Source organism: Carassius gibelio, chromosome A21 (genome assembly GCF_023724105.1).
Source record: "Carassius gibelio isolate Cgi1373 ecotype wild population from Czech Republic chromosome A21, carGib1.2-hapl.c, whole genome shotgun sequence".
In the NCBI taxonomy this organism is placed as follows: domain Eukaryota; kingdom Metazoa; phylum Chordata; class Actinopteri; order Cypriniformes; family Cyprinidae; genus Carassius; species Carassius gibelio.
In genome coordinates, this window is record NC_068391.1 from 8,499,104 (window position 1) to 8,604,035 (window position 104,932).

At 37.7% G+C, this 104,932-nt stretch overlaps 3 protein-coding genes and 1 long non-coding RNA gene across 6 annotated transcripts; 2 read left to right on the plus strand and 2 right to left on the minus strand.

Moving 5' to 3' along the window:
- Positions 1 to 503: 503 nt before the first annotated feature.
- On the plus strand, positions 504 to 60,624 carry LOC127942344 (breakpoint cluster region protein-like). Its single transcript, XM_052538031.1, has 23 exons — positions 504 to 2,784; positions 34,077 to 34,261; positions 37,195 to 37,299; positions 37,648 to 37,833; positions 41,138 to 41,245; positions 42,497 to 42,557; positions 42,833 to 42,885; positions 43,196 to 43,336; positions 48,910 to 49,031; positions 49,335 to 49,500; positions 50,491 to 50,610; positions 50,719 to 50,794; positions 50,876 to 50,980; positions 51,312 to 51,386; positions 51,499 to 51,596; positions 52,053 to 52,184; positions 54,959 to 55,018; positions 55,101 to 55,210; positions 56,681 to 56,820; positions 56,915 to 57,049; positions 57,152 to 57,257; positions 57,731 to 57,893; positions 58,082 to 60,624. The coding sequence occupies exons 1-23, from the start codon at positions 1,296 to 1,298 to the stop codon at positions 58,169 to 58,171; spliced, it is 4,026 nt and encodes a 1,341-aa protein (XP_052393991.1). The 5' UTR covers positions 504 to 1,295; the 3' UTR covers positions 58,172 to 60,624.
- A 5,019-nt stretch (positions 60,625 to 65,643) lies between these two features.
- On the minus strand, positions 65,644 to 71,182 carry LOC127942042 (zinc finger protein Gfi-1b). The gene is made up of 7 exons (XM_052537568.1): positions 71,039 to 71,182; positions 70,461 to 70,573; positions 69,027 to 69,212; positions 68,678 to 68,907; positions 68,045 to 68,182; positions 67,752 to 67,917; positions 65,644 to 67,268 (listed from the first exon to the last, which is right to left on the minus strand). Exons 2-7 carry the CDS (start codon positions 70,564 to 70,566, stop codon positions 67,090 to 67,092), a joined length of 1,005 nt encoding a protein of 334 aa, XP_052393528.1. The 5' UTR covers positions 70,567 to 70,573; positions 71,039 to 71,182; the 3' UTR covers positions 65,644 to 67,089.
- Positions 71,183 to 73,449: 2,267 nt separating this feature from the next.
- Positions 73,450 to 91,946, plus strand: LOC127941850 (hamartin). 2 transcript variants are annotated; one of them, XM_052537296.1, is made up of 23 exons: positions 73,729 to 73,747; positions 76,047 to 76,148; positions 76,236 to 76,491; positions 76,645 to 76,748; positions 77,933 to 78,085; positions 78,178 to 78,322; positions 78,482 to 78,636; positions 78,857 to 78,930; positions 79,005 to 79,183; positions 79,524 to 79,642; positions 80,783 to 80,948; positions 81,076 to 81,194; positions 81,464 to 81,575; positions 82,096 to 82,191; positions 82,327 to 82,930; positions 83,813 to 83,856; positions 85,547 to 85,713; positions 85,905 to 86,087; positions 86,246 to 86,356; positions 86,543 to 86,665; positions 86,753 to 86,940; positions 87,124 to 87,297; positions 89,636 to 91,946. In XM_052537296.1, exons 3-23 carry the CDS (start codon positions 76,383 to 76,385, stop codon positions 90,183 to 90,185), a joined length of 3,675 nt encoding a protein of 1,224 aa, XP_052393256.1. In that variant the 5' UTR covers positions 73,729 to 73,747; positions 76,047 to 76,148; positions 76,236 to 76,382; the 3' UTR covers positions 90,186 to 91,946. The 2 variants fall into 2 exon arrangements, with proteins under 2 accessions (XP_052393257.1, XP_052393256.1); XM_052537297.1 differs by lacking the exon at positions 76,047 to 76,148 and having other exon boundaries at positions 73,450 to 73,747.
- LOC127941851 (uncharacterized) lies at positions 79,532 to 80,787 on the minus strand. 2 transcript variants are annotated; one of them, XR_008149149.1, is made up of 3 exons: positions 80,124 to 80,787; positions 79,759 to 80,033; positions 79,532 to 79,667 (listed from the first exon to the last, which is right to left on the minus strand). It is a non-coding gene; the product is annotated as an uncharacterized LOC127941851 (long non-coding RNA). The 2 variants fall into 2 exon arrangements; XR_008149148.1 differs by having other exon boundaries at positions 79,546 to 79,676.
- Positions 91,947 to 104,932: the final 12,986 nt, after the last annotated feature.

Here is a 104,932-nt window from a genome sequence, read left to right on the forward strand (position 1 = left end):
ACACTTGAAGGCGACAGAGTCCAATTTTGGCGCTAAAACACGGTCCAATTACAATGACATCATCTTAATTCACAAATAAACACAGCTGCATCTTTTATGTAACCAGTGACCAAAATCTGTTAAATTGACAATAGCATAAATGAATGTACATTTCAGTTCATTGTCTTTACTTATCAACACACAAAAGTGAAGAAACGAAAGGTTTTATTTTTGCAAATGGTTATTGCACATATTGTTAGATTATGTAAAAAAAAAAAATTAATGCATTATTTGTTCTACAATATTGTGTGTTCTTTCTCTCACAGTAAAAAAAGTCTGCATTAGCGTTTAAACGCGACTCAATGTCAACAAAAACAGACTGCATTTCCCCTAACACAAGTAACCACATTTTTTTATATATTTAAAACACGCCACGCTTACTACAAGTTCCCTGACCTATGCGGCGAAGCACCCTGTCGCTTTAAATCGAACCCATGCTGGGTGAGCTGTCAATCATGTATCTTAATCCCGCCCCTTCCTGCAGCAGCACCAGCGTTTTAGTGCTTTTCATACAGAGGCATTACGTACAGCAGACTTGGCAAAATCTGCACAGTCTAATTATCAGCGACAAAATGGGATAATCGATAGCGTCTTTAGAGAATTTCGTCCACAGGAACTAAACGACCAATCGAGGAGAGTGATTTTTTTTAGTTATTTTTTTTTTCCAGACACAGACGTAAGCACAATGGGCTTTGGGGATAATGGTGATAAAAAAGATATCACATTATGAACGGAGGACAACTGGAATACCTCGCCACAAACACGACCGGACCGTATAATTTGTTTATGGTGAAAAGTTTAATTCAGAAAGCATTCTAAGGAGTATTTTTTTCATCCCGTGCGCTCTGGAGAACAGATGCTGTCATTGTGCTGGGGACCGAGATTTGTGCGCGTGATATTCTGCCAGTGGTCTCGTCGGAATGGTGCGCGAGATGAGAATGCGCGTGCCGTTATTGTTTCCGCGCGACATACTCAATAACGGTTGTTCAGTCGTTGTACAACTCAAGCCCAACGACGACAATTTTGGCAGAGAAAGACTGAGACTTCTAGTGACAATACCAGGGAAATCATGAACGAAGTGTTTTGTAAACGTTTGTATTAAGTATTATTGAAGAAATATCCTTTATTATGAACGGGCACTGCCGACTTTTCATATTTTCTAAATTTTCTTTTTCCTTGAGCTAAATTCCAATTAGTTGTATATACTTGGCTGTGTGTTTTTGACCAATCTGATATTTTCAGCCTGAGCAAACACAATGGTGGAGCCTGTGGGTTTCATCGAAGCCTGGAAAGCACAGTTTCCAGAGTCCGAGCCTCCAAGGATGGAGCTTCGGTCTGTTGGGGGAATTGAACAAGAACTGGAGAGGTGTAAAACGTCCATAAGACGCTTGGAAATGGAGGTGAACAAAGAGCGCTTCCGGATGATCTACCTTCAGACGCTTCTGGCCAAGGAGCGAAAGAGCTACGACCGGCAGAGATGGGGTTTCAGGAAGCCACCTCATATGACCGAAGGGGACCTGCAAGCTGCTGGGGCCGATTCTCAGCATCTCCATGTACAGGAGCATGGACAGCCAGAGCGCTGCAGGTATCAGCCTGTGGGGGAGACCAGAGTGAAACCACGACCACCCCCGGCCAGGAAGTCGGCTTCCCACGGTGATGGATTGGAACTACAGTCATCATTGGAGGCGCACCAAGCAGGGCCGGTCAGTGAGACCGAGAGGCTCTCGCCATCAGCACAGAGGGGTGGAGTTTCTCCTCGTAGGCCCCATCCACCCCCTGACAAGGAGTTGCCCTCGGATCCGTCACCCAAAGACAAGCCGGGCATGGGGCTCGGGGTGGCTGCCTTACGTTCAAACTTTGAGAGAATCAAACGGGCCAACTCACACTCAGCCACTGATGGAAAATCAGGCCAAGAGAAACCATTCTACACCAATGTTGAGTTCCAACATGACAGGGGCCTGGTAAAAGCCAACGACCGTGAGGTCTCGGACAAAATTAGCTCTCTTGGGAACCAAGCCATGCAGATGGAGCGCAAAAGGTCACTTCATTCACTTCCAGGCAACCTTGCCACGGTTGCAGGTGATCTACGCCCCAGGCCTGTCTATAGGGGGCGTTCTACCGAAAGCACCTGCGGATATGATGCAGAGTATGAAGATGGCGAACCCAGTCCACGATACAGCACTGCGAGACCGAATGGTGCCAAACCACCACCGCCACCTTGGCAGCCATCAGATTTCCAGCCATACACTAGTGTTTACGTCGGAGGGATGATGTCAGGAGAAAGTGGTGACGGTAGGGTCACTATGAGAGACCATGGAGGAAGTGACGACCATCTTCTCACCTGGCCCAGGAGGTCATACTCGCCTGGGAGTTTGGAGGATGTGGGAGGCGGAGGAGGTGGATACACGCCAGACTGCAGCTCCAATGAGAACCTGACATCTAGCGAGGAAGACTTCTCCTCGGGACAGTCCAGTCACGTGTCGCCTAGCCCTACGACAGCCTACCGCCGCCCACTCCGAGAGAAGAGTCGCTCACCTTCTCAGAACTCCCAGAATTCTCAGCATTCGTTTGACAGCAGCAGTCCCCCTACACCGCAGACACAGAAACGACACCGGCAGCAACATGTCGTGGTGTCTGAGGCCACCATTGTGGGCGTAAGGAAAACAGGACAAATCTGGCCCCATGATGGAGACTCTATTGCCTCCAGTCGGACTTCCCATGACAACAGTTACCATGGAGATCTAGGTAAGACATGATTATGACTTCTACATGTTGTTTTATTTTGCACATCACAGGTGAAGTGGTTCCTAAAAAATATAGCAGAAAAAATGAGTGGTCTTTGGTAAGAAAAATTGGTTGCTACTGTAAGACTGTAAATGGGACATGACATCACTGATGACATCATTGTCAAGCTGATACACCGGGGAGCAATGTGTAGCATGGCTGAATAAAATGCAAATCAAAGCTTTTGGCCAGACACATTTTTCTTACAGTGAAAATGAGTGGGCTTTTTATGTTTTTCTTCTACTCTGCATGCTTGATAACTTTTCTGTTTTATCTCCTCTTATATTTCGTTGTTCTTCCATTAAATCCATCCTCTGTAAGCTTCTGTGCTTTCCATCCCAAGCTATTGTCCACTTTTATTTCACGCTCTGTCTGTATTGGTCAGACACCGTGGCGGCTGCTTGCTGCGGTTGGTTATTCCGTTCTGATGAGTCTCATATGAGGAGTAATTAACTGGACATGCAAATTTATGACCATGAGGTCAAGATTTTATTATTATTATTTTTTATTACAAAACCTGGAATCTGTACCAACCCCATAGTAGTGCAGTTTGACATAAAAACGTAAAAAAAAATTGCTGGGAAACAGTGGCATGTGATACAAACCATTTAGTGTTTCATTTGTCATTTTTCCATCATCTATGGTTTGCATCATCTATGTTAGCAAGCTAGATAATGGATAACGTGGAGGACAAAGATTCAGCAGAAGTTTCAACAATGTAAAATACATTTCAGGAAACCAAATATTTGAAGGCGTAAGAATGAATGTACATGATCGATAAACTAGCCTAAAACTTTCACTGGCTTCAGGCTAGTGGGCAGTTCTTATTGTTGTGTCCTGCAGAAGTAGGAACTCATACTATTGTCTAAAAGTACAGTATAATTCTGTAACCTAACAAGCAGGTGTCTGGAAGATTCAGCCAGAGAGACCGATATCCAAGAGCGTGACTCACCAGGCTGCTATTTCCACAGTCAGACTGTCTTTATAAGCATTCTAAACTTGGAGCTGCAGTATTTTACTTGTTTTATCCAGTATCTTTTAACTTGTTTCTCGCCAAGAAGCAGAATGACATCAGCTATCAGACTGACTACAGGGGAGGCTGGTGTCATGTGGCACTTTTGGCTCCCAAGGCTTTGAGCTGATGAGCTGAATTGCACTTTGGTGAGAAGCAGACAGACCCGGAGGGTGTTGGCACAGCCCGTCCATTCAAATGCCAGGAAGATTCTCTTTGTGCAAGAGTGAGATAACAGAGGGCAGACGAAGATAGATAGACACAAGCTGAGCACAGTCCAGTAAGCTCCACGTTCTTTTGTCCTCATACTGACTTGTAAATCAATGTGAATACGTTTGAAACCCACCTCGCTTATTTTTAACAGTTAATACAGCTTGATGTAACCAGGTGGCATTGTAGTAAAAGTCTGTAGATCTTTAACCTGATGAAATGACAGATGATTTCCTACTTTAACAGTTCAAATAAATTTACATTTTAGCTTTAGATGATTTGCAGTAAATCAAATCAGATGAATGAAATCAACAGATCGGCCATTCATCTAATGAAGAAAGCCCTCACAGGCCATGCAGGTTACATTAGCGTAACAGTATGCAACTCATCTTGCCAAGAAAGAGATGCTATCTCATAAGATCCTGCCTGCCTTTTTAGTGTGTTTGACTTGCTGCTTAGAAACATTTTATTTTTGAAAGACACTAGGGCCTTTCTCACCGCTGGAACCTTTTCATAGCACCAGAACTAATTGTGGATTGTGGAACTACCCACTTTTGGGCATTTTCATTTTAGTACCGGACCGCCTTTTTTGAGAACCAAATTAGCTCCTAATCCGGGGCAGGGTCTAACCAGCACAACTGGTACTATCCGTGACATAAGTAGACATTCAAAAACGCCCCCAACCACCATGATTTAAAACACTGTGTAAACATACTGTAAACATTGTGTCAACTTATTTCACAAGTATGGTGAACAGCGATAACTAAACGGACGCTGAAGTGCAGGCACTTTAGCAAATGTAGCACTGCCAGTTGTCGTTGGAGATTCTTAGTCCTCCTTTACGTTCTTTCAGTCGCTTTACGTATACATCAACATTCCATGTCCATTAATGTGAAACCCACAAGACACAACAAAAACACAACTGCGATCACAGCGTCGTCCATCCTCCAGTTGTTAAAGGGGGGGTGAAATGCTATTTCATGCATACTGAGTTTTTTACACTGTTAAAGAGTTGGATTCCCATGCTAAACATGGACAAAGTTTCAAAAATTATGTTGTACGTTTGAAGGAGTATTTCTGTTCCAAAAATACTACTTCCGGTTTGTCAAAAGTTTTTTCGAGTTTGGCTCTGTGTGACGTTAGATGGAGCGGAATTTCCTTATATGGGTCCTGAGGGCACTTCTCTCGGAAGAGCGCGTGCTCCCGTATAGCACAGCACTGAGAGCACAACAGACTTCACTGATCAGAGCGAGAGCGTCACGAAATGTCACAAAAGAAGTGTGTTTTTGGTTGCCAGGGCAAGACAACCCTGCACAGATTACCGAAAAAGAAACAGCATTAAGGGACCAGTGGATGGAGTTTATTTTTACAGAGCATCAACGGAGTTGTGCAAGTGTTTGTGTTTGTTCCCTGCATTTCGAAGATGCTTGTTTTACAAACAAGGTCCAGTTTGACGCCGGATTTGCACATCGTTTATTTCTTAAGGATAATACAGTCCCAACGAAAAAGGGTCACGATCGTGTGTTGGAACCGCAGGCGGTGAGTAAAACTGCTTCAAATATCTCTGTGTTGTTAACTTAACTATCGGCACGTAAGCACATCAAGTAAACAACATGCGATGTTGTCATCAAACTGCACTTTCCACATGTACAGCTGAATCTGACTGTTAGCCATGGTTTGTTTTGGTTGGTTTTGTCCTTACCGTGTCACAGCTTCCAAACGCTCTCAACGCAAAAGCCTAATGGCGCGCGTGATTCTTTAGCTCCGCCCACATGTCACGCCTCCAGCCGGTCGTGTTTTTCCGGGATAATCGGTACAGACTATCTATCTCTTATGAATATAATAAAACTAAAGACTTTTTGGAGTTATGAAGGATGCAGTACTACTCTATAGGTACTCAAGGTTAACAGGATATTGAGTGAAAACGAGCATTTCACCCCCCCTTTAACGTTGTTGAACACCGCGCACAAATTACGTCGCGAATGCAACCCTTTAAATGGTACTGGGAAATAGTTTGTGCAAAATCGTTCGAGTACTTTAGTACTGTACATTTAGTTCTGGAACTAAATTGTGCGAAAGGCCCTACTGTCAAGGAAAGGAATGAAATTCCAGCTCCAAACATTGATTAAAAGGGCGGGAAAAATAATTGGACGAGTCAAATTCAAAATCAAAAATCCACCCAATGGCCCAAAACCTTAGTGCTGTAAGAAAAGAGGGAGGCAGGAGGATGTAGTGTGCTGAACTGCATGCTGTCTCTCGCCTCTGTGGACATGTGGAGATGTGGGGGCTGCTGAGACACTGATAGGAAAGGCTATAATTGCATAATGGTGTGAACAGTTCCAATCATGCATGTATTTATTAAATCTTCAATCTTTTACAATGAAAGAACCTCACTGAAGTAGATGGTTCTCTCAGACACTAGCATGCCCTTCACCTCTTTACCACCTTTCCTAAATGCCAGACAAACCCTGTCATTCTTTAAAATTGGCAATTTGGAATTATTTTAATAAAAGCATTATTTCAGCACACAGAATCAGGCCCGTCTGCTGAGGTTTCTGCATCTCTTGTTTCCTCGTTCTCCTCAGGGGACTGTTCTTACAGGCAATGTCCCCCTTGTAAACAAGAATTGTAATTGTTTCCCGATGGTCCTCTGGTGATTTGAAGTGGCCATTCAAGAAGAAATGTCTTTCTGTGGTTTACAGATCAGAAGCAGTGTCCTTTGGGGTGAAGAGTGAGTGAGTCACAGAGAAAACAAGAGGCAGGGGATGACAGAAAACAGAAAGTTCTCTGACAAATACCCAGGAAAACATCAGTCATTAATTAAAAAGACCAGGCATTTGCTGTGCTTTGTGGTCAATATGTTTGCATAAGTCAAAAATGACGTTTACAATGACGCTGGCGTTTGAGGTAGTTGGAAAAGGATTGATGGTTGTGTGGAAATTCTTGTAGTGCACAGGGGAAAAATTTTTTGAAAATTGTTTTTTTCCACTGCATGAATATGAGTACTCAGCCTTTCAAATGGTGTTATGTGGGAGGATATGCTAATAAAAAGAAAATTAAAATGTTTTGTGAGTAGATAAACTGATAAACTAGGCCTAGTCAGGTTAGACTAGGCATCATATAAATAATGTGATGCTAAGGATTGAATTTGCTGCATTCATGGGCTGTATGGTTTTGATTTACTAAAAGGAGCCTGTTCTGCCCTTCTGCTTCCCCTTAGAAAATATTTTCCCATATTATGTCAGATTTGTCATGAGGTTCCATGAAAAGTGTTACCCTTGTCACATATTCGTGTCTTTACAAGGGTGAGATCAAGAAAGAAGGTGTGGACTGGAATGAAGAGGTGTGCATTCAGCTGAATGCTTGCATTGTACAGCAGCACCACGGTGAGGTCAGACCGTCCAGTTGCTTATTTTTTTAGACAGACTCTCCAGATCTACAGAAGTGTGCTTTCTGGTGTCAAGTGAAGACCAAGAACAGAATGCACACTGGGTATGTGGAAACGATGACTCTGGTTGTCCCTCTGAAAAAAGTTTGTTGTTTTGTGTTTAGGGACACCCAGAATATTTGGCTAATCCATGTGTCTCCGCTGGTTTATTTTGTAATCTTTGCCAGATTTTGTGAATACACAGTATTACAGAAAACATTTCCACTCTAAAGATAGCTATTTGTTGTGTTTTATAAATAGAAACTGAAATGCAAGACTAGCAGAAAAAAATAGCTAAGTATTAGTGGGGGATATATGTGGGAAAATAACACCAATATGTGTTGTGAGAATATCATATGGACATGTGCAGGAAAACTCTGATTAACACCAATGCAACAAGGCTCTGCCACCCAGTGTGTTTGGAAAGAGAGAGTGAGAGCTTGTTGTCTGAGGACTTTCTGCCAAATAACAGTAAGGCACATTTTTCACAGCTCTTTTCTGGCTTCCTTCAGTCCTGGAGAGGAATAAAAGGAGAAGAAGAAGAGACACACTTTAATCAGCCCATGATTGGAGTTGTTAACAACAGTCTAAATGACCGCTAAACTGTTTAAACTGTTAAACTGTCATTTCTGTTAGTTAGTTCCTTTTTATGGTACTTAAGCTACAGTGTAATCTATGCAAGTACAAATTAATTATTTTTTAGTGAAAACATACATTGTGTTCAGTTTATCTTAAATCAAATGACTTTTGTTTGTAGCATTTTATTATAATGAATATTTTAAAAGACAACAAGGTACCAGTTTCAACAATACCATGTGTAATTTCCAGTATTTGCATAGAGAATTATTTTGTATCTAAGTAAAATGGACATTTAATTTTACATCCAGGAGTTTGAATTAAGTTAAAGCTAGAAATGAATACATTACATGACTTTTGTAAAGATTTCTGCCCCAATTTGCTTTTTGAATCTGGACAGGCGACACTACTTGTCGAAAGTAAGAGCCAGTCTGCAGATTTTGGGCTGTCGCACATACTTTTTAAACTTTGTAACCATCTACAGTGTATGGCAAGTCTATGATGCCTGGTCTGTTTTAGGTTCATATAGTGTATTCCAGACTTTAGTTGAAGTTAGATAAGCTGCTTAAATGTTAACTTATGACTGATAAGTGTCTGATCTAAGACTTTACACTTTAGGTGGCAGTTGGATTTGCTGACTGTAAAGCTCTCAGAATTTTTGCATAGTTTGGAGTTGTGATGCTTCACTTGTAGTTTCATTAAGCATATTATGAGCACAAATTTAATATGGCATTATGCCCACTCAAGCTGTTGATGTATGGCTGGAGTTGTAGCTGTAGATCAGGGCATAACAGAAGATGAATGCGAGGTGTACGGCAGTTGGCCAAGTTGATGCACTAGGCCAGGCAGAGATGGCCAAACCCCTACAGAGTGTTTCCTGGTGCATGGCATTGCTCTGGCTGTCATGAGCTTTGTACAGGCCGGAGAATGCAGAGTTGACCGTGACCCCACCCACTGTGGAAGAGCTACACAACATCACCCTATAACCCTGCCGCACTCCACCCAGACCACGGCTTCGTCACCCTTTCCAGAGCATGCACAAGCTTGTGTGTGGGGATTGAGCGCGTGTCGGTGGGGCCACATGTGCCAAGCGCTCGAACACAGGAGTTTTTATCGCCGCACAGATGCAGCCATTCCGGTGGACAGCACAAAAAAAATCTGGCAAAAACTGGCATTACAGAGGCCCACCCTGCACAGATTTGCTGCTTATGTAAACTATGGCTGTTCTGTTTGCTGGCTTTTTCTGACAGCAGGACTATTGTAGTGATTACAGTTTACGTTAAAGATGTATGAGTCAGACAAGAGAGGACTATTCAGATTTGCATAGGAGGTGACTTCTGTCACACTTCAGATTAAAACACAAATTCATGTTGTCATACAAACATGGCACATAATCTCAAATCCTGTTGAAGTCACAAGAGAGTTTTTTTTTTCATAATGTTGAGTAATCCCTCATCGCTTTCAAAGGACTCCAAATGGACCTCACAAAAACAAGCAATGGTTCTTTCAAATTTGTGAAATTGGGCTTGTTTGCACAGTTTGTCAGTACTTTTTGTTTTTGGCCTTCCTGAAGTTGCATTGTGTGCCATGACATAAATCAACCTTGATCACCCCTGAGCTGATAAAACTAAGACATTCCAGATTGTTCTTTCTTGTGGTTTAATGAAGCATTTGTTTATTTCAGCCAGAACTGCTCCCTCATGCAGTCTGGACAGCTGCTTTGAATCTAGACTTCTTGCAGCCAATTATTACACTTGAACCTTTGTGATGTGCCTCTGGGTTTTCGACCAAACAAGGGGAAAACCCAGAAAAGATCAAAGTGTTGGACCCAAAGGACACTGGGGGTCCCCTCATAACTGAATTATTTTAAAGAGCAGAGGGGGAACCCACAAAAAAAAATGCTCTTACAAAGCAATCCATGCAAAAATAAGACAGGTTTTCTGTATTGTACACATTTCATTTGTACGAAGGTTTTTTTTTTTTGTACTATTATAGGTTTATTTTGAAATAGTTTTGTTTTTAGAGTAATATATATATAAATATATATTTTCACATTTTTAATTACATTTTTAGTAAGCTTTTATGTTCTTGTCATTTTCAGTTAGTAATTTTAGTACTTATTTCAGTATGCTTCATTTAGTTCAGTTAGTCATTTCAAAATGCATGTTTAGTTTGTTTTTCTTGTAATATTTATAGTTTTTATTTCAGTTTTATTCCAATGAACAAATTGTAATTGAAGTTATAGTAAACAATAAAAACACTGATTCATGCATGTGCTCTGCCACGCTTAATTTGAACTCTTTGTTTAAGAGGCACTACTGGACAATGTTCTATTAGCCTGTCTGACTGTAATAGGATCTGTCACCCTCGCCAGCCACATGCACCCTCCTTCCATGCTCAGGATTGAGATTTCCTATTTTCTTTAGGGTTCATAATACTATCTTCTATTCCCCAGCTGTCAAACTCAACTGTCAGACTATTTGAGAGACAAAAAAAGAAACTAATGACAGTGTGGTCTACTCTAGGCAAGAAATGGATTGTGTATCATGTCAAAACACTGGCCCATTGAGGCTTATGTCAAAAACAAGTCTGGTTCCCATCACCGCACAACTGTAAAGAATTAGGGTCAGGGATGTGACAAGGCGTGTTATGACTGTAGTACCATAATCGGGCTAAAAGTGGCTTTTGGAGGAAAGAGTTAATACTCATGTAATGTCAGAGTAAAGTGTGAGAGTTAGACTAAGCATTTTTTTTGCCAATGATTTATGCAAATGATCTTTGATATTTAGCTGGGTCTACATGACATTATGACTTTGAAGTCTCTGAATACTGCAGCCAGTGACAACTCCAATTCAGCTGTACCATTACTAAAATCTAATAAATATAGACAGTGATAGTGAAATCTTTTTCAGTTAATGTTGGAAGTAATTAGCTGCAGTTATCAGTATATTTGAATGGTGAATTGGCGTAAGTGGTAAACTGGAACGGGCCGTGTGTTCAGAGGAGAGAAAGGCTGAACTGGGTTTGGCAGGACACTAGGGAATGTATTTGTATCTGCTCTCATTCTCTCTGACTGCAATGATGAGAGAACACTGTACAGTGGTTGCAATAACAGGATTATTCTCTCTTACACAGCATGTCGTTTATAGTAATATACATATGTGCATTTAATTTTATAAAGACCAAAGGTAAATGCATGTGAGACAAAAAAATGAACAAATATGCATAGGTACTGGCCATTATCTGTTATTAATATCTAATATTAAAGCAGTCTGTATTGGATATATTGGATGTTTAATTGTGCAGGCTCATTTACGTCTATTTTTATTTTAACTTTGCCAGTATATGACACTCACTTAAAGTTAATATTCAAAAACACTAACTATTTTAAAAATAGTGTTCAATTTAATCTTTAAGATCTCAAAATGAATAGCTGCTTTCAACACTTTGGATTATAATGTTCTGGTGCTTTAATACCCTTTTTAAATGAGCATTAAAAACTGGATTTTATTTAGGCGTTTTATTATATATATATATATATATATATATATATATATATATATATATATATATATATATATATATATTTATTCATTCATTCATTCATTCATTCATTCATTCACATAAATAAAAATATATAGTTTAAATATTAGCCATTTACTGCAGTATGGGCAGAATGTTATTACAGTTATTGACCAGAAACTTAATATAGGTTTTATCAACAAAAATAATCTAATGGACCCTATTTACTTTCTAAATTAACACAATTAAATGTAATAATTATACTTTGTGTGTCCCTGGTAGGATTGATCATGTTCTATAGAAAAATGTTTTCATCACAATGCAATAACTTTCTCTACATGTGAAATTATATTTTGTTTCTGTAATGTTGATTAGGTTGTGACATCACTAAGTTTGCAGAGTTAGGTAAAAAGCTTTAATTAATTAAATATTGGTAATTAAATATTAATGAATTAATTACCTACTTTCCACTATCCAATCAAATACCAATATATAAAACCAAGGGACATAGTATATTATTTGTTCCTGTGGCTCAGTGGCAGAGCATTGTATTAGCAGAGCAAAAGGTTGTGGGTTCAATTCCCAGGAAACACACATACTGGAAAAAAAAAATGTATCGCCTGAATGCACTGTAAATCACTTTGGATAAAAGTGTCTGCCAAATGCATAAATGTGAATTATTTGTGCAGATACTTTTTCACTTTATATTATGAAAATTAAATGTTACAAATGCTGTTTCATGTTGTTTCAACTGTACTTTAGTTGTTTCTACCCCAGAGGCATTCTTGTCCCATTTTTTTATTTCCTGCTTCTCTCTTTTCTCTTCATTTTCTTATCTCTTTTTCTTGTCTAATCCCCTCTGGCTCTTTGTAGTAGGATTTATATTAGTGAGGCTCATTAGGGAGAGTTTTCCGAATAAACTGCTGCAGGGTCGGAGGGGAATTTCGGTTATAATAATAACACATTATCAGATTAATGAGCGAGACCGATGTCTAGTGGCCAGCTGCACTGGTATCTAGCAGTGGCTGGCTGCTCATTCCTCTCTGCCTCCACCCTCCTTCTGAAGGCAGGCGGGCCGGTTCTGATTTAAGGCTCAGAGGACAGGCGGAGCGTCATGGTGCAGCTGGCTACAACTCTGAGCTGCGACGTCTCCCTCTCCTCATCAGCCAGAATACAAATCAGCCAAGAACACAGCTGAGGAACACAAGCATTTGACAGAAGTGAACCGAATATTCAGGGAAAAAAAGAGGCATTTGTGTACAGGATGTCTTAAACTCCGACTTGTATTGAGTTGGCGGAAGCTGTGGTTTATCCTCCATCTGTGTGTGTCTGTGCCTCTGCTCTTGTTCTCAAGGCGGTAGTGGATCAAGGTTTGGCCAGCTTCTGGTCTCTCCCCCTGCAGTCTCTAAGAGAAATGTGTTTTGGATCCAGTGCGGTTTAGATATCCAATAAAACTCAAGCTGAGTTTTGACCCTACTTCACTCTTTTTCTTTTCAATTGTTTTTTTTTCTTCAGTTTTTCATCTTCTATTTTTTTATTTGTTTTTATGTATACATTATGTACATTGGATATAGAATTTTTCATGGTTATCGACCATAAAGTGTCAGTGAGTGTTCCCTTTAATTTTTTTTTTCTTGCTGAGCAGAACTTTTCTCTATTCGGCTGACATAATGTGCTATTTATGATTTGACCCTGAATATAATTCAATGATGCACATTTTAGGTTGCCTGAGAAAACATTTTTTACAGTACTGTTACCAAGAAATTCTATATATATAAAAAATATATATGTATATATATATATATATATATATATATATATATATGTATAAACACAGACCAGTTCAATTCTCTATAATAACAGAAGGTTTTGTTGCCATTTTGTTTTGTTACTGTTCTGTGCCGCTATTTCCATCACTTAATTAAGCCACTCTTCTTTAAAATGTAATTCCGTTGCCTCATCCGCAACCATTGCAGTATTCAACTTCATTATCAATCATTTTCTGTAAACCACATTCACTGGATTTAGCTCTATAGCGACATCCATGTTTTTTAACTGCATTAAGGCCATAACCAGACACTGCAGCTGTTACTCCGTTAAGTTCCATAGAAAATTGGTCACGAAATAAGCCTCACGACAGCACTGCCCACTCCACAGTGTCCTTCTGAACAAACACGCTCTGGCCCAAATGGCAAAGTTTATCTTAACTTCTGTTTTCCTTCATTCACACTCTGCTATCCTGCTTCATAGCGTCTTCTCCCGAGGGGCCAGGCATGTGCTGGTCACTGTTATTGACGCTGTGACTCTCTTCCTGCACCACCAATTACTGCTGTGAGGGAGTTTTCATGTTTTTAAACTTTTTGATAGCAAGGACCCCCAAATATGATGCTCTTCTTCCAAAAATATAAAGGCAGCTTTATAATTTTATGTATAAAGGCTGATTGGTAAAGTGTGTGAAAAAGATTTAGCTTGATTTTATATTCCAAATTGTTGTTGAAGCCAAAGCAAATGAAGGTTAATAATTATTATATATTTTTATCAAATATATTAATATAAAGAACATATTTTAAATATATTTAAAAAAATATATTTCTTTATTATTTTTTAAAACAAAAAGTGTAGATATTGTATCACTCTTTGTCTGTACACACATATTCAGGGCTCAACTTTAATGCTTTTTAGGTGAAGGTAGCATAAATGTTTTTACACTGGAATCACAATAGCGGGAAACAGTGTATTACACACCCAGTGTGCACAACCATACCGCTTTTGCAATGTACCTTATTTCATCCCCTTTTTTTGAATGCAGACAGCTGTTCATTTAATGGATCATAAATGCTCTGTGATGTCTGGTTAAGTTTTTGTGTCCTCAGTTCAGCTTTAGTCAGTGTCATCAGTTTTGACTCTGCTTTCTTCTTCAATACAAAGTACCCGATACCCACACACCTCTGCTAAAATACTGTGCATTCTCCACTGGCTGCAGTTGTGTGGTCTAATAGGAAAGATCTCCCTTAGCGAGGCGTGAAATATTCTTGCTGATATGGGAAAAGAGAAGGAGTGAGTGAGCGAGGGAGGGAGGGTGAAATGGAGGAGGGGAACGGCGCTCAAGGTGACCTTGCGTGTAGACACAGAACAAGAGATGATGTTTGATGTCATCGTATCCTGGAAGCTCAACCCACTGAAAACGTCTCCCACAGCCATCTAGGAACCAACCAGCTTGCTAAACGCATCATTCTAATATGATGAACTGTAAGGACAACACAAAAACCTTCACCGAGTAAAGTAACGTGATTACACGGAGTGAATTGAATTATGCTCCGAGGTAAAATGGCTTCAGCTGAGAGTACAATAAACATAATCAAATACAATTTGATGTGGCTTAAATTCAGAAAACCTTGAAAAGCAGCCAGTACCGTCAAAATATAATCAGCTGATATTGGGTCGGGGGAAAGGGCTTGTTCCCTGGTGTTGTTGCGTATGGTTATTGTCTCTGACTTCAAACCATAAATAATCTCTCCAGATGTTGTCTTTTTGGGATCTTAGTCGAAAAGTATTAGTCTTGCTTGCTTCTTTTATTTCACCTGGCATTTTCCATTAAATGGCTAACAACTTGTTACTAAAAAGAAAACCAGTTGGATTTGTTCAAAGAAAGTGTATTGGGGTTGGAAAGACTTCTTTTTTTTTTTCTAGACGCCCCCCAGTTGAGACCTTTCTCTTCAGGGCTGATCCATCCTGCTGGTAGACTGTCAGTCAGACCACTCAGCTTTTTACTGTGACCTTCTGTGTGTGTGTGTGTGTGTGTGTGTGTATGGGTGGGTGTATGGTTTCTGTATAGCAATGGTACCGGTATTCTCTTTGTAAATTCAAAGAATGGGAAAGGCTTTATCTTACCCACACTAAATAGAAATATTCCACTGAAATTGTGCATTGTTAATTGAGTCCTTTATGGCAGCATTTTTATTCAGCTTCTTTATTTCAGTAATGGAGCTATGATTAGTTAGCATATTGTACTCATGTAGCCATCACATGTTGAATCTAGCATAATTTCCCGATCCCATTCCACTCTTTTCTCCCATTCCCAATCACTTAAAGGCAAAAAGACCAAAAATAAACTAGAAAAAGAAATCTAGATGACTCATTTTATAGGTATATGGTTAAATTATGGGTTATGGCAGACAGTATAATGTTTTATGTGATATTTGTATTGTTCCCAAGCACAATGCCGAATGAGAGACTTATTTTACATTTGTTTCTCCATTCTACCCAAAAAACCAGCATCACAAATCTTCGGTTTTATATGTAAGCTTTGGCTCCAGATTGGAGCAATTACCAGGACGTGGCCCCCTATATCATACACACTACTACACACACTCCACCACTTACCGTGTGCCAATGTGGCCACCCAGAGCTATTTAAACTTCCTAATTATAAGGCAGATTACTGACCCAAGAGAGCTCTAATTATTGGTGCTAATTTTGGGTCATCAGACACCATTTTGACGTGATTGTGGTAACTGTGTTAAATGTTAGAATGTTGCATTGTGGCTCTACAGTAAAACCTAATCTGCTGCTTTGCTGTCTACAATACTACATCTGCCTTTTAAGGCAGCATACTAACTGAAATGGTATCTCATAAGTGATTGTGAAATGCTCAACGTGGGAAATAACTTATGGGAAAGACACAAGTACCTAGCAACATTATTACAATCTTTTTTTTTTTTTTTTGGATTGAATTACTTTAATTTATACTTTTTGGTATTGAATGAAATATATCTATTCATAAACGTGGATGAATTGTTGGCCAGAGCATTCTGTGATTATGTTTTAAGAGTACATGCAATGCTGTTTTTTTTTTTTTGTTGTTGTCCAAAGTTCGAAAATGGAGTAATGGATACTGAAATATAGAAAACATTGTAATAATATTTCACAATATTGCAGTATTTGCTGCACTTTGGATCAAATAAATGCAGAGTTGGGGAGCATAAGAGATTGCTTTCAAAAAATCGTATCTCCAAACTTTTGAACGGTAGTATATTAGTTTTCATATTTACTTTGGCCTTTTTTAGAGTAAGTTCTTGATTAAAAAAATGTCCACTGCCCTGACATGAGGCTTCATGCCACTGTCAAACATTGTGTTCCTCTCCACCAGGACTTTAATGGGCAAAAACCGCTAACCAAATCATTATGTTTGTGATAAATTGCCTTGATTAGTACATTACTGAATGTTTGTAGATATTGATCAGTACTGGATTTGTGTGTTTCTAACTGATCTTTTTTTTTTTTCTGGGAGCCAAGTCATAATTTAGTCTGCGTTGCAGTTTGGTGAGGAATCATATCAGCCGTGCACTTCAGAAGTCTCACACAGACACATGTAACTTGAATCAGACGATGGATTAATATCACAAAGAAAACACATTCTCAGTTGGGACTAGATACCTTCAGACATGTTATGCTTTCCATGAGCTCAGCAAGTTTTAAATAGCCCTTCCAGTCTTTTTAAAGGGATAAGAGTTTAAGATGGCTTATGAAAATAACTCTCAAGGAACTTTTTAAGATATTTGAAGTCAAGGCTTATGCCCTTTTCTGTGTGTTTAACGCTGCAGTTATATTACAAGCTCAGATATCCAAGTACTGTAATTTGTGCTTGAACATTTAACCACCATTATCATTTCAGGAATTATATTTATTTTCAAGGTTGGATTTAAAAGTTTCATTATTAAGTTAGTGCTAATGTCAAAATGCAGTCCTTGCTTTTTGTGTAGCTCATTGAATTGATATTGACATGCAGGTTTTTATATCCATAGCCAGACGCCTTAACTGTCGATAGCCCACTAACTGATTTTTTGATGCATGCAGACTTCTGTTCAAGCCTTTTGCTGCTGTATGAGCCGTAAATGACAAAATTTTGTACTTGGGATTTCAGAAGTAAAAGAGGGTGTGAAAAATGTGACAACTGCACTTATCTATCAGACAGGATTTTCCCAGGTCATGCTTTTACAGTGCTGTGTTGATGCTAGATGGGAAGTTAATTGTTTAGGCCTGTTCACATTTTGGTCCATACCTGTGGCCATATAGTGTATGCTGTATGTGCACTAATTCTCAAACGTTTGGGGTCAGTAAGATTTTTCTTTTTTTAAAGATATTAATGTAACAGCAAGGACTCATTCAGTTGTTCAAATTTGACAGTAAAGATATTCATAATGTTACAAAATATTTTTATTTAAAATAAATGCTCTGAAAATTGGTAATGAAAATAAACTTTTATTAAGATAGTTTATCAGCATATTAGAATGATTTCTGAAGGTTTACTTGACACTGAAGGAGTAATAGCTTTGCCACCACAGGAATAAATTACATTAATATATTAAACTAGAAAACACAAATTTAAAATTGTAATAATATTTCACAATATTACTGTTTTACTGTTTCTTTTGATCAAATAAATGCATGTTTGGTGAGAATAAGTAACTCCTTTCATTAAAAAAAAAAAAAACATAAAAAAAAATCTTACCGACCCCAAAGTTTTGAATGGTTGTTCGTGTGTGTGTGTGTGTGTGTGTGTGTGTGTGTATGGGTCAATAATGTCTAAAACATCATTGCTGTGAGCTATTAAGAGGGAGAGACAAAGATAGACGGGGATGCCGAGGACTGGAGATACAGAGACACACGCTCCGCAGGGGTCGACTGCTGGAGCCTTTCCTGTCTCTCTCTCTCTCTCTCTCTCTCTCTCTCTCTGTCTCTCCCAGGGATGGGAGAAGTAATAAGCTTCAGGAGTGGCACGGTGCCCTAAGGAAAGCAGGAGCTACATACAGCCTGTCAGAACACTCAGGATTTATGATGGTTATTAAATAATTCAATTATAAACCTGTTGGTGGTGTGAGTGCGTGAGTGTTTGTGTTGCACCTATAGTGTAGTGTGTGTTTATAGGTGTGCTTTATTGCACATGAGAAGGTGTGTAGTACGTGAAAATGAGAGTTTGTGTGTTAGTGTGTTGATGCCATTTGACAGCTCACTTCTCACCTTGATAAACTGTTCTAGGAGTTGACCAATCACAGCAGCTGTACAACATACTCTCTCACATGGCCTTCTCACGACTTCATTCTGTCCCAAATTACCCCAAAAAAAAAAAATCTAAATTATTTTTTTATTCAGAAATGCTTTACATTTTGAATGCATTTTTAAATACTTTAATAAATAGGTAAAAAAAAAAAATTGCCATGTTGTTAATCCATTTACATTTTTTGATGGAAATTAACCTAATAATTTACTTGTGTTCTTTGCATATATAACTGGGATAGGATGATTTTTACAAAATCTGATTCTTTCATCTCCGATTTAATGCTCTTAAGACACACATACACATTTCTCCTTGTCCTGTCGTCTCTAGATCGTCTCTCATTAGAAGGTGTTGAGACATAGAGGAGGAGACGCTGATGAGGAGACCAGGTTTAGCTGGGAACATGTTGATGGATTGTGTTGTTTTAAGAGGCGTGAAAGAGTTAGTGCTTTGGGTGGAGGGGAACAGAAGAGAGAGAATGAAAATAGGTCAACAGTGAGATATTGAAGCTTGAACTAAGAGTTTCTGTCATTTGAATCAATGCAACAAATGGTGACTTGCTGTCCCAAACTGCTTGTTTAGATAAACTCTGTGATCCCTGACACTCAGACCACCGTCCTCTTCATACCTGGTAGTTAAGGGGCAGGGCAAAATAAGGTTGTGAGTTATCTTGTTTTAATGGGCAGCCTTGTGTCTGGAGTCTGGAAGCCTCTGCAGACAGCCGGAGCCCAGGGGGACGAAGATGGGAGGGCATTGGTGGGAATGTAAAGATGTAGACATGGAAGACTGAACTTGTTTTGGGAGAGGAGGAGAAATGGAGTGTGAACACGTGTTGGGTTCCCACACTCTCTTCCTTCTCTTTTCTAATGCTCATTTTTTGTTGGGTCAGTGATTAAAGATTGTGATATTCCTTCCACACACACACACTTACAATTAATTCTGGCATGACTGGGTACCCTGTGTTTCAGAAACCCACTATGGCCACACCACTCCGTCACATTTGATTGGTCAACTGAAGAGAGCATGAGGTCACATGAACACCCTAAATCCCTCTAGAACTTTTGTTAAGCTACATTAGCAACTCATTGCTTTTTAATGAGTTCCTTTTGACTTTTTTTTGTTTTGTCAACTTTTTGAGAGCAGATATTTAGAAAAGCCTCTGTGAGAGCGATATTTTAGACTTGCATACTCTGGCACATCCAGTTTATGACTGTATTGTACAAGAAAAGAAGACAACTGAAATGATTTGATTTAGCTATGCACTGAATAATTCCAAACTCTCAGGAGCCAGTGCAAAAAACAGTTGAGCGAAACTGTTCTTATTCTCCAACCAAGCACAATTCAGTTTAACCGTTGGCTCAGTTCATATTTTTTTGTTATATTTTAACAACTTCTGCCACATAATCACTATTATGTTATATATCATTATTATGTTATTTAGTGTTAATGTTTATGGATGTTATAGCGTTAATAGCACTGACATTGTACAATGGAACATATTACCTTTGTCTTCATCAAAAGCTCTGTAAACTTTACTCAGATGCTGTTTGCAATAGATATTTTGTTAGAGCATGGCTAAAGGTATATCGATTTGTTTTGGAATATTATGATGCTGATTGATAGCTCAGTAGCACAAGCCAAAGCCCTGCTGTCTCATTAGGGCTTGCCGAGCGGCCCATTAGTTGTCTCTGTTGTGTCTTAAATAGATGGATGTATACGGTATGGCTTTAGGCTCATGTATCAGGGTGGGTTTTTGGTGTCTGATGGATAGGCTGTTCATTAATCATTGATGGGTGTTGGTTAGGGTTGTACGTCCATCTTACACACAGACACACACACACTGAGCTTACAAGTTGTACATAAGCAAGCGGCCACCGCTCAAGGCCGTCCTTATTCAGACATTCCCAGAAACTCATGCAAATGTAATGGGGCAGCTGAAACTGTGAAAAGCATGATCAATACTTTGCAGTTTACAGTAGGCCCTCATACATTAGCTCTTCAGATTTCACTTTATTTATTTATTTAAATAGCTCCATCATGTAAACTGGTGTCAGTATGACTTTTGTCTGTTCTGTGGAAAGCAAATAATTTTTTGAGCAATGTCCTGGCTTCACTTTATAATAAATTAAATTAATGCATTTAGCAGATGCTTTTATCCAAAGTGACTTGCATTGCATTCAGGCTAACAATTTTCTCCTAACATGTGTTCACTGGGATTCGAACCCACAACCTTTCTTTGTAAGTCTTATGATAACTTTGTATAAAGTTTTATGACATGATTATTTTATGAGGCCATTTGTGCATTTTGAGGGAGAGAGAGGATCCTGTACAGTACTGCTGAATCACTCATACTGTTTGTGAAATTGCATCTCACAAAAAGTTTTAAAATGATTGAACTGCTCTGATAATCTGTTGGAATTCAACCTACATGCTGTGGTATAAAAATGTTTGCAAGAATTTCTTGCATTATAAACGCGAAACTTGCAAGAATGTGCAGAGTAATGTACAATACCCGCGCTGAAATTCAGGGCCATCTTAACCAAGTAAGCAAAAACTAAATTGCAGTAGCCTATTTACAGATTAAACTGACCTGCACTTGAAAACCTGAACAGATCAGTAGTTTTGCCGCTCTGCTTGAATTCAGTGCATCAGTCGTTCAAGTTGTTTTCAGTCCTTTTATGGACATTTCTCCTGAAGTCCTTTCTTCAGTCAGAGAAGGAAAACTACATGCCAACCTGGAGTGATATTGGTTGAGTGAAGTACTGACAGCATGATGGCTTAGTAACACGTCCATCATCAGTGCCTACACTCTACTGTATGTGCGTGAAAACCATCTGTCTATGGTATTTAGTAGAGATACCATTGTGTGTATTGTGCTTGTCCTTCCACCTTTTTGCTCTCAGTACCCTTAATGAGGTCTTTGTGGAGGGTGACCAGTGCTGTTGGGGATAATTCTCTGGAAATGATGCTATTTTATAGCATTTGTTGTTAGCAATGATATCTGAAAGTGGCTGTATTTCAATTGTGTTTCAGCCGAAAGTGGTCTGTGTTAATTCTCGTGTGTGTTGATCTGTTGGAGAGCCTATCGTGGCTTGAGGGTTGTGTTGAAGTCTCAGGGGAATCAGCCACATTCAATTTGTACTATTGAATGGCAGCTTCTGTGAATCCTTCTCCAAATTTATTGATTTTTCTTAGTGTCTCATATCACAATGATGACCTAACATGGCCTTCTTTTGTTCTTTTAGGATGACACATGCTGCATTTTGCCCCTCTTTCTCTCTCTTTCCATCCCTTTCTCTTTTTATTCCTTCTTTTCTCTTTCTTGGTCTTCAGCACAGTTTTTTTTTTTCTTTTGGTGATCTACCCCTATGCTTGGTGTTCATGATTTACAAACTTAATTTTCTTTGATCGTGCAGGGTCATATCCATCTCATTGCCATCATTAGGCATGTGTTTTTGTACATTTGTGAAAACCTTATATCCATCACTTTGACCTTGATGTGTATTATAAATTCTGTTTGTGCTCTTGAGGTACTGTATTGTGTGTGGCAGCCATGTGCATGTTAGGTAGTTGTATTAGTTGGTGGTGCAGTACTCCAGAGGTTTTGTAGCACCACCTCCCCATTATCCCTTTCTCTTGTATTCCCCTCCCCCAACCCACCTTCAGCTCTCTCATCTCAGGCCTAGACCCCCTAGCATGCACACGGAGGTCTTTTACTCGTCGTTTTAGGACACTTGCTCTACTGGAAAATCTCCTTTGTTTGAGGCCCCGTCCACACGGAGAAGGAGCTTACCCCAATCCGATCTTTTTTTTCCCTCTTCTCAAGAAATATCCGCATCCACACGAAACCGCAAAATGATGTAGTGTACATGCCAGACCAGTATATGGCGCTGTAATTCTGACACAGAGATACACTAAAAACAGAGAAGAAGACTTGGACTATGCTCATAAACCTTGCGAGTGGTACACAATCGAACATGGAATAATACATTTATTAATCTGTGTTAATGTTAGTTAATAAAAAGACAATCGTTCAGTGTTTGTTCATGTTTTTGTTGCTGTTACGTGACGTAGAGGTGTTTGGCTAGGGGGGAGACGTGGGCTGATGATGTCATCGTTTCTGAAAATATACGGATTAGCCGTCCAGACGAAAACGCAAAGACGCCGTTTTCAAATTTATCCACTTTGGGACCCGGTTTCAAAAAATAGCGGTTTCACCTCATGAAAACGGCGGATGCGTGTGGACGAAACGCTTATCTGATAAAAAATTTCTGCGTATTCAAAGGAAAGAGGTCTCTGTGTGAACGGGGCCTGACAGAGGCCTGGCTCTGCAAGCAGAGAACATAAAAGAACAGCATTTATTTGAAATAATTTAACATTATTTATGTTTACTGCCACTTTTGACCCATTGAATGTGTCCTTGCTGCATAAAAGTATTAATTAAAAAAAATTACAAATCCTACAGACCCCAACTTTTTGAAAGGGCAGTGTATTGTAAATTATTTATATGAAGAAACATTTGTCACAGTGGAATTTGGAATGTTGGAAGAATGAGAATGTTCACAGGAATGAGAACTTGGTGTTCTCCTTGACAATTTTCTAGATATTTGTTAGAGTTTATGTAGATTAGATCTGCTGTCTCCACCATAGGTGGAGCATATGTAAGGCTGGGCAAGGCTTAGACTTCCCCTGGCCAGGGTCAGAAATTAATATTAAAATTTAAATTAGCTTATAAATGCAATGACAAATCAGAAGTGTTCAGATTACTCATCACTGTAATGTAATGAATTTAGTTCATTGTGCACGCGCTGACTGAATTCTGATCTCCCATGAATTCTTTCATCATAACAAGGTAGAGATTTGCGTGCAATGTAAGTCAGAGATTCATTTCACACTGTAGACAGCTTCATTGATAATGGGAGTTTTTTGAGAGTGCTTAAACTCTTGACTTAAGTCAATGATAATATTCTTTGATAATATAAATGTTATTGCTCACTTTAAATGTTATTGCTTTCTGTATATTATTTATTCAATGTTTGAATAACCATGGAAATGAAAAAATTTTAATTGTTAACTTTCAATGTTTTTATTCAATTATGATCACATTATATACAAATTCAGATGGATTAAAACATTTTGTGACATGACACATAACTGGTACTAATGGAAGCCTGTTTCTGCCACTGGATAATAGTAATAAAAAAAATTATATATTATAATTAAAACATTTTAGTGGCAGAAATGGGATTCCACAAGGTACATGCCTAAAAAGATGGGTTTATGACATGCCTGTTAATAGATTTCAGTAACATTATGCAAATTTTAGCCTTACCCTAGAGTTAATTCACCCTCCACCTATGGTCTCCACTGTTTGAATCCACTCTGAGGTGTTGTAAAAGCATCTGTTTCAAGGATGTTCCCTCTGTTCTGGATGGGGTTGCTTATTTATACACACTCAAACAGTCACACACAGATACACACACAGCAAAAGAATGAAGCAGTGCTAGTGATGTTAACAAGACGTTTTAGGAATTATTTAACTGACCTAAAAAATAATAATAATAATTTATTCACCCTCATGTTGTTCTAAACCAATTCAATTTTATTTCTTCCATGAAACAAAAAGGAGATGTTTCCAGAATGTTTCTTCACACTAACTTATTATATGGCTTCAGAATGCTTTATGACATTTCTGAAGCTTGACCGTTCCTGATCACCATTCACTTACATGGTATGGAAAAGAGTAGCGATGAAAGAAAGTCATACAGGATTGGAATAAAATGAGGGCCAGTAAATAAAGACAGAATGTAGCGTGTGTGTGTAAGAGAGTAAAAAACAGAAAGAGACAGATGGAGAAGGTTTTATTGAGGCTATATCTTTGTTGTATGGCTGGGTTTAAATGAATTATACAATTTTAAGGTGGTAGTCTTTAGTCTAGGAGTCTCTCAGAATCTCTTAGTTATAGCTGGGAGTGAAACTGGGAGAGTTGCGTTAATCCTTTGATTCCCCATGCTCGACTCAAAAGTCAGCCGAGAGTTTTCACTTTAAATGTGCTCTTCTAACCCAAATTGAATATATTAACTCCTCCCAAAGGAGCAAGAAGGAAAGATCTTGTCTCCAGAGCAGCTGGAGAATGTAATATGTGTTACAGTGGTACATATCTTTAGATCTCACCATGCTCAGTTGTTTTGACTGGAGCCCGACCAATATCGGTTTTTTGAGGGCAGATATTGATATTAGGGAGTAAAAAAAGGCAGATATACCGGCCGACATTCTTTGTGTATATTGGTACAGTACCAGTGAAAAATTTGGACACTTTACCATACGTGTGTCCAAACTTTTGACTGGTATTAGGTTTTTTAAATACGAGGTCCTGACAGCGACCGGTAATACCCACACCTTGCGCAGCTGTACCTGAGTGTCCCTGGGACATCAGTGTGATTGGAACACGTCTTCTCAACAGCTGGACATACAGTGAAAAAAAAAATGCTCTGCTCTGGACCCCAAAATGTTAATCAACTTGTTTTCCTGTCCAATAAATTTGTAATGGTCCTAGCCTTTTCGTGCATTTCCTTAATTCTGCCTAGTGCCGCCTAGCCTAAGTGTCGGTTACGTTCAATAAAAAAACACAAGTCCATTTAAAGTTTTGTTTTTTAACAGTTGTTTGAAATGTATTGAATCATTATTTAAAATAATCTTGGACATTTTTGAATTGCCTAAATCATAAATGCAGCTGGGTTGAAGCCTGCGGTGATGTTTTTCTTTTGTTATGGCAGCCGTCCCCTCTGCATATACATTTTTTCGAGAATGTTTCACTCCTGTTGCTGTTCTGCACGAAACTTCATGCCAATAAATAAGAAATATTGCTGACTTGTGCGTTTCCAGCGCTATTCGTCCATTATTTGATGTTGAAAAAGGAAACGTTTTTTTTAGACATGGAAAATCGATTTTACAATGTTTTCAATGAACACTTATGTCTTAAAAATCAAAAATGATTTTTTTACAAAAGTGACAGCCCTAATGCATAAACACATTTTTTGTAATGATCACTCAAATGCGGTGATGAAACACTTATAATGACGTGACAAAGATATGTATTTAACTATGCACTCTTTATCCAAAATGAGTCTGAGAGCAGTGCACTGAACAGTATAATTTAAGTTTATTCAACTTTATTTTAATTGTATTCCATTTAAGTTTATTGCACTTAGGAACATTCATTCAGGGATTTGCACTATGCCACTGTCTTCACACACATGAAACCTACTAGAGAAGTGTGATTTATATTATATCTCTGTAAATAAATACTGTTTAAATTCATGTCTCATGCACCTTAATGCTCTTTGAATGTAACATGAAAGGGTTGGCTCGTGTCAGTATCTCACAGCTGTGGATCTCAACCAAATTTGGGGGATTCCTTCCGCTAGAGGAGCCCTATCAAATGGAGCTCTCCGCATGTCAGTAGCCCACCAGGAATGCCAGATCAGTCACTGGATTATCAGCATGGACTTGCGCAGCTTGTTAGTTGACAACGGCTCTGTGTAGTAACTGCTGCTCTATGTGAAATCACGCACGTGTTGGAATTTACTGCTGATTAGAGAACCGGCTTTACCGACAAGATGCACATTAATTATTGGCTGATATTTATCGTGCATCCCTAGTAGGGCTGGGTGATATATCGAATATTTTTGACGACGATTTAAAATTTGAAAATATATTGAATATTGAATATTTCAAATTCATGCATAGTTTCCCAAAAGAACTTGCCAAACGTACAAAAAGGAACATGTAACTGTGGACTGCTCTAAACCCCTCTACTACAAGAGCTTTCAAGAGAGCAGTTGCCAGACAACAAGAGCTTAAAATCCCTGAATCAGAGCGTCGCTGTTACAAGGATATATTTTCTGTCCGGTGTTTATTTATTTTAAGCAATCTGGCAACCATGCACACATGCTCACTCCTCTTTGCGGAAGCACCGCCGCCGATGATCTGAAAACACTAACAAGCTGGAGTTTAGTGATCTAATGAAAGATCAGATAGCGACTGTATTGTTGCGATCTCCACCGCTGACTGCTTAAATTGGCTGTTTAATCTAAATAGTTTCTGTTGTTTTCTTTAATGGGCAAAAGAAAATCATGTTTTTTTAAATTATTTAAATACAAATGCAAACATAATGAGATATATATCGAATATTGTACACATTTTGACAATATCAAGAGATAATAATTTTTTTTATATATATATCGCGCAGCCCTAATCCCTAGTAGATACACCACTCATGAGCCACAGGATAGATTTTTAATCCTTCTACTCATCTACTACAGAAAGAATACAGAGATAGGAAGTGGTCTGAGAGACAAAGAGCACTGAGGTGGAAAAGAGCATGTGGTTTTCCAGTGCTAATGTTCAGGGCTGACTCAGCTTTTTCAGACTTCTCCTTTGTGACCTGCACCGAGAGCCATATGCCGTTTGAAACTCGAGATACATGAGCACACAACAGGCCACCTTTAACCTTACTCCCTACCATTGACCCCACACACCCCTGTACAATTCTTTAGCTATTTTTGACCGAGACACACTTGTTTGATGACACAAGTGGTGGATGAAAGAAACCGTGAAGGCTTGGAATAGATTTAACACCATAATGGGCACTGATCTGAGATTTATTTTTTTCTAATAAATCATCTATAACATGATCTTCTGCATTCTATATCTTTCCTCAGATGAGAACGGAACATTTTATGAAAGTTAAATAATGACTGTAAAACACAAGGTAATGCATAGACAATGTAATGACCTTCCGTTCCAGATCTAGGATATCACGTAGTACTGATGCATTAGGGGGAAGCAGTCATGTGTTTAAGAGCATCTTGAAGATTTAGAGCTCCAGGATAACCTTAGCTTTCCTCTACAACCTCCTGGGGATGCTTGGTACAATGTGTTTTCAAATGCAACATTTCTATTGGTTAAGAAAACAGGACAACAGTAGATAAAGAAAACTCTGTTACTAAATTGGTAGTGTTTGTTAATGACAGGCTGCAGGTACATCGTGACCAGGGATGGCTGATTCATAAACAAATGACTCTTGTGAACTCATTCTTTTTAGTATATCAAAAACCTCCAGAAACATTTCACAAGCTGGTGACTCCTGTGAGCTGGTTCTTTTTAGTGAGTAATAAAAATAAAGCACAACCAGTATAATTTGATTCATAGACAAATGACACTTAAGAACCATTTTTTTGTGAATCTTGTTAACTGTGAAATCAGTTACCTAGAGCATGACCAGTGTAATCCAGTTCACAAACAGTTGAGTCTTTTTCAGTAAATCAGAAACATGTATCGCAACCAGTGTAGCCCAATTTACAGAAAATGACTCTTATGAACATTTTATTCTTGGTAAATCAAAATATAGCAGTGCAACCTGTGTAATCCGATTAACAATGAAATGACTATTATAAACTGGTTGTTTTTAAGCAGAAATGTATAGCGTAATCCGTGTCTCAATGAAACTTATCACTTTAAACTTTTTTTTTTAATCAAAAACACACAGCACAACCAGTGAAACAAGACTCACAAGCAACTGACTCTTGTGAACTGGTTTTGTGAATCAAAGTCATACAGCCTACCAGTTAGTGTTAATTTCGTCAGACAGGAAGAGACAAAATATTTTGTCAACAAACTTTTTTTGTCATGACTAAGACAAGACGATGACAAGACTGCACCACTGTTCAAAAACGCTGACTAAGACTAAATTAACATGCATTATTGTTGACGAAAAAAGACTAGATGAAAATATTTTGTATAAAATAAGTAAGATAAAATCTCTCTTCATTTTCGTCTTCAATCGTCTCTGCTTTTTCATCAGCTGTTACGCCTTTAAAATATTCAAAATTAGTTCGCGGCTTCGTGCTGTTGCTCAAATTACAGGTCTCATACTCCTGTTGCTGCCAGCCTGTGGCCGCAACACGAAACTGCTGAACACACAACACACGAAGCAAACACGAGTGACGAGTGCCGACGACATGCTAGGACGAAGGAAGAGGCTCGATATCTGTGTGTTATAGTTTGCAGCAGTCTGTTATCAAGAAATAAAATAGTGTGTGCGTTGAAAGAATTCATCCACACGCCGCTCAAAAAATTTAAATTAAATTAAATAAAAATCCTGAGGGTAAGACCACCGTCTAGACAGGCTTTTTGTGTTAAATTATATTTCCTGTCGCTGCACAGTCTCTTATTGTACATGACAGCTTATGTCCCGATGACCAGTCTTTGCATTATGATTAAAAGCAGTATCAATAAAGTAAAAAAAAATGTGATCAGGTTAATCTTTTGTGAATGTGTCTCTTAAATCAGAAATTAAAAAATCAGACACATTTAACATTTGCATTCAACAAAAATCATTCAACAAGTGTATTTTGTCAGGTAATTATGACATTTAACCAATGTTTGAGATCTATGAAACACTTTTTGTTAAATGTTTTGTTTAAATGTTTATCAGTAATAAATAATAATGTGTTATTTTTAAAAAAGACTACAATTTTTGATTAAAACTAGACTAAAATTAAAAGACTTTTAGTCGACTAAAACTTGACTAAGATACCTTGAGTTTACTTTTGACTAAAACTAGACTATAATGACGATACTTTTAGTCGATTAAAACTTGACTAACAAAAAAAGATATGTGAATGACTAAATATGACTAAAACTAACAAGGACATTTGGAACAAGACTAAGACTAAATTAAAAATAGGTGACGAAATTAACATTACTACCAGTGTAGTCTCATTTACAAATGACTTTTTTTAAACTGGTTCTTTTTTTAGTGAATCAAGCACCACTTAAATATTAATCAGAAATCTAAATGATAACAAATACTGTCATTAGATCCTTTATGTAATGTATACCAGCCATCTCTGGTCGTGCTCTTCAATAAGGCCTGACGGCATAATTGCCCACTTGTTTCAAAGATTTCAATTGTTGTCGAATTCGTAACAAGTTGCAGAGTATCAAAGTCATTCTGATGACAGGACTTGTTAATTAATGGAGTCATTAGAAGAGTCTACTGAGATAAGCATGTTTTTGCATCTACAGTGATCAAACAGTTGGCAGGAAGTCGCCTTACTGGGCCACCCGCTGTCTGCTGTGTGGTTCTAGGGGGGATATAAACCATGTGGAGCTGGTAAATTTGACATGAGTGCAAATTGTGTAAAGCTGAAATCAATTGTGACATAATTGTAGTTGTTATCATCCAGATTCTCTGCCAAGCCAGACAAATCTTTGAAACGGATGCTATTTTTTTCATATTTAGCACTCTCTCTTTATCTCTGTTTTTGTTTTCTCTTCAACTGGAATGAAGAGTCAAAAAGGTAGATTGGAAAAACAGAAAAACCATTGGGATGAGAGCTAGATAAGACGGTCCCTGTTGTGCTTGCTTTTTAGCCGCATCTGGGAGTTTCCTCTGACTTAACTGAATTAGTCATGATTCAATCAAAGGGAACAATTTCTGACGACTTCAATCTCTCTCAGTCTGTTCTGCAACAGCACCTCTCTCCTCAAGAAAGCACAGCAAACATATTTCTAGGGTTACATAACAGGACTTTGGCAGTTATATAGACGTCAATTCAGCCAGACAGCATTCAATTGTTTTGTCATTTAATACTATATTTTTCAAATCACTTTTAAAGACTTGAATGTTTGGAAATGGAAGTGTAACCGATCTCAGATTGTTGGAAAAATGGGACAAAAGTGCTTGCTAACATACACTTAAACATACAGTGGGAGAGGAAGGATTTGGGGTGAATTTGTGGCAGCATTGTATATACATTTTAATCTCATTGTGCTGTCATGCTTATAAGTATGGTCAGAACTAACAGAAAGATAGGGTTTGGTGGAGGATTGGAAGCTTGGTTGTAGTGTTGATTGCAGGGTGGCTCACTGTGTTGGTGTGTTGTGATTCACTCTTCCTCTTGCTGGGACAAAGGCTGATTTACTCACACTAGGGTGCTTCCCTCTGCGATCCCAAAACACTAGATTTGGCTGCTTTCCTGGATTCAACCCAAGCATTTCTTATGTTAATTTCTTTGCAGATAAACATGCCACTTGGATAAGTGATAACCACATGAAGATCTAACTTGCCTGTTTCACTCAAGGCACTTATTTGGAATAATCTGTAGTTGGCTTTATTAGACATCTAGACCCTCAAATTCAAGGGTTAGTGTAAGTCTGACAGTAAGTTTCTTTAAATTTATTGTCCAAGGTGGTGACTTTAGATGGGACAAATGTATAAACTTATTGGAGAGAGCTGATTGTATATTGTCAGCATGCTAAAACCGCAAAAAAAAAAAAAAAAAAAAAAAATCAATCAATCATCAATTCATCCCATTTACAGTCTATTTCAACCAACACTGAACAGAACTATACCTTTACTCAAAACTACACAAATGCAAACCTGATTTTGTTTGTAACATTTTCTTTTTGGTTTTATATTTTTACATTTATTTTTTCCCATCTATGCGGATAGGAAAAGACTGCAAAAGTAATATCATCCAACACAGACTGTATTCTTTTATTCCATGCCCTTAAAATGACACCTCTCATAAAATTAGCTTCTCTGTGCAATTCCTGTTTGATTCATTCGTGGCCTGAGGTGGTGCTTTACTCATTTCTGTTTAATTTTCACCTCCCCTTTTGCGTTCTTCATATTCATTTCTTTTCAGTGCGTACAATAGTTAGGGGTGGGGGGGATTAAATTGCCTGAAAATTGGATATTTAGGGAAACCGACTGTGGGGAAGAAAATGGACCGACTTCTTCATCCCTGATGTGTCATTTTCCATTTCTTTCCTAGTTTTTTTTTCTCCTCCCCTAGAGGCTGGCCACTCAAGGGTACTACACATACACGTTTTTCTGCACTCTAATTTCCAGCCTTTAATGGAATATGTGACACATGGGAGGAGGAAGGCGTGTCTTTAATTTATCTGGCAGATACAGACCTCTTCAACATCTCAGCCCCCATCACTACCCACACTTCTCTATCCAAAGAGCCCTGAAGGAGATGTCGAGACTCACAAAAACATTAGCACCCCAATTCCTCCCACAAATTCTTTCCTTTTCTTTCGAACCCAAATGATAGGATTATCTGAAGCCCTTTGGCACACATGCTAGAGAGATTTTGGCAGTTTTGCAGGAGTTCATCTCCCAGGCTTCCCCACTTCCCATAAACCCATTGGCCGCTGAGGGATGACATGCTGTAAGTTTCAATCTGCTCTTCATCCTGCAGGGAATAACCTTGTGTTAACACACCGGAAAAGGCCAAGCACAGAGAGATTCTGGGACCCCGCCCCCACCCCATGAGCAGGCCCACAGATTTCTGTAGAATTTAAATATCCATGTTTTTTTTTATTATTAAATATTTGGTTTAATTTTATTATAGTTTCAGCTACTGTAGCATTCTTGCTACACATTTTATCATCTCATTAAATGTATCATGTATTATTCTCCCCAAATCATTGCTGAAAATGCAGTCATCTGGGACTTTCCACAATTTATATGGAATTCTTGTTTGTTGTTACTGTACAAGTGTGTGTATAGGTTTCACAAAGAGGTTGGAAGTACGTCTGATTTTGTTAATGATGGTGGTGCTGATGACAATATTTCCAGATGTCTATGGCATGCTTCTCCTTCGGCCAAATAGCAGCAGACATCTGCGGGAAGCCAGAGGAAGTGATGAGAAAGAGTGGAGGAAAGGGAGAGAGAGAGAAAACAGAGGCAAGAGTGGAAGTATGAACACTAAGGCAATGAAAAGGCAGTGTAACTCCGAGTCATCTAGAGTTGTTTCATGCTCATCTGGCTTTACGCATAAACACAGTGGGTCTCATTTCATTAGAGTTTATACAGACATATTTTTGCATACATTTTTTGACAGTGTTTTCAAACTTGTTATAATTTTTTTTTTTAATAATTAATTTTAAATGTTCTAACTCCTATTCCTATGTTCTAACTTATTGTTTGGGGTTTAGTTAGGTTTCATCATCATTATTAATATTATTAGTATTATTGGAAAGAAACTAATACTTTTATTCAGCATGTGTGTATTTTAAATTGATCAAAAGTAAATTGATCAAATAAATACTTATTTTAAACTATTCATCTATTCATAAAAGAAATGTGTTACATTTTAAGCAGCTGTTTTCAACCTTGATAATAATTATAAATGTTTCTTGAGCAGCAAATCACTATATTAGAATGGTTTCTGTAGGATCATGTGACACTGAGAACTGGAGTAATAATTGTAAAAAAAAAAAAAATCTGCTTTGCTATTTTAGGAATAAATTACATTTTAAAATTCAAATAGTAAATGGTTAAATTTAATATTTTACATTATTACTGTTTAGTTCTAACAAATAAGTTCTTAAGAGCATAAAAAAATTAGTTTTGGTTAAAAATAAAATTTAAATAAAAGTAAATTACTACACTTGGTGTTGTTTCCAAACAAAAGTCCAATATTGTGCATCCCTAGTTGTGCAATTAGCAAACTGCATTAAAGTCTATGAAAACCTGTTTTCCGCATCAAGTAAATGCTCACATTGCCTATCCTCTCTCTGTGTGGTTGGGAAGAAATGTTTCCATGGCCATTTCTCTGGTCCCACCTGCTAGCAGGAAACTTGGAAAACAAGGGAGGGATTCATCAGCAGTGACTTTGAATTGACAATTTCACTTTGTGTCCATCAGTCCTTTAAAGCCAGCAGTGCATTTTTGCTGTCACCTTTTTGAAGAACTTAAAAGGGGTAGTTTTTCCCCAAGATTAAAATTGTGTCTTCATTTACTCAACCACAAGTTGAACACTTGAGAAAGGCAAAAGTTCATTCTTGGAGCAACTAACTCTTTAATGTTCAGCATATTCCTTCCAGAGGGTAGCAGATGTGGATGTCTTATATGAGGGAGGGCAAACAGTTCATTTTAACTGAGAGCTTGTGTTGAATAAATATGAGATCCTCTGGTGTGGCAGCCAGGAGCTTAATGGCCAAACTGGTCCAGGTAGAGGGAACTGGTGCTGCTGTCCTACACGAGTGAGAGTGTTTGTCTTCATTTATGTCTCTTCCTCTGGTGGGGTAAACTCTTTAAGCCATAAAGTTATGTGTGATCTTAATGTATACTAAAAGTTTTAGCATGTCTGGATTAAAATCGAAACTTAAAACCCACTCCAGACATAATCTCATTGCTCTTTAAGAACTCTTGGCTAATGTTAGACTGCCACTTAAACTGAATCAATTGACCACTGAGACTTGGGGCATGAGCTCTAATATTACGTACTGTTGTTTATCAATCAGTAGGTTTATTTCTGTGCAGTTCATTCCATTATGCATGGTTCAGAAGATATTTTATGTTCCTTATGATGCTGTTTTTCCACTTGGTTTTGTCAAATGTATTCCTCTTTTTCCTTCTGTTCACAGATGGTCCATTTACAGGCACTCCGCCCACCTATGGTTACGACGCGGACCGAGCAGAGGAGCAGCGCCGACACCATGACATTCTGCCCTACATTGACGACTCCCCCTCCTCCTCCCCTCACCTCAGCTCCAAGAGCCGCAGCAGTCGAGACACCCTCTCCTCTGGCTCGATTGAGTCCTCCAAGTCTGTAAGTTACCTCCTTGCCAGTCAGTGAAAATTCTCTGGATAATTTCATTAAATTAACAAATACAAAATAATTGATCATACAAAATATACAAATATGACTGTGGAATGCCACACATGATGAGTCGGACTCCTCAGATACCCATGTCATAGTAGTAGCTAATTGTTTGTTTGTGAATAGAGAGATGAAGGCTTTGGCTTGGTGCAGATGAAGGCTTGGTGGAATACGAAAGTAAAGATTATGCATTCGAGTTTTCTTTATGCATGTATAGATCCATGATAGAAATTCACCAAGTATACAGTATCCCATCTGTGCAGCAGTCCATTATGTATAATTGTACCAGTAAACCAAAATATATTTATAGCCTCAATGGTAATGGTACACAACAAAACCGATGAGCTGTGAAATTTGGCAGATTTCAAAGCTTGCGGATTCTGAAGTGCTGAGTCTGCATAGTACAATTCTAATTGAACATTTAGTGCTTATCACAGCTTAGTAACTAATATACAGCTCGGCACTGTGCAGAAGAATCTCACGTCATTCAGTGCATGCAGTCATGTGTGATCTAAATAAATTCTTTCTAGTTTCTAGAAAATTGTTATCAACTGTGGTTTAAAATGATCACGGCTTTCATTTCAGAGCCACAGGAAACTGTCTTCATCATGCATAGTGGCCATACCATCAAATTAAATTATTGGTTGTAAAACAAAGCTTTCTTGCTTTATTGACACAGCCATTGGCTGTCAAATTGATTGATGTCCCACCCTGCCAATACCAGGCCCAGAGGCAAGCAGTTTATTTGGGCTCTTATGACCTCCGTGTTTAGCTCCCACATGGATTACATTCAATACAGAGTAGATACTTATGTGTTTAACCAACGTACACAGATCCATGTATTTTAAATATGGATGGATTCAAAAATGGATTTGCTATGTAAATATTTTGAATTGAGCTGAAAATAAACCAGCATTTGACACTAGAGAGAGATGGTCACCCATTTTTCGGACGCATTTCCTTAACTTGTTTCCCCTCAAACATAGAACCAGATTAGATTTTAGACTTTTCTATGAGCAAATTATTGTGTTCTTTAACTTTGTTAGAAATTATACCTTTTCTGTATGTTGGCCTCATAATGTAACATTTTATCAATTTTTATTAGGTCACATTTCAAAGTACAATATGATATAAGACAAATGAAGCTCCAAATGTGAAGCAAATTCCTTTAGCTTTATGTATGGGAAACAATAATGTGAAATTCTTTTAAACGTTTAAATAAGTTCTCTACAAGGTTATAATTACTCTATTATAAATAACTCTATTATTATATACCTTAAATGTCATCTGATTATAGGTGGTTAATATTTTGTTTAATAAGCCGGGTTTCCATCACCCTGCTTTTATGCCCATTTTGAAGTATCGCATCAGAATCGAGTGATGGAAACGCTGAATTTAGAATAAAAATGCCTTAATTCAATTAAGCAAATTTTTTTAATGCAATATTCCAATTTTTGCACATAAGTTAAATTCGCAACTTTGGATGGAAACCCAGCTATAGTATGTAGATAAATTCTTTTTTAGGGTGCTTTCACACTAGCACTTTTGGTGCCGCGAACCGTACCTGTGTCCGCTTAAAAAGGATGGACTGTGGTATGGTTCATGTGAACTTCAGTATGGTTCTCTGTTGATGTGAATGCAGTCGTACCAAATCGCGGAAGTTAACTGCTATTAATGACGTATTATTTGATGAAAATGTGTTTTGTGTTTTTGTTTTACTCACTTTCCTGATGAGCATGACTGAAGCGCTGCAAGCAGAGAGCTGTATATTTAATTTCTGTTCGCCTTCAGCATTCTTTAGAGCATTTGCAGTACATTCATAAAACAGACACAAGTGCCGTTATGTACCGAGGTTTTGTAAACAAAACGAACGGTTCAAAAACGTAAATACATAAAAGTGCAGAGAGTAATGTGAACCAAGTGTGAAAGCACCCTTAATAGTTTTTTATATACATGTTCCTAGTTGTCATTAGCGTACTGCTCTGTGAATGTTCTTAAAACATGTTTGCTTCTTTCGTTTGTAATTTTTTGCCTGTTGTGTGTATGATGAGAAATACTTTCTCATCCTTGCGTTTTCAATAAGCGAGGGTTATTGTTTGAGCATCTGAGATGTGCTCAACTCATTCTCATGCACTGGAACGCTGACATGCTTTGATTAATAATAATGAATAAAAGATGGTGGTCTAGAGATACAGGAGTGCCCCCTGGGGTAAGACGTCTAGCACCCAAGTTCATGAATAAAACCTTGATTTCCACCTTCCCCCTGCTGAAGCTTTTGGCGGGATTTAATCTGTCACAATGTGGGGTTTCACATTTAATACCAGGTGGTGAGATTAGAAGAAATGTATGCAGTGAAAGCATTCTAGCGTCACCACAGCTGAAAAACTCAATTCAACCCAGTGTAGTCTACAACGATAACGCATTCATGATGCATATGGATGTTTTATCTTAAAATCTGGACTAGAAAGTCTCATGAGACCATCACAAACATCTGTGGTTTCCACTACCTGTGCTGTGGCCATAGAAACCAACATTTCAGTCCCATTTAGCCATCATCAGCGTTCGGTTACCATACACACGACACAAAATAAATATGCCTCGCTTTTGGAAGGATTCCAGATCTGTAGTATTTCTGATACTTTACTCGGGACTTGGTGAATAGTACACTGCATAAAGGCCGCATTTAGTTCAAAGGGGTTATGAATTTCCCATGATTCTCCTGTAGCTGAGACAGTTATTATAATACCATAGAACAGCTCAATTGAACCAGTGCCAAATCACTTTTTATAGCTCTTTCCAGCATTGCCAGTATGTAATTTAATGTCATATGATTTAAGAGTGTGCTGTTCAAAAGCATGTGAGCTCTTTCTGTGTTCACGCAGGCGGAGCTAGACTTGGAGAAGGGATTGGAGATGAGGAAAAGGGTGTTGTCTGGAATCCTGGCCAGTGAAGAGACCTACCTCAGCCATCTGGAAGCGCTGTTACTGGTAAAAGTGCCTGAAGTTTGATACTGTGCATGATAACATTTGCACAAGGAGTCTTATAAGTGAGATATGCGGGTCAACTTAGTGATTATACCACTGATCTTAAATCTTACCCATCATCTGCAACAGGATTTAAATACACATAAATATATGTGTGATTATGTACATTAGCAGGGGAAACTTAAGCCAAAAGCACACTCTAACTGAAGCGTAATATACATTAATATACATATATATATATATATATATATATATATATATATATATACATATACAGGAATACATCATATTTTAAAATATATTAAAATAGAAAACTTCTCATTAAAACGTCTGTTTCTGCTCCTTTGTCAGCCCATGAAGCCCCTGAAAGCAGCAGCCACCACCTCCCAGCCTGTCCTGACCGCTCAACAGATCGAAACCATCTTCTTTAAAGTGCCTGAGCTCTATGAGATCCACAAAGAATTCTATGATAGCCTTTTACCCAGAGTGCAGCAGTGGAGTCACCACCAATGTGTGGGAGACCTTTTCCAAAAACAAGTGAGTAAATTTCTGTGCATTTGATCCTTTTCAGGTTAAAAACAACATAATGTTGAAATAGATCCTATTTACTTATTATCAGGGTCTGACATAAACAAACTTTTTTTTTAACTCCTCCCACCAAATCCCCCACTCCACCAACTTTCATAATTTTGATTGATAATTGTCCTGTTTACTCAGCATTTAATATTGACTTAAAAATAAAATAAAAATAATATATATATATATATATATATATATATATATATATATATATATATATATATATATATATATATATATATATATATATATATATATATATATATATATATATATATGTGTTTGTGTATACATGTATATATGTATAATCAGAGTCTGGTTTTGAATATAACTGTGAATTGAGAATTTAGAGTAAATAATTATTCTGATTAAAAAAGTAAAGAATTCTGATCATAGTGAAATCACTTCAGCTGTCCATTCTCTTTCCACATTTGTGCCCCTAGAGACTGAATAAGAGTGAACATTTATCTCTAAATCAATGAATCTTTAAAAAAATCATTTATGCCCCTAGAGCAATGCCGTACAGTCACACAATGTCTGGACTGCACGAGCCTCTGTAACGTTGAAAATCACATCTCAATGCTGCCTTTTTTCACCAAGCCACTTGAGCAGATACTACAGTGTGTGCTTTGTGTCTCGAGCAGAGGCTATTAATAGTGCCATTCGAAGATTGTGTTCTCTATCTCTTGCACTCCCCCACACCTTTTCCATTAAGTTATTTCCTCACGTGACTCTGCCGACTGTTAGTGGGGCAGATAAATCCTTAATCAGTCTGTCTCGCCAGCGCAACCACGTGTCATATTCCACATTTATTTATCTTTCCATTTTCCCCTTCATTGTTCCCCACTTTCACCTTCCCACGCGTAATAAACGGAAGCTACAGTCGCCAAGTTGCGTTTTCTCCCAGAAGGTGCTTGGCTTTCCTCAGACAGTCAGTTAGTCAGTCAGGCAGTCATTTTGGCCTGAGGCTATTTGCCACTGATCCCCTCTCCGACGTCCATTAACAAGAATCCGAGGCAGCAGACAAGGCACTGCTCAAGGATGCAGCCTCCCTGAAAAGACAGTTGCTCGCAGCAGGAGAGACAAGTAGACGAATGAATGAGCAAGATCTAGTCAAAGTCGGTGATAGAAATGTTTCCTGCTGTTTGTTTTGTGTCTTCCTTCCTGAGAGCTCATGTTGAGTAAGAAAACGCAATGCAAATCATAAGCAATGTATGTCAAAGGTGTTGCTCGTTGTCCTGCTCAGCTGTGAAAGAGATGCTAATATTCCTAATCACTTGCAATAAATGTTTTACGCCTGTCGCTGACACACATGTAAATTCTCTGGAGAATTTTTCTCTTTCTATCAGCGAGAAATTCTGACATTCCCATCTTTTCTGTGACCTTAATGAAGAATATCATTGTGTCAACACAGACTGGGGTGTCTATCTATCTATCCATCCATCCATCCATCAAAGCTAAAAAAAACCTCAAACCTACTATAAACGCGTATATCCTCAAAAATTGGCAAGCCGAATGGGATCAGTATAGCACAAATAAACTTTACCAAATCAATCCTGTGGTTGGTTGAAAACATTAGCCTATGTCCATTTTTAAACTTGGTATGACCACGTTATCTGCACCATCTGCTGAATAGGCCACATCAGATGTAGGTTTTGTTAATGGGTGAAGATGCTCTTTAATGCCTCTTATGCCAGAGTCCATTATCTCTGAAACATATTTTGATGGACTGTGATGTTTTGAACTCCTCTGGGACTCATTACTTTTCTGTTGATCCTTATTAAATTATTTTTAATGAAATGAAACCATATTTAGTTTCTTTTTTATATATATATATAAAAAAGATAAACTTAAAAAAACGTAAAATAAATTTGTTTCTGTCTACATTTCTTCCATTTTGTTTTTTTTGACTGATTCACATATATTACATAACATAATGAGCAATTTGTATCCTTCAAATGAAATTTAGTGTCTACTCTGAGGTCTCTGTTTAGTTGGTTTTGTATGTTTTAAAAACATTTGATTCAAGTTGCTTCAGTCTATTGACATTGCTAAATTTTCCGTTTCTTGCTTCAGCTTAATGCATCTCCTCACAGTGCTCAGCCATGGTTTGACTCGACCCGGCATGTGTTGTCGTTGCTTTATTACGGTCATCATCCTTCTCCACGCTGTAATGAGGTTGTCGCAGAGTAAATTCCTGTCCTCCATGCAGCAGATAGATTCTGGCCCAGAGCAGCTGTTTCTGCTCAGCATGGAGAGGATTGTACACACTGCGAAAATGACTTCACTTATGGTCTTTTTGGCCTGTGCAGAATAAAAGATTTATCCCCGGACATACCTCCAAACCTGGATGTGTACTTGTGGGATGAGATTGACTGATGACAAAAACAGTGGTGGCATTCATTCATGTCCAGCATTTGTGGTTATTTTGTTTTTTTGTTACCAAAAACATTTTGTTTTAGCAAATAATTTGTTGTTCTCTCCTTTTGTAATGACTATGGCTAAAGTTATACAGGTATGGAATGAAATGAAAATGAATAAATGTTAATAGAATTGCAATTTTTGGTTGAATAATCATTTTAATGGTACAGTAACAAAAGTATAGAGTCATAAGGGCGAAAACTAAAGCTATTCAATTTAAAGTGTAAAACTAAATTGCTACCAAATGTTTGAAGAAATCAATAAGATCTTCTACATTAATGTTGTCAACTCCACACGGTCAGTCCAGCTAGACAAATGCCTTAGCTGGCTGAGCTCCAGCTTATTTATTATCATGACTATACAACCACACAAATCCTTTATCATCTTATGTATATTTGTGTTTTGAGAGATTGATTGAGCCATTTCCAGAGAGAGGTTTCCAGCTCTACCGGGATGGCTATGGAGATTTGATGGGCTAAATCAAATTTTCAATTGTGCTTTTTACAAGAGCCAGCAGCATGCATTAATTGTTCACTGTAGAGTTGGCCTCTGCTGCCATAGCAACTTCTGTTGTGGGCTCTATAGCCACACACAGCAACAGCCCAGCTGCTCCTGTGGCGATGACACTGTCCTGTCTGTCCATCCCATGTCACCATGGCGAGTCCTTGCTTGCATCTCACTCATTACTGATAGTGTCGCCAGAAGCAGGAACTGACATTTTAGATATACTCTTGAATCCCAACAGTTTGGATCCAACTGTTTTAAAGTCCACCATAAATGGGCAACAAAGACAGAGAGATGCATGAGTGGATATGACTCACTTTGTTTTTTCTTCCTGCAGGCTAGCCAGCTTGGAGTGTACAGGGCCTTTGTGGATAATTACGAACTCGCAGTGGAGACAGCAGAGAAGTGCTGTCAAGCGAACACACAGTTCGCAGAGATCTCTGAGGTAATGCCTTATGGAGTGCTCAAGGTCTTGTTATTCTAATACGAGAACAGATACCTCTACCCCAAATCCCCAGCTTAGTTATTACCACAGCAACCTAAGCTTCTGATTGGTTAGAAGGCATAGAATCCAGTAACATAGTTGATACCAATACCAGTGAAATGTAATTATTCTTGAGACCAATTTTAATAACAGAGCACAAATATATATATATATATATATATATATATATATATATATATATATTTGATATGGAAATCCCTAATTCGGGCTTATTGTATTGGTTAAAGTTAGAAAATAAGAACGTGGAATTGTAGCCTCAACAACTTCCAATCAGATCTGATTCTGTGTCCTTGATGCATCCTGCCATCAAAGAGCCAGTAATTTTCAGCTTTTATGCGGGGCTTTACCTGCCGCACTCCTCCATGGGGTCACTCAGTGTGACTGATTAACCAGAGAGACCAGGATAGCAGATCTAAAAGTGGCGCTCAGCACTCTTCAGAGTTCAGCAGGAGATTTTATGCCTTGCTAAATGTTATAAAGAGAGGCTGTCTGGAATAAAATCTACATGATGATGCTCACTTCGTCCCACTTTATTCCCTCTACCAGCCGTTGTCATGCCAACTACTACTTCCCTTTACACTTTGGATATTCCTCCCTTCTAGCACCACCAAAGGCGAACATTAGGATAATTGTTTGTTCACACTGGCGGGGGTGGACAATTTCTAGTGGGTTCTAGAGCGTATTGCCACCAGTGTAAACCTTGCAATAGGAAACATTTACTTAGTGCATATGTAGATGAAATGTGACTGATTTATTCATTTAGTCTCTCCCAAAAGGGATTATTTCAATATACAGCCAGTAAAAGAGAGAAAACATGTATATACGTCATAACACTTGTACACAGTCAAGTACAGTATTTAACAGTAAGCTTTGTTTGTTTTTACATTTAATATTTGAACTATAATGTGCTATTTACAAGTCTGATAAGCTGTAAGGTTGGCAAAACCGCCGGCTAGTGATGCCAAATTAGCCGTTATTTTAATCATGACTGTGTAACAAGTTTTATGTGAACATAACCATCTACATAACCAGCTATCATTTGTTAGGAGAATATCTCCTATAATATGGTGAAAATAGTTTTTCTGCAATAGTAATCTGTTGTCCTTTATGGGATAACAGTTACCAGCCCTGCATAATGGTGTGCACGTCACAGGTTTATTGATCCTGGGTTTGTCTCTGATATCTCTGCAGAGTCTCAAGGTCAGGAGCACCAAGGAGTGCAAGGACCTCACAGCCAAATACTCACTGGAAAGTAAGAAACAATAGAACTGCATTCATTGTTTTTACGTGGTATTGGATTATGTGTTCATTATATTATCTGTAGTATTTTCATTGAGCTTAAGTGTTGCACATTTTGCTCTCAGCATGTAATGTCATTTCTTCTTTTAAATTCAGTTGCATAAAACCCATTGAGTGGGTGTATTAGATAAGGTTTCAAACATCGCCATTTGAGCCTGCAGTATGAAAGTGGCTCTTGTGAATAATCGCCCACTGTGTGTGTGTTCTCTTCTTTTTTGTCTTTGCCAGCTCTGCTTTATAAACCAGTGGACAGAGTGACCCGGAGCACGCTTGTTTTACATGTGAGTCAACATTAGTTTATCATAATATTTTCTTTATTTCTTTTTATTCCATATCCAATTAAATTTGAAATCGTAGTGTACTTAGTCCAAAGGGCACTGCAAACAACACAGGGAACAAATGCACATTGATATATCACTTCATAGGACATGACTGTGCTGCCTTATTGAACGTTGCAGTTTCTCTCATTCATAGCAGTGCTTGTTCACTGACCCCGGTGTATATTGTAAATGGTCTTTGGTTTTGAATTGTTTTTTTTACTAGTTTTTGAATAAATCCATTTTTCGTTGAATGTTTGTTTATTTTATACAGGATCTTCTGAAACACACACCTACTAGTCACCCAGATTACCCCCTTCTGCAGGACGCCCTCCGCATCTCACAGAACTTCCTGTCCAGCATTAACGAAGAGAGCACACCTCGCCGACAGTCCATGACAGTGAAGAAGGGAGAGGTGAGTGTAGAAACCCCTCCTTCCCTCCATTGTACCCCTCTCACTCCCTCAGAAGTCCTCCATCTTTTTAACGAAGTAGTGTTTGTCAAAAACATATTTTTAAAGGGCACAGAAATGTCAAAATTCCAGGTTGCACATAGTCCAGGTGCCCTGAAGCCATCCAGCCAGTGAGCTCCCATCAGGATATACAGCCAGTCATTTCCATCCATCTCAGAGCCAGCACACTCAGCCCTCTGCTCTCCATGAAAACTATCCTTGGGCGACTCTGCCTTCTCTCTATTTCACACTAGCATATACTCTCTATCTCCACAGAGAGTTTATTCTATAAATAAAACATCCTCTATTTGTTACTGAACTCTTTGCTGCATTTGAGTTTGTGCTCAGATCTAGTGGGATTTATTTTTAATCATCTCTTCAGTATCTGCTTACTAATGCCCGAGTCATGATGATGTCATTTTTTAAAGGCGGTAAAAAAGCACATACCCTCGCTGACCCCAGCCAAGAAGATCACCCTTAAAGAGATCTTGGGAAGATACATTTGGTTTTTGACATGGAGAATCTTTGTGCCGCCCCCTTCATCGCAGCAATGTGGCCTCAGGAGAGTGGCAGATGAATTGTTGCTGTATGATTGATGGCGAGCAGTGCTTGTGTGTAATTTGCCTTAATGACCCACCTCGCTCTGTTTTGCAACTCATTGATTATTCATAATAGGCCATCTTGTGTGGAACAGGCTCCACCTACTTCAAGTAAACTGTGAGGGAGAGTTTGCTACTACTCTATACACCCCTCCCGCCTTACACCCTCGGGGCCAACTGATCAAATATTGATAGTATGTGCATGAAAGAAACTCATGGAAATCAACGTTGTTGTGGAGCTTATTGTCTTTCAGTAGAGTCTAAGAAAACACAAGCCTTAGTTTGCCTTCCTTTATAGTTTCTAGATGATTTAATAACCATGATTTCTTTTTTATCTAAGGCTTGCATCATTAATACCATTTCTATTGCAGGGACTTAAAGAGACCATGATTATTAAAATTTGGCATGTAGCATTCTAAAAATAGCTTAGGACACCTTAGAAATTGTGTATCTATATCCACATTATATATATTGGTTATCAGCCAGTATTACAGTTTTATTTTTATTCATCAGTATCATGATTAGGATATATATTAGTGGTGGGCTAAATAACTAAATAACAGTTAATGCTATTTTCGGCGTTAACGTGCTGCGTTAACGTGAGACTCTTATCGGGCGATAAAAAAAATAGTGCCGTTAATCTATTCTTTAAAGTTGGGTTGGGAGCTGTGTCTATACTAAGCAAGCTATGATTACTTTCACCTTGATATTTTAGCGCGGATGTATACCTAGCCGAATCTGTAGGGGGCGGGAACGAGTCTTTAAACCTGTGTGTATGCCTACTGTGAAATTACCACATCAAACGTGACGTGCTAACATGGATGCAGCTAAGATGCCGCCGGGTTTGCTTCAGGGAATTTAAAGAAAAAGAAGCTTCCCAATGGAAACCTCGACAAGACGCACGCCTGTTCGACACATAATCCATCTGCAGTGCGAATGCAGTCCGTGTGCGTTACATATGTGGTGCTGAAGCATCACGGACTCATATTCATTATGCTTTCACGCAGGACGCCTTTGCAGTCCGCTACTCGGTACGTAAATGATCGCTCCTGGAACGCACTGACAGACCACAACCGCATGAACGCTGGAATCCGTTAACATGGGTGCGTAAAAAAATACGAAACGCATACGCACTGCAGACAGACTGTGTGTGAAACAGGCGTAAGGTTGTTTGCACCTTGTGCAATGTGGAATTAGTTTACAGATTTCTCAAGCACTTTGTGATGCATTTTGGAAACAGGAAACAGTCCCTGGTCTAATGCACCACCTGGCTTGAGAAACCCATTCTAAAAGACTTACTTTTAGTCATTATTTTATTTGGGTAGCACACATATTCTGAATGCCTTTGGCAGAATTCAAATGAGCCATTTTAATCTAGATTAATGTAGATTAATTCCAGGATTACAGTGAGATTAATCTAGATTTAAAAAAATAATCTATGCCCACCTCTAATATATATATATATCAGCTGATATTGGATATTTAATTTTACATGCTCACCCTCTCCCCCTTTTTTATATTCATAGAACCATCTAATGCTCAATTAATGCAGATTTTTTAAAACAGATCTTTAAAAATAATTCAGTAATGCTTTTAAATGTTTTCTTAAGAAAATCTCGAAATGAATATCCATTTTTCATACTGTACATTAAATGTAGCATATTAAGCTTATCTATTTTGTTTGCTTGTAGGTTTTTTAGTGTTGTATTTTTTATTTATTTACACAAACTAGTATAGTTTTTTTTTAGCCATTTATTGGTTTCCTGTTATAACAAAAATAATTACTGGTTTATTGGCATTGGTTATAATTTGTATATCATTGTATAATTTGTACTTCTTATTGTTTATTTTTTTTTTTCATTTAGTTATTTAGTTCATTTAGTTTTTTAATTTAGTTCTAGAGATGCATCTAGCTTAAGTAGAGAGGTACAGTATGGTGCCCTAAGCTTACTTCTTTGGTTGATACAAATGAACAATGATCTCATTATTTAAGAGTAACTTCAGAACTGATATCAGTGGGCAGCTAGAAGCATTAACATGATTGTTCAGGTCATGGTTGCGTTGATTAGCTATGGGCTTCTAGTGTTACCCATTCTGGAAACTGGAGGTATGTGGGTGAGAGAGAGAAAAAAGATTCAGGGTGGCCCCAGAGGCCTGCACTTGCTGGGCTGAAGCCAGTTAATTAAAATGCAAATTAACCTGCCGATTTCAGAAAGCAGCTTTCAGCGTATGCGATACACTCACACACAGCGATGTATGATGGGCTTTGTATGTAGTTGCTGCACACATGTGACATTGCAGACACACACTCATTCACAATGTAAATATGTATATGAAGTGTCTGCACTATGCACAAAAGGCACATAAACACAAACCAATCCAAACATGCTAACTCCTGAATATACACGTCAAACATATGCATACACAACCAGATGACCTCGGGCTCGTCGAAGCCACCTGCTCTGTTCAAAAGACTATCACAAACGTATGCACATCAACATACCACACACAGACTCATGTGATGAGCATTTTGCTTCTTACCTTTATGACACAGTCTGTTGAGAGGTAATTTAAGCACATAAAAAATTACTTGATTCTTTTTGAACAATGTAACACAGCCAGGGATATGCTCATAATACTAATAAAATAAATATATATTAAACATAATTTTAAGTAGCATGTTAAGAAGGCTAAACATGTGCAACCCAGAGGGTTTCTGTCTTAACCACACAAACACAAACAGTTTGAGCCGCTCAGTTTTGTAATTCTGAATGACTGTGTGTTTAATTTTCAGTGGTTTCAGTCTGTTTGTAGTGGGTGATTATGAGATATTGCTATTGTCATGTTTTTACTGGAGGCAAACTGTTGGAAAATGTCATCTGATGTGCTGAGACAGCTCATTTGAGCGTGTCCTCTTTTACAGAGAGGAAAAAGCACATCATGTTTGCTGTAGACTAGTAAGATACTGGTATAGATTTGTGAACAGTGTACAGTAGAGTACAACTGTTTGCGGAAGAAATTGAACTAAGAAACCAAGCATGTTTGTTTTTGGATATATGTGTCTGTGCCTGTTCTGGAAATGTCAGTCATGTCATTGCTGATATATACGGTAGTGCTTTTTGAAATGAAACAGCGTTTAGTGTCTTCTGTTGGTTATATGTTTTTATTGTATTGTTGTTTGTTGAATAGAATGTATAAGGGAGTGAACCACTTATTAAGTAAAGTGAGCAGTTCCCTGGCCTTTTAGAGATACAAAGATCTTTTGTGCACTATATGTTTTAGTCTGAAGTTAAGATAATATTTTTGCACTACCCCTTTGCAAATAAAATAAAATAATACACATGAACATCAAATTAACAACAATAATGAAATGATAAACATCAACAATTACTTTTTACCACGATTCTATATTTTATAAAAATATATATATATATATATATATATTTTCACCATAAATACTATAATTTTTTTTTTCTTTTTGCATTTAGATTACTAAGGCTCGCTAAAAGCAAATTTTTTAAAACCCAAAGCATTCAATAATGCTTTAAAATGTAATATTTTTCATACTATACATTGTAAAGTTGTGATGCCTAAATTGAATAATAGCTTGTGACAAAGTGAGATCTGCGAAGGTTCCTTCACTCACAGTGATGTCACCAAACACTGTTGTTTCATGTACATGTCGCCTTCCCTACTTTTTCCTCTTTTCTCTTTAGAAGAGTTCAGCAAGCAAGTTTTAGATAAGCTCTAGAAGTTGTATTCACTTCCTGCATGGTTCCCCTTTGAAACTGAACCAATATAATCTTGGTGGTGTGGGAGCATTTGGGAACATTGTGTTTACAAGGATCCCATTTCAGTATTGCTGAGTCTGATCTTTTGAGCCTTTTGAGTGGAGTCTCTTCATTCACTGCTGGATTCATCTGTCCTATTTTAAGACCGTAACCATCTACTTACTGAAGACCCCACACATTAATTACTGAGCTGAGGAGAAATGGGCACTGTTAACCGCTGATTGAACTGTTTGCATTGACTAAACAATGTAATTGCTCTTCCTGTTGGTAGAGATATGGAGAGAGGCTCTTTTCTCTCCCACTACACTTCTGTATGCAGAAAATGGAGCCATGTGGAATAAGAATCTCATTTTTGGCAGTGCCATAAGCTGAAATCAAGCCATTACACTTTGTTCTGGAAAAGCAATGATGCACAACATGGCTGGCACGCTGGGATTTTTGGAATGAGTATCCGTTGACTTACATCTATTCTGTGTCCCCAGCTACAGACAGCACATCACACACACAGTGCTGTGAAATTCACTCAGGCGTCCAATTATTCTTTTTTGGGTGAGTCAATGGCTGCGATGTTGTTGCATCAAAAATGAGTGGTCTTTGAATGTGGAGGTGAGTGGAGCCGGGTTAGAGCGTCTCACGATGAGATGCTTGTGATATCATCTTTTGTTTCCCCACTGCAGAGGTGACGTGTTGCTGTGGGAGCACTGATGCGTGACATGTGGCCGGAGGCTGTGTTATGCTCATATGTGTGTGTTTTCACACATTAACCACTGCTTAGGCTCATGGGACTATCACTTACCATATAATCTGTGGACAGGAGTTACCTGTTTCAAAATGTCCATTCAATTTTCTCATTTCATAAACACAAAGACTCATCAACACCAGCTCACTGCTCTTTTTTTGAGAGTTAGAAAAATAGAGTTGGACCACCCCCTAGTGGCAGTTCTCACCAACATGTCAACATTTTTCTATTTGGCAGTATTACAGCATTACACTTGTTTATGTGTGTTTGTATGTATATATATGTGCGTGTGTGTGTGTGTGTATATATATATATATATATATATACATATATATATAATTTTTTATATAATGTTTTTAAAGCTATGTCTGAACTGAAAATTGCCTACGTTGTTTTTGTGTATGACAGAACCGTCAGCTGCTGAAGGATGGCTTCATGGTGGAGCTCGTTGAAGGGTCTCGGAAACTACGCCATGTTTTTCTCTTTACTGACCTCCTGCTCTGTGCCAAACTGAAGAAACAGATTGGAGGGTAGGAACAATCTTCTCCTTTCATTTCTATCTTTCCATAATTCCGTCTGCCCTGTCATCATACACTCTTTCCATTGTTAAAAATGGACCAGTTCTACTCTCATTTACCATATAGGTATAGTTGAGTCAGATACACTTGTATTATTTTGACAACCTGAGCCTAACATTCTGGCTCTTCAGACCTGTGTGCCCAGTATGCACCAGCATCAGTACTCCATAATCAGATTTCAGGATGTATTTTTGCCTTGATATTCAATTATTTACCCCATCACCCCATTTCCCCCCTTGTGCTGTCTATCTGCAGTAAGAGCCAGCAGTATGACTCCAAGTGGTACATTCCTCTCTCGGACCTCACTTTCCAAACAGCAGATGAGTCTGAGCCCCTGCCTATCCCACAAGCCCCTGATGAGGAGCTGGATGCCATTAAGATCAAAATCTCGTCCCTGAGGAGTGAGATCCCGAGAGAGAGGGTACAGGATATTTTAGGAATCTTTTCACTCAAATTATCGTACTGATTATATCATTTGTAATAATTTTTGTAAAACTAGAAAAAGTGTGAAAAAATAGACCCCATTGTATGTATTCATGTATTTATAGTCTTATATTCATATGTACAAAAATATTAAGTTTTCAAAAAAGCTTTTTTTAGCATTAATAATAAGAAGAAATGTTTATTGAGTACCAAAATCATAATCATATTATAATGATTACTGAAGGATCATGTGACAATTCAGCTTTGCTGAAAATTCAGTTTTGCCATTGCAGGAATAAAATATATTGAAATAAATATAATAGTTTTAAGTTGCTGGGATTTATTTGTAGCAATAGCCTAAAAAGCATTGAATGGCTCAAAATGTATGATTTTTCTATGCCAAAAATCGTTAGTATATTAAGTGAAGATCATGTTCCATGAGGATATTTAGTCAAAAATATATATAAATATATATATAAAAACTTAATTTTTGATAGTATTATGCACTGCTAAGAACTTAATTTAGACAACTTTAAAGATGATTTTTCAGTATTTTTTATTTTTTTGCACCCTCAGATTCCAGTAATTGTTGTATCTCAGCCAAATATTGTTCTGTCATAACAAACCATACATTAATGGAGCGCTTATTCAGCTTTCACATGATGTTTAAATCTCAAATTTGAGAAATTGACCCTTATGACTGGTTTTGTGGTCCAGGGACAAAATAAAACAGCTATTTTAAACTGTAATAATATTACACAGCATTACTGTTTTTACAGTTTTTGATCAAACAAATTCAGCCTTGGTGAGCATGAGACTTCTTTTAAATACATAAAAAATTCACCAACCCCAAATTTTAGAATGTAAAACTTCTGAAATAGTGTATATTTGACTGTAAAAAGCTGTGTCTCAAAACCTTCTGAACTAGATGCATTCAGAAGTTCACGAGACAGCTCTCTAGATTACTTTTTGCTTGTTGCCTCAACAGAGGACCATCAAAGGTTCAAAGGTTATGGAGAGGCTGAAAAAGAAGCTGTCGGAACAGGAATCGCTACTGCTGCTGAACTCTCCTTACATGCCCCTCAGAGTACACAACCGCAATGGAAAGGTAAGAGCCAGTGATTCACAGCCTTTCTGTCCTATCAGATTTTCCTCCTCACACTCCTTTTCAACATTCCTGATCATGCTCACAGTCCATGTCCGTTATGCATTTCAGAGCTACATTTTTCTGATCTCATCGGACTACGAGCGTGCCGAGTGGAAGGAAGTGATCCGAGAACAGCAAAAGAAATGTGAGTAGCATTGTCACTGAAATCAGCAATAGAACAGGTGATAGTGTTTTTTTTCCAACTGAACACTTGCTCATTTTCCAGGCTTTAAGACCTTCAACCTGACATCGATGGAACTTCAGATGCTCACCAACTCCTGTCTCAAACTCCAGACGGTCCATCAATTACCCCTCACTGTCAATAAAGAGGGTAAGAAAGTTGCACAGGTCTACCAGATAAGATGAAATCAAAACAGTTTACAATCTTATAAAAGTTTTTCAAGATTTCTTGTGTATGTTTCTTTAGTGAACAAAAAAAGGGTTAAATCAAAATAAAATAGATAATATTTCTCTTAAAACAATCTTTTCTTTTCAATAATGTCATGTATTAACAAACTAATGAAATTGCAGAGAATATTATTTGAATTTAATAATATTTTTATAATGATGATAATGATTGTATTGTATTGAAATTTTTTTTTTTTTTTTTTTATTCTAATCATGTTTTGAACAGTTTTCTCTACTTTTTTCTCCGCCTGTAGAGGATGAATCTGCTGGACTGTACGGATTCTTGAATGTAATTGTCCATTCTGCCTCTGGACTTAAACAGAGCTTAAGTAAGTGTCTCTTTCCTTCTTCCTATCTGTGCTCTATTCAGAGTTCATGTACACATTTACTTGTCCTAACACAATGTAAAGAGCCAGTATCTTACCTTTTCCCTTTCTTTAGATCTGTATTGCACATTAGAGGTGGACTCCTTCGGCATCTTCGTGAATAAAGCCAAAACAAGAGTGTACAGATACACCACAGAACCCAAGTGGAATGAGGTAATCCCATGTGCCCGTCCCTGTCTATACACCATCAATACCGAAAGACCTGCCTGCTGAAATACTCTTGAGGCATTCATTCTTAATTAAGAGCAGCAGAAGCGAGGCCATGTGGAATATGGAGGCCTTCAAGACAAATTATATTACATTTTAATTAAGTGCAATTACAATTCTCAAAGTATTGAGGGGGGAAAAACGAGCAAATGAGGCTTGGCAGGTGTTAAGTCTAGTCAAAAGTGCCCTTTGAGTGTTTTGTGAAGCAAATTCAGAAGTTTTTAATTATTATTACTTTTTTATATAATAATGTTGTTTTTATATATTTTTTTAATTTATTAATAAAATAAATTATTATCCCAAAAAGATGTGCTCAGTGTAGCTGCTATGTATATGTTTGTTATGTGTATTTGTTTTATATGTTCTGGGTAATGTAGTTCTTCTGTATTGTTTCTGCCACAGGAGTTTGAGATTGAGTTGGAGGGCTCCCAAACATTACGTCTACTGTGTTACGAGAAAAGCTACAACAAAGCTAAGATGAACAAGGAGGATGGAGAGAGTACGGACAGAATTATGGGCAAAGGCCAAATCGCGGTATGATCAAAAACATTGTAACAAATTTGGAAGTTTTATTTTAGTATTACTGTTAATATTCTGAAATAGTTTATATATATATATATATATATATATATATATATATATATATATATATATATATATATATATATATATTTAGTTTAGTTTAGGTTTTATTCATTAGATGTGCTTTTTGTCACCATTTATTTTTCTTATATTTCTATTTAGATTTATTTAAATTTAATTTAAGAAATTATAGCACTTCAATTTCTATTTCAGTTTATTGCTAAGGCAACATTTTTAATTTTCATTTTAAGTCTTTCATTTGGTATTTTTATTTTATTTCAGCACATTGCAATTAGTGAAAACTATTTTTAATCATTTTAGTTTTAGTTTAACAACACTAGTTGGTACCACCCAGGCTCTTGCTATATACATTTTCAACCAAAAATGGAGTATAATGATATGAGAATGGTCGACGAGTCAACCCAACTAGTCCAATTTTCATTTTAATTAGCATCTATAAATCGATGAAATGTCACAATCTTGCCTTGTGGTATTGACTAAACTATTTATACAAGACTTATTAATGATTCACACAACCCACTTATAAGCCCTTTTTACAAATCCCTACTGGTTTACAGTTTATTTGACTTGTGAGCATAAATTTGCTTGGCTCATGTGAACGGTTGTGAGCTAAGTGTCATTCTCCATCTGGGCCCACACTCCGGTCAAAGGTATATCTGCTCCTATGAGAGACTCAGTCACAGATGGGGACTGGCCTTTATATCCCAGACATTTAATCTGCTTTTTAATAGGTAGGGTGTTATTCACTCTGCCCTGGCTTTTTAGGCATCAAATCATCTATTATTTATGTGACCTGTCTAAAAATGTCACACTCCAAACAACGTCAGATCAGCTGACCTATCAGTCCCCTCCCTAGAGAGTTTTGTGGGGTCACACAAACAGCACAAAATTATCTTCCCTTACAAATGACTGCTTGTAAAGTCTAGGTCTGGTTGCTTTTGGTTTCAAAGCGTTGGTTGGTGTATTGTGGGGGAAAGGGGGAAGGGATTAGGGGGCTGTGCTATGATCCCTCTAAAGTCCGGAAAGCAGACTTGTTTTTTTGCCATCTAGTGTATCACTGCATAAAGTAATTTTTTCATGTTTAATGAATAGAATGTATAAAATTCAGAATTTTATATAAATTCTTATATAAATTATATAAATTTTTATATACATTTTTTTCATCATGAAAAAAGATATTTTGTTTTAAATTGTTAGCTATTTTAGTTAGCAAAATTTAATTTAATTTAATTTTTATTTTTGTAAATGATGGCAGCAGAATAAACTTAAGAGATGCTCTGATTGGTGCACTGGACATTAGTAGCTGTGTTTGGGTTGGGGCAGGGCAGCTTACGCAGCCTGAGGTAAGTCAAGGGATCATCTATTACGAGCTGGAGGTGTGGAAATAGAAAGTTACGCACACTTACAAAAGGAAATAAGATAATTAAGTGAACAGCAGTAGATTTGGGGATTCTCAGAGAACCTGGATGAATCATTAATATCAGCATTTGCAGTGTACAGAGTAACTGGATCACTGTAGCTCAACGCTTGCTCCGGACCAAGGATTTATTCTTCTTAAAAGAGCAACAGTACTTACTGTAAACACTTCATCTGATATTGAAGACCCTTTACGTATATTATTTGAATGGAAGACTTCGGGATCAGCCATGGATCTTTTTAGAACTTTTTATAACCTTTAAGGATCTACAAGATACAGATCACACTACATTTGAAGGGATTTCCAATTCCAGCTGAAGATCTCTGCTCAGTCGTAGATACGGTGGAGATGAGTGAAGAGTGGATAGTACTTGATGAGGAGAGCAGGAGCTGCTGTCCACCCATTGAGGACTGTGATGGGGGGCTGGTGAAGGGTGTGGGGGTAGATATCTCCACGCAAACTGCCCCGGCAGGCAAAGGAACAAGGTTATGGGGCCTTGTACAAAATGTCTTGCACAGAAGAAAGGTAAAGTGAGGGATAAAATGGAATGAATTTGTTCATGTTGAAAGTAAACGGTTTAAGTCACTTGTCACTTGTCGTGTATGGGTAAATGGTTAAAGTTATGACGGCAGTGTCTTGCAGTGTGACATGCAATACTTCAAAATATTTATTAAAAAAATAATTATTATTTATATATATATATATATATATATAATTTGTATATATTATAACTTTTATTTATAATTTTTGCCACTCATGTCAGTATTCTCCTTCACACAGAGATGTATCATATAAAACATATATGGTAATAGTAATAAAGGTTAATTAATATTGCATTTTTGTGTGTGGGTGGGTTTTCCTATGCCAGTGGAGCTCTAATGCCCTAAGCTGGCACTGGTGCGTGGCCAAAGCCCCAGTTCTCACTCTTTCTCTCTCTCTGCCCTGTTGACATACAGGTTGTATTGACTGAGATGGTGAGATTAGATAGCAGAGCAGGATCAGGCCTTACACGAGACCATATGGAGATTAGGCCAGGATGAGGGAAAGGAACACGCTGAACTTGGCCCACTCCAGATGGCCCCACGTTTGCTTAGAGGGGTCAGAAATTGGCTGGTGATGTGCAAAACTGCTGTATAAGGAGAAGTGGCAGTATGAAAAATGTTTGTAACGGATGAAGATGTGTGGTCAATCCAAAAGCCCTCTGGATCTCAGCAAAGACAAATGTCTGTGTTGGAAATCTCATTGTATTTTATATTTATTCGTCTTGTTTGTTTGTTTTTTTATCCAGTTGGATCCACCGATGCTCCAGGGTAAAGACTGGCAGAGAACAGTCATACCTATGAATGGGGTAAAAGCATTCACATCTGTTCCTCTGCTGTAATCCTACCATCCATCACTCTTAATTAATAATTGTACACCTTTTTCTGAAGATTGAGGTGAAGATATCCATGAAGTTCACCAGCCGTGAGTTCAGCCTGAAGAGAATGACTTCACGGAAGCCCATGGGTGTCTTTGGAGTAAATATCTCCACAGTGACAAAGTGAGTCAGCACACAGTTTAAATGAAGATAGACATAGACTAGAAAATGTTTTTTTGTTTTGTTTTATAAAAAGGGAGTTTAAAGCACACATTTTGATGCTGCTTTTTTTAGGGATTCATTGTGTCAAAGAAAATTTGAATAAACAGTATAGAATATACAGTACAATATATAGAGTATAGAATATAGTAAATAGTATAGAATTCTATGAAAATAGAATTGTGCAGTGTTTGTGTTCAGATTTGATTGACAGTAATGAGGATTGTCTATAATGAGCTTCCTAATGGGTTTAAGGGCAGAACCAATTAATGCTATAAAGACGACATGACAACACCAATACAGATGCTCAGACCCTAACATGTGCATCAGAGGTCTCTACCCTGGCAGCACCTACCACTGATTAATGTAAATGAAAAGGAATTACTCTGCTTAATTTCCAAGCTGTTCTTTTCCATACAATGAAAATGTACAGTGAACACAGACTGTCAATTTTGAAAAGCACCAAAACCAACTTTTCTGAAACTGTGATAGCTTTATTTGAGGGACAGATACAGTTAAACAAATTCAAACCATACTTTTCAAATCTCATCTGCATATACACTCTTGTTTTGTTTTTAAGAATTAATACTTTTAATCAGGAAAGATGCAGTAAATTCATCAAAGTAGCCTAAAATTTTTTTTTATGGTTTCCACAAAAATGTTAAGCTGCACAACTGCTTTTTTATACGGAGCCCCGCACATGACATGCAGGAAACAAATGGTAGGCTAAATCTTGTGCACTATTTACTAATTCGATCCCTCAATGTACTAAAACGTGCACACGATTACTATTGCATTCCCTCGATTTACTATTGCGCTCACTCGATTTATAAATTGTGTGCACTATTTACTAATTCATTCCCTCGATTTGCTAAATCGTGCGCACGATTTAGCAAATCGAGGGAACGCAATAGTAAATCGAGGGAACGAATTAGTAAATCGTGTGCACAATTCATTTATTTTTTCTTGCATGTCATGTGAGGGGCTCCATATTTTTAACATTGATCATAATAAGAAATGTTTCTTGAGCACCAAATCAGCATATCAGAATTATTTCTGGAGGAACATGTTGCACTGAAGACTGGAGTAATGGCTGCTGGAAATTTATCTGTGCCATCTCAGGAATACATAACATTTTAAAACATATTAAATAAATTAAATAAATAAATGTAACCTAGGTGAGCATAATGGTAGCGTTATGTATTTAACGGTAATATATTTGATAATGTAATATTTATGTAATAATTTTAATGTATGTGAACACAAATAGTAATTGTGGAATTAAGATCATATGTTTAAAATTACAAATGTTACTTTTTGTTTATCCAATTTTTACTGAATGGAAGTAAAAAAAAAAGTAGTCCTTGTTTGGGTCTCATCATCATTTAAATCAAATAGCTGGTCTTGTGATACTGGTATTATTTCTTGTCTCAGACGGGAACGCTCTAAAGTGCCCTACATCGTCAGACAGTGTCTAGAGGAGATCGAGAGAAGAGGAATGGAGGAAGTGGGCATCTACCGTGTCTCAGGAGTGGCCACTGACATTCAGGCACTCAAGACTGCCTTTGACACCAGTGAGTGTCAATCAGACCTGTGTTTTTTTACATTGAGTAATGACAGACAGATCCAGTCAGGCAGTTTAGTTGCTGATCTCTCTCTCTGTAACAGATAATAAAGACGTGTCAGTAATGATGAGTGAGATGGATGTGAACGCCATTGCCGGAACGCTGAAGCTGTACTTCAGGGAGCTTCCTGAGCCCTTGTTCACCGACGAGCTCTACCCTAACTTTGCAGGAGGCATTGGTTCGTCAGTTGTTTTTACTTGGAAAACACATTGCTAAATATTGAGCAGACTTCGCTTTTTGAAGGTATAACTATGTTGATTATGTCCTCGTTTCTCTGCAGCTCTTTCAGACAGCGTAGCTAAGGAGAGCTGTATGCTGAATCTCCTGCTTTCTCTCCCAGAGACCAACCTGGTCACCTTCCTCTTCCTGCTGGATCATCTCAAGAGGTAGACAAGACGCTGATGACTTTTGACAGTGTTCTAAGAGGCTTAACAACAAGATAGACGTATTTCTGGATCAAAACCCATTGTTTTTGGAACATTCATACAAAGAAATCATAGCTGTATGAATTTAGGGGAAGGGTTAAGAATATGATTGGCTGATAGAAACGTTTCTGAAACATGGCCATATTGTATTTTTTTAAAGAAATATCAAGCTTAATAAAAATTCTTCCCCTCAAATTATCATTGCCGTTATGCAAAAAAAAAATATATATATATATACATTTTCTAACAAAACTAATTTCTGTATAACATCCTGTCTGGACACATAGATTTTTTTTTATAACAGAAAAGGGAGGAAAAATGTAATTAATTGTAATTAAATGTCATTTTTTAAGTTCGTAATAGCAAACTGGATGCATTCATATACTGATCATCTCACTTTCCTGTCTTCCTGTTCGTTCTCTTTTTGTTTCTAGGGTTGCAGAAAAAGAGAGCGTAAACAAGATGTCTCTTCACAATCTGGCCACCGTGTTTGGGCCAACCCTGCTACGACCTTCTGAGAAGGACAGTAAAATCCCCACTAACCCCACACAGCCTATCACGATGGGGGACAGCTGGTCACTGGAAGTCATGTCACAGGTACACATTTAGACCTATTTTCAGCATAGACCAAAAGCAAGGACAAGATGTCAAGCACCATTGAAAATCATTTAAATGTGTCTCGGTTTGTAAAAACAATGGAAAACACATTTACAGTAATGCACTAATGTTTTATCCATTACACGTCTCCTGAAATTTTGATAATTCTGTCTTCTTTCGTTCTGTAGGTGCAAGTTTTGCTGTATTTCCTTCAGCTGGAGACCATCCCGACGCCAGACAGTAAGAGACAGAGTATCCTGTTTTCCACAGAGGTGTAAAAGAATCCTTATTCCCATTGTAAGTCTTACACCAGTGGGAGAGGGAGTCAGCAAGCATGTCCACCCACTGGGTATAACGGACACTGGAATGCACAAGTGCAACTCCACCTGAGCAAAAGCAGGAGTGCTTTGCCTTTTGCGCTTTTTTTCTAGCTGTCGCCACTAAGGGGCAACGCAACCCTTTTAAACGGTGAAGAACTCGACTTACTCCGAGCACACCTTAAATATTACTGAACACTCCATGTGAACCGCCAGTTTTCCTCTGAACATCAGTGTCCGTTCAGCACCTTCGCTTTTGATTTAGTGACTCCTCAGATCCCTGAGCACGCTCTTGTGTCTGGTCATTCATATCAGCCGGTGACAGTGAAATCGGTCTCTTCTGGCTTTTTGTGTTTGTCCTCATTTCACCTGTCCCCACTGGTCACTGATGCTCTTTCTGTGCTGCTACAATTCAGTATCCAGCTCCAAACCATTCCAGATTTTGGATCCTTTTATATGATAGATAATTACATGGCATTTCAACGTAGTTCTTATTGCAGACTCTTTAAAAAGTCAAATGGATAGTTCCTATTAGTCGATCATTTAAATGACTTCATTTTAAAAGGATTTCTTTGTAGAAGATGGTGTTTGGTTTAGTTATTGTCAGTGTTGATGTGATTCTAATTTAAGATAACATTGAGAAACAAACAAATTTGAGATTTATTTTTTATTTTTTTAGCCCATACCTCTCTATGAAGCAATATTTAAGCATTCATGAGTGTGTTTAAAAACAAATTCTACATGTTTCATTATGCTTTCGTAGTCATAAGATTTTTCTCCCTCATATTTTGGGAGAGCGGGAAGTACATTCAATGTGTTTTTCTTTATTCTGTTTTTTTTATTATTTTTATGTAATATAGAATAATTATTATTTATTTGGGGACAGATATCAACAGCAGTGTCTTTCCAAAGTACGTCTATGTTTATCGCTAACTTATCCGTGTTACGAAGTACTGTAGATTCCTTACATATCCTCTTGTCTTTTTGAATCTTTTCACCATTTGAAATGCTCAGAGGATAGCACACAGCATTAGCGTTTCCCCTGCCATATATATCTATTGTTGAGAGGTGACCAAACGGAGAGGTTTTTAGCTTGCATTAGTCTTTCACATCTGCTCTCTCTCAAGCTTCACAGCACACTGTGGTTTATGTCTCACTGAGAAGCATACAGCAGTGCCTCTCTGTCTCAGTGGAAGACATTAAGGTTACAACAACAACGCTGTATATAGCACAATCTTATTCTTGAATCCTGTCAGATGGTTTAATGAAGGAAGGGTTAATAATGGATGCAGTACAGGTATTTTGTCTTTATAGCAATTCTGTTCATTTATCAGTAAAAATGAAAATGCTCTTAAGCTTATTTCAGTTAAAGGTGCTTTAGTTACTTTATTTAACATGCAGGCATGTTTTTTGATTTAAAAGTGTTTTTAATGTTTTGTTTTTTTAAGTTTGATAAGTGTCTGTGCGTTTTGAGATGTAACGTTATACCAAATTCTGGCTACTGTAGAAGGATTTTGAAGACTGTCATAGATACAAAAAGTGATGCAGCAGTTGAAAAGGAATCGCTGTTAAACCACCATCTAACTTTATCATTAACGTGTGCAGTAAAAGTGTGTCTGAGACTTTTCATCTTGTCTGTCCTCTTTCTTGATTGTTGACACTAAATGTACATTTCCTGTATCTTGCACCTGTCCGAACTGAATTCAGCATCACATGTGGGTTTCTTCTGGAGATATCCCGCTTTTTGTAATATAAAGCTCTTGACATCAAACTGTGATCTACTGCTATCAGAAGGCATTAGGTGATTCAAAGCATTCCCGTTGAGTGAATTGCTTATTTAATGTGCTTTTTTTTTGATTGTTGAATGTTACTGGGTTAGGAATATTGGACATAATGGGAGTGATACCGCGCATGATGTTTGAGAAGTGGTGTTACTTTGCACTGCACATAGTTTAAAGACTAATGTGATTTAAATTTCTTATAAATGTAATGAGATTGTATCACACAGTAGGAAACGTCTACAAGCAAATTAATCACATCTTCTGAAGTCTTGCATTTTACATTATAACCAGATTTATTTGTATCCACAAAGTACAACAGTTTTGAAATGATTGGTCATGAAAGCACCGCAAGGGTCTATTTGTGTCGTCCATTGTAATGTTATGATGATTTATGTTGAAACCTTGCCTTTAAACACATGAAGACATGCTGGGATGACACCGGGACAGGCTTTGGATGCTCTCCTTTTTTCCCTCTTTTAAGTTTTTTGTCACTATTTATTCTTGCTAATACTTTAATGTTCTGGTTATAGGACTGTTCTAATAGATAATGAATTCTGGAGACTGAAACGTTTGGAAGGCATTTGTGGCCTATGTTTATACACAAAATGTTGAATAAAACCTCCTGTATATGAATACCTGCTGTTTCAAGGTTTTTTTTCTTGAACTGAGATTGTATCACACAGTGAGAATTTTTTTTTACACATTATAGATAGTACAGTAGTTTGATTTAATAATTTACTTTTTTGTGTGCATTCATTTTTACGGAAGAACATGCTTTGAAACGCATTCGACTGTATTGCACATATGTAATGTTCCTATGTGTCCACATGGGGGCAGCACAGCTTCGCTCCATTGTGGTAAACAAGCTCTATTAACAATCGGCTAATAGCAGACGAGTGCTGTCAGAGAGGTGATCTGGATATTGTTTGTTCTACTCATTTGACGAACTGCTTTTTGCATACAATATAGAGAAACACTAACATTTCGACAACAATGCAGTAAAACTCGCTCTTCCTTTCCTCCCCCTTCTTCCTCTCTTTCGTATTTAGCGTTTTTCATGATGTTTACCTCAGTTACGTTAAAAAAAAGTCTCTATAAACTCGTTTTCATCAATGTTTACATGCTAGATGTTGTCTTATAGAACACTGTCCGGTATAGATAAAGTGAAAAACACTTTTTCAGATCACATGACTTTTCAAAAACAACACTAAAGTTATTGAATAGCCCTATACCTTTGCAAATGCAAGAAAACGAATGTTGATGTAACAAGGAAATTATAAAATATTATTTGAATTATACTGTATAGTCAGTTTCCCATTTCTGTAGCTCTTTATAGTTAATGTGTTTCGGTTCGGTACAATGTGTTTTTTTTACAGAGAGCGTTCTTTCTTATTTGGAAGTATTTATCAGTATGTCATCATGACGTCAGGAAAGAAGGCCTCAGTGTTGATGATTTATTTTTGGTGCAGTTTGTCTGGTTCTGTGCTTTTGCATAGGCCACACAGTCCTCCAGCAGTATGATAAGAAGCTCTGTTTCCTGTTCATTATATGAGACTCTGAGCTTTGAGGAACTGGAGAGATGGATTGAGTTAAAATGCAGACTGTCATTCTGTCATAGAGCTGTTATAGGATAGAGTGAGGAGGAGAGTATGGTCTGGTCTGTTTGTCTCTGATTACTCATGTGTACAGTTCTATCGCTCTCCTCTGGCTGTCACTCCTCCCTCAGCAGGCCATGAAAGCTCTGACCGTTACAGCGTGGATGTGGTCAGATAAGACTGTCCTTCTCCCATCATGGCCCTGCCTGCTCCGAGAGGCCTGCTCCCTTCAGATTTCACCAACTCTTGTTCTGTTCCTTCTCTCCCACTTTATTTCCATGTCTGTCCTTTTTTTTCTTTTGCTCACTTCTAACAGTGATTAGAAGTGGTTTTCTTCTTCTGTCGCCTCATCTTGCAGGCAGGTTTGTTGATCCTTGTTGTGTCTGAATCAGTTTTGCTCTTCGCTGGTCACCAAACATAGTTCAAACCCACCCACCCTTCATGTCTGGTATCTCTGTAGCACTAGTTTGCCATTGCTGCATGCGACCCAACGCAAGTTTCCTGGATCTACAGTAAGACCGATCTAGTCCCTTTAATCTTGTGAGGGAACTTTAGTATTGAGCCTTTTTGTAACCTCACTGAGTTTAAAAATCAGATTTTAATGTGCAAATGTAGTGATTCATGGGACGATGTTGTTTATTTTCTTCATATTACCGTATTTTCCAGACTATAAGTCGCACTTTTTTCATAGTTTGGCTGGTCCTGCGACTTATAGTCAGGTGCGACTTATTTAGCAAAATTAATTTGACATGAACCGAGAGAAATGAACCAAGAGAAACCATTACCGTCTACAGCCGTGAGAGGGCGCTCTATACTGCCAGAGATGCTGCTCAGTGCTCCTGCAGTCTACACAGAGCATCATAGATCGCCTTCTGGTGGCTGTAGATGGTAATGTTTTCTCTTGGTTCTTGGTTTTAAATAAATGTGACTTATAGTCCAGTGCGACTTATATATGTTTTTTTCCTCGTCATGACGTATTTTTGGACTGATGCGACTTATACTCAGGTGCGACTTATAGTCCGAAAAATATCTATTAATTAATCCAGAAAGAAATGATTCAAATGCAATTCAAACATAGAAAGATGTTTATATTAATTGCTTTAAATATTAATATTAAAATACTTTTTTTCCTTTATTATTATTTTTTTTTAATTAATGGTTAAGATTAAATTATTGATTAAAAAATTATTATCGGTTAAAACATTTTACTTGACATATTTCGAGTCATTTAACTAAAGCTTACTGGAAATGGTTTTAAGAAAAATTCTAAATCATACAAAACCAACATAAATATTTCATTTATAAGACCTTGGCACAAATGTTGAACACACACACACACACACACACACACACACACACACATATATATATATATATATATATATATATATATATATATATATATATATATATATATATATATTTATTTATTTATTTATTTATTTATTTTTTTTTTTTTTAAGTACCATCCCCTCAGAATCATCAAAAATCAAGAGTTATGAAACGCAGTCAAGGCACCCGAACATACTAACATCAGGACACATGCAATAAAAGCATTCATTTGATTTCCATATATATTTAGTTTTCTAATGCATAATCCTCTGAGTGGATTTAAATAATGATTGTATATTGTATAATGATGATAATACTGTATAATCGCTCTGCTCTAGGCGTGACATGACAGCTGGCTATCTGTGTCTTCTCCTCATCTCCAAACCCATAAAACTCACTGACAGGTCCTTTGTTTGAGACACACCAGTTGCACTTTTAAATATGTGGACTGAGGGCTCATAAGAAAAACATTTTGTGTGTTTTTGTGCATGACTGCATATGCAAGCATAAATAAATAAATAAATAAAAATCACTTGTAAATATATTCTCGAACCTAAACACATGATTTTCATATGCTGTATAAAGACTTAAAATAATATATTATTTTTGCTTCTGTATCAAGACGAGAGACTCAGCTAAACATGTTTTCAAGTAAGCAGGTTTCTCTGCCTAGTTTGATTTCTATATTTGTTTTATGTTTTATGCTTTTACAGTCTTCAAAAACCTTTTCTAGTGCTGCTTAGGAGCTTGCTTTTGGAAACAGATGCATTTCTAAAAAATAGGTTACACCCCAAAAGCAGTATGTTTGTTGTAATGTCTTCATGCTCTGCTGCACAATCAGCCAGTTTATTAGAAAGCTCAAGTCTTTATTTTGTAATGTGATCATTTTCATTTTTGATGGTCCTTTCTGTGATAAGGTCTCTGCTCTGGCTCATATCGTCTGCTACTTTGCCTCAGGCAAGCGCAGTCAGAGTTTTGCATATCTACTCATTTGTTAAGCAAATCTCTCTCCTATATGTTTTCTTTATCCCTCCCTGTTTTCTCCCTTTGGCTCTACCTCTTTGCTTTTGTAATCTTAAAAGATGTTCTGACCCTTTTCTAATTTTTTGTTCATACACATGACATAAATATGCGTGTTTGTGTGTTATTGGTGTAATGTTGTGCTAATGCATTGGTTCAGTGTTTATTTGTGTGGACTGATGTATACAAGGTCAAATTTCTCTTTTTGCTTGCAGACTTTAACTGCTATTAGCAGAAAATCCACTTAATTTTTTTATATTTATTTTATACTTTTTATAATTATTATTTCTAAATATCATGTCTCTTTATTCTCCCTCACAATAAATTCAGAATCAACTGTTTCTACAAATATAAAGCAGCTGGCTGCCAAAGCTGAGTGAATTTACCATATAGTGTTTTTGATTCGTTGGAATATATTAAAAGATTACAATCAAACTTTAGACATGCTTACTTGAATTTGTTTCTTGTGACCTTAAAATGATGTGAAGATTAATGCGTGAATGCATAAAAAAAAAAAAAATTGTAGACAGATATATTTTGTGCTTCACAAAATAAAATCCAAAAATTTAAATAATATGTTTTTGAAATGCATAAGTTGGTTGGGAACAAATTTTTAACTGTAGAAACTCTTTCAAAACTGATAGTTCTGTTCCTGAATTCTGATTGGTTAATAGTTGTAAAAGGTGAAAGTAAAGGCATTTTGTTTAAAAATATTTATTTTTTAAATAAATGGCATTCTTTTAAACTTTCAGCTCACCAAATAATTCTTGGGAATTAAAATGTAACAAAATGCCACAATATCTAAAAAAATAAATAAAAATAAAATAAAGGATCGTGTGACACTAAAGACTGGAGTACAGTAGGTCAACCCAATGGCTGCTGAAAATAAGTTACATTAAAAAGTATATTGAAATAAAGAAAATGTTTTAAATTGTCATAATATTTCACAGTGTTGCTGAATTTACTGTATTTTTGGGTCAAATAAATTCAGCCTTGGCTACAATATAACAGTCTCTAGTATTGAAAGAACAAATAGGCATGTCTCCACACTTTTGATGAATAGTGTATGCAGGTACACAAGGCATTAGACTGGAGCAGTAGCTACTTAAACCAGTTGCATTTTCATAATCTGAAATTACTGTTAATGCACTGTTGCATGAACGATGGACAAACAGTTTTCTGATTTACAAACTCATGCAAAATCAACACGAGCAACAGAAAAAGAGGAAGTGGAACTCAGGTGTGCGCTTGCCCCTCTATTTCCCCTTTCTCTCTTCACCCTCTTGTCTCTCATCCAAATCTGACACGATTGTGAGCATGATTGTGATTTGCTGTTGGATTCATTGTGTCGTTCCAGGATGCGACGGTAACTGTCCTCAGTATGACTCAGACCTCATGAGGTAACAAAAATAATCATTTGCATGGGCACCGCAGATTTGTTTACCAACTGTTACAAGAGATGCGCTGTCTGTTTCCACCCCGATGTGGACACTGATTTCTGTTCTGAACTTTTATGACAGGTGTGCAGGGCGCAGATGGGGAACAGGTCAGCAGTGGAAGTGACGAGATTTCTGGTCAACTTTCTTCAGCTTGTTTTTCTCAACAAGTTCCTCTTTGCTGAATAACCGCGCTTACCTTTCCTGACCATGTTTTGTGATTAGGCAGTACCCAAGCAGAACCATGTGTGAGGTGTGTAATGTGTGGTTTATGATACAGTACAGTGTAGACTGATTGGATTTTCCTAACTGTCTGTTTTGTGTGAGAGGGGCGGTGTGCCCAAAGCTGTGTCGGTAGGAATTTGTTTGGCAAAGCAGCTTGAACTCCACTGATGGGAGTGACCTGAGAGGCAGACGTCAGTAAATCTCTGAGTTTTCTTAGTCAAAATGTTTGCACAACTAAGACTAAGGAGTCCCAGTTGGTCAAAGTTTAATCACAGGAATCATTGCGTTCATAAGAATACATTTCTTCATTTGGTTGCATTGCCTTTCTTTTACAATGTCCATTCATTCAGCCACGACATGAAGTTTACAAACCTGCCAGGCAGGAGATTTGCATGTAGAGTTCCAGGTACATATTTGAATGAAGCTTTATCTCCAGTCACACCAGAGATTTCACACAGCCTCTGGCAGTGTGCAGAACCATCTGCAAGACCAACGGAACTGTGTATCCGGATCCTCGTCAGGGCGGAGACACAAGAAGACAAACACAGCAAAGCCTTGTTTGCTGACTCTTCTCGTTTTTCACTATACTTGTCCAGGACTGATTTCTTTTTTTACACATTTACAGTATGTGCACCCCTCCCTCTTCTCTTCATCCCAAGACTGGATTTACAAATCTACTTTTATGCATTATTAATCAAGCACTCATTTCCAACATGAGTATTTATTCAGAGACAAGAGTTTCTATAAATAACAGAAGACAAAAAAAGTTCGATCTAAACAATAACATACAGTACAATCTTTTGACTGCATTTAAAAAGCAATACGTTTAGATATAAAAATAAAAAAATGCTTGGGCTCCTGAAACATGGTCCTGATTTAATAGTTAAAAAGGACATTTGCTGGCCTTTTTGTGTGTCATATTCAATGAATTACTGGTTTTGAATAAAGAAATCTATTTTGAAGTCAATTAAAAGGTCTTGATGAAAATCATTTACTCACCTCAAGTTGAGCAAAACCTCTATGACTTTGGTTCTTCTGTGAAGCACAAAAGCTGATATTTTTAAAATGACTTAATGTCATTTGAGAACCCAAAACCTTATATTATATTTCATATTAAATAGTAGTTTTTTATATTTTGAAGTTGCCCTTTTTAGCTTTTCTTTCAATTTTATGATGTTTTTTTTTCATTTTTATTAGTTTTATGTATTTCTATATATCTTTAACATCATTTATGTATTTATATAGTTTGTTTTAAGCGTTTCATAATTTTATTCCAATTGCAAACATAAATTTTTATTTAAGTTTTAATTTAACAATAACAAATAAGTTTGGAACAATATGAGGGTGAGTAAACGATGATAGACTAAAAACATTTTGTGTGAAACATCCCTTTAACAAGAGTCTACTTAGAGAAACACATTTCTCCGAAGCAACAGTCTTTTTTCCAGCCATAGGTGGTCTTTATTTGGAGACGCCATGTGCAACCTCTGTTATTTAAGGCTGTGCTGGCTCTCTTGGTGTCTCCGGAGATCTACCTTCCTCTGGAAGCCTTTGGAACAGATCTCACAGCCGAACGGCTTGAATCCAGTGTGTTTGCGGCTGTGTGTGATCAGGTTCGAGCTCTGGCTGAAGGCCTTGCCACACACCTGGCATTTGTGAGGTTTCTCACCTGTTAACAAACATAACATAACATTTCAAAAAATGCCATTTTAATCGGTATAAAAACACTGGAGAATCTTTGCTTTGAAGCCAGCTTGAAGCATGGATTTGCGTGCCACCCAGATTTGTTCTGTTTTCCGACACAGGAGTGGCTGTCTGCTATATGCAAAGCTAACTTTCCAAGAGGCACGAGGAAAGCAGGAAGACCAGCTATGCAAATCAAGACAACATTTGTTTAATCTTATTTTTTTTATTTATCTGTAGCTGTGCCACTCATAGAAACACACCCTAGAAAGCCAACTTCAGCATCTCTTAGGCATATCCAGTTTTAATGATTTACATGGAATGAGATAAGATGTATTTCCAAATAATATGGAAAGAGATTTGGGGCAACTGTTATTAAATATTCACCGCTTGTGCACGTTATCATCGCCACAGATCTCTTTTTAACCCAGGTATAACAAACACACAGTCACACACCATGGCGTCTCACCTGTGTGGATGTAAGTGTGTTTCTTCATGTCAGATTTCTGGTGGAATCTCTTGCCGCAGTACTGGCAGGGGTACGGTCGTGTGTCCGAGTGGATCAGCAGGTGAGTGGACAGTGTAGAGGAGCGTTTGAAGGTCTTTCCGCACATCTTGCACTCAAAACTTCTTTCCTTTAAACACAAAACAACAACAAAATGAATTCCTTTGATAGGCGTTATCCAAATGCCAGCTAATGGGATTATGATGATACAGTATGATAGTGCAGCAGCTAACTGGATCAGCATGGTTTGTTCGTACCTGAGAGTGAACGTTCATGTGTTGCTCTAAGCTAACAGCGTGCCCAAAGCTCTTTCTGCAGATGCTGCATCCAAAGGGACGTGTGCCACTGTGAGAACGTCTGACGTGAACCTCTAGCCCATGAGGGGTGGAAAACACCTGGACAAGAGGACAGAAAATAACAATGGAATTCATATATATATATATATATATATATATATATATATATATATATATATATATATTAATTACAAAACCTAATTTTCTCATATTTTATTTATAAATTATTGTATTTATAAAACATTTAAAAAACATTTTTTAATTGTAAGAATCACACACATGAATGAAAAAAATTTAATAATTTGAAGCTGAGACTGTATTTATAGTACTATTTACATAAAAGTATATAATATATATTTTTCTCATAATTTACATTTAAAAATAAAATTGTATCATTTTGTATTTTATTTCAAAAATATTTTCATTTATAAATAAAATTATAAACAAATGGATAATTTATTTGTAAACAAAATAATATATATTTAATATATATATTTTTTAAATAAAAGAATCTGAAAATAAAAAATTTAAATAAGAAATGAATACATGATTTAAAAATTATGTTTTAAATAGATAATTAAATCTATGTTTAACCTTATTACAGGTAATGCAGTGGTAGGTGTTCGACGTGGGTGAGTAGTGTGTGCTACAGTCCAGTGGTTGTGGAGACTCAGATCTCTGCTTCAGATGCGCTCCGTACAGGCTGCTGGCGTGCTGCAGGAGAGATGGAGAGAAGCCCATCTTCCTGAAGTCATATGTTGCAGGAACATGATCCCAGGTATAAGAGCTCTTGTAGTAGGGAGGGAACTCTGCCAGATGAGGCTCTGTTGGAGGCAGAGCGGAAACATTATGATTATTATTGTTATTGTGTCTAAATCTGCCCTGGAGATTTTACATGATACTTGACAAAAAAAATAAAAGATGCCAGTGCTCAGACACTCACCCGGTAAGTAAAACGGGCGTCTGGTTGTGACAGGCAGCTCAGGTAGAGATGGTACTGGGCAGTCGGGATCTCGCTCACACTTGATCAAGTCATATGGGTCTCTGTGGGGTGGCCGAATGACCGAATCTATCAGAGGCTGCTCTGGGGAATTACTTTCCTTTGGTTCCAAAGGGACCAGTGCTGGGACTGAAAAAATGACATCACAAGATTGAAAAATGCATGTGGTACAATGTTGCAGCACATTGGCAATTAAAATAAAATTCATTTTAATAAAATAACATACAATTTTAGAAATTAAAGTTCCAAAAAATTCCATTCAGAAAATTCCAACAATTCCAAAAAACAAGCATCTTTGGTTCCTCAAAGAAAATGTCTTACCTTTTTTTAAGTGTGAAGAACATTTTAAAAACCTTAAGAACATTTTACGGAATGTAAAGGTTCCATGAAGTACCTTTAACTTTAAGAATGTAATGTGTCCCCCTAAATTTTATTGTAAACACTGAACATCAGTACATTAAAAAAATGAAACATTAAACCAAGTTTGTTTCAAATGGAAACTTGTGCTATCTGTTAAAAAAATAAAATGCCACTTTGTTTTATTTATTTTTTGTTTTTTAATGCAATGACATTTGATGCAATAATAACTTTCGCTTAACTATCCAAATAATTTCTTACAGCCACTTTATTCACTCAGGCAACTCCTTTCTAAAGGGAAACTGATAAAGTATTTATATTTGAATAAGACTATTTATGCAATAAATGTGTACACAAAAACTTATGACAGCATTAGACAGATCTAAGATTGTTCCTCACACTTAATTACACGATTACATTTCCTCCAAATTAACCCTATAAAGAACAGTTTTGATCCAGTGACAATACTGCTCTCTTGTTTGAATAGGACTAGTTTGCATATTCGTAACATCCAGCCTAACTTCTCTACAGCTTATGGACTTCCATGGAATACAACCTATTGAGCTACCTTAGTAAACAGCACATAAAGCCCAAAATGCTGTCTTAAGTAAGCAGCTGTCAAGGTTTTAGACACAGCCCTAGAATCAAATAACAGTCAGCCTGAGGCTGAGGCACCATCAGCAAACACCAATCTGACAGGTGCTCACCACATCCACTCATCACTCACTGGAGACAAATCATTTATTCACCCCTAATAGGAGAATTAGAGATCCATAATTATGTAAACGAATGTGAAACATACAAAACCAAGAACATTTTAATGATATATTACTGTTTATTATTCGTCTCATGAACACCATATGTCAGACAGGTGAATCTGGAGGTCTAGTTCAATTGATTTTTAAATGCTATAAGCTATTTAAAATACAATAGCTCAAGTAATAAAATAAAATATAAACTACCGAGCACTTTAGTATTAATTCAGTAGGCCTGATACTAAAATATAATAATGGCACTTACTTGTTTTGTGTGTTTGGTCCGGGAGTTTCTGTTCACTTTGCTTGATGTCAATGGGTCGGTGCACATTATGAGTTTTTTTACTTTTCACCAGAAACGATCGTGGCATGATGATTCTGTAAAATAGATTTGTTTACAGATACTTTAATTTTCATAGTTGTTATGACCTACGAAATAACACTGAACATGTCTATCAGGTATTACAAGCTTATAGAATAAAAAGAAAAACTTAAACATTTTCCAACAAATGACAAAATAAAAAAGTATGATAGTCCTATCATATTAAAAATAACAACAACAACAAAACTCTTGTAATAATATTATTTTCCTTTCATGTCTAAAAATGAAGTAGCCAAATAAAATGGAAATTTTACACAGTTACTACAGGCTACAATATCTGGTGTTGATGTTTTGAAAATTTCAGTCAAATTTAGGTTTGAGACATTTTCTATGCTAAATTAATACACCAAATTACTGTTAAATAATATATTATTTTAAATATAAGTGATATGTATGGAAAACTTTTAAATAATTGGGTTTAATTGAAAATGTATTATAGCCTATATAAAAAAACAGCTTACCTGAAGGAAAACTGAAAACTTAATGTTTAAAGTCCTTTGATTGTTTGAGTGGCAAACTTCGTGCTGAAAGGTGTAAGAAAATCCGTTGTGATGTTTAGAAACTTAAGCACTGCATCGCTGTGAGTTGGTTGCGTTGAGTTTTTTCAACTCCCCTCCCTGATTTTCAATCCGATAATTCTGCGGTGGAATCTGACTGAGTTTTCAACCAATTACAGACAGAGCAGACGCGATATTTGCTTACTAAACCTGGTGTGCTGCGTGCGATCATTTCATTATGATTTTACAACATAGTTAAGATATTTTAACAAATACTAGTTATTATTTTAAAATTACAGATAGAATATTGGATTGCATTTTTATATTATTATTATTATTATTATTATTATTATTATTATTATTATTATTTATATTATTATTATTATATTAGCCCACATCTCTTACTGCTACGACATGTGTTAAAGTTTAAAAATATTTTGCACATTTAATTATTATAATTATTTCTTAATTATCTGCTGTCAATTTAATAATTTATCATCATAGTTATTGGTCATCTGTTGACTTTGCTGTAGCGGGCTTAAAACATAAAACCAATAAACCAGCAACAAACTTTGCTTGAACATAACATTACCCCTCTAAATACACACCAAACCTGTCATGTTGGTACCTCATAATGTTTGCTTACTTTTATTTGCACAGTTGTGTTTTGGTTGCAGCCTTAGGCGTTTTTATAAGATATTTGATTAAAAGCACAATTACGCTATTAACTCATTGTTTGTGAAAACTAAGCGCTGGACAATTCTTGGATGTTTATTTATTGAGTGTCTGTAACCCAGGAGCGTTTTGATCCACTCAACATTGTTCATTTAAAATCCCCGGTCAGTTTATTTTTATTGTCTTGTGCTCGCATTATGGAATCAATTAATGTGTTTACGCCCCCGTGTGGATTGGTGGTGAATTGCAGCGCATCTTTAAATGACTTCAAAATAAATATCTTTTTTATGGGCGCTTAAGTTTGTGTTGCAGTCTCTCTCTCTCTCTCTACTAATGATCCTATATTATTTAAAAAGAATATAACTTAATTATAAATAACTAGATAAATTATAAATGTTCGCTATTTTGACAGGCTGATTTACTCTCAACCCTCAAATTCTATGATAGCAAAGTCTGTATATTACCCGAATGTCGTAAAAGTATCGTACTGTGTTTTTTTTTAGTTTTTTTTTTTTAGTAATTCTCTATTGTCATATTTCATATCATTGGCGTCAAGCAGAGTGGCGCAGCGGAAGCGTGCTGGGCCCATAACCCAGAGGTCGATGGATCGAAACCATTCTCTGCTAGATCGTTTTCTTTTCTATAATGTGTAGTGATTTAAAATGACAGCTTGTAATCTCAAGTTTAATATAGCCTACACAAATAAAATGAATAAAAATAAATAAATATTAAATAAAGTAAATATAAAAGAACTAAGACAAGTGAAACTAAAGGCAAAAAAAATAAACTAATGACAAAAGCACACCACAGCATTACTAAAACTAAAAATAAATAATAAAATGAAGCCTGATATAGAAAATAACTGATCCAAAATATTTTAGATATAATATAATATAATATAATATAATATAATATAATAGAAAATGAGTCTAATAAATAGTAAATTGCATGTAGTCAGAACGGAGTTCAAACAGACACTCAGATCAGATCAGATATGAACAAGAAGGCATGGAAAACACCAATGTGAGTGTTGCAAACACTGAAAAATTAAGGCGTTATACCACAATGTGTACTATTATGAGCTAAGAAATCGCTGATGTATTTAAATTGAGGTCTGAGACCATAATGAACCACTAGAGGGACATCTCCACTTAAAAAAAAACTCAACAAAAAACAGTCTCGTCCATGACATTTAACCATTTGCGTGCATTTATTACAGGCAAGTTCCGTATAAATATTTTTTCACTTCTTATATACATGCTCAACCAGAGGCAAAGATCAGCGTACAAAATGTTACATTTCTGAAAGATGAGATAAATAACTTATGTTGAATATAATGTTAGAAAGTGTTAGAAAGTGATGGATAAATTAGTGCAATGATCTTACCACAGTTTTCTTTTGTTTTAAGGTTCTCATGTGATTACATGATAACATAGATTATTAAATAATTGTAATTTTAGGTAGACTATCCCTTTACCGTATTATTTGAATCATAGTTATTATTATTATTTTAAGTACCCTTTAACGTAAATAGTTTATTATTTGGATTTTAATATAGTTTTCTATTTTCTTCCTCACGCGTGCATTCTTATGTATGTATGTATTTTTAGGGGAAAAAATACTTTTTAAATGTAATTGTTTAATAGCGTCTATGGCTGGGCAGATTCAGCGCCCGCGCTCACCAACGCGAAAACCGCATTACAGAGCCCTGCATCCCTCCACCCTTCAGAAAAACAACTCGGCCTAACTGCAGGATTCTCTAAAACTTCCATACATGAGTCTTGCTCCCGCCACAATTCACTGTGTATATAAATTATGACAGCTGTTAATTTCTGACAACATTCACGTCATATGTCAATGCTCTGCGTCCAGGTACAGGCGTGTTTTTGAGAGCGCGGGGATTATTTATCTTGCACGGTTGCGGATGGTGACCGTGCAGGGAAGGGTTGTGAGGTGTTCAAGATGGCTGCGCCCTGTGGAGTTCAGTTGCTCTAACAGGTAAACAGGCTTATTAAACGATGTTTTTTTGTGGTGATATTTTGACATCATACATTTTGACAGTCGGAATGTTAGATTTGCTCGCTCTTCAGTATTTTGTGCGCGTTATTGAGTCTCTCAGGCGCAATTTCTGATTTGCACTAAGCTTGTCGATAATAAGACTCTCTTGCCTAGGACTGTCAGTGTCAGTGAAATAATAGTCCCCAATGATTGTTACCGTTTCGAATTGAATCACAATAAATCTCCGCATGCATATGCACGAGTTTAAGAGGAAAGTTGAAATGCACGGGGAAATATTTCATTTTGTTGGCGCATTTTTTTGGAGACAGTCCCGCAGATTCTGGCCATTGTTCTCGTGCGCTGTTTACGCCTGTGGTCATTTCAACAGAGCTGCTGTCAGAGCATGCAGCCTAATCCACAACATCTATCTGCACATGTGTGTGCACTGTTACTTTGCAGCATGCAAAGGTTGAAATACAGTCATATATTGTGGGCTTTGCTGCCTGTTGCACGCCCTGGCGTGTGTTTTTAAGCAGAAATCCTTTCGCAGGCAAATAATGCAGTGCAGTCCCAAGCATTGCCTTATTTTATTTTATTTTGTGTTAGATCTTTGGATATCGGTTATTTGCACTGACTCGTATGTTTTGTAATTTACTTAATGAACTTCATGTTGCTATATATATATATATATATATATATATATATATATATATATATATATATATATATATATAATATTTATTTTATTTTATTTTTTTACAATATCCTTTAATTTTTATTTAAAGTTAATTCAAACAATGCACATTTCTCTACTTCTGTATGGATGTTTTTACACAACCTCTTTAAGGAATTTGTTTATGTGGTCCTGAACATGGCATATAAAGCTTCTTTGTGCTGTTAACTGCTCTGTTTTCTAGTTGGCAAGTACAGGCTCAGTTCATGTTGAGGTCGTCCAAAACTTCATCTTATTAGTGTTTTTTTTTTTTCCCCTCCATGAATGCAGTGCATGCTCTTAGTTTGTGGGCTACGATCATGAAGTTAATCAATGAACTTCTATGCATCTACTGTGCAGAGTTATTTCCATTTGAGAGGTCAGCTTGCCATGACCTGCTCTAGATGGTTCTCATCTTGCACAATGTTATGCTTAGAGTAGTGCTTTGGGTTTCATAACAGCTTTAGTTTGGTTGAGAACTGGAATGGTCTCCAGCGAGGAGACGGTGTCCTAGCAGTTGTTCCTGTTGCATGTTTGACTGTCAGCTTGAGGTTTTGATGACTTGTGTTACTGTCAAAAATAAGCTAGTCAGGATGTAGCTTTAGACCCAAATCTGAAGGAAGTTATTGCACTGGGAACGTGGCAGACCTTTCGGAATCAAATTCAAAGAAGAATATTTATTATAGTGGGAAGACAATGTTCTGACTATCTGCCTTTAAACATTGGGGCTAGTGTGAAAGTCTTTTGTGCCAATTGATGGAATTATTACTAGCTGACACAGTTTTTTACCGCATTTCTTGGTACATGTACAGTTCCTTTTTTATTTTACTTAAAAAAATTCTCAGCCTTGCCAACTATTTACTCATTTATAATCATTCAGTAATCAACATTCATTTGTATTTCTGTGAATACTGCTGATCTATTTTTCAGCAAGGATGCTTTAAACGGATCAAAGGTGACAGTAGAGATATTTTTAATGGTACATAACATTTCTGTTTCAAATAAATGCTGTTCTTTGGAACTTTTTATTAATGAAAGAATCCTGAAAAATGATATCATGGTTTTGCACAAAAATATAAAGCATCACAACTGTTTTCAACATTGGTAATGATAAGAAATGTTTCATGAGCTCCAAATCAGCTTATTAGAATGGCGGCTGAAAATTCAGCTTTGCTGTCACATGAAAAATGTAAAAAAAAAAAAAAATTATAGAAAAAACTAAAACAGTATAAATATTTGAGCCACTGGCCCAATAGTACATGCAAAAACTATTTCTTATAGTTTAAAGTATTAGCCCTTAACATGCTACTTTATCGCTCCATTTAGAGTTCAAACTCGCTGCTTAACTTATTTTCACTGCTCTTGTGTTGTGTAGTATATTCTAATCAGGCCACTAAGACATGTCACATTCCTCTGGTCTTATTATGAGTTTTCTTTGACTATATTAATGCTTTGACCTGATGTTGTCAGGCGGCTGTGACGACTGCTGACTTTTGTCACGTCTGTGCAAGAACAGGTCGCAACATGTGAATCTTGAATGCTTCAGAATCTGTCTGGTTTGTTTTTTTACTCTCCTGGAACGGCCAGCCCACATTACCACATGATGTTTATGATGGCATAATTCTGTGGGAATTTTCCTGCACATCTTGCAGTGCTTTACTCCCTCTCAATTGGAACGTTTACTTAAAGGTAGAAACTGCAAAATGTTCTCATGGATATTTGATGGAGACAGGTGTTTCTAGACAAGTGATGCAAGTCCTCAAATGTGTTTTGCAGTTGTGCCTGGAGACTGTATCGACGGGCGGCCCAGGGACCCCTCCAGGCTGGACAGGACACGGGCGTCGTGAGAGTGACGTTTAAGAGGTCCTTCCCCGCTCCCTAGACTGTTTCAGAGACACCCGCCTCCGAACCCTCCATACCACCATGTCCAGGGAACAGCTCAACGTGGGGGACCTGCTTCCTCTGCTGGAGACCTCTGACCTCCGCCAGCTGGATGAGATCAAGGGCCTTCTCAATGAACACCTCAGCACAGGTCCAGCCGAATACTGTTAGCAGAGGCAGCCTCTAGAACATTTATCCAGTTGAATTTTTAAACTTCTCGATGTTTGCTACAGGATCCATATTATAATTCCTTGTAGTGTGTTATTGCATGACTGACAGTATAAAATCGACTTGTGTTTTGCAGATCGAGGGTCTGTGCTGATGAACGGCTTGGTGGATTATTTCCTGGAGACCAACTCCGCCCAGGCAGTGCACATCCTGTCCTCAGTGAGGGAGCCACACGATAAGGTGACTGACAGCCCACTGATTTTTCTGCCTTGCTTCTCACACAGTCTAAACTTGCTACCCAGAAGAGAATGTTCTCAGCCTTTTTCTGGATCTTTTCAGTGTTTCTCGCTCAAACCATTTTCCCTGAGGTTTTCTGCCAAATTAAAATCGTGATAGTATAACCTTTGAAATTAATATTAGTAGTGTAATTTACGGTTCAATTTTTTATTATTATTATTAAATACTTTTTTTATTTTTATTTTAAAGTACAGTATTATTATTATTATTATTATTATTATTATTATTATTATTATAAAATAATTCTTATTTTGTTTAATATTTTCACAATAAGAATGATCATCACTGTTTCAGTTGGAATGTTGTCTATGATAACAGAAAAGGTTTGTTTTTTTTTAAACCAAAAACAAGCTATAGAAAATACATTTGGTGTTCTGTATAATTTTGACATGAAATCAATTTTTTGGGAAATAAAATCAGCTACTTTTATTGAGAGAAAAAATAAAAATAAACCGTTATTTCGTGCAAATAATTATTCTTAGAATTTGTTTAAGAATTACAAGTAGTAACTTGAGTACAGTTAAAAGTTATTATTTTATATCTTAGCTGTAAAAAAAGAATAAACCCAAGAGTGAACATTTTTCAAGGTTTCCCAGATCATTCAGCCCTAAAAGCATGGTTTGCACTCAGAATGTTTTCATAGTAAATGTTTTTTTTTTTTTTTAAATAAAATAAAAATGAATATATCAGTAAATCAGCCTTTTAAATGATTTTTTTTTTTGCAGGTGCACTTGAATGAACCCCAATCATTCTAGAATTATAGTTTCCAAATAGAACTATTCAAATTGAAAATTCTTTTATTTATGTCATAATATATATATCTCATTGTAATTTTTACCCAATATCTTGCAGTCCAAATTAGTTTACTATATTACTATTAATGCAAATATTATACACTTGACCATGTGAGCACATAATGTAGGTGTGTTTATATGCGACCAGCCCACATTCTTAGAGTAAAAAAAACAACAACTGTAGAATCTGAACAAATTTGATTATATCTTTAAGGATTATAACTATTTCATTAATATTTGATAACAGTAATAATTATCTTGGGCAGAGAACACATTATCAGCCGTTCTGAGTCTTGTCTATAAGATGACTCATCAATGTTGTCTGTTTCTCAGCACCTTTTTGATAAAATGAATGAATGCATGGCTAAAGCCCCCTGTCGCCTGCCCACCCTCACTCTACTGGGGCACGTTGTCCGTAAGCAGCCGTCTTGGATCCACAAGATTTCCCGCTATCCGCTGCTGCTGTCTCTTCTCAAATGCCTCAAGGTAAGCTGATAATGTGAAGGATCTCTCAGATATGCCTCTTGTTATTGTATCTTGTAACCTACAGTGTACATGTGATAATTTGTGTGTTACAGACGGACACAGACGTTGTGGTTCTGATAACTGGAGTCCTGGTGCTCATCATACTATTACCCATGATTCCCCAAGCTGGCAAGCAGCATCTCTATGATTTTTTTGATATCTTTGGCCGTCTGGCTTCTTGGAACCTGAGAAACCCAGGTAAGAGTTACTAAGCATCCAAATACTGTTATATCCCTGAGGTATATATTGAAAGGCTCTGGATGGTTTTAGCTTATTGCAAATGATTTCATTTGTAATCACATGCCTCATAATATTTTTGGATGGTTAACTAGCTGTGTGATCAATCTCTGTTGACAGGACACGTTCCGGAGGTTTATCTCATCCACCTGCACGCAAGTGTCTACTCGCTCTTCCACCGGCTGTATGGGATGTATCCCTGCAATTTTGTGTCTTACTTGCGCTCCCATTACAGCATGAAGGAGAACGTAGACACTTTTGAGGAGGTGGTCAAGGTGAGCTGTCAGTCATAGCTTGGCCAGGAGGTTTGCCAAAAACATGCGATTTAAAATATTCCAATGATTTTCCATAGAATTGTATTATGAGGGGATCCATGTCAAGCTTCAAAAATGACAAGTGCCTATGCACTAGTGGTTGTGGCTTATGGCTAATAAGTGAGGGTGTGATTTTAGTCAAATATAACTGAAGGTGTTTATGTCTGTGTATATGTTACAGCCCATGCTTGAACATGTCAGGATACATCCCGAATTAGTGACCGGAACCAAGGACCATGAACTAGATCCCAGCCGGTGAGGAAATCATGACACTTGACGCTTTAAATGCATAAACCATGAGCGTAACAGTCACTCTTTTCTCTCTTCAGGTGGAAGAAATTTGAAATCCATGATATCGTTATTGAGTGTGCCAAAGTCTCTCTGGACCCAAGGGAGGCGTCCTGCGAAGAGGGCTATGCCAGCATGCCTGAGCATTTCTGTGCTCATCTACAACAACGTCCGGCTGATTGCACTGCCAGCCCTTACGGTGACTTCCACAGTAGCTACGGTAACACTCTCATCCTGTCTGATTGAATTCTTCAAACTCAGCATACAGCAAAATAGCACTTTTCAAGGTTTTATTTTTTCTATCCTAGAGATGGTGATTTGGCTATATAAATAGATTTATAATTTAGAAAAATAGATTTTCTGCTAGTAACTGCAAGGTCATGAGTTTAGTTTCTCTTGAATACACAGCTGAATAATATCTTATGCCATATGTATAAAATGTAATAGGAAATTAAGCTAGGCAAGATAAAAGTCAGTCACAGTCTATTTTCAGGCATCTTCTGTTTTTGTAGCAGTGGCAGGATGTTTTTTGTGGACGTAATTTTTCTGTCCTTTTCCAGGAAGTTCTTCCTCGACTCATTTCTCCACCCCTCGTCAGCCTGTCGTCCATCCCTTGGCCCTGTCCTCTTTCTCAGGGACGCAGCCCCCCTATCGCAGCCCCACTGGAACCCGTCGGCAGGTGAGAGTCCACCATGCTCTGGAATCTAGAAATCCTGTTTTTAGTTTGCAGTTTAGGATTTGTTGGTTTTAGCAGCTGAGTTGCAATATTGGAACATGTGTTTGGTGTGGAACTACCTGTTTGAATCCAGTGACTCCGGGTTGGCACACTAGTTTGTGAAGCAGCACCAGTGCAGGAATCGGCATCTGCTTCCCTCCCTCTTGTTGTTTTTTTTCCCGCTTGTCAGCTGTTGTCCATAAATCACCCATCACCAAACCCCTCCCTTCCTGCTGCACACCAGAGCTCCCCCTCCTTCTCCCATCGTGAATCATCTCCTTGTTCTCCAGGCAGGCTGAGGAGCTGAGAGGAAAGGAGGGGAGAGGTGTTGAGTCATTTCGGTGGGTATGCAGGGCTTTGAAAAGAGAAAAACATGCCATCTCTTAGCTGACGCAGAAATGGTTGTCTTGGTAATGTGAATGACGCTTGAGCTCTTTCTCCAAACCTGTTTCCTCCCATGGTCAGGACCTTGATTCTGGTGTTCACTCCATAGCTTGAAAACAAATAGCATTGCATTTGTTTTCTAAATGAGCACAGTTGGTCACATGTTAATGTTTTTCTCACAATTCAAGATCATGTTCTGACAGTTTTGTTGTGATTTGGTAAATACTTTCTATTAGGGGTGCATTGTTCTGGAAATTAGAGGATGATGCAGAAAACAGTTATTTTAAAACTGTAATTTGCTGATAGCAATTTGATTGCCAGTGTTAATAAATAAGCAAATAGAGCTCAGAGTGCAGCATCTCTTTAAATAGGAAAGTGCTTTTCAAGATCTAGTGCTCTTACAGAGTTAAACTTAAAGTTAGTGCTAGATGATGATCTCAATCTTAAAATAAGTACAAACCTTTAAATATTGGCAGTATTGGCTAATTAAAAAAATATGCTTTATGGTACCAATGAATTGTACTTTATTACACTTTTCACTATGCCTCATGCTGGTGCAAAATATACTACACTCTGAAATTGCTGACAAAAGTTTTCACTTTGTGAAATGGTTGTTTTGGATGGGTAAAGGATAAATCTATTAGATGCCATCTGATAATCACAAGATTCTGCATGAGCAGTCATGGGACTTATTTTGTGTGTGCTTGTGTTTATTTATAGAACTCCAGCTGTGAATTTAATGCCACATATGGCTTTAAGGATTCCCTCTGGAGCCCCTCCTCTCAGTGTGGGATGGCCACGCCCCCTTCCTCTCGTGGGATGTCACCAAACCCGGAATTGTCCCAGAGTGCCTCTCACCTACCAAGTCGCCTCTACAGCACACCTGGTGACTATACTGACTATGCATGTTCACAGTCAATATTGACATTTAGCATGTTGGCATGGGTAGGCACATCTGGGTCTCTGTTTCCTTGGGCACTAATATGAATTTGGTCTTGTCATCTTCATTGTAGCAGGTGGAAAAGGCACCCCGTCCTCGAGCACCCCTGCGGCCTCTTCACCTCCTCCCAGCCTCTCCGATGAGTTGTCCCCTGTGTCTCTGCCTCGAAGTACCGCCAGCCCACCATGCAAGGTACTTTTGTGGAGGATGACCATTTGTGTGGATCTATAGTATTCCCTTAAAGTGATAGTTCACCCAAAAATGAAAATTCTGTTATAATTGACTCATCAAAAACTCTATTTTTCTTTAGTAGAATACAAAAAAGACTTTGTAAAAGATGAAAGTCAGCATGTTTTTGACATTTATTGTACCAAAATAGTCAGACTGAAAACATTCTTTAATGATGATAGAATTTTTGACGGTTTTACCATAAGCCATTTTAACTGTTATGTGCTCTTTAGGATGGTAGACCTTTAGACCACACCAAACCTGTCTTGGTCAGACAGGAGCCGGTCAGACAGGAGCCAGACAGAGAGCTTGAGAAAACTGGACCTGAAATGTTCAATCATAGAGGTATGTTACATGTAAGAATCACTCAAAACAAGAATTGTGTTTTGACATTACCAACACAACAGCCTGACAAAAAAAATTTGATGGTCAGTTCTCTTTAAAAAGTTAGTTTAAGTATTTATTTAGACTTTGGTTAAAGGGTTAGTTCACTGAAAAATGAAAATTATGTAATTAATGACTCAATCTTTTGTTCGTTTTCTGGCGTGGCTCGGTGTTCATCTTCAGTTCTCTCTTCACAGCAGTTCAGTCAGTGTACTGTTTGAGTACATGAAATACTCCGGGATATTGGTTTGTTTGAACTCAGAGGGAGTGTCATCCACGTTAAAAAAGTTAACAGCTTAAGTATTTGTGGATTAATGTGTATTGGAGACGCGAAATGTTTCAAACGATTCAGTTCGATTTGGTGAACTGGTTCAATAAGATCCGGTTACGAAACAAGCTTCCATAATAAAGTTGAAGACATTTTTTGTGAATGGGCCTGTAGATGTGTCATTATTAAGAATACGTCTTTTATCTGACCCAGATGGCAGAGGTGAGAACATGCCCATGACCCTGACCGAGCTCTCTGTGTACATGAAAGAGCAAGAACAAGAGAGGATCGAGAAAGAGCGAGAGGACGGTATGAACTAGCACTCAGCGGTTGTGTGTGGCTTTTGAGTTGCTTCATACCAGTTGTGTCTTTTCCTGACAGACTATCTAAACTAGTACGCTCTGGAAATGTCCTTTATATAATTTTCTATCTTCATTCTCTCAGCTGCCATCACAGAGGAGCTTGTAAAGTTAACAGAGGAAAAGCAGGATTTAGCTGGCCCTCGGGGCTTTGACTCTCCATTTTTCAGCACCACAGAGACCCTGACCGGAGTGCAAGTGAAACCACTGCCCTCTTCTGTCCTTGGGAGCTCGACTAGAGACCCTAACACTGCAATCTCCACGCCAGACAAGACCGAGATCCCTCCTGGGGACAGAGGCAGAGTCAGCAGAGGCCCATCCCAGGAGCATCCCTGGTCCTTCCAGCCAGTGTTCATGCCCATCGAGCACCAAACGCATAGCCAACTTCATCAGAGCCCCTCTGCACCAGAGGATGAGGCCCTTAAATATGGCTTGTGCTCCCCGAGCCCATTCAAGGCGCCACCCCTGCCGTATGAGGCTCTGTTTGACCTGGCCCTGCCTCGGGCAGCCTCTCTCTTCGTGGGGAGGAAGACTTCAGAGATTGTGCAGCGAGAAACCTGGGAGAGGATACAGAGAGGAGATGTGGACAAACAAGGGGAGGAGGGGGGTGCGGTGTCTGCCTCCCCCTTGGAGGTGCTGGATCGCCTCGTGCAGCAGGGCAGTGACGCCCATGACAAAGTGTTAAAGAGGTAAGCCGTTTGCTTTCAAGGTTTGCAATAACTCTTGTCATTGCTTGTGGTAATGGGGCTTGGTGGTTAGAGATCTGAGCTTACAATCAAAAGGTTGACGGTTCGAACCCTGCAGGGCATTAAAATGAAACGAAAATTCTCTCATCCTTGGTTAGATTTAATTAAAAGCCTAATTTAAATCTCTTCATCATATAAAGTGATTGTATCTCTTCACAAGACTTGGATTCAACTGCTTGGATTTATGTGGTTTCATTTTGCAATGCCTTCATAACCTTCATTAAGTTCATCCAAAATAATGACCTCATAGCTACATGCTAATATAATAGCAACTAGCTAAATAGCAACTAGCTAACAATTTCTCAGAACTCCTTCCTCGTGTTGAGGACATTTATGCCCAACAAGAATAACAAATTTTCTTCAGAATATGTAAACAGTCTAGTTTATTTTACAGTTTCCAAACTAGAAAACTTGTTGAAGGGCTGCTGGTGTTGCTCTGAGGCTCTTTCTTTAAGGAAAACTGGGTCAGACTAGTTGCATATTTGCTTACTAACTCACTATCACACAGAAACAACTGTCTGCATTGTCCTGTGTCACATCCACTGCCATGCAAACAGCAGAGCCTGTGTTAACAGAACACAATAAGAGCTCTTTCTCTCTCCTCCTGCCCTGCACAAGCTTTACTAGAAGACACATAATTGAGTTGGGTTACTGGGCTCACACAATTTGAGGTGTTTTGGCTCTGGTCAGAGAGGGTTCTGTGTGGAAAGGCTTCCTCTGCCAGAATAGCAATGTGTCCGAAATTACTGTCACATTGCCACTGACCTTGTTGATCCTGTGTTTTCTCCCTTCCTTTTCTTCCAACACTTCCACAATCGCTGTCAGATTGCCTCTGCCAAGCAAGTCAGCTGACTGGACACACTTTGGAGGTAAACAACATTACATGAGCACACATTCGCTACTTGTGCAAAAGTAGTTCTTTCAGAGTACAGAGAAACAATGCTATGTTTTCAGCAAGGGGAGGTTGATAAAATGGTGAACGTTTTGTGTGAACTTGAAGTAATTGTTTCCATTTAAAAATCTCAGGGTGGATCTCTCCCCTATTATCGGACACTTTGGTTGTGCAATAAGTAAATTGTAGATGACAAATAATAACTATTAGATTAGAAAAGATTGTTTCTAATCAAAGCACCTTTATTTACATTGCCATTTATACAAAACAGATTGTTTCAAAGCAGCTTCACATTTATATACAGTTTTATCAAATATACCAAAAAAGTCTAATTCTGCTATATAGGATCTCTAAGAAAGACGTAGTATCATTAATCAGCTCATGCTGATTCTACATTAGGGTTAATACCTGAAAGGCTTTTTACAGGTGGATCTCAATAGACATGTGCCAGTATTCGGTAACGTGACATATCACGGTAATGGATATTGCACAATGTTGTTATCGTAGGCACTTCTAAATATTGTGAATAATTATATATTACAAATTATTCCGAATTTGGAATGCATTTTAAGAATACTATTCCCATAAAAATGCACAACACCCCTGTATGCTGCATGTGCGCTCGGATGTAAACAAGCACGCATGAGAAGCGCATTGGGGAACATGTGAGAGACGCGCTGAATTAAAGCACATTCACTCTCTCACAGCAGATGGTGCTAAACTGCAGAAAATGCAGCCCTTGCCCTGCAAGCCCCATAAATAATGCAGCTGCTACTTTCTATAACATATTGGAATAATTTTAAATTGCCATTCAGATTTGTGTATTCGCTATGATGTTCATCACATTGCCTAATACTTAAGTATTTAGACTTAATAGGCTATTTATAAAAAATAAAATAAAAATAAAAATATTTTAATCTGGACTACTACAGCCCTAGATATTTTGGTTGAAAGTGTATTGATTCTTAATTGTTAATTCAAATTAGGGCATCATTAGTTAACATTAGTTAATTCATTAGTTAACATAAACTGCCAATGAAAAAATTCTTCTTAAAATTTGTTTATCTTAGGTATTCTGGTATTTATAACACGTTGTTAAAATCTTAAGTTGCAACTGTATTATTTAATGAGCTAACATGAACTAAGACTTGTATTTTTTAACAAAGATTAATAACTTATGTAGCAAATGTAGCTATTGCTCATTGTGAATGCTAATGGTTAACTAATGAGGTCTTATTCGAAAGTGATACCTATGGGTCTTTTGCACTTTAATCTGTATTGCTTCATTGTATTTAAATCTTCAGTTATTTTTGTTATAGGAAAAAAAGTTATTTAACCTGTTTTACTGTATTATGACCAGTGAATAGTTGAGAGATATTGGTGGGTTTTGTGAGCCAAAATCATCTCAATTAATAGAAGAGACTTGAACTACTTCATTCTGTATGCACTGAATTTATTTAATACATGAGTTTCACAATTTGAGTTAAATTACTGAAATAAATTAACGTTTCCACGACATTCTAATTTACTCAGATGCACCTGTATGTGTATGAGACCTGCAAAATGCAACAATTATTTTAATGCTTAAGACTAAAAAAAGCGTCTACTGTTTGTATAATGTATGAGTTATGCAGAAATCTTTTTTTGTTGTATTTTGTAATGCACAGGTTCTGCTCCTCTGGACGAGCTGCACACACTGCGCAGTCAGCTGCTGCTGTTACACAACCAGCTCCTGTACGAGCGCTACAAGCGAGAGCAGCACGCCGTACGCAACCGACGTCTGCTTCGGCGCATCATCAATGCCACCGCACTCGAGGAGCAGAATAACGCCATGGTAACCTCAGCTTAGAGTCATGATCTGTGGGACAACATTCAGTTTGACTCCTCTTCTGTCACTAGATATACGATTCTGAACTGTGAAATGTTTTCTTTTTGGCAAGCCTGGTTTGGTGGTACCTGATATGCACCTTGACCACTAGAGGGCAGCAGAAGCAGTTGATTGTATGCATGTGTTTGTTTCAACAGAAGGACCAGCTGAACCTGCAGAGTGTGGATATCATCTCTTTTAGAGAGAGCCTGCAGGTAGAGCAGCAGAGATACCGGCAGCTCTGGGACGACCGAGAGAATGTGGTTACATGCCTGCACAGCCAGATACGGCAGCTACAACAGGCCAGAGATGACTACTACACCAAAAACCAGGAGTTACAGGTGCTAATCAGTTTATTTTTAATTTATTTTTCAAATCTTTCTAACTGCATACCCCAAAGCTGTAATGTATGTAGTTTAAAAGTAAATGAGATGGCCATGACATTGCAGTTTAGAATCAGTTTGATTATTTTATTATGCACCTGTGATCCTCCAATCAGAGTAAACTACAAGAATGCCAGAAGCGAATAGGTGAGATGGAGGCGGAGCTTCAGAAGGCGAACAACAAGGTGTGCCACACAGGACACCTGCTGAACCAGCTCACTGCCAAGGTATAAAGAATCACCCTGTCTCTTGAGCTCCAAAAAGAGCCAATCCCATATCTTTCAGTCCATTTGAGTCTTCTATTCGAAGTAAATTATCATTTGTAATTTTGGTGTGAATGTTCCCTTTAAATATTTTGAGTACGCTGTGATTATAGATCATCATTATCTTCCTTTAACTTATCCTTTCTTCAGTTGTCATCGAGTGAAAGCATTCAGCAGCAGTTGAGTTTTCTAAATAAGCAGCTGCTACTGCTAGGAGAAGCACATAAACTGTGTGTTCAGGAGCTCCATCAGGCCGGACCAGATAATAGCAAGGTACAAGTAAAAAGAGCAAGAGTGTCTCTTTCATCTTTGCGATTTATGTCATATTCATCTCTGTCTTTGTCCACTTTTCTCTTGTAGGAGGTGCAGATGTTGCAGACATCCTGGGGGAAAGAGACGGAGCGTCTAAAGCAGAATCTGTTGCTTCAGAGCCAAAAGCTGGATGCTGCTCAGCAGAGAGTGGCAGAGCTGGAGACTCAACTTGCTAAGAAAGAGCACCTTATTGTAGAACAAAAGAAGTTTCTAGAAGATGTCAAGACTCAGGCCAAGTAAGATCTGTCTTGGTATATTTTAAGACTGTTTATAGCATGCTAACAACTTGTATTTACTGTACATTTATTGAATCTTTAAAGCACAAAGCTTCCCCCTTAGTTTTCTGTATAGTATGCTTGCTTATTTAATTCCATCGTTTCACAATGTCTCACAATCTTTCTTATTTGCCTTTCACATAGAGGGGAAGTGCAGGCCTCTGAAAGCAGATATCAGGCACAGAGGTGGGTAACTCTGGCTCTGCAGACTGAGCTTCTACAGCTTTACAGCAGGCTGGAAACAGAAGAGTCCTCTCCCACTGCTTCAGCCTTACCTACAGAGGGTGCCACTGAACCCCGCAGTTCCACCGAGCACAGGTAAGGTTGATAACCAAAGTATCATTCAAATATAAAAACTTTTGAAACAAAGATACCATTATCCAGTTCAGCATGCCTCTATGTCTATGTTGATTTCATGACATGCAGTTTGTGCTGTTGGGACTTCACATAAGTTATAAATTTACATTTTAAATTTGGATTCTTATATATATATATATATATATATATATATATATATATATATTAGTGCTGTCAAAATTAGCGCGTTAACGCATTCGATTAATTTGAAATATTTAACGCGTTAAAAAAAAATAACGCAATTAACGCGGTTGCAGTTTTTTTTATTTCCAGTTGTGGCCTATGTGTGTTCAACGTGCAAAGAAATATGGATAAGACCAAGGAAGGACTTTTAGACGGAAAGTTTCAGTATAAAACTCTGCCGGATTACACTTCAGTCTGCCACAAGAAACATTACTCTTCATTCAGTCTGCCACAAGAAACAGCAACATTAAAATCATGAACTCAAATGTCATTGTTTAAAAAAAAAAAAAACAATGACTGTAACAGTGCGTAAATCAGACCTTTCTGTAACGCTAACGTTAATAAGCTTAAACGAAAATAACGAAATAATTGTGTAGCGGAGTATTTTTTGTACACAGTGCCGCGAACTGTCAATCACTCCTGTGCGCGTGCATCACTGTCCTCCTCGCAGCTGCAGCAACTTGCGCTCTCTCTCTTCATCAAGCTTTAACACAAAAAGGGGACAAAAAGATCATATTGTCTTTGTGCATAGGCTATAGATTAATTAGATAAATGAATATCTAAATTTGTGCCTTGCCGTCTACGGTATTTTTTTAAAACTTAGAAAAAAGATGCTGTAGCCAATGAACAGCCAGCGGGGGCTGCAGGACGACTCAACCTCCGCAGACAGTTTTTAATGTTTATCAGACAATAAATACTCAAGATTTTGCTTTAGTATAACTCACAACGAGTTTCACACACCTTCTCCGGCCACGTTGAGTTGTTGACACTTAACAGTGGGAAAAGCGACACATGCGCTATTCACTTGTATAACTTAAGGGTGAATGGATAATGTAGTTTCTGCTCTGGGTGGGATGAATTAGGAAGCTTGCATTGTGCAGGGCGCTCTGAAAATCGGCAGTGCAGGTAAAAGATTAAAACCTCTATTAAAACAGATGTCCAAATGAGCGTACCGGTACGCTACAAGCACGTTCTGGGCGCACGGAGAGGTGGCGGTACGCTGAAGAGCTATTTGGAAGTGGCGGTACTGAGTACCAGTGCGTACCGGCCCACTTAAAGCACTGGCAATGACTATACTTTGGAATTTTTTTGCAGTCCACTTAGAATTCAACATGGAAATCATTTTTGTTTTTTATTGGCATTGATTGTTTTGAAATTCAAATGGTACTTACATGCCTGTGTTTTTATTTCTGTAATAAATATGGCTTTCAAGCCAACAGTTAATTTGGAGGATATTGATGGTTTATTGCAGGTATGTTGTTTACATGAGAAAATCTGTGTTACAAGTTAAACAAAAATTCCAATAAACAATCATATTTTGAATTTAAATAGTTTCTTTGTCTTGAGTTTACATTAATTATTTACATTTTACATTTACATATCCAAAAAGTTTCAGTCTTTTAATTGCGATTAATCGCGATTAATCGCGATTAATTTTAAAAAATTGTGCGATTAATTAGTTAATTTTTTTTAATCGATTGACAGCACTAATATATATATATATATATATATATATATATATATATATATACATACACGTATATGATATGTATTTCTTTTTTTCATTATGGCATAAATATTATATGTGTGATTTAATATTACACTTAACGTTATATGAAGATCGCCATTTGTGTTTATGTGTGAGTTGTTTATCTGTGTGTGTGTGTATATATACACACACACACACACACACACACACAGAGATAGATATATACAGTACATATACTTATACACACACAGTACTTGTCAAAAGTTTGAAAAAATTGGTTTTTAAATGAATTTACAAATTTGAATATTTTGACGTGTTGTATACTGTATGTGAATGATTTAACTTTTTCAAATATTTCATGCTTTTAAAATAGCTGTTTTTCATGTGATGTTCATTTTATGTTATGTAATAGCTATCTTCTCTCTTCAAATAACTTTATCTTTTGTGCCTTAATTACTTAAAAACTAAAATAATAGGACACCATTTTCTGGTTTTGTGGCTTGTTATAAACGGGTCTGCTTGTGGGTTACAGAATAATTGTGCTTTCCCTGGCATATATCTCTTCTTTTTTTATACTTAAAGTTCTTCTGATTGTGACTCTTTTTGTGGTTCTTTCTGGTGTCACAGTGTCATAGTGGTGGATGGTGCAGTAAAAACAGCCATCAAAGAAGACGGCAAGTCTCCACGCGGCAATGGCAGCTCTTCCTTGGCCAACTCTGTAAACGGCAATCGAGACACTCCCCCACCTGTCCTAGTGGAACCTCCCCCTCACCGTCCACATTCCCCGCTGGGACCCCCAGGACCTTTGGTACCTTCTGACACTCCATTCACTGTAGGTTCCTACCCCAGTGCTAAGAGCTTTCTGGGTATGCGTGCAAGAGAGCTGTTCCGTAACAAAAGCGAGAGCCAGTGCGATGAGGACGAAGCCCCGCCTCCGCGTCTCACTGGCTTATCACAGGGCCTGAAAACTGAGCTCTGCGTGGAGCCGACAGCGAAAAGTTCATCCAGCTCCACCGGTGCGCAGAGCTTCATGCTCATCACATCTGCTAAAGAAACCCAACCGGTTGCTCAGAGAGCCAAAAACCGAGACCCGTTCCGCTCAAGATGCCCAGAGAGACCCAGGCAGCAACCGTTAAGGATCATGGACTACAACGAAAGTCATCAGGAACACGGCTAAACTTATGGAAAAATGGTGAAAGACAGGGAGGTAGAGGATGGAGAGATGTGCGACTTTAGATTATAAGAACACAAGGCAAGACTCTTACGATTTTCAGTGTTATCTGTCCCATTTCCACAAGCCGACAACAGGATTTGGAGCTATTAAATCAGTAAAACCTCCACTAAGATGGGACAAGTGGAAGGGATGGACTAAAACGACATGTATAGAAGTGGTCACAAAATGTCTTTTAGTTAACCCACTGTGTTGTTCGCCAGAAGTCTCACCGCTACATCTTTTATTTGTTTTAGTTTTTTTTGCTCATTTATCTGCTCCCTTTAACCAAGTAACTGTTGCAGCACGTGGAAGCTTTGCATTTAGGCTGTTAGAAGCAATATAAATTGATTCATTTGCAGTAATGGTACAATGCTTACACCCTCGCAGCTCACCCGCACAGAGCTGAAGTGTATGCTTGGATGCCAGGAGGCGGATGGTCGGTTGAATGGAAGCAGGAGTCTGAGTTTCTGGGTTTTAAGTCATCAGGTTTTACCTTTCAGACAAGTCAAGTGCGTTTTCATGTGCTCAAATCATGTTTCTCTTTACTACGTTTCTGTGTGTGTGTAAAAATTCTGTTAGTCTGTGTGTGTGTTGAAAGAGATGGCCCGTGTCCCAGACTTGATTCTGGGTTAAATTGCACTGTAAGTTGTTACTGATTACGGAAAGAAATATTTCACAGCCTTGGACTAGACTAAATCAGGATCCCAGAAATGATACAGCCTCGACATGTTTTTATATATTTTTTAAATTTATTTATTTTTTTGTTCTCTCCTTTTTAGCTTTACAAGTATTACTAGTGCTTTTAAAATTTATAAAGCAACGTAAGTGAACAACGGCCATAGATTCGTGATAGATCCACGACTAATCAAACCTATGAATCATATCCTCCTGTAATCTCTCTAAAACATCGCAAGTAAAATCTAGATGATGTAATGGCCATTTTAAAGAATTATCCTAATAATAAATAAGTCAGACATCAGTCAAGGAATTGCTTTGACGATACTAACCTTCAGTCTCAAGCTCAGTCATCGTATCTGCTCATAACTCATAACGGATGATGGTATGTATGATTTGTCTTTTACCCTCTCACTTCAGCGCACTGCAGATGTTCAATGTTATTATTGCTAAGTTTGCTTTCTGGGTGCCAAATACTCAATAAGATGATGACTGTATTCTGTAGAGCTTAAATGTACTGGTTTTTGTTCTATTATTCAAGCTCATCTGTTCTTCTTCTACCGGACCATATCAGTTTGGGGGGGTGAGTATAAGACCCAAGGTCTGTAAGTTGAGATGTTGTCGAGCTAAAAGTATATGGACTCTAGCGATAAGAGCTGAAAGATACAAAGTAGACAGTGTAAAATATTCCACAAAACGTCCATGTTGATAGTCAGATGTCATTTAGGAATTACGGATGTGGTGGTCATACTCAAATTGTTCCCAAATCCTGTTGTCCCCTTGAAGTCTCTGCTGTTTCTTCTGCCTTGCTATCTAGAGCATGTACAACAATCCTCTTTTAATGGCAACAACAGAAACTATCAATTAACAAGATACAAGGTACAATCAGCGAGGAAGGAAAGGAACGTTTGAATTTGAGCTCCTTTGCTGGAGAGGAAAGTTCTGGGGTTTGTTGGGAAGGAAGGGGTGGTTGGAAAAGGTCCTTAAAGCAGTTGCTTGTGTTAACTGTGAATGACAAAAATAAAATGATCTTCAATGTTTTGCACTACAGATCGGGGGTTGTCTTGATTATTTTCCTCCTCGATTAATTTTGATTTGATGTCTGAAATTGAAATGAAACAATTTGAGGCCTACAAGCTATGCTGGCAAGAAACATAATTTCCTTGAATGTTGGGTGTAATTATTTGAGGCTAAATTTAACAGGTAATATTTGTTGACAAACAATAGATACAATGGTACATCTTTTGTCACTTATTATTTTTCAAACGTCTCCTTTTGTGTTCCACAGATGAAAAACACAGATTGTAAATGACATGGAGAGTGAGTTATTAATTTCTGGATGGATTTTTATTTTAAATGCTAGATACGTTTTAGGATAATAATTTTAACGTTCTCTCTCCCAACTGAAGATATTTTAATTATTATTATTATTATTATTATTATTATTATTATTATCGCAAAAAAAAGGAAAAATTACTAATATTATATGTCTAAAAACATTTACACGATCGACCACTAGAGAGCACTGTTGTTCTTGATTATCAACCATCAATCAACAGGTGACTCTCCTTGAGCGTTATAACTCGAAGCATACTTACAGATTAGCATGCATGTTTATTTGAGGTCAAACGATAGGTTTTGCGCTTTCCGTACAGTTTCAGTATGCTATATGTCCTACTGAACGCAGAACCTGATTTTACCAAGTGAGACTTGTTCCTGGGACAACATTGCGATTAACCAATCAGATTTGAAGAATCAGTTTATAGATTTTGTGAAGTTTATGCTTAAAATCACTGTTTGGTGCTTGTACATCAGTGTCATTCATCTATCTTTTCCTCTGATTTTAGGGATTACTTAAGGTTAGGTTTAGGTGTTATACATTTTTGGAGTAAAATGTTGTTCCAGGGTCAACAAAATATGTTGACCTAGGAACACATGTGACTCAGCAAAATCAGGACGTGCCCTACTGAACAGTGTACACTAGCTTACTGATTTTAGCTTTTAGCTGGTCTCCTGATTTGGTCAGTTGGTTTTTAAACTGCTTTAAGTACATTGCAGCAGGTAGCCTACGTCTGGAAAACTAACTGATGACACTACTAATCGATTTTTATCAATTTTAGACCAGCATATAGGGTTAAATATATATTTTCATATAGGCCTAGGCCTACTAAGCGCGGTGTATATCAGTGATGTCTGTGAACCGAATGGAGTTCAAAGAGCTTATATTTTATGTATTCATATGTGACCTAAACATATGGCACATATGGTGCAGTTATTCCGTCTCTGCGCTTCTTGTTGAAATTCTGTGTCTGAGCGAAACACGACGAGAGCTGCTATAACTGAGAAAGTAAGATTAGTTTATCAAACGTGTGCATATGTAGGACTATTTCATGTCTGAGTCAAAAAAAAAAATCTTATATTTAATTTAGCAGTACTCTGATGGGTCAGGGAAACTGATGCAGAATAATTGGACGCAGAGGGAATCCATAGCAATTTGTGATTTCAGAATCTACTTGAGAAATTAGATGTCAGTGCAAATATGAAATTGCTCCTCAATGTTTTCAAAGATTGTATGAAATTTTAAGTATAAATCTTAAGGATTCACAGCAAAGGGATTTCTCTCTTCTCTCTTTTCCAACTTGAAATGCAACCCAGTGAAATTGTCAGGACACAGGAGGAGGCGAGCCGTGGAGTTAAAGCAGTGCCATGCAGTCATGATTAGGCTTATAAAGAGTCTTATTTTTATTTAATTATTTCTCAGTTTTCTCTTGAAAGTGCTGTAGATCCCTGGTATCAAGGGATCATCTTTATTTTTTCATGCATTTGAAAATTATAATTAAAGGATAACTGTATCCAACTGTGAAAATGTGTGAAATACTTTCAGCATTGTAGTGTATCTGAGTCTTGGGTGTAATTAGAAGCCAAGTTAAGGCAAAACTAATTACAATTAACACGATAGTTATTATTTTTGCAGAATGGCAACTTTTCCCCTTATAGGCTATATATTATTTTAGTATTAATTTTCCGGCATCCTAAAATCCCGGTTATATTTAAGTGTTTGTTTATTCTACATAGAAACTTGCTGAAGCAGAAACGTTAAACGAACATTTATGAAAGCATATTTTACAGACACTCCTAAAAACGACTTAATTTGTCCTCATTAATAGCTTAAAATCCATGAATAAATAATCGTTAAAGAGGATACTTTTTTCTTTATGTTTAACTAAATGCAAAGTGCACAGAAATTGAATGAATATGAGCGTTTTTCCCTGAGCCCACCCCTGCAATCACATTTAGACAACTGACACACACACACACACACACACACACACACACACCTCTACATCCGGTTTCACAGGAGGTGGGGGTACCTTTGAGATGAGAGTAAATTAAATTAACCGAGGGTGGTTTGTGTTTTCCCCACTTCTTTGAATCTGTTAGCCAAGTAGACTCAAAACTTAAAAAGGAGAGAAGAAAGGAAAAGGGGAAAGAGAGGGAGAGAACAAGGGATGTGAGCGCCAATCCCAGTGGTTTAATTATTTTAATTATCATCCTCTTTTGCCTTTTCTAAAAAAAGGGGGCCGTTAAAGGATGCCCATTTGGGTTAATCTGATTTTTAAAAAAAAGCAAGATGGAGGAAGAGATAAAAGTCTGCGGATGTCAGAACTAAGCAGGAGAGTTAAAACTGCTATTTATGATCTGGGACTGGTGTGAAAAATCTTTTCAAAATACTTTTCTCCTGTTTCAAACACACCAACAAATTCTGTATAGATAGTAAAAGTATAGATATGCCACTTGTGACTGCCCAGCCATCTTAACTGAACCTTTCACTTCACCATCAAAGCATTGTTGTTCAAACACCTGTGATCGAAACATCACTCTCACGTTGACTAACTACTCTGTGACGGACACCTAATGTCTTTTCATCGAAAGTCGCAGAGAACCTTACAAACCACGCTCAAGTGCAGAAGCCCGGCTAAAACCTGCACAGGTGTTGAACCACAGCATGAAAAGGAGCAGGGAAAGATCCACTTTCTGAATAAATCAAGCAGAAGCAATATCCTGCATGTGTAGAGAGATGGACGGGAGCCCATGTAATATTAAAAGCGTGGTGTCTGGCAACGCAAGCGATGCCACTCCTTTCATTGCTCCTGCTCCCTCCACTACCCGGCCACTGGCTCTTCTCTCAAGGTGACACTTCAAAGCACTATCGCAGACGTGGAAGGCCTGGCTGCCAGCATGGAGCCAACCCAACCCTCCTCCACCCCTTTGCTCAAACAGGCGCTTGCTACACCCGCTGGGCCGGGTCAACGCCAAGAATCCACACCGCTTGCCACTCGGGAACCCTTGTCAAAATCTGCTTCGTATCCTTAATTAATAACACTCCTTTCCTACTGCAAACACAAGGGGGGAGAGAGTGTCCGTCTGGAGTCCACTGGCACTGCTCTTTACTGGAGTCTCAAATCCGACAAAGAGATGAAGGCAGTGTTACACCAATATCTGTTGGAACTTTGACAATGTTTTATTGCATTTGTGAGCCTGTAATGCCAGGGCTTTTCTCACCTTTTTGTCTTTGTTTTTTACTCAGGACGCCCCTCATTGAGACTCCCCAAGGGGCAATTTGTGACGGTGCATCGGCATCGGCTCTCCAAGAGCTGAGAAATGCAGCATTCGGAGGTAGGAAGGCATCAAGACGCGTCCAAATCCGATGTTCTTTCAAAATGCCTTCAGTTGCAGGCAGCAAAGTATCATCTGCTGTCTAATATATCCCAGAATCCTGTGCGTACAGTTTGGTGGATTGAATGAAAATGTAGAGTGCAAAGTTTTGAGGATAGCCTATGTTTTTGGTCTCCTGAAAAGTCTTAGAAAGCGTAGGTTACAGAAGCAGTGTATTTCACTTGTAGGTGATTTCACTTTCATGCTTGTTAAACCATCAAATTCCATCACACCTATATATCTAACCACCAAAAATGGAAAATGATGTCGTCATTTGCCATCAAGACCCAATTATAATTAACTATGTAGCCTAGCGTTCACACCAATTCATGATAAAGTTGTTTATATGACAAAAAGATTTGTTCTCTGCTGCTTTAAATACTCAAGCTTTTTAAAGTTGACTGGATCCTGGTTGGCTGTCAGTGTTTTTATTGTTCAGTAGCTGAAGAAAAAAAAAAGGTTCTGCAAGTCATTCCAGCAATAACGTTCCTCGTTATAGCTATGGTCATAGGATTTGAATGATTATTAAAAAATTTTGTTATCGTTCTCAGTGTGAATCAACTTTGGACCCAATTGACTTACACTGTATGGACAAAATCACACTGAGTAATATATTCTTTTGTGTTCTACTGAAGATAGAAACTCATGCAGGTTTGGAATGACATGAAAGTATGAATAAATGATTGAAGAATTTTCATTTAAAAGGCACACATTTTAGTGTTTTGTGTGTCAATGAAGGTGTACTGGAGCCCTATTGATCTGGCTATGGTGGGCACGCAAGACAAAAACTACTGAACTGCATTAACCCTTTAAATCAGTGTTTCCCAAACAATGAGATTGTGCTATATATGGATTCTTAGTTTGATCACAATCACCTGCCACCACACACACACTCAACCAAGACAGACAGTCACAAAGCGGCATCAGCTGGGTCCAACCATAATCATCTCTCAAATCTGAAGGAAGAGTTTTACGAACACTGCCATGATCGATATTTGCCAATCCATCCTCCACTATCAGCCCAAATAAAAGGCATGGACGTGGTTGCCGAAACAGGTCGCAGGGAGGTCCTGCATGCCTGTTTGATGTTTGTGCAGTGCTCATCAGTGTGTTAAGGCTTGTTCACCTCTGCTGTTGTGGAATCAGCAGGTCATCACTGTCTCAACCCTGTGCAGTGCACGGCTGATTGCCTAGCAGTTGCTGCGAGATTGCTTTTCCACGGTTAGGGGATGTATGTCCTGGCAGTAAGCTAGGCTCTGTTTTAATAGGGCCTCAACTCCAAACTCAAATGTCACTGTACGTCTTGCTGCTCGCACAGGATTGTTTATGGACTTAGTTCACTGCAGTTTTCTGCCCATTTGCAGTGCAATGTACAGGATGCCTGTTTCTGTAGTCTCATGCAAGATGTGTTTCTCAGTTGTCTTATTTCACAGTTATCTGAGTTTTAATATTGAACCACATCTAAACAAGTGTCTAATGCATAGCAAAAACGGTTCTTCAAATTGTGATATTTAATCTTCTTAATGGGATATTCCATGATCAATGCAAATTAAGCATGTTCAAGCCCACCTGTGACTTAATGTTGTTTATCAGTAATAGTTTTATGAGCCCCTCAGTTAAAAAAAGCAACAACAAATTACAGTTACAGTTAGGCTCTTACAATGAATGTAAATCAGGCCATGTTTAAAAGTATGAATCTCATATTTTTGGTACATCAATTTTTTTTTAGGAATTATTCATTATTTAAAAATAACTTATTTTTTGAGCTATGCATTCTTCAGAATCATCTTTTTTGAGGTCAATGCATAGCTTTTTAGGTAGATTAATTTCTGTGTTCCCAATGTAATTACTGGGTCATTTATTTATACAAACTGAGAAATGGCTGTGGTAATTATTAATTTGGTAATTTCTGTGGTAATTAGCAAAATGCTTTTAATAAAGATTAACTTGTATAATACTTGGATCATTCCTTGGATTTTCACCTCCCTTTGGATAATATAGTCTTAGATTATGTAGTCTTAGTGATTAATTTCTTAGCAGGTGTATCAGTCAAACAGAACCAGTGGCTTATGTGTTCTTAAAAGGCAGAAAATATTTAGCAGAGCTAATGCACAGTGGAAAAATTAGTGCCCTACTTCCATCAACTGCCAATGAGGCCAGTCCTCTACAGTCCCTAATGAGCTTTTGCTTTTGTTAAACTGAGTGCCTGCATTTGCCAGTGCAGACTTATGTACAGTAGGAGGTCATAGACTCTTTTTTCTTAAGACAAATTAAGCTTTTTGTCCAAAGCAGTGTACAGTCACTTTCATCATGGCTTTTTTTACATTATACATTGCACTATACATTATATCCTAACATTTTGAATTAATATAGCATCTTAGATGTTATCTGCCATTTTTTGTAAGACGAAGAGATCCCATCTTTGTGTTTGATGGTTAGGACGTGAGGTGGGTTGATTGATTCATGGCCTGCCGTTGATCAGAGGGAAGCCATAGATTTATTAGTAGGCTTGACGACAAAGGAGGAAGAAAGTCTGCATATGTTAATCCGCTGGCTGAACGATGATCAAAGCTAAAACATGCTGAGCCCCATTGAACGCCCCAGGGCAAACCATGCTCTCCAGCGGTCTACTCAAAAGTGCAGGAGAGGAGTAAACAGATTAGAAAAATCAATATACCGTGTTTGGGACTTGGCTAGATGTATGGCTTCACGGGAGTTGGCCTTTAAATGGACACTGTAAAATCAGGAAAGTCAAGTTCAAGCTCTGAAAGACTGTCAGTAATTGCGAATAGATAGAACACTGTTTGTTGACTTTGCATTTTTGGCACAGCCGGTTTCATTAAAGTATTATTTACAGTGTTGCTATTTTGCAAGAAAATTAATTATTTTATTTTGCAAGGATGCATCTAAAATATTAAAAGTGATGGTAAAGGGCAAGGCATTAATAATATTACAAAATATTTATATTTTAATTTAAATGACTTTTTATTCATCAAAGAATACTGAGAAAATATTTGCACGGAACTGTTTTTAACATTGATAATGATAACAAGATAACATTTCTTGAGCACCAAAGCAGTATATAGAGTAATTTCTGAAGAATCGTGTGATATTGAAGACTGGAGTAATGGCTGCTGAAAATTCAGCTTTGCCATCACATAAATAAGTTACATTTTAAAATATATTAAATAACAAAACAGTTATTTTATATTGTAATAAAATTTTAAGATGCCAAACTTTTGTATGGTAGTCTGTTATACTCAGAATCCAAAATGTATCCAAATATTTTTGGCTCATATGATGCTGATGGAAGCAGGTTGGGCATAAGTTGCGTCTGGAGCTCTTCTAGTTGCTGCACTCATGACTTCACAGTAAAATCTTCAGCTCATCTCCAGTTTTATTCTTGGCATGTGAAGCATTTCTTTGATAGGAACTGGTCTGGATTTCAAAGCAGAAGTGAACGATGTGTCTACTCGCAAAGTCAGACCCTGAATCCATTATATGTTCTTCACCAGCAGTATGATTCAACCCAGTTGTGTGCGCACACCTGTATTCTCTACGGCCCTCACTCTCCAGAGTTATGGCTCCCAGAGGATCAGCTGTCACTTTCGGCTTCTACCTGCTCACTGCACTTAAACTTCCTCTTTGTCATGCTTGCTAGGATTCCTTAACGGCTCTGTTGTCTGAGACTATTCTTGTCATAATTTATATGTAATTAATTACTCTCAATTAAGGGTGTTCTGCAGATTATCAAGGCTGGTTAGCTTCTCTCTTAAGTGTCACTTCCTTTGAAAAAATAAAATTAGCTGCAGCTGAATAATGAAAATGTCTCTTTCATGAAAATTTCTGTCAATTATTTTGAAAGGATATATGAAATTACTTTTCTGCCCTTAGCTTGGCATCTTTTAACTTTCTACTTTTTAAGATAAGTGACTTGCGGTTATTACTTTTGTTTAATCTGCTAATAGATGTTTATCCCCTCAGGTTTATGTCTGAAAGTAGCTATCAGTTTTACTTATTTATTATGTACTTAATCTACATAAACGCCATAGGACTCCACCAAGACGCTGATGTATACTCTTTCTGTTCCTTTTCCAGCTGTGGGCTTGAAGCAAAGCAGGTCCATAATTTAAGAAAGCGGCTTTGCAGGCACCTGTAATGAACTCAGCATCACGTGATTGGCAGCTAACAGGAAGTGATGCGTTCCTGCAGGATGACTGGCAGATCTCTTCCGAGCTACTGAGTGGAGACGATGTTTAATTAGAGGGCTGTTAGTATGCTGTTGAATCACAGTGTGGAAGATCTTTCTGAAGACCCCGGGTTTGTTCTGCTTTATCTGTCATCATCTTTTTCTTAAAATGAGAGTTTATCTGTCATCATTTACTGACCCTTGTGATTTTCTTTCTTCTGCAGAACACAAAAATTCAGATCACTTTTTATTATGTCCATACAATGAAAGTCGATGAGGTCCAGTGTTGTTTTGAACCCCATTGACTTTCTTTGTCTGGACAAAAACTGTATGGCCAAGTATGGTATCCCATACTCCCATGAATTTGTGCTCTACATTTAACCCATCCAAGTGCACACACACAGCAGTGAGTAGTGAACAAACACAAAAAGAGTGAACACACATCTGGAGCAGTAGGCAGCAGTTTTTTTTTCTGTAGCACCCGAGGAGCAGTTGGGGGTTTATTCCCTTGCTCAAGGGTCTCACCATAGTCGTGGTATTGAAGGTAGAAGAGGGTTGAAGAGGGCATTGGCCATTCACTCCCCCGACCTAAAATCCTTGTTGACCTTGTTACAAGTCAGACTCTCTATCCATTAGGAACAGTTTATCATAGAACTTGCATTACTCAGCGTTAAAAGGGTAGAAACTGATGAGAAATATCAACAGTACTGAGTAATTGCAGCTGATAAAAAATTAATGGGGTTGCTGGGATTGCCATTATTGTAGTGATGTTATTCCTCATTACTGGCCTGTGATAAAAGTGCTATTACATTTATACACCCCTACCACTGGTACCCACAATGCTTTGATGTAGTGAAGGCCTTTTACCCCTCTGTATTACTCCTGACTCCATTTATTTATTTATATGTTTCTGGAAAAGAAGCAGTGCAGAGACATTTCAGCAGCCAAGCTCAACTTCGAGTAAAGAAGTTGGAAGGGCCCATCACAGCTGAAAATAGCTAAAACCACTCTTATGCTCAGCGTTAGTATTCAAATCTCTTCTAAACATCCTGACTGAATAGTCAACAGCGTAATATGTTATCTGTTGCTTGGCTATTGAGGTTATAATAAGAATATTTTACCTGCTACAAAGCCTCCATGGTATCCTTTCTCCTTTTACCGATGTTGCCTGTTCAGAGCTTGGCTTTTCTACCCCATCTATCTCTCTCTCCCTCTTTTCCCCTTCATGTCGGAACAAATGCTTATTTATACTGTCAGGGAAAACAGCTGTTTGGAGGCACCAGTCGACTGGGTGACAAAAACAGTCTGAATGTGTAATGAGAAGAACACGGCAGCTTGTCTCCACACTCTGCGGGATGCCTCACTCTGCAAAACAAATAAAGGCAACAAAACGAACAGAAAAAAAGGTTGGAAAATGCTGTGGCAAAGTTTAATGTGCTCTCTAATTACATTTAGCCACAGTAGCAGATAGAGTACATGGACGCAGAACGAAAGGGTTGGGGGGGATAAATCAGCGGTAGTTCACTGCCACCACATTTGGCGGTGGAGGTCAGTAAAAGGTATTTGTTTCCAATCGAGGCCCATTGCAGCAGAAGATATCTGACAACAGCATGGGAAATCAGTGTAGTCGAGCGTATGCTGTGCTTGATTGTTCTTCGCAGGCTTTGCCATATTTGCTGGTAATTGGGAGTGCAACCGGTCCGCTTCTGTAATTAGTGTGAGTGCTGGCTGATTACACTGCACGGATCACATTTGTACCACTCTGATTTCAGAGAATCTGTCTGTTATTTTCCTCTTTCTAATGTCATTCTTGTTTAATTTGCTATTTTAAAACTTTGAACACTTTCAAAATAAAAGAAAGCATAATATAAGAAATAAATAAAGCTTTATGTATTGTTAAGGAAATATTTTTTGACCCCAGGGGTTTCCCCAATTCATAGGTTTGGTCAATGCAGTGAATTGACTTGAACAACTTGAACCTGAATCTATGTGGGGAACTTTTTTGTCTTCATGCGAAACTCCCTATCCTATTGAAATGACTGGATTTCAACCATGCAATTTTGGCGAGCAACAGTAAATGTGACTACACATTAAGGCAAAGATGACATAAAAAAGGTTATTATATTGTTTATTTAAGTGCATATTAGAGTTTGTTTAGTTTTTGAAATGTGAAATTTCTTTGCTCCTCACCTGCCATTGAAAAAAAAAGGCACCTGGCCTTTTTAAAAACGGTGAGGTGAAATGGTCCTTATGTTAAGTGATGCTAGTTTGCTCCCTGAAGAGGTCTGTTTTTTTTTTCCAAGTGATCTTTTGTGGCGGGTCCATGATGCATGGCTTTCTGTGCCACAAGGAATGTTGAAATAAAGGCCTGGAGCATTTTGTCTTCCAGCCGGACCCACCCGGGTGTCCTCACCATCTCCTGCGAGCCACAAGAAGCCCTCTGGGAGAACCCTTGGACAACACTACTTTAATAATGGGAAAAAGCACATGGACCATGATTAGCTTATTTGGGCAAGGGTAACTAATTATCTAAATTGATTGTCACAGGGGTAGAAGGGGGAACAACAGGGAAAGATCTGAATCAGATGGTCCCTGTGCAGCAAGGGGAACAGGGGGATGCCACAACGCTGGAACAGTCTTTCTCTCTCTCAACCTGTTGCAATGTGCCTCACGGCATCCCTTCCCCGTCCTGCTGTTCAGATTCGTGTGACATCTGCTCCGAGACATTGCGTGTCCCCCGTGAGACACGCCTCCCCTCCTCCTACCTCATGCAGATGTTACGGTCCCCTGGTCTGGAGCAGGCCTGCGGAGCGCGCCAGGCCCGTTTGAAGTGTGATGAAACGGAATGGAGCGAGCCGCTCAGGGGCCTTGGGAGCTGGTTGAGGTGTGTGTGTGTTGAGGGGGTTTGTTGAAGGGCCAGTGAAACTGGCTCATTACAATATCACTCAGAACTGGAGCCGAGGGTGAGTTGTTCCCCCTCTGCTGGTGCATGTCCCCATGGGACGGGATGGAGAGTTGTCTGGAGCCCACTACGAGTGTTGCTCTCTCTGCCTGTCTTCCTCGATTTTGTGTCTCTTGCCCCATTTTCTATAGATTTACTTTGCTGTTTTTCTGTCTAGACTGTTTTCTTAGACAGTCCAGGCCTGCACTGAGCACACTGCTATGCTGAATAAGAGTTTGAAGCAGTTATAGTCAAATAATCTCTGATGTAGCTGTTACAACTAAATCATAAAACAAATGAAGAAAGACAAGTTGGCAAATTTTTATAAATATAGAGAGCTATCATTTCTAAATAAAATGTGATTGGTTCTTGCCTTGCCATCTTAAAGTTCACCGAGAAATGAAAAGCTGCTGTTAATTTACTCACCCTTAGGCTATTTGTAGATAAGTTTGTTTCTTCATCTGAACAGATTTGGAGAAATGTAACACTACATCACTTGTTCACCAATGGATCCTCTGCAGTGAATGGGTGCCTCAAAATAAGAGTCCAAACAGCTGATAAAAGTAAGTCAAAGTAATCCACACGACTCTAGTCCACCAATTAATGTCTCATTTCACTGAAGAAAGCATTGCTATGGTTTATGGACTCTTTATTTTGGCCAGAAGTGATGATAAAGGAGGAACTCCTTTAATGCAATAGGTTGTCAAGCAATTGTTAAGGTGTCTAATATTTTTACAATGTTGCAAGGCAGTTGCTGGGGTTTTCTGGTTGCTTTCTAGCCTAAGTCAGAAGAGGCAAGTTTTAAGTCTTTATTTTATGGTCCATTTACAGTATACGGGTTAGCTAATGACACACTTCTCCTCAAGTAATGCAATATAAGGGCATCATTTGATTTTGTAGCACAAACAGTGCAAAATTTGACATAGTGGTTTGGTCTTTGTTTAAACCTACTGAGTTTGAGCACTGACTATTAACAATAACTTTTTAACTACTTAATGCATTGTATTTATTAGGTTTTTTTTTTGTTACACAAGTAACCAATTGTTGTTTTGTTTAAAAAGAGAGGGACTCTGTAGAATCAACATTACAACATTATACATTAACAATCCCTTTGAAAGCACTTTATATCACTACACAAATTTGGTATTTATACTATGATGCATTTTGATACTGTATGTGCTCATCTGTAAGCAACAGTAGATTCCAAAACATGATCATTTTTATGCGCATTCAGCTTATGGTAAGCTTTAAGGATACAATGATTTTTATTAATATTATAATTATTATATAAGTCATGCATTAGTGTCCAACCTGCTAAGGTTTTCAGTATGGATGCTGCATTAGTGGGAAGGTAGGTAAAGAGCTGGAGGAGAGGTAAACTGTTAAAGATCAAAGTGAAAAACAAAAGCAAATTTCAAACGAGCCTCTTGAGCTTGGCAACAAACTTTTTGGTCCTCTGATAATACTTAGATCTATAAATGTTTCCTTTATTTATTTACTTATTTATTTTTTAAATTATTCATTGCAATAATAATTTGGGCCTAACAAGCACTTGTGGGAGACGGCTTTCTTTCGTGTCTTTCTTTCACCGCACTATAGTGCAGGGAGCTGTGGGATTTAGGGAACTATTAGAGAGAATTTTTTTTTTCATTTGTAGCTAATGAATGCTACTGTATGCATGCTATTTTTTTGCTCTTTTTGAGTACTTGTTTGCGGTAACTGGAGATGGAATGCAGTGTCAGATAATTACAGGCTATTTCTTTTGCTTTAAGGTTCTTTTGATTAACCCTTTCTCTTGCCACCTTCTAACACACTAGTTGCAATCAAAATTACTCAACCCCTCAGAGACTGCAGTACTTTACAATAACAAGCTTTTCTGAAGATCCAGGATAAAATGTAAATTGCATCTATGACAGTGCACTGGCATATTAAAAGTGATATTGTCAATATATAATGTATTTTTTTAATGATTAAAAAAAAAATACTATTAATAATTATTCAACATTGCTGTTTTTAAATCACTTATTTGCATGGTGGGGAATAAAACAGTCTCAAAACACAATTAAGCCTTTAGAAACTCTATTAAAAACAGAATTAGCTTGAGCTGTTACACATACATACAGTTAGCCCATGCATGTGCTGAAGTTGAGTAGCAAAAATGTCAACAGAGATCTCACAAAAGTTAAAGAG

Coding starts and splice junctions, on each gene's coding strand:
- LOC127941850 (XM_052537297.1), top strand. CDS start 76,383: ATGTCCAGGGAACAGCTCAACGTGGGGGACCTGCTTCCTCTGCTGGAG. Junction 82,192..82,326: donor CGAGAAAGAGCGAGAGGACG/GTATGAACTAGC, acceptor TCATTCTCTCAG/CTGCCATCACAGAGGAGCTT. Junction 85,714..85,904: donor AGGAGCAGAATAACGCCATG/GTAACCTCAGCT, acceptor TTGTTTCAACAG/AAGGACCAGCTGAACCTGCA.
- LOC127942042 (XM_052537568.1), bottom strand. CDS start 70,566: ATGCCACGATCGTTTCTGGTGAAAAGTAAAAAAACTCATAATGTGCAC. Junction 68,183..68,677: donor ACTGCATTACCTGTAATAAG/GTTAAACATAGA, acceptor CCTCTTGTCCAG/GTGTTTTCCACCCCTCATGG. Junction 67,269..67,751: donor ACACACTTACATCCACACAG/GTGAGACGCCAT, acceptor GTTTGTTAACAG/GTGAGAAACCTCACAAATGC.
- LOC127942344 (XM_052538031.1), top strand. CDS start 1,296: ATGGTGGAGCCTGTGGGTTTCATCGAAGCCTGGAAAGCACAGTTTCCA. Junction 50,795..50,875: donor CCGAGAACAGCAAAAGAAAT/GTGAGTAGCATT, acceptor CTCATTTTCCAG/GCTTTAAGACCTTCAACCTG. Junction 55,019..55,100: donor CAGTCATACCTATGAATGGG/GTAAAAGCATTC, acceptor CTTTTTCTGAAG/ATTGAGGTGAAGATATCCAT.